Source organism: Salvia hispanica, chromosome 1 (assembly GCF_023119035.1).
Source record: "Salvia hispanica cultivar TCC Black 2014 chromosome 1, UniMelb_Shisp_WGS_1.0, whole genome shotgun sequence".
Classification (NCBI taxonomy): Eukaryota; Viridiplantae; Streptophyta; class Magnoliopsida; order Lamiales; family Lamiaceae; genus Salvia; species Salvia hispanica.
In genome coordinates, this window is record NC_062965.1 from 37,057,661 (window position 1) to 37,198,861 (window position 141,201).

At 36.5% G+C, this 141,201-nt stretch overlaps 6 protein-coding genes, 5 long non-coding RNA genes, 1 other non-coding gene and 1 pseudogene across 17 annotated transcripts; 8 read left to right on the forward strand and 5 right to left on the reverse strand.

The window, feature by feature from the left end:
• Nucleotides 1–15,724: 15,724 nt before the first annotated feature.
• On the forward strand, nucleotides 15,725–16,570 carry LOC125200644. Its single transcript, XR_007172743.1, has 2 exons — nucleotides 15,725–15,957; nucleotides 16,211–16,570. It is a non-coding gene; the product is annotated as an uncharacterized LOC125200644 (long non-coding RNA).
• An 8,311-nt stretch (nucleotides 16,571–24,881) lies between these two features.
• On the reverse strand, nucleotides 24,882–27,075 carry LOC125200922. The gene is made up of 3 exons (XR_007172807.1): nucleotides 26,988–27,075; nucleotides 25,641–25,701; nucleotides 24,882–25,108 (listed from the first exon to the last, which is right to left on the reverse strand). It is a non-coding gene; the product is annotated as an uncharacterized LOC125200922 (long non-coding RNA).
• LOC125200933 lies at nucleotides 26,987–27,660 on the forward strand. The gene is made up of 2 exons (XR_007172810.1): nucleotides 26,987–27,109; nucleotides 27,213–27,660. It is a non-coding gene; the product is annotated as an uncharacterized LOC125200933 (long non-coding RNA).
• Nucleotides 27,661–29,793: 2,133 nt separating this feature from the next.
• On the forward strand, nucleotides 29,794–33,626 carry LOC125200904 (mitochondrial inner membrane protease ATP23-like). 3 transcript variants are annotated; one of them, XM_048098737.1, is made up of 7 exons: nucleotides 29,794–30,026; nucleotides 30,162–30,283; nucleotides 30,524–30,661; nucleotides 30,825–30,908; nucleotides 31,004–31,032; nucleotides 31,193–31,273; nucleotides 33,152–33,235. In XM_048098737.1, the coding sequence occupies exons 1-6, from the start codon at nucleotides 29,903–29,905 to the stop codon at nucleotides 31,230–31,232; spliced, it is 537 nt and encodes a 178-aa protein (XP_047954694.1). In that variant the 5' UTR covers nucleotides 29,794–29,902; the 3' UTR covers nucleotides 31,233–31,273; nucleotides 33,152–33,235. The 3 variants fall into 3 exon arrangements, with proteins under 3 accessions (XP_047954694.1, XP_047954703.1, XP_047954685.1); XM_048098746.1 differs by lacking the exon at nucleotides 33,152–33,235 and having other exon boundaries at nucleotides 29,795–30,026; nucleotides 31,004–31,069; nucleotides 31,193–31,253; XM_048098728.1 differs by lacking the exons at nucleotides 31,004–31,032; nucleotides 31,193–31,273 and having other exon boundaries at nucleotides 29,801–30,026; nucleotides 33,152–33,626.
• A 12,290-nt stretch (nucleotides 33,627–45,916) lies between these two features.
• On the forward strand, nucleotides 45,917–49,926 carry LOC125200894 (cytochrome P450 84A1-like). The gene is made up of 2 exons (XM_048098721.1): nucleotides 45,917–46,992; nucleotides 49,137–49,926. The coding sequence occupies exons 1-2, from the start codon at nucleotides 46,057–46,059 to the stop codon at nucleotides 49,755–49,757; spliced, it is 1,557 nt and encodes a 518-aa protein (XP_047954678.1). The 5' UTR covers nucleotides 45,917–46,056; the 3' UTR covers nucleotides 49,758–49,926.
• A 10,942-nt stretch (nucleotides 49,927–60,868) lies between these two features.
• Nucleotides 60,869–63,013, reverse strand: LOC125200926. Its single transcript, XR_007172809.1, has 3 exons — nucleotides 62,639–63,013; nucleotides 61,551–61,611; nucleotides 60,869–61,038 (listed from the first exon to the last, which is right to left on the reverse strand). It is a non-coding gene; the product is annotated as an uncharacterized LOC125200926 (long non-coding RNA).
• Nucleotides 63,014–76,314: 13,301 nt separating this feature from the next.
• Nucleotides 76,315–76,387, reverse strand: TRNAE-CUC. The gene has a single exon. It is a non-coding gene; the product is annotated as a tRNA-Glu (tRNA).
• A 59-nt stretch (nucleotides 76,388–76,446) lies between these two features.
• Nucleotides 76,447–79,162, forward strand: LOC125207230 (protein CHAPERONE-LIKE PROTEIN OF POR1, chloroplastic-like). Of its 2 annotated transcripts, none has more exons than XM_048106485.1 (5): nucleotides 76,447–76,538; nucleotides 77,229–77,418; nucleotides 77,505–77,605; nucleotides 78,119–78,563; nucleotides 78,703–79,162. In XM_048106485.1, the coding sequence occupies exons 2-5, from the start codon at nucleotides 77,285–77,287 to the stop codon at nucleotides 78,851–78,853; spliced, it is 831 nt and encodes a 276-aa protein (XP_047962442.1). In that variant the 5' UTR covers nucleotides 76,447–76,538; nucleotides 77,229–77,284; the 3' UTR covers nucleotides 78,854–79,162. The 2 variants fall into 2 exon arrangements, with proteins under 2 accessions (XP_047962442.1, XP_047962450.1); XM_048106493.1 differs by having other exon boundaries at nucleotides 77,259–77,418.
• A 9,129-nt stretch (nucleotides 79,163–88,291) lies between these two features.
• Nucleotides 88,292–90,827, forward strand: LOC125200844 (probable mediator of RNA polymerase II transcription subunit 26c). Of its 3 annotated transcripts, none has more exons than XM_048098646.1 (9): nucleotides 88,292–89,052; nucleotides 89,145–89,213; nucleotides 89,293–89,375; nucleotides 89,482–89,549; nucleotides 89,672–89,730; nucleotides 89,852–89,894; nucleotides 89,981–90,078; nucleotides 90,352–90,439; nucleotides 90,533–90,827. In XM_048098646.1, exons 1-9 carry the CDS (start codon nucleotides 88,579–88,581, stop codon nucleotides 90,640–90,642), a joined length of 1,092 nt encoding a protein of 363 aa, XP_047954603.1. In that variant the 5' UTR covers nucleotides 88,292–88,578; the 3' UTR covers nucleotides 90,643–90,827. The 3 variants fall into 3 exon arrangements, with proteins under 3 accessions (XP_047954603.1, XP_047954620.1, XP_047954611.1); XM_048098654.1 differs by having other exon boundaries at nucleotides 88,294–89,052; nucleotides 89,861–89,894; XM_048098663.1 differs by lacking the exons at nucleotides 89,852–89,894; nucleotides 89,981–90,078.
• Nucleotides 90,828–101,364: 10,537 nt separating this feature from the next.
• On the forward strand, nucleotides 101,365–103,647 carry LOC125201756 (probable mannitol dehydrogenase 1). The gene is made up of 5 exons (XM_048099994.1): nucleotides 101,365–101,542; nucleotides 101,979–102,092; nucleotides 102,352–102,865; nucleotides 103,025–103,178; nucleotides 103,296–103,647. The coding sequence occupies exons 1-5, from the start codon at nucleotides 101,460–101,462 to the stop codon at nucleotides 103,496–103,498; spliced, it is 1,068 nt and encodes a 355-aa protein (XP_047955951.1). The 5' UTR covers nucleotides 101,365–101,459; the 3' UTR covers nucleotides 103,499–103,647.
• A 2,075-nt stretch (nucleotides 103,648–105,722) lies between these two features.
• LOC125202085 (fasciclin-like arabinogalactan protein 19) lies at nucleotides 105,723–106,657 on the forward strand. Its single transcript, XM_048100441.1, has one exon. The coding sequence runs from the start codon at nucleotides 105,769–105,771 to the stop codon at nucleotides 106,531–106,533; it is 765 nt and encodes a 254-aa protein (XP_047956398.1). The 5' UTR covers nucleotides 105,723–105,768; the 3' UTR covers nucleotides 106,534–106,657.
• Nucleotides 106,658–108,362: 1,705 nt separating this feature from the next.
• Nucleotides 108,363–112,513, reverse strand: LOC125202604 (annotated as a pseudogene).
• Nucleotides 112,514–114,286: 1,773 nt separating this feature from the next.
• Nucleotides 114,287–114,914, reverse strand: LOC125204260. The gene is made up of 2 exons (XR_007173529.1): nucleotides 114,801–114,914; nucleotides 114,287–114,717 (listed from the first exon to the last, which is right to left on the reverse strand). It is a non-coding gene; the product is annotated as an uncharacterized LOC125204260 (long non-coding RNA).
• Between the last annotated feature and the right edge of the window lie 26,287 nt (nucleotides 114,915–141,201).

A 141,201-nucleotide genomic window follows, 5' to 3' on the forward strand; every position in this document is an offset into this window, starting at 1 on the left:
TTTAAGTTTCATAACTCTAGTTCTTACTTTGATCTACTGGATTCGAACCTATTTCTCTTTATTATGGAAGGTTATGTTGGTTTCGGTTGCATATCGCTGAGTTGATGTTTATTCCTTGATTTTAGCTTTCGTTATTATTGATTGTTGGATGTTTGGAGCTGAGATCTGTTGGTTTGTTGTTGGAGGTTGGGATTTGCGTATGGAGATGTCTGGATTTGTTGAAACGTGGTGTATTTGAGTTGGAGTTTCGCGTATTTGGTGTTTGCTGTTTACGTTGTGCATGATTATGGCTGTTTACTTTCTGTTTCTGCATCCTTTAGGTCCAGTAGCGTAGATCTGTTAGTTTAGGCTTTAATTTCTCGTTTTAAGTTTAGATCTAAAGTTTGCTCTGTTTTCATGGTGTTTAATACTCTGTTTTATCTGCTATTCTCGTTTGATTCCCGAAGAAGATGAAGTTGTTGGTAGTTAGAACCAGATCTGCTTTATGTCAGTACTTTTCAGCATGTACTTTACTTTTTCTGCATTGTCCTCTAGACCCTGTCAGTACGATCTGCTTTGTCTTTTTACTTTTCTGCATGCTTTTCCAGACCCTGGTAGTTTAAGGAAATTTGTCTTTACTTTTCGCTTTATGCTTGTCTGTCCAAATTAGGAAAGTCCGTCTAGTTAAGTTTACTCCAGTTGTTTTAGAACTTTAAAATATCTCATTTCTCTAAGTCATGCATGTTCCGTACGTTCTCGTTTCTTAGACCCAGTAGGTAGAGTAAAGTTTTTCTATCTCTCAGACCCAGTAGTTTTAAGTTCTCGACCCACAAAATTGCGTGGCAGCAGCCAACCCCTTTTTCCCAAAACATCCTCAAATGCAGTTTCGTAACACCTTCGTCCTCGTGGGATCGATCCTTTACTTCCCTGTGCTAAGTTGTAGTATAGTGGGTTGAGGTTTTTGAAGGAATAGAGTGCACCCAACGACCCCTTTCTGATAGTTTCATGATCTTCTAGCCTCTGAAGTCTAGTCGAATCCTCTGGACCTGTTAGATCGAGTGATATCACATACAACGCAAAACTGCACGTCTACTCTAAGTCCCTTCAAAATGGCGCCGTTGCCGGGGATGCATGGTGTTATTTGTGTGTTTGCGAATGTTTTGGTGTAAATAGTTTATTTACTATGTTTTCTTTTGTTTCTTTTTTCAGTTTATGAACAGGAGCTACCGGTTCGGACACTGGAACAACTCACCTGGTTGGAGAAGCGCCCAGACTAGTTGGCGGGTCAAGGAAGCGATATTCCCAGTTACCACCAGATCGGGGCTTACAACAGGGATCCAGTTCACCTGAGTTCGGAGAGCGACGAGGAGTCAACTTCGTCAGTTAAGAAGGAACCAAAGTCAACCTCAGAAATAGAGGAGGAAAGCGTTAAAGATATGGCCAACGCAGGCGACGATGACTCGGAGATCGGCTGGCTCATTGCCCATTTAGATGGCGAGCCCGCCCAGGCTATCGTCTCTAACCAGCGCCAGAGGGCGATCGACATCAAAACTAATGTGCTGGGTATTCTACCCAATTTCTCGGGTCGGAGGAATGAATGTCCATATGAATTCCTCAATGAGTTCAGTAAGCTTTGCAGTATTCAGAAGAGGCCCAACGATGCAACAGAGGAGGATTACCGACTACGCGCGATCCCGTTTGCGCTGAAGGGAGAGGCTAACACTTGGTTGTTAAGGTTGCCACCCGACTCGATCCATACATGGAAGGATTTCAAGTTGGAATTCCTGGATTACTTTTTCCCTTCTAACAAAACGAATGCTCTTAAGAAGGAGATCCAGGAATGCAAGCAAGAATATGATGAATCGTTGAGTCAATACTGGTCCAGATTTAAGGGGCTGCTCGATGCTTGCCCAAACCACAGGATGATGGAAGCCGAAACCTACTATCTATTCTATGAAGGGGCAAAACCTGAGTCCAAAGACCTGATGAATACCGCTAGTGGAGGAAATTTCACCAAGAGGAAGGTGAGCGAGGCCCGAGAGATACTGGGAAGATTAATTGATGCAAAAAAGGCATACGATTCACCTCGTACCATCCTAAGGAGAGGAAGTGCGGATGCAGTAACAGTGCAAAATGAAGAAAGAATGGATGCCCGAGTGGATGCAAGGATGGATGTTAGAATGGAGCAGCTGGAGAAGACTATTCTAACCGCCCTGGGGAAGAACGACTCACCGGGTCCAACAGAAAAAGATAAACAAGCACTGGGTCCAGAGGATGGTTACAATTATTGCGGATCTCAAGGAGGGATGGATTGTCCAGCCCATATAAATGTTGTAGGAAATTGGAACCAAAATAATCAGGGCAGTAATTGGAACCAGTGGAAAATTAAAGACGCTCCATGGAGGGACAATCCATGCTTCAGGTGGTCCGATGGGAATCAAAACCCTCAACTCCAGATTACTAACTCAGAAGGAAACCAAGGGAACCAATCCAACTGGTCCGGAAGGAATCAAGAGGGACAGGGCAACTGGAATCAAGGAGCACAAGGTAATTGGAGTCAAGGAGGTCAAGGAAATCAACCCAGCTGGAACAATAGGAATCAAAATAACCAGGGAAGCTCATATGTACCCCCACACCAGAGGAACAACAACTATCAGGGACCAGGGAATCAGTACAACAATAACCAAGGAGGTCAAGGAAACTTTCGCCCGCATCAAGGGGGTGGACCAAATCATGGTCAAGGGCCAAGTGGCAGTCAACCGAACTCCAGGACCCAGAGGAATCTGGATGATATGGTCCATGACCTAGTGAGTTCTCAACAACACATGCAGAACAACTTACTGGCAAATAATGACGTGGTCCACAAGCTCCAGGATGCTCAGCAGGAACACAAAGCCGCGATGGATCTGATGTCAAAGCAATTATCTCAGATCGCGACATCCCTGAGCGACATGCGAGGGAATGAAGGGAGGATTCCAGCCTCAGTAAAGCCACCAGAAAGGGCAAATATCAGCCAGGTTACCCTGAGATCCGGGAAAGCATATGAAGGACCCAAGCTGAAGGTAAATGATGAAATGCCAGTGCCGATGAGCGAGGATGTTATCCACCCGGTCCAGCAAAAAGAAGAAGTTAGAGCAGAGGATGATATCCAAGCCGGTGATTTGGGAGGACCGTTACCTCGGATGGCTGACCCATTTTTCTTAGACCCGGAGCCTGAGGTAGAAACTGAAAAAGAGAAAGGAGAGGCGGAAGAGCCCTCTAAGGAAGATCCGACCAACGCAACAAAGAGGATTAAACCTTTTCCCTACCGAGGGGATGCCAAGAAGAAAAAGGACAACCCCGTGGATTTCATGGAGATCTTTGGAAAGCTGGAGATCAATCTCCCGTTCCTGGAGGCTTTGAAGCTGCCCCCGTTCAGCAAATTCATTAAGGAGTTCATTGCGGGCAAGGCAAAATCCGATGGAAAGATCGTGATCGGGGAGAATGTATCTGCAGTAATTCAGAAGAGGATAATGCCGTCGAAGCAGACTGACCCAGGTATGTTTACCTTACCTATCACTATAGGAGGTGTCAGAGTCGAGCATGCTATGTGTGATCTAGGTGCGTCTATTAATGTGTTACCGCTTTCCATATATAAAAAACTGGTAGGAGCAAGAATGACTGATACGAAAGTGGTGATCCAGTTAGCTGATAGATCATGCATTAGCCCTGAAGGAGTGTTAGAAAATGTGATAGTAAAAGTTCATGATTTTCTATACCCTGCTGATTTCCATGTGATAAAGATGAGTGACAACGAAACTGCTGAGTCTAGTGGCGTTCTTTTAGGAAGACCATTTTTGAGGACCGCTAAGACTATAATTGATGTTTTTGATGGCACCATCTGTTTAGATTACAATGGGGAGAAATTCACTTTTAGCATTGATGAAGCTATGAGGAAACCACTTGACGTGGAAAACCTCCATTTTGTTGATGTCATTAACCCCCTGGTCCAGGAGTTTCTTGAGACCGAACTATTGCAGGAACAGGCTGATGCCTCGGAGATGACTGAATCTATGAGGAAAGAAGTTGCAGGATGGTGTGAAGCAGTTATTAAGCAAGGGCTATCTGATGAAGAAATCACAAAGGCAATAATGGACTTCTGTGGCGAGGCAGGATCCCCTGGGTCCAAGGGATCAGTCCAACTGGCCAGTGTGGAAAAGTTGCCAGAGTTGGACGAGCTGGTCAAGAAAGGTATGGAGAAGAATCCGTTGCCCCCTGAAGTACCCCCTCCAAAGAAAGAGTTGAAGAACCTTCCTCCGGGTCTGAAGTATGCCTACCTAGGCGAAGGCGAATCTCTGCCTGTCATAATCAACAGCCTTCTGACCCAGGAGCAGGAAGTCAAGCTATTGGAAGTGCTGGGGAGGAACCAGAAAGCAATAGGGTGGACTCTATCTGACCTAGTGGGGATCAGCCCCGATCTATGTATGCACCACATCCGTTTGGAAGAAGGAGCCAAGGCACACCGGGATCTCCAGAGGAAACTCAATCCCAACATGAGAGAGGAAGTCTTAAAGGAAGTATTGAAGCTGCTGGCCCTGGGAATCATATACTCCATTCCCGATAGTGAGTGGGTGAGTCCTGTCCACATGGTGCCGAAGAAATCAGGAATACAAGTAGTCAAGAATGACCGCAACGAGCTTGTGCCCACAAGGTTAGTCACGGGATGGAGAATGTGCATAGACTACAGGAAACTTAATGCGGCCACACGCAAGGATCATTTTCCGCTACCCTTCATCGACCAAATGCTGGAAAGGTTGGCGGGAAAGCAATACTTCTGCTTTCTAGATGGCTACAGTGGATACTTCCAAATCTATGTCAATCCGGAGGACCAGGAGAAAACCAAATTTACCTGCCCCTTTGGAACATACGCCTACCGGAGAATGCCTTTTGGTTTGTGCAACGCACCTAGGACGTTTCAGCAATGCATGATGAGCATTTTCTCGGATCTACTGGAGGACTGCATAGAAATTTTTATGGATGATTTCACCGTATATGCATGTTGTTTTGGAGAGATGCAGGAAGAGGTGCTGAACTATGAGAAATGCCACTTTATGGTCAAGGAAGGGATAGTATTGGGACATGTTGTATCTGAGAGGGGAATCGAGGTAGATCAAGCAAAAGTGGAGGTGATCTCTAAGCTTCCACACCCAACGAATCAGAAGGAAATTCGAGGATTCTTGGGGCATGCAGGGTTCTACCGAAGGTTCATTAAGGACTTCGCAAAAATCGCCCAACCCCTGACAAGACTTCTCCAGAATGATGTGGAGTTTGAGTTTGATGATAAGTGTAAAAAAGCCTTCCAGCTACTCAAGGATCGTCTGGTCACAGCTCCGATAATCCGCTCGCCCAACTGGAATTACCCCTTCGAGGTAATGTGCGACGCAAGTGACTTTGCAATAGGAGCAGTTTTGGGTCAGAGGATCGAAGGAAAAAGTTATGCCATATTTTATGCCTCAAAGACTCTCAACCAGGCCCAGAAGAATTACGACACCACCGAGAAGGAGATGTTGGCTGTGGTGTACTCATTTGAAAAATTCCAACCATATCTACTGGGGTCGAGGGCAATAGTGTTCACTGACCATGCAGCCATTAAATATCTCCTAGCCAAGAAGGAATCCAAGCCAAGGCTAATCAGATGGGTGTTTCTCTTGCAAGAATTCGACTAGGAAGTCAGAGATAAGAGAGGGACCGAGAATAGAGTGGTTGACCACTTAAGCAGAATTACCCAAGGAGAAGATGAGGAAGCCGTGCCCGATGCTTTTCCAGAGGAGCATTTGTATTACTTAGGGGGATCTACTAGACCAATCAGATGGGTAGCAGTGCTAGCGTTAACTGGGCCCTAGGAGTCGGAGATACGGAAAGGCAAAACGAATGACGAACCCTGCGAATTATTTAGTTACTAGAGAACTACATGCCGCACAAGAAATCACTAGGGCCCGGAGGATGAAAATTAAAAGTGAATCCAAGTACTACTTTTGGGATGACCCATACCTCTGGAAGATGGGTTCAGATCAAGTGATAAGAAGGTGTATTCTAGAGTGGGAGCAAAGAGACGTACTAAAACCATTGCCATGCACTAGCGTGTGGTGGCCATTTCGGCCCAAGGAAAACTGCAAGGAAAGTTCTGGATAGCGGTTTCTACTGGCCTTCGCTGAATAGGGATGCTTATGAGTTCTGCCAGAATTGCAATAGGTGCCAACTGACCGGAGGGATTTCTATGAGAGATGAGATGCCACAGACTCCGATAATAGTCTTTGATGTTTGGGGCATGGACTTCATGGGCTCATTTCCATCTTCATATGGAAATACGTATATATTGGTTGCTGTGGATTATGTGTCTAAATGGATAAAGGCCATGGCTACAAGTTCGAGCGACGCGAAGGAAGTTTCAAAGTTCCTAAAGGCCAATATATTCAATCGATATGGCGTACCCCGAGCGATCATCTCAGACCAAGGGACTCACTTCTGTAATAGGACGATTGAAGCACTGATGAGAAAATATGGAGTCCACCATCGGTTATCTACTCCGTATCATCCCCAGTCAAATGGGCAGGCTGAAATCTCAAATCGAGAGATCAAGGGCATCCTAGAGAAGACGGTGAATACCTCAAGGAAGGACTGAAGCAAGCGTCTGGGTGATGCCCTCTGGGCCTATAGAACCGCTTACAAGACACCAATAGGAATGTCACCCTACAGATTGGTATTCGGAAAAATGTGCCACCTGCCCGTGGAGATAGAGCACAAAACGTATTGGGCAGTCAAGGAAATGAATATGAAGGCTCATGCCTGTGAGGAAGAGAGGAAGATGCAACTGCAGGAGCTAGAGGAATTGAGGCTGGAGTCATATGATTCGGCCATGTGATATAAGGAGAGGACAAAACTCTGGCACGACAAAAACCTTCGGGTCAAGGAGCTGCAGGTCGGGCAGAAAGTACTCCATTTTCAGTCAAAGCTCAAGCTCATGCTTGGAAAGCTAAAGTCCAAGTGGATAGGGCCTTACACAATCCTTGGCATTCGAGCGCATGGAGCAGTGGAAATTCAGGGAGTCAATGCTAACTCTGTTCCTTTCCTTGTTAATGGTCATAGAGTGAAGGTGTTTAGGGATAGCTCGGAGTTGTGTGAAGTGGAAGAAATTCCACTCCACACCTTCCGCTATTGCCTAGTAAGCCACGTTTAAATATTCTTCGGGAATTACTGGGTCAGGTAGATAGGGTAGAATTTTCGATCAGCTGACTGAAACAGTTAGTTCCCAAGAATATTTAAACATTTAGGTGTAAATAATTTGAATAAGTTTTTTTTTTTATGAAAATACAAAAAATATATATATAATTCTAAAACTCAAAAAGATTTTTGAAATTCTGAGCGTCTATGGAAATGCACAAATTTGAAAAGCTTATCTCTTTGACCCACACGTTCAGCAAATTTCGCTTTTTTACTAAGTGTTTAAGCTTACCCGGTCAGAGGAAAGTGAGAAAAATCAGGGGGAAGTTTGAAATTTGAAATTCGAAAAGTTGGTGAGGCGTACGGTTGCTTGCGTCAGAGACGCGACTGTTCGCCTGCAGCCAATCATGATATTCCTTTTTTATTTTTCCTTTCTTTTTCCTTTTATTTTTTTTATTTTCCATTTATTTTCTCTTTCCTAAAAATAACTTCCCTAAAAAAAATAATTAACTTCCCTCACCTAAAATTATTCTCTCACAACTCCGAATTCACAAACTTGTTTTTCTCTCTCTGCAGTTTCGAAAACCACCACCACCGTCGTAACCACCACCGTCGTAAACCACCGCCGTTAACCACCGCCGTAAACAAAGATGCAGAGAAACTCGATGGCGCGCTCAGCCCGCGGGAAGAACCCACCAAAAGAAAGGACCAAAAAGAAGGCAACGGAGGCGACGAGTTCGACCCCCGCGGCCGAGAAAACACCGTCACCGCCACCAGAAGAAAATCCCACTCCACCAGTGGTTCCACCGTAGCCCATGCCGACCGAAGTTCAACCACAACCGGACATCGGCCAAGACAACCCCGCCGCCGAAATTATCCCCACCGAGGCGGAATCCGACGACGAAGATCTAGACGAAGAGGAGGTCATCAAGGAATTCATGAAGAAATATGGAAAGAAGCCGAAGGCGAGCAAGTTCTTCGCCAAGATGTCGGAGGCATGCCGGAAACAAGAAGAGGTAATTCCTGCCCTAACCCCACTTACAATTCCACCAAGGCCCAAAACCTTAATCGAAACACCCACTGCACAAGCCTTACCCACACACTCAGAAAACCCCCAAATTTTACCCGAAACCCTAACCCAAGAAAAGAACTCCCCACACACTATTCCTCAAACAGAAACTGAACCCCATGCCGAACCCTCTGAAAATAAAGAAGAAACTGGAGAAGAGGAGGGTGAACGGGTTGAGCGAGTGGAAATATTGGATGAAGGGGCCACTAGGTTAGGGGATCAGGAAGACAAGGAAGAGGGTAAAGATGGTGGGGAGGGTGATAAAGCAGGGGAAGTGGAGCAAGAAAAACTGGGGATGTGGAAGAGACGGAGGACCAGGGTGTAGAGAAAACTATAGATGGCGAGAAAGGTAGTAAGGGTAGAGAGAGTGAAGAAGGTGAGGCAATTGATGATGAGAAGGCTGAAAAGGATGGTGGGGATGTTGATGAGGAAGTTGCTGAGAAGGAGACAGAGGAAGGAGAGGAAATTTGTGAGGAGGATGTTGAAAAGGAAGAGGAAAGAAACGGCAGTGGACAAGATGCCGAGAAAGAGTGTGAGGAGATAGAAACTGACATCGCCGTGGTGGACGATACAACTACTGATGACCAAGTAACACCGACAGATGAGAGGTTGACGAGGAGGCAATCTCGTCGTAATAGGAAGCATGAGGATGAGGCAGAGGCAGGCAGGCCCAAGCGCCTAAGGCTGGAGGACATAGAGGAAACATGGGATGATATCCCCCTGGTCCAGGAAACTCTGCCAGCCGAGAAGGAGATCTCTCCGGAGGCCCTGGAGACGAGATATGAGGCGGAAAGGAAAAGGAAGGAGAAGCATACTGCTAAGCCCCAAAAGAAGAAATCTCGCCCCGCGAACACCACTGTGGTGATTAGCGAGCCGGAGGCGATCCGTGTGCCATCTTCCCATCCGACTGAAAAAGAGGAGGCTGAGATACCAGTCGTGGAGGAGAGCCCGTTCGAAACAATGGAGGTCCTTGTGACCAAAAGATTGTTGGAAGCGATGGTCCAGTTTGAGGACCCAAAGTTGCAGAAGGCATGTGATGGCCACGCCACGAATGGGAAGTCAGCGAAATCCGGAAAGAATCTGTGCCTCTCGGACATGAGGGATCTGGGAGTAGAGAAGAAGTCCATCTCCTACTTCAAAAGCATCGGGTTTGAGTGGCTTCTTAACCACAGCGAAGAGGAGGTACCGGTGGCTCTGGCGAAGGAGTTCTTCACATCCTTCAAATTCAAACAATCTACAGATCTCGATGCAGACACAATCTCCTTCAGACTGTTCAATGAGGAGATGGAGATGAGTATCAGGGAGTGGTCGTTGAGAATAGGACTACTCACACTCGAGGAGGAGGAAGAAGGGACCTGGAACGAGAGGGAGATCGGGGCACAAAAAAATACAGCGGGCTTCGATGCTGAGGAGGCCTGGAGGATGATTGCCCACAAGAAGGTGGCCAAATTCAAGACAAGCACATCGAAGGGGTACACATTACTGATCCAGTGCTCCGCCTGGCACAAATATACATTGGGTACAATCTCCTAGGTCAAGTAGGTGCAACCCTCACTACTCCAGAGCTATACTTCATGTGGTGTATGCTGAACAACGTGAAGGTCCACCTCGGGTACTGGACTGCCTATGCATGTCAGAGAGTTAGAACTCACTCCGACCGCCATCTCTACACGTGCAATTTGCTGGGAGCATACCTCCAGAGGGATGTGTCAATGAAGATAGTGGACTCAGTCGCTAACTTGCCAATGTGTAGCGCCCCAGGATACTTCGATCTCCCGTTCTTCTTCAACAAAGGGTTGACGATAATGAAGGATGACGTGCTGAGATTTTACGAAGTGGGGAAAGCTGATGGAGTGAAGATAAAGACCCAGAAGGCAGAAAAAGAAGAGGGTGATAGAATGGCGAATGCAGGGTGGCAGACAAGAATGGAGGAGACGAAGTTGAAGTTGGGCGCAAATACGGTGCAGCAACATGAGATTTTGCTGAAGCTGCACCATGAGGCGGTAACTCAGAGGGAGATGATGGCTGCGCAAGCTGACAAGATAGCCTAGGCCGTGGAGACAATGATGAAAATGGTCACCGTGGTTGACCAAAAGATCCTCTGGGTCCAGCAGCAGCGCATGCCCCCGAAGTTGCCCACAGAACTTAGGCAACTGACCCCGGGAGTGACCCCAGAGAAGCCAGCCTCCAGCGTCCAGGGAATGCCATCAGAAAGGAAGAAGAAGGACAGTGAGACCACCACCAGTGTACCGGTGAAGAAGGATACCCCTAGGCCAGGGGAACAGAAGGCCAAGAAAGATGATGAACCCAAACCAAGCCAGAAGAAAGTGAAGATTGTGCCCCCCCCATAACCAAGTAATTTTAAATTTCAGTTTCCATTTTTTTTTTTTGTGTCTTTTTATGTTTTAGTTCTTTTTACAAAGCATGCCTGTTTATATGTGTCTGTGAATACTTGTGTTATCTTAATGTATATATGTGTTAGCTATCTTCTCCCACTTAGCCCGATGCTCGGTCTAAGTGTTAGAAGTTTGGTGTCTGTTAAATTGTGTATCTTCTCCCACCTAGCCCGATACTCGGTCTAAGTGTGAGAAGTTTGTTTTTATATAATATGTGTTTTGTGAGTCTGTTAAGTGTCGCACTAACTTAGCCCTGTTTTCCACTTCACCGAAAATGCTTGGGGACAAGCATGGTGAAGTGAGAAGGGGGAGGGAGTTAGTGCAAGTTAGTGCCAAGCATGTGAGTCTGTTTACTAGGTCTAGGAGTTAGTAGTAGTCGGTTAGTAGGAAATTCTGTGTTTATGCATAACTGGTGAATAGAAAGCAAAAGCCCCTTAGTGAGAGTAATTGAAGAGAGAATGCATGTCAACTTTGATGCCCTTTTCCTTAATAAATCAAAATCGGTTTGGATGAAGTAAGGACGATAGAATATGCCTCGACTGATCTAGTTGTGAAGCCCTCCATAAAAGTGAGTTATAAGCCTTAAACACTTCATACTAACACAAAATGAGAGGGCTGCCATTTGATGCTTAGGGAGAGAACTTAGAAGGAGAAAGTTTTTGGTGATAGAAGTAACCTCTCGGGCCTAGGGAAAGGGTACTGGAGGTATAAGCTGGACGAAGTCCAGGGTCTAAAAAGGAGGAATAAACTGGACAAGGTCCAGATAAAAAAAAAAGAAAAAAAAGAAAAAAAAAATGGAGTTATAAGCTGGACAAAGTCCAGTGAGGAATAAGCTGGACGAAGTCCAGAGAGGAAAAGAAAAAAATTATAATAAGAGCAAAGACAGGGGATGTAACGCCCCACTTTTTCAAACCCTAATTTTCGGGTTATAAAATTTTTTGCATTAAATGCCTTAAATGCTATGATATGTGGATTGATTGATGAGTGATTAATTACATGATGTCTTTGTGACCTAATTGCGTATGGGAGTTGAGATTGAGTTGAATAGTCAACTTGTTGATGATATGACGTGGCGTTGAAAAGTCAAAGATGTGGAAAATATGACATGGCCGCGGAATGGTCAAAGTCGTGGAAAATGTGAAGTGGAAGTGAAATTCGAATATGTGAATATTTGATGCGGAGTAATATAATTGTGGTGAATTATTTTCCTAAGGGATGAGTGAGAATTAAATAGGAGCATTATTTAATCATGTGGAATTTTCGATCCCTCCTATTAATGGAGAAGGAATCCTATTTTTCTTGGATTTAATTATTTGCTTGGGATAATTATCCGAATTAAATCCAAAGTCCAATTATACTTTAATTCCACCTTGGAATTTTCGAAAACTCCACCTTTGATTTCCATGAGATTTTCGAAAATCTCATATAATAGGGAAGAAGGAATTGTTTATTATATTATTTGATCCCTTATTTATTCTCTTCCATGAATAAATATAAATATGCTAGAATATCTTACCATATCTTGTCATATCTAAGAAGATCTTACCATATCCTAATTAAATTAGGATTTGAATTTAAATTCCTTGTGGGAGAGGCATAAAAACCGCCACTTCCTATATTATTTGGGGAGGATTTATTATTTTATTTTGCTCCGTGATATATTATTCTACTCCGTGAGATATTTGAATTAAATCATAGGCTAATTAAATAGCCTAGAATTTTCGAATTTCCCTTAATTCTCTCTAAAATCACGCCAACTACTATATTCAAATCTCTCCATATCTTCTCAAATCTTTAATTTATTTAATTAAAGATATTATTTTGGCACTCTATAAATACATGAGAGATCCTAAACCCTAGCAACACAAATCACGCCCCACTCCTCCCAAAATTTCGAAATCTCTTTCTCCCACTCTCTCCAAAAATTTCTTCTACTTTCTTCAAGATTTCTTCATCAATTGAGAAGAATCCAAGTTGAAATTCAAGAATATATTGAAGAATCAAGGCTATAACTTGTTTCTACCGTTCGTTCTTTTGGAAAAGGTATTTTCTATATTAATCTTTCTTCTTCTACCGATCAATCGGTATTCTTGAGTCCACATGCATTTAGATTGAGTGAAGGGGAATTAAATTGATGAATTTGGGATGCATGTGATAAGTGTGTGTGTGTGACCGAGCGTGTGTGTGTGCGTGCACGCCTCGGAAGGCGTGCACATGTGTTGTGTTCGTGTGCGTGTGTGGTGTATGTAGAACACTCATGCGTGACACAATTTAATGGCGAATCTGGAGTTGTTATTCGAATAAAAATGATATACTAATCGTACCTTGATTTTGGATGATGATATTAAAGATTTATCGATGGGAAAAAGGGAAACGTGGGAACATGCATGATTTGAAATCAATGTTCGAAACTGATTTGTGATACGCCTAATTTAAAGGTGATACTTTGCGCTCTCAGCGTGATAAACGAGGAGAAGAGAATACTTCCGAGCTAAGCCGATAAGGTGGGCTTTCTTTTAAAATAAGGACATTGTCCTAAACTGATATTGATGAGAATGAAATATGTGTTATCATGCCTTGATTTGTTTTGTTGTGCCTATCCCTCGTGGCTATGCCACTATTGATTTAATCGAATTCGGATCCTTGTAGAGCCGCAAACTCTACTTGGGTTAGTGTACACCAATGTTAGACCGAGTGCTGGCGTACGGGTCGGCCGGTCTAGTGACCTGGATTGCGGCCGCAAGGAATCCTTGTCATGTAGAATGAGGATATGGTAAACGTCGATGTGAAAAATGGTTGCGCGACCATGATATTTGATAAAGAATATATTGTGGTGCCTCGGGCCTTTCTAAAGATAAAACCCCGATGGACACTTGAAAATGGCATGATAACTATTTTTGTGATAAAACTGTTTTCGGCAATGAGTCCACTGAGTATGATTATAGTACTCAGCCCTGCATGTGTTTTCCCTATGTGCAGGTTGAGTGGTGACGAGCGGGCGGCGATGTTGAGTAGGAAATAATAACATGATCTATTGGAACTTTAAGTGTCGTTGTGTCTCCATACGTAGCTTCACTTCTCTCTTGGTCGCTTCCGCTAAAAATATGAAACTTGTGATCTTTTGGTTGGGTTAAATTCTTTTATTTCGTGGGAGTATTTTGGATATGAAACAGATGAGATTATTTTGGAACTTTGCTATTTCGGAGCATTTATTGTGATAGTTTTTTTTTGTTGGATCTCATTGCTAAGGCATTATTCTTCCCCTACTTAATTGTTCATTAAATGCTCTGGTAAATTTTCTTTAAATGAGACCCTAGCCTATGATCTTTGTTGCATTTAAGTCTTCCTAGATAGCGATCGCCATTATTATTATACCCTAAAATGGCGGGTCGTTACAAGGGAACTCTCTGACCCAAGGCATCAGTGGTATGAAAATATAAGAGCGAACGATCCTAACATCTCTGGTGAGGAATGAGTGATCGAGCGAATCCAACAGTTAGTGAAGTTAGAGGCTATCTTGACAAACTGACAAGCCGATTAGATAGAAGAAGGGAAGGGGAAGATTGGGAGACTCTAGGTTCTTGGATTGACCTCAATCTTGTGGGGATGGCTACTAGAAAATGAACCAGTTTTATGCATTTATGTGTCAATGTGTTTTATTATATGTCTTTGTATGTTTTCTTTGTCTAAGTCCTTTAGTTTCTAGGTCTAGTAGTTTGAGTGTTTTTCTATTTGAGTAGAGTCGGTTAAAGGGAAACCATGCATTGAAACTTGCCTTATTCCTTTTTCTTGTCTTTATACTTGAGGACAAGTATGGTTTAAGTGTGAGCAGTTTGATAAGGCTCGTTTCATGCATTGGTTTAGGGTTAAAATTCTGTGCATTTGGGGCGCTAATGTGCGTTTATGAGTTCAGGTGCGTAGTAAATCTGCTGGACCTAGTAAGTTGCTATTACCTGACCTGGCAGATGCAAAAGAGATTGAATTGAAGTAAAAATCAGAAGTCGTCGTTCGGACCTGGGAGAATCAAAGTTGGCGACAGGAGCAGAATGGAGCATGAGCATATTATTTTAAAGAGTCTTATTCAAGGGCAAAAGCGTCTAATTACCAGAGGGATACCCTAGGGATCAAAGCCTCACATATATAAAGAGCTCAACCTTGAAGAACAAGACAACCACTTCTACTCACACTCTTAGCTCAAGCTTTCGTTCCATGCTTTAGTTCCACACTTCAAATTTCTCATTTCGTTTGCTGCGCACTTGGAGATGGAGGATTCTGGCCACCGTGGTTCTCATCATCGTTATTTTGCTGCTGTGTAACACCGCCTTGTGAAGGCGAAGAAATAATATTTACTTGCTTTCATTTAGTACTTGTTGGTTTTTAAGTTTCATAACTCTAGTTCTTACTTTGATCTACTGGATTCGAACCTATTTCTCTTTATTATGGAAGTTTATGTTGGTTTCGGTTGCATATCGTTGAGTTGATGTTTATTCCTTGCTTTTAGCTTTTGTTATTATTGATTGTTGGATGTTTGGAGCTGAGATCTGTTGGTTTGTTGTTGGAGGTTGGGAATTTGCGTATGGAGATGTCTGGATTTGTTGAAACGTGGTGTATTTGAGTTGGAGTTTCGCGTATTTAGTGTTCGCTGTTTACGTTGTGCATGATTATTGTGATATCCCCAACCCAAAACATGCATGATTTTATATTATATTATATTTTTAGTTGTCATTGTATATTACAAATATTATTTGCATTAGGAAAATATTAACCAGTAGTATCAAAATGACATTTTAATTAATTATGTGAAATTATAATAGTTAAGCATGTATGTATAAGTATGCGTATATATGTACTAATTCAAATTATAAGTAGTGATTTTGTTGTATTATATAGGTGTTTTCATTTTTTTTTAACTAGATGGAGTATATTATATGTACATAGACGCCCAAATTAGAAAACTTTAAATTATCTAAACCTTAGCCATCATAATATTTTAATAAAAATATATGTATATAATAGTTAAGCATGTATAATGATACGTGGGAGTTGAGGAATGCATGTATTTTGATTAGGTGGCCTAATGTGAAGCCTCTGACTAAGCTAATTGAGGACACTTCATTATTTTGGGGATAGACTAAAAAAACGGAGGAAAAAGAAAAAAAGAAGAAGAAGAGAGGAGACGGGGAGAGGAAGGGACGGAGTGGAGAAAGGATAGAATTTGGGGAAAAAAAAATAAATATTTGAGCTTATGTTGTTAGCACCAAGGTTGAAAATTAGGAAACGGATACGAGGTTTTGTTAGATTCTTGTCATACAGGTATGTATAAATAAAATTTATTTATTTTACAAATATTGCATGATTGATTATTATATGTTATATTGAAGTGAATGTTTAGTTTATATGGTGCAATATGATGTGAATATATGATTGATGTAAGGATTTATTTATATATTGCATTGGAATTATTTGACTGTCTATATGTTAAGGATATCTAAATGATAGGATTGATATGTTTTACATATGATGTTGAAAATACATGAATCATTTGATTAAAGATGATCTCTGATAGTCTTGTCCTGGATCTGAAATCAAAGTGGACATATTGGAACCTTCGGGTCAAATCATAGTGGGACCTACGAGTCAATCATACTGGGACCTTCGGGTCAAATCATAGTGGGACCTATGGGTCAATCATATTGGGACCTTCGGGTCAATCATATTGGGACCATCGGGTCAAATCACAGTGGGACCTACGGGTCAATCATATTGGCATATTGGAAATCCCGGGCAGATACCAGGCTTGATTTGTCACAAAATAATAAATTGAGCATAGAGGCTTATACATATGGATCTGAAATTGTTTATGTGGATATTTGTAAATATAGTTTTTGGCTGGTGAAATAATTAATATGTGATTTCTTTACATTAATTTATATTTATTATTATAAATATATACGTCAGAGGGGTTGTGGTGTGTCAGTTAAAGTGGTATCAGAGTGGGGATAAAATCCCGCTGGGACTTAGCATTATTGCATATCATATGATACGTTTTGGTTATAGAGTGCATTTGAATTTGAATTATCATGAACATGTGTTACCGAGAAGAGAATGCCCTTTATTGTCCATTCATTGTAAATATATTTCATATACATGATGTATCATGTGGGGATAATCAACAAGTACATAGGTTGGTTGAACAGAAACTGCAAGAGCCAATGATGAGGCAAAGTGGTTGAAACTCTAAAGAGCTTCGAAAATTAAAATCGTTGACCTTATGAGAAAAAAAAACTGATCTTGCTGAGGATAGATATGACGTAAGAGGCCATAACATGTGTTTAATTAAATGGGGTGATACTCGGGAAGAACGTTTTGATGATGCAGTATATTTTTTTTAATTTTTTTTCCACGACGATGCGTACTATTGGTAGGAGACGGGCTATTATATAACCTTTACTACTTAGTTAGGAACAATTTTAAAGAGAGTTTATTGATAAAGTTTTCAGCCAGTTGGGGGCACTCGTCTTCATTTTAGTATTACTTTTTCACTATCTACATTTCAGAGAGAGCTATTGAAATGTTAGAAGAAATGCTTTGTATGTGTGTTATTAAATTTCAAGGTTCATTGTGCCAAGTATACACAGCTGATAGAGCTTGCGTACAATAATCAATTTCATCGCGATATTGGGATGATATCATACGAAGCATAATGTGTTAGGAAATGAAGTCCAGTTTACTCAGAGATGACATAATTAAAAATACGTTGAAAGTGACAAAATATAGACAAAAGAGTTACTACAACAAGTATTGAAAAGAGATAGAATATAAAGTGGAAAATAAAGTGTTTAGGAAATGAAGTCCAGTTTACTCAGAGATGACATAATTAAAAATACGTTGAAAGTGACAAAATATAGACAAAAGAGTTACTACAACAAGTATTGAAAAGAGATAGAATATAAAGTGGGAAATAAAGTGTTTATGCAAGTTTCATTAGAAATGAGTGATGGGATTTAGAGTGTAAAGGTAAGTCGAGTACAAGCTATATTGGACCATGTGATATTGTCGAGAGAGTTCATTGGTGTGCAGGTATACATTACCTCTAGAGTTAGCACAAATTCATAATGTTTTTCCATGTCAGTATACTTCGTCGTTATCGATCTGATCCATCACATGTTTTAAGAGATCCTAATATACAGAGTATTGAGAATATGATTAGTATAGAAGAACCAGACAATATTATAGATCGACGAGTTAAACAATTCTTGAAAAATCATTTAAATGGTTGAAGTTATCAAACGGAACCACAGAGTTAAAGAAGTGACTGAAGAAAAGATAAGAAAGAACTATCCACATTTGTTTGTGATTTAGCAATTTCATTTAGTACATCAATTAAAAGAAAATTAATTTTGCGGACAAAATTCTTAAAGAGGGGAAGAATTGTGACATCCTCAACCCAAAAATACATGATTTTATATTTTATTATATTTTTAGTTGTCATTGTATATTACAAATATTATTTGCATTAGCAAAAATATTAACTAGTAGTATCAAAATGACATTTTAATTAATTCTACAATTCTCACTTCACAAAAGAGCAGCAGAATAAGTCCTTACTAAACGACTTCGTGTATGAAGACACGAATCGTTGGGAGATCAACTTGATTGTTTAACAACATCGACTCCGATCATCACTCCATACTCTTGACGTTCAACCTGCACATTTATAAATACATGCAGGGCTGAGTACTTGGTGTACTCAGTGGACACGTGCCGAAAACAAAACATATATTATATAGTTGTCAAGCCATCACAGTAACACACGGGAGTTTTCTTAAAAGGCCCGAGCTTACTAAGTTCTTTTGTGAGCTAAAAGTTCGACTGTAGACTAGGTTCTTTCATAAATCATCGCTCATCATTCATCGTTCATCATTCATCATTCATCATTCATCACTCATCACTCATCGTTCGTCATTCATCATTCGTCGTTCATCATTCATCATTCATTCCAGTTAAGTGTCGCTCCAACGGTCACCTATCATTCCATGACAATCCAATGACAATCCATTCCATGACATTCATAAAAAAAAAACATCTATGGCATGACAACAATTTGAAAAGAATCATAGCTCCATTTTGAGAAAAGATGATTTTTCATAATTTCGCAAGTATTTGATTTATATCCACACTAGTGTGCTGGATAAAGAAAGCCCACCTGATATGCTTATTCTTCAATTCAATTATTCGCTTTGACCTCACTTTCCCTTGAGCAATTTTTCCTTTGAAAATAAATAGCGTAACACGCTAATTAGTACTTTAACTATTCCACCTTAGAAGAATGCATGCACCCTATGGCATAGCACCTATATCCTTAGTCTTGTCTCGTAGGATCTCTAGTCCTTTCTCGGGCTACACTAAGTCGTAGGATTTATTTGTCCACTTTAACTAAATTCGGAGAAGTTCAATATCTTTAAAAATAATTACTTGAGCATTTAATATGGATTCTTGGAAAATCCTTTCTTAAATCTTTTCTTTGAATTTTTCTTAAGGCCGCCCATGGCGTCGCGGGGCGACGCCGGTCGGCCCTTCGCATCTTACTTAACCATTCTTTTCCATCTTCGGAATTTTAATTAATTTATGATCAAGCATCTTAGCTGAATCTCTTAAATTAAATTCCATTCCAACAATTAAAATCTCATCAACTTTCTTTTATCAACTTGCATCGGCCCATTACTTTTATTTACTCAATTTGGCCCAAACCTTAAATAATAACATAACAACCCATTATACTTAACTCAAATGGAACATAGCCCAATAAAATAAAATTAGAACCCAATATACCCCTTCCTCCATCGATACTTCTTCCCCAATTCACTTTTTCCAATTGAAATCCCTAATCAAAACGAATGGAGAAGCAGCGGCGCCTCTTCTCCTCCGCCCAATCCCTCGGCGTCTCCGGCAAATCGCCGTCTCGCTCTCACACCCTTTGCCTTTTTTCGGTGAGCTCACGGCCGGATCGTCTTCCTCCGTCTCCGCCTACCTCTTTCTCTCTTTTCGTCGAGTCCTCTCGCCCGACGAAATCGTCGACAGAGAAGTGTCGCTCCTCCATGAGCAGTCGTCTCGTTCTACCGCCCGCGTTCGCCCCTGGTCGCTCGGCTCCCCGGTGCTCGCAGCACCGGTGCCGGAGTCCGGCGGAGGCCGTCGCTGCTCCGGAAGGCTCCTGCTACTGCTACTGCTACTGCTACTGCTACTGCTGTTCGGGCGAGACTCAAGGCGCGCCCCCCTGCCGTTCTTGCTATTTCTCCAGCGGCGTCGCCGCCTCGTTGCGATAAAGCTAAGTCTTCTTTCCCCCTAACCCCTTAATTAATCTGATTTGCTTTGTTGTTCTACTTGAAGGCAGTAGATGTTCTAAAGTTTCGATCTTGGGAAACAATTAGCTCACTGGAATGAGCTCTTGGTAGGGAGTTACTTGACATGTTTATACTCGATATTTGGGCAGTAGCTATGGTAACTGATTATTCGTTGATCCTATCGCTATGATTTGTCCTACGTGAGCATGCTGCCTATGATTCTAAGTTTTGGAAATTTCGTGGCATTCTAACGTGATGTCGAGAATGGCATCGAGGGGATTACCTCACTCGGTGAATCCTCTCGGTTTGCGGCTGTTCCCCCGCTTCACCGCTGCCTCTCCTCGCCTTCTTGCTCTTCTCGTTTCCTTGCTGCACTCCTTGATCTTGAGTGAAATTGTGGTGTCGAAAGAAGAGGGAAGGGGAAGGGAGATGAGGCTCCTTATATAGTTCTCTATTTTGGTTGTTTGTGCTGAAACTTGGGGACAAAGACTCCCATATTTGGCTGCCAGCTTCACCTCTTTCTTGGCATCATATTTCTTTACTTAATTGAGCAAGTCTTGGGGTCAAAGGCTCCTATTTTTGGGGCTGCCAGCTCATCCCTCCCTTGTGCTTATCCAATTGTATGCCATTTTGGTGTAAGTTGGGTCATACTTGCTATTTTGGAGAAGTCTCCAACCTTGAGTCTTTGTGAAGCCATTTCTAATAATCCCTTTGGTGTTAAATTCTTGCAGGATCCTTGGTGTTATTGGCTGTCAATTTTGGAGTCTTATGAGATGCCAAATTCGAGAAGGATGGGGAGGAGAAGAGAATAGAGTAGAAGATCTTGTACTGTAGAAATGTATCTTTGAAAGAAATCTCACTTATAGCTCCATGTATCCAATTCGTATAGCTTGTGTTGTACTTTGTACTAATTTATTCTCTTTTACTCATTCCAATAATTTTAATTTACAAACTTAGATTTCCTTGCACTTTAATTCCAATCGTACTTTTGTCCAAATTTTTTTTTATACTCCAAAACTAGAGCACGAAAACTCGGGGTGTTACATATATATTGCATTGGAATTATTTGACTGTCTATTTATTAAGGATATCTAAATGATAGGATTGATATGTTTTACATATGATGTTGAAAATACATGAATCATTTGTTTAAAGATGATCTGTGATAGTCTTGCCTTGGATCTGAAATCAAAGTGGACATATTGGGACTTTCGGGTCAAATCATAGTGGAACTACGGGTCAATCATACTGGGACCTTCGGGTCAAATCATAGTGGGACCTATGGGTCAATCATATTGGGACCTTCGGGTCAATCATATTGGGATCATCGGGTCAAATCACAGTGGGACCTACGGGTCAATCATATTGGCATATTGGAAATCCCGGGCAAATACCAGGCTTGATTTGTCACAGAATAATAAATTGAGCATAGAGGCTTATACATATGGATCTGAAATTGTTTATGTGGATATTTGTAAATATAGTTTTTGGCTGGTGAAATGATTAATATGTGATTTCTTTACATTAATTTATATTTGTTTATTATAAATATATGCGTCAGAGGGGTTGTGGTTTGACAATTATGGCTGTTTACTTTCTGTTTCTGCATCCTTTAGGTCTAGTAGCGTAGATCTGTTAGTTTAGGCTTTAATTTCTCGTTTTAAGTCTAGATCTAAAGTTTGCTCTGTTTTCATGGTGTTTAATACTCTGTTTTATCTGATATTCTCGTTTGATTCCCGAAGAAGATGAAGTTGTTGGTAGTTAAAACCAGATCTGCTTTATGTCAAGCACTTTTCGGCATGTACTTTACTTTTACTGCATTGTCCCCTAGACCACTGTCAGTACGATCTGCTTTCTGTCTTTTACTTTTCTACGCATGCTTTTCCAGACCCGATAGTTTAAGGAAATTTGTCTTTACTTTTCGCTTTATGCTTGTCTGTCCAAATTAGGAAAGTCCGTCTAGTTAAGTTTACTCCAGTTGTTTTAGAACTTTAAAATATCTCATTTCTCTAAGTCATGCATGTTCCGTACGCTCTCGTTTCTTAGACCCAGTAGGTAGAGTAAAGTTTTTCTATCTCTCAGACCCAGTAGTTTTAAGTTCTCGACCCAAAAAATTTCGTGGCAGCAGCCAATCCCTTTTCCCAAAACATCCTCAAATGCAGTTTCGTAACACCTTCATCCTCGTGGGATCGATCCTTTACTTCCCTGTGCTAAGTTGTAGTATAGTGGGTTGAGGTTTTTAAAGGAATAGAGTGCACCCAACGACCCCTTTCTGATAGTTTCATGATCTTCTAGCCTCTGAAGTCTAGTCGAATTTTCTGGACCTGTTAGATCGAGTGATATCACATACAGCGCAAAACTGCACGTCTACTCTAAGTCCCTTCAAAAAGGTAGAAAGAATAAAGTATAAAGTGAATAAAGTAGAGAGAATAAAGTAAGAGAGCGTAAAGTAAGAGAGAGGAAAAAGTTATCATATAAGGAAACCACTCAACTATGAAGAAACTTCCCGAAATGGTAAAATGACTCAACTATAAAGAAACGGAGGGAGTATTACGCAGGAAATGATAGTATCCTAAATCAATATAATATAATATAATATAAATAATAGTAGTAACATGTGTATTTTTGCATGAGATAATATAGTAATAGTATACATGTACGTATTTATATATATAAATTTAGATATGTGCATGTTTTTGCATAAACTAAGATTGATATACATTAAATAAATATATGTTGTACGTGGCATAACAAATGCTCATTTTAATATATTATTGTGTTGCCTAAATTTTTATAAAGGTTATACGTTTTATGTTTCATTTTTCATTTATACGTGTTTTGCTTTTAAAATACAAAATAAAATATAAGGTGAGTCACCAAATTATGCCGTCAATGTACGTGACTATATATAGATTATTTTTGTTCTTTATTTTGGAGGATGAGAATTAGGAAGGAAGAAGGGAATAAGTTTTGCTATACATATTTTTAGAAGAAAAGGAACGAAAGCTTTTAATACAAAATATGAACGGTAAAAGAACAGGAGAAGGAGAAGAATATTTAGGCTTTAGAAGGAAGAGATCGAGCTTTTGAGTAGTTTATCCATCGTAATCAGGTGTGTATAAATCACACTTTTAATTTACATATTTTATGTGATTGATTGCTATGTGTTAAATTGGAGTGAATATTTGAATTATATGATGTGAGCCCGAAATGTGTTGTTTTAAATTTTGAATTTATTTACGTTAGAAAGGGTTGAGATGTGACGTTTAAAGCTTTTACTTGAGAATGGGTTCGCTGCAGGAATTATTGGTGCAACCCGTAATTGTCTGATAGTTTGGAGAGAAGCTCAGGTTCAGAATGACATTGGTGCACGGGGTGGGAGACTTCAGTTAGAGGAAAAATGGGTGAAGCCGCGTAATCAGGGGCGGGGACACACTTGGGAGAAAGGTGGGGGCGTGGGGCTTAAGCCCTTACCCAAAATGTAATTTATTTTTTTTTCTACTTCGAAGTTCTTTTAAATTTTTGAAAAATCATCCATAGCCCTTACTAAATTAATGTTTTTGAAGACTAAATCATTATATGACAAAAAGGTTGAACTAAATCTAAAAAGAAAAATTGCAGAAAGAAATGGCTTGTTGTGTATAAATCCATCTCACATCGGATGAGTGAGGGAAGTTGGAAGGTATATATAATGTTTGTCCAACTCCAATTAGTTTGAGGTCTTTTGGGAGTGACTCAAAAACAAATTCGTGTGGGCTTGACCCATAGCGGATGTTATCAAACTAAAGTTGCAGTCGACGATCCTAACAAGTGGTATCAGAGCTCAGATGGCTATGGGTCGGGCCCGGATGAGCCCCGGTAAGGGTCAGGCCCTGAAAGACTCAGGTTAGAGTCGGCCCCTGGATGACCTAGGGACCAGGACCGGAACGACCCATGTTTGTGTTGACTATGTTCCCGATGTGGTCTCGATTTATTGCAGTCCATGATTCTAACATGGACAACAATGGTTGCCGGTGTTTGCGAAGAAGATGATTCAATTCAAAAATATAAAAAGGTGTCTCAAAAACTGGGTCAATTTAATTATAGATTTAAAATATAAGTTGAAAAACCATCTCCAAAACTGCGTTGGTTCATTTATTGTTTAAAAATAGTGGTGCTTCTTATTATTCTATTCATTTAGCCGATGGTATAACAAATGAGTACATGATGGTACTCACTCCTCCCATAGCAGATGTAACACTTTTCTTTTTAGTTTGTCTCATAAAGGATGTCGCATTTCATTTTTTTGGAAAAAGTTCCTTCTCACATCAATTATAAAATTATATTTTATCTCACTACTTAACACACAATAACATATCCTTAAATCTCGTGTCATTTCCTAAGTGAGACATCTACTATGGGACGGAGGGAGTATTAAATTGCATATTAATTTTTCTTCCAAATTCATAATCTATTTTTGATAAATTGTTACTATATTAACAAATTATATTGGGTTTAATGCATTTGTTACTATATTAACAAATTATAATGGGTTTAATGCGCATTTTATAAAGTAAAAGAGATATCAAAGAAAATGATTAAATATTGTTAGTGGAGGACGAATTAAAAAAAAAGGTAATTACTTTCTGGAACGAATAAAAATGAAAATAGTGTATGTTTTTTTATGGAACGAAAAAAATTATATACTTTGTAGTAGTTATGAGACATATATAGTCAGCCCCTACTAGGATATTTTTCTGCGTCCGCCCCTGCTCGGAATGGTGTGCTAAAATGCAATATAGATGTCACGACCGCACTTTGCTAGGGATAGCAAAGCCAGGAAACCGTGACTAGGGGTGGGAAATAAGAAGAGGGGAATAGAAAGGGGATAAACAATGACTAAATATTCACTTAGAATTAAAGGGCAAACAATTTCAAATCAATTCTTAATCACCAGAACTTGAATGAAAATCTTACATTTTAATAACTAATTATCAGAGTAACAGTCGATGTCATCTAGAACCTTAGTACGCAGCGGAATGAACACGGTCACATGTATGGAGACATGCACCGCCGAGAGCCTCTACTTAAAATAAAAGGAAAATCATAACTCTGCTCAGCATTCTCCACCGTCACTGCTCAACCTACACATTTAGAAATATATGCAGGGCTGAGTATAAAAATACTCAGTGAACACATTTCCGAAATATACATACATAAAATGAAAATATTGTCATGCCATCACAGTAACACTCGAGGGTTTTCTCTTAAAAGGCCCGAGCTTACTAAATTCTTTGTGAGCTAAAGTTCGACTGATCAGTCTAAGTTCTTTATGTACTTTTGCCATATCTAAACACCAAGTGCCATGGAGATGGTGCTCTCCCACGGTCACCTACATCTTTCTCCAGCCGGGGAGATGGCCACCTCCCAACGGCCTCCACTATATCATCTTTGTGCCGTGGAAGGTGGCCACCTTCCAACGGTCACCTGTGTACACTAATCCGAGTAGGGACACCACCCTCACTCGGACCCGAATTCGATTCTTACGTTCCAACCAAACAGATAGGCATAAAATAAATCATTTATGGCAAGACAACACCATTTACATAAGCAACAAACATAGATTCACATTTTCATATTTTCATCCACATTAGTATGTAGGATAGAAAAGTTCACCTCGTTCGTTTAATTTCTTTAACTTGAATTTCTCGCTCCGACCTTAACTTGCGGAGATAACCTTTTTGAAAACATCACAATATAAAATAAAATACTAATCAAACTTCAAGAAATTCTTAAACTTTTATAGGAATGCATGCCTCATAATTAATGCCTTATATTATTTCACTTGTCTTTAAGCAATTTCTAAAACTCATATTATTTGATGCTTCTTCTTCCACTATTCTCGGGTTTCGACTAAATTGGATCTATGTCTCTTTTACTTTGAAAATTTACTCTTAAGCAATACGCTGAAATAGTTCAAAAGATCAATTATTTAGCTTAGTTACACAATTAGAAGAAATCAAAATATTAATTGAACCTTAATATAAAACTTAGGGCTAAAATTCAATATTATATTTTCTACCAAATGATATCATTTTTACAATTGGCCAAGACTCCCTTTTATTTTCAGCCCAAAAAAACTACGTCTATTCACCCACCTTATATCCCCACTTTAAAAGTAGTGAACCCAACTATTATAACTCAAAAAGAGGCCCAACTTCTTCCTCAATAATTAAAAGAAAAGGAACCCATAATTAAAAGTAAAAGGCCCAAATTAAATTAATTGGGAAGAGGCCCAATTTGAAATACTCCCTTCCTCCACAATCGTCCCCTCCCTATCTCTCTCATTTTCATTTTCCCCAAATTAGAGACAAATCCCTAAATTTCGTCGTCTGCCTCCTCACTCCACCAGAATCGATGCCCCACTCCCCTCTCCTCTCTCGGACCTGTTCACGCCGCCGCCGCCGCCGCTGCTGCGCGTGCGGTGGCTCGCTGTCGCACCTCCGTCTCCTCATCGCCTGAGCTCTGCCTCAGCCGTTGCCCTCTCTCTCGAATCTGCCGCTGCCGCCGACCCTGTCCGCCGCCGCCGTCCGCCGCCGCCGTCCGCCGCCGCCTACGGCGGTGTCTCTCTCTCTCTCCTTCTGATTCTCCCTCTCTCTTCCCCACTCCCTCTTCCTCTCTCGGCGCTGCTCACGCCATCGTCGTACGCTTGCTGTCGGACAGCCCCGAATCAATATCCAGCAGCCCCGACTGAGCTCGAAACAACCTCGCCGGTATCCGGCAGCCCCCGAACCATTCAAAGCAACCCCGAACTCAACTCGATCACACCCGAACCAGCCCCGAAACGCAAGATAAGTTCTCGCACTCAAATTATGTTCTTTTCGTAGTTCATTTAGTTACATAGGGGTGTTCAATTCGTTGTGTTCGGTTCATTGTTGATTGTTATTGATTGAATTACTTGGGTGAGAGTTGGTGGATGATATGCTATGTATAAACATGATCAAAAGGGGAAGGGTTTTATACCTCAAAACACGATATTGAAAGGAGTAGTTTCCTTGGACTTGGCAGGCTCGTCTCTATGATTTGGAATGCTTATTAGAAGAGAATTAGGCAGCACCCTTGAACTCTCGATTTCTCCGTGAATGGTTGGTATTGGAAACGAGAGCTCTTCTACTTCTCTTCCTTCCTCTCGGCTCTCTCTCTCTTTCTGTTTGGGATTTGCAGAAAGTGATTGTGAATTATGTGCAGGAGCTGGAGTGTAATCAAGCAGCTAAGTGCCTTGAGGGGAAGGAGAGTAATCAAGCAGCAGCTACGTGCCTTAAAGGGAAGGAAAGTAATCAAGCAGGAAGTGAAGGAGTGGATCAAGCAGGAGGTGGAACAGTTACGTGGCTTGAGGGGGGATGAGAGTCATCAGGAGGAAGAAGAAGGAAGGAGGAGGTGGAGGAGCAATAAACAAGAATTAATTTAGTTATTTGGGTATTCCATGAATGGGTTCCAAAATTTTTGAAGTGGGTTGGGATTTAACTTATAGGCCCACATATGTACACCATTTTATTTCTTGTATTCCATTTCATAGTTTTTAGAGATGTATCCCGGTAGTTAGACTTGCAAAATAAAATTTTTGGTTGACTATGTTTCTCACTTATGTATAACCTTAATTATTTACTAGAATTATAATAACTTATTTTATTCTTTAGTTTGAAATTTTCGGCTAAACATTTAATGTCATTTCGAGAATAATAAAAATAAACGAGGTGTTACATTCTACCCACCTTAACAAGACGATAAAGGTCGGGATGTTACAATAGATGCCGTTGTTCGCGAGCCAAAGTAAAGTTGGATGTGGGGCGGTTGTTTGAGATTTTGAAGGGACGGTGGTAGCGGTGATGAGTGGACTGGAAAGAAGGGTGGCTGACTCATCTATGGCCGAGCTCCTTAGCTTGAGAGAGGTGTTGAGTTGGGTCAAAAGAAAGGGATGGAATGAGATAGAGTTTGAGATGGATGCCCAAATGGTAGTAATTGCGGTAACGGGTTTATGGAAGGATGAATCTAGAGCTGCCCAAGGTTTACCGAACCGGCGGTTACGGTTCCGAACCGAAACCGCGAAAAATATGCCGAACCGAAACCGTGAATTTTAGAACCGTGGTTCGGTTCAGGTTCCAAATTTTTCGAACCGAAACCGCGACCGAACCGCCGGTTCCGGACGGTTCCGAACCGGCGGTTTCACGGTTCCGAACCGCCAACGCAATGATAATTTAAACATAGTTAATCCTTATATTAAAACTATACTCCATTAAATAAAACATTGCTGAATGATCCGGTTTATGAGTTTTATACTCTTATATAAATAACTTTCGTTTTTAGATTTGGTAATATCCGTAGAAACAATAATGTGGGACAAAATTTTGTAGCAAAAATAACGTTATAATACTATTTGGTAAAATTGGATGGTAAAAACATAAGATAAAAGATAATAAAACAAAAATAACTAAATTACAAGATGGAGTCTATGTTGTATGGTTTATTGTAATAACTTTATAATACTATTTCCGATTTTATTAATTAACACATTTTTTTACGTATGGAATCTATGAGTATGGATAATTATTAATAAATATTTATCCAACATTTTTAAATAAACTTAGAAGAATTGATTACTTTAAATAAAGTATAATAAATTAACATTGGTTAATGTTGTAGTCTTCAAAATTGATTAGTTGAGTCTTCAAAATTGATTGGTTGACGGTGGGCGATGGTTGCACTATTCAAAATTGATTGCATAAAACACCATTTCTTTTATTTTTATTTATTTATTTATTCTTAAGTGTTGATTTTAAATTCAAATTGAATCTCATTTCTCTCTATTTTTATCTATATTAAATACTCCTCTTTATCCTTACTTACACTCACCTCATTTTAGTGTTAACAAGAATTTCTCTCTTCAATCTCTCAATTTAAACTATCCATTTCCTTGTTCCAATTTATTTTATAATTTCAAACTATATGGCAAAAAAAAAATTAACGGAAAAAACCGTGAAACCGCGAAACCGAACCTAAACCGCTACGAACCGTCCGAAAACCGGCGGTTCCGAACCGAAACCGAAACCGCCGGTTTTTGAACCGAAATCGAAACCGTGAAACAGCCTCACGGTTCGGTTCCGATTCCATATTTCCCAAAACCGGAACCGCCGGTTCATGAACCGTGAGCAGGTCTAGATGAATCTATCTTTGAGGCAGTAAAGAAGATTGTCGTCAACTTTTGAAAGATGTCTCTGGATCCTCTATGAGGTTCGCATGGTCATCAGCAATTTCATTAATGTTGCCCACACGCTTGCTCGAGCATCAGATTCTGTAGTTGAGGTCAAGTTTTGATTGAATTGCATTGCAATTTTTATTCATGTAAAAAAAAATACACCCTCCGTCTCATAAAAATAAGGACACTTTTTCTCGTCTGTCCCATGAAATTATCATATTTCCATTTTGTGGAAAGTTCTCGCATACTCATTACCATTACCAATATACATCAATTTATTTACAACTCATAACATTATGACTCCACTATTAAGCAATAGCAATAACGTGGTTTCTACTATTCACTAATTCTATTTTTATTTTCTTTTTTTATCTTTCATACTTTATCAATTATATATTAATTTTTTTTTTCGTATTTTAAAGCTTGGTCGCATTTTCTTTAATTTAGTTCACATCGTAAAAGCACTGGAGAATAAAATTATAATCTATCTTGAAAATAATTTAATCCATCAATATATATTAATTTTTTTTTCCGTATTTTAAAGCTTGGTCGCATTTTCTTTAATTTAGTTCACATCGTAAAAGCACTGGAGAATAAAATTATAATCTATCTTGAAAATAATTTTATCCCTTATGAATCAATTGAAAAGGAAATACTGAGCTTCAATAATCTAATTAAAGATTTGATGGCGCGTGCTACTAGGAATAATGCTCAGCCAACTTCAGGCGGTGGTTGCGTCCCTTCCGCCGCTCCCGGCGGCGGCTTGCCGATGACCGAATGCGAGAAGATGATCCGACGAAGTCTCAGAGGTATAATTCCTTTCAATTTAATGTTTCTTCTTTTCAAAGATGAAACCTTTTTAACTCGAAGCTCACATTTCCAATTTAGGGTTTAGGGTTTAAGGCTCTAGAGCCACACTTATCGCCGTTGCTGTATATTTTTAGATCCCAAGGTGAAATTTCTGAGGGAGAAACTGGAGAAATCGGGGTGTGGTGTTGGAAGCAATTTCATTAAGGGATACAACTGTGAAGAAGCCATAGCCGGTGGATATAATAGGGCTGAAGGGGTAATTCAGCGATTGTCTGTTGCTTTTTGCTTAATTCAAGACCTCAAGTTCGAATTTTGGAAACCTGAATCACCAATGTAAATATGTTACTGTATCATTTTTTTGGATGGTTACTTGCACTTTATTACTGTATCAACTCTTATTGGAAGAAAAATTAAATTAAAAAAGAATTTGGTTTGATGATGTAGCCAGCAGTAATTGGAAATTATTTGAGTTATTCATTTTGTGCAATTGAACTAGGTAGTGGTATGTTGTAATCATTTGTTAATACAAGACCAAGTTACCCAAGTGGTTATTCATGAGCTGATTCATGCATATGACGATTGTCGAGCTGCAAACTTGGACTGGGCAAACTGTGCTCATCATGCCTGCGCCGAGGTTAGGCTCTGCGAGATATTGCCTGTTTTCTTATTGTAACTTCTTTATAATTATTGATGCAATCTTCAGAAAGTGAAGGGGTGTTATTTGATCTCTAAGGGTTCGGTCATTGTGGTATTCTTTTGATGATCATATATGGTTGCTATATTTTCTATTGGAGCAGATTCGAGCTGCTCATCTCAGTGGTGATTGCCATTACAAAAGAGAGTTAGTTCGTGGTTTTCTAAAGCTAAGAGGTCATGAGCAAGTGAGTTTTGACTTGCACTAAGTCCTGTATTTTATTTTCTGTTTCATTTTTCTTTAAGATTGAACAAAAGTGCTCTGGATTCTTTAATTTGGCAGGATAGTAGAAATGAACCAGAAATTAACAAGTAACGAAATAGCGTCACTGTAATTATGTGTTGTCAGGTTATTTAATAATGAGTTATGTCCTCAGTGAATTAAACAGCCTTAGTTCATCAATTCCGATATGTTCTTTATGGCATTTGGCTTTTGAACTTTCATCAGTTTGATGTAGGATATGGTTTGTAGGGCTCATAATTTGTTTATGGGGTGTATTAATGGTCATTAGCCAAAGTCCCTACCTTGAGACTGACTCTCTATCCCAATCAGGTAAGTAAACCCAAGGAGTTTAATTTAACATGCCAAGTTATAAGAAATATTGAATCGTGAGAGGAGTGGACCAAGTTCATACCTTTCTCCATTACTTCTTGCATCTTTGTTTGTGTGCTTTATGTTTGCCATTTTCTCTTAAATGTGCTGAATGGTATATGAAACTATCTTGGTAAGTATTAAGTAACATGCACTCGCACTTAGGAAGTTTTGTCATTATTTTTATGTAAGTGGAGTTTTCATCAAAGTGTTCAGTTTCTACTACTTTGGCTACAATTGTCAGAGACCTTTGTATAGCTTTTGACACTTTATATTAACACGGATGCACATCTTTTTTTAATGTTGGCAAGGAGTTAAAGATCGATCTGCATTTAGTTTATTAATTGTTTATTGTTAGCAAGAGTCTTGTTCTTGGTGGAGTCTTAGAGATAGAGTTATCTTTAAGAGTTTTAGTCAAGTTGGAGTCTTTTATAATTTTATAGATAGAGCTTTGTTCCTACTGTAGAAGTGTACACAAAATTAGTCTTCGTTTGCTATTTTTCCTAGTTCAGTTTTATCATGGTAGTTCGATTTGTTCTTTGTTCCTTGTGTTATTTCCTGCTTTCTCCCATTTAACATGCTGGTTGTGCTATATGCTTTTTATGCCGATATCTTGTCAAATGCATTCGTTGTTTAATGGATCGAAGACGTCGGTTGAGATCCATATTTAGAAATGTGGGCAGCCCACCCACTATCTGCGACCGCATGCTGCGGCACCTTGACGCATAGTCCAACCATCTGCCCCCACCACTGTTTGCGTCAGTTGTACCGTCCATGCCCTTACCTGTATTAATTTCAATAAACAGAGCAGCAAGTGTGCCGCCATCATTACCAATCGTAATTGGAGAAAGCACCACTTTATCATTCACATCCTGATGTTCCATCTACCGTGCTTGTGCCATCAGCTCAACCTGCTGTAGTGACGTCCACATCCGTTGCGCCAGCACACATGCTTCGAGTTCTAGTCAGCCACGAATATCCATCACCACAGCCCCTGCTCCCGCCCTTGCCACAGCATCAGCCACTACAGCCAATGACACTCGTTCCACAGTCCACACCATATTGTTTCTGTTCATTGTCCAGTAACCATTTTTGCGCCAAGGTTGTTCGCCAACACTGCTTGTTGTTGTAGCTATTCACCACAGTCACAGCTCCCGCCCTTAACCCTTCCACCACCTCCATCGTCTCTTCCGCTGCAGCATTCTTCTCCATTGATCTCCTTATGATAGCCCGCCGCCCCTCCTTTCGGTTTCTAGTGAAGCCTCGCTAATCTAGGGTACTGCCCCATTTAGCCTAACTGACTTTTCCGTGTTTCCACACCTTGACTCATGTCTATAAGCATGAACATAGCCCCCTTTGGTTGGTTTCAACTCCGACCTTCCGACCTTGTGGGGCAAGGCTGTTTCAACAATGGAAGTATTAATATCTATATGCATTTAGTTTATTACTAATTGTTTATTGTTAGCAAGAGCCTTGTTAGAGGTCGAGTAATTGAGATATAGTGATTTTTTTGTTTAATTCAAGTTGGAGTAATTTGTGGTCTTATGAATAGGGCTTTGTTCCCTACTGTTGATGTATCGTTTGTTTTTTTTTTGTTACTTTAGTTTTATCGATGTACTTTGGTTTAATCTCTGTTCCTTGTGCATTTTCCCGCGTTCTCCTATTTATCATCCCAATTGTGCGATAAGCTTCTTATGCTGATATCTAGCACTAGACGAGAGATCCAAGTCAGAATTGATATGGATTGTTGCTATGATTATGATATATTACTACTTAGCTTCGTGCGTTAGTTTTTTTTAACATGATTTCTAAAGTCTGTGTGTCTGATGCTGATGCTAGGAATGTGTTCGGCGGAGAGTAATGCAATCCCTCGCTTCAAACCCGAACTGCTCAGAAACAGCAGCAAAGGATGCGATGGAAGCTGTTTGGAATATTTGCTATAATGATACACAGCCCTTTGATACAGTTCCTTGAAAATGCAGGTGGAGCTCTCTCTTTATCAGATACTAATAATTACATTCTTGCATAGCTATTCGATTTAAGCTCGAAGGAGATGGAGATGGAGATGGAGAAGGTTTCCTCTACTATCCACATAACTTCACTTGTAGAATTTTTAGTTTTGGGTTTCCCTTGAAAAAATTTATCCAGCAGGTGTATTGGTTAAGAATATTGGAATTTTGAAATTATTCAGCTGGTGTATGATTAAGACTCTTGGAAATTTTGAAATAAACTTTCTGACTGATATTGAATTGCAGTCGTGAGAGTTGCTCATTGAATAAATAAGTTCTTGAATGGAGAGTGCCATTTTATTTCATGATATAATCTCTAACCTACTATTGCTCCTTCGGAATACATTACAACTGATGGCAGATATTAATTGTACAACAATGTACTTATGTACCTCACGAAAATATAATCTAGCTTTAACCAAATTTCATGTCATGTAGTATTATAGATAGTTAACACTATTCAGTTGTGGGTTATTGATACTATAACTATAGGAGTGCTGGAACAGTGTGTGAGTTCTTCTCTCCCCTTTTCACTTTCAAATTTCTTAAGGCCCAACCATAAAACACGCAAATTAAATACAAATTGAAATATCCATTTACATATAACACAGACAATTTATTTATTAGCTATTAACATACTTAATATAATTATTTTCTTCTTAGAAAGTAGTAGTAATACTTATGTAACGACACCAAAAAAATGTTTCAGTTAATTTCCTATAAATTTCTACTTTCATTTCGTATTTTCTATGACTACTAATTAACTTATAAAAGCATAAATATAAGCAAGTGGACTAGTATATTTTTGCTAAAGTGCATCCTTGCTCTAAATTGAACAACCTTTAGAATCACCGGAAAATCAAATCTACGAATTCGAAAACTATAACAAATAATTAATCAAGTCTGAGAAATGTAAAGGGAAGTGAGTCGAAAAAGTTAGTGAAATGTGAATCTATTTTTATATAAGTGGTATCGTAATAAAAAGTGAGTAAAATGAGTTAGTGGAATGTCATGAATTGTCAAAATTAATAAAAATGAAGTGAGACAATTACTTAAGGTCGGATCAAAATGAAAAAAAAAACTAGGATGCATAGTGGGGGACAAATGGCGTATGATTAAATTTCTTTTCAAATTCAATGATACGAGGTATTACGATTTTATTAAGCGTCGAAAATGCTAAAGCGTGCAAATGTGCTTCACAACACCACTCTCATGACACATGTTATATCGAATGATATCATAGGGACGAGGAAAAATACCGAATACCGCACTTACCGTATCGAAAAATACAAAAAAAATCTGATTTTTTGGTATACCACAATTTTCGGTATACCAAAAATCTTTCAAGATGATAACGGTCTATACCGCGGTATATCTAATCCTTGGTGTATACCAAAAAATTGGTATATGTTGAAATATTATATAAATATTAGTGGGATCATGTTAAAATTCATATACTATCCAATCCACAACTGAGTCCAATCATACACCATTAGATCTTAAAATAAGTAGATGAGATTAAAGCTCATAGATTTCAATAAATAGTAAATAAAATTTCAACAAGAGGGTAAAATAGTCAAAGTGTTATAACATAAAAATTTTCATGGATTTTATATCAACGTAGTGTATTGCAAATATCAACACAGTGACATAAGAATCTCAATACAAGTACCCGAAAATATCAATACATTTTTATTGATATTGTACATGCATTATGTTGAAATAGTGTATTTATTGATATAAATATATTGAGGAGTGATCAATTGTTAACTCATCATTTAATTGCTAACTCATCATTTAATTTCTAACTACAACTAATTTAAGACCATAGGATTTTAGAAATCTTGTGGTCTAAAATTTGCCATGTGTAATTTTCGTTTTTATTAATTAAATCGAAAAAGATAAAAAAAAACCTACCAAGTTAGGGTTTTTGATTAAAATGTCGATATAGTGTGTCGAAATATCAACACAATGCTTTGAGAATGTCAACACAATGCTTTGAGAATGTTAATGCATTGCTTATATTGTCATTCTTCATGTATTATATTGACATATTTTATATACTATGTTGACAATTGTTGCTGTACGAAAAAATTGAAAATTTTCAATTTTTTTTTAAAAATTTTGACATTGGAACATATGCATGTGAGATCTCATTAGAATCCTTATGAAATTATCTTTAATTTTATATATGTTGTGCGAAAAAATAATTTAAATCGGGAAAGTTATATGCGTTTTAAAGTTATGTGATATTTTTCAAAAGTTAGCTACAACTGATTTGTTGTAAATTGACCTTAATACCCTTATTGACGTTTTTTGTTGATCGTATTGACATTCCGGGGCTATTGATCTAGGCCCTTGATTTGAATATCTAATGACTATTATTTAATTGTAGTTAGCGTATTGAGTTAGCAATATAACCTCCCCTAAATAAGTTTATCAACATATATGAAAATTAAAATAAAAAATTATAAAATTTCATTATTTGATCATCGTCGGAATATATGTAATTGAGATCTCGTTAGAATCCTTATGAATTTACCTTTAATTTGATATATTTTTTACTAAAAAATAATTTAAATCGAGAGATCTTACTAATCTAAAGTGACAGTTTGGTGAAAAGACAATTTTATCCTTTTTGGAGGGAAAATGTGAATCTATTTTTGTTCACCCTTTTGGTCATTTTGTGAAATGGCAGCTATTGGATAAAAAAAATTGCAGCTCCTATTGGCTTCTCAAATGGTCCAACCAAATGCAAACTAAGAAGATTTAAAACACTTTTAAATAGATGGACTAGAATCTGCATTCTGTGGACTGATTTTGTGATTGTTGTATAGCAGGTTTGGTTCTGCTTGGAATCCGGTGACGGCTCCGACGACCGTTGGCGGATGAGGCGACGAGAGAGATGCCAGAGATGCAGAGGAAGCGGCGACGCTGCTGCTTTGCAGGATGGGTTACTGCGGAGGCAGCGATGCAGGAGGGCCGACGGCGGCGGAAGCGGAATAAATAGAATCTTGATGAATAAAGTTGATCTAAACCAAATCTTGAGAAGAAGAAATTCAATATACAATATAGATAGAACCAAAGCCGACGAGACATAGCGGTGGAACACTGAGGAAGGACGGTGGCTCGGCGTGTGAGGGCGGCTGGGCAGCGGCGAGGCGCGACGGGTGACGAAGCAGGGAACGGCGGCTGGGGAGCTATGCAGCGCGGTGGATGTGAAGGAAGCAAGTGGGTGGCGAAGCGCGGCGGTGGACCGCGAGGCAAGGCGTGCCGATTGAAGTGTGTCGTCTAGGCAAGCGGAAGGAGACAGGCGGTGGGGCTGGCAGCGCATGGCAGGGCGGGGAGTAGAATAGCGTTGAGGGAGAAAGGGAGAGAAATGATTTAGGGTTTCATGGAATATTAGTTATTGTATACTAATGGGGCTCTAATTTTGGGCCTTTAATGTAGCATATAATTTGGGTTTTAATAGTGTAGTGTAATACATAAATAATGTTCTTTTCAACAAAAATAGAATTTGTGTTAAATTCTATTATTATTATTATTATTATTATTACAATAAATATTTTTATCTCATTTTTGTTCTCTATTATATTTATTTATTTCACTCATATCAGATTTAAAATTGTATAAAATTGTTTGCCAATTCAGAGATGCTTCACGAGCTAAATAATAGTATTACTAAGTTTTTAGATTAAATTACAAAATAAGATTAAATTATAGAGTATATATTTAAAATTAAACTTAACTTATAAAGTTTGTATAATTTCTTAATATAAAAAAGTGTAAATTGTTACATTATTCCAAACAACAAAGATGCATAAAATATTATCTATATTTTAAGTGATATTTACTTTTTATACGTATATGTGGCAGGGAGTAAGAAATTTATTCTTTCTAATATCAAACACTCATTTAGTCTTTGACTATATATCAAGTTATGTTATAGTTTGAAATTAAATAGAAGAAATAAATAATCAACTGATTAGATAATACAAATTTTCTAACTTGACTTCTCAATGAAGTCTTAAATTTTTTAAAGTCATTTAGTCTTTGACCATGTATAAAATGTGATTATTGGATAATACTAATTTTCTAACTTGACTTCTCAAAGAAGTTTAAATTTTTATTATTTAAATTATTCATATATTTAATGTGGATATGTTTAATAATTTTTTTAATGAAGCTATTAAATTTATATATTGATTTACCTTTTATTTGGATTAATGACTACCATAGCACTGTCAACAAACATTTCTACTCACACATATTTTCAATATTTATACTGTATGTCTTATTCTAATTAACTCATATTCTTTTATCATAGTTATATATCTTCTTATTGTCATTAATTTTTATTGTTTTACTCCACTTAGTTTATAAATTAAAATTGTATAGATATTTCATTCATTTGGGAGTATAAATTCTCCAATTAGAATAAGACAAGATAAGTATATTTATGTTTTTTAAAATTTTCACATTGCTTTGAATTCATAATTTCTTTATATTTATTATGTTTTGTATCTATTATTTGAAATTTTTATGTCATGTGCATAGCACAGATGTTAATACTAGTTTATGTAAATTTAAAGTTTTAAGATGATTTTGAGGAGAGAAAAAGTGATTAATTTTAACTACCATATATAAGAATTGATATTAATACCATTTAAGTTTATTTAATTATTTTTTTATTTTAAAATATAATTCAGTTGGCATAATTTTAACCACTAGATCTCATAATCTAATAGCTAATATTTGGTCTTAATTGGAGATTGATAATTAGTTAGTAATTGATTACATCCATATATTAGTATATTTATACATAAAATAAAATAAAAGAAAAAAAATCTTTGAAAATCCTACCTTTAGATATATGGCGTATAAAATAGTTTTTTTTTTTTTTGTATAACGATATACCATATTGTACTTCGGTACATCATATTAGTGCAGTATACCACAATAACTGTGGGGTAACAGTATCAAAAACTAAGCATACTAAATTTCTGGCACACAAAAAATTGATATTTTATTGATATGATATTTTGTCGTACCACAATTTTCACTACAATATACGGTGTGGCGTTATCGATAAGATACAATATAGGTTGGACAGAGTAGTATAGTAATAGATTGATAACTACATTGTTACATATATCGAGTGGAGTTTTGAAAACAAGTAGAGATCAGTATCATCCGCTTAGATATCTTTTAATAATTCTATTCTCACCTCAACTTTTTCATGACTACCAATAATAATCACGTATGTGTATGTACATAGCGACATTCATATTGCAATCATGCTCTACTTTATAATGCAGAAAAACATAAAGATTTAAAAAAATGGTCCTGAGATTCTTTGAACGTGAGATCACAATGACTTCGTATTGAAGTAAGAAAGCAATTCCATTACTTCTCTTACCTTCTTGTTTTATACTCCATTCGTTCACAAATAAGAGTCTCATTTTTTCATTTTAATTCGTCCGCGAATAGAAATCTCAATTTTTAATTAGCATAAATGATAAAGAGGTCCACATTCCATTAACTAAATCCACTCACATATCATTTAAAACTAATATATTCAAGTTTGACTCATATCTCACTAACTTTCTTCCACCCATTTTTCTTACCATTTATTAAAACTTGTGTCGGAAATTAATGGGACTCATATTCACGGACGGAAAGAGCAGATAACTAACGTATCAATAGAACAAATATTTGTCTCCTCGCATATACATCTGATTCATTGATCACTAATTAGCTGCGACAAGTCACATTTTTTATAGTAAATCACTATGTTGAAGACTAGTAGTTCACTCCGGGGTTGTTCGGTTGGCAAGACTAAATCTCATGATTAAATATGTATCATGTTTGGTTCATAAGATTAACCCCCTCAACTTAATCCTAGATGGATAGTCTCATGATAATTAGTCATAGCCTCCCCCCTCCAACTAAAATAATCCCACTACTTAATTCTAGATGGATAGTCTCATGATTATTAGTCATGACAACCGAACGTCACCTTCGTAGATGTTTTGTTCCTATCATAATTTCATTAGTTAAAGCAAAGTTATGGATTATATCTCTTATCATGTTTCCTCGTATTGAATTGTACTAGAAGGTGGCGTTCGGTTGTCATGACTAATAATCATGAGACTATCCATTTAGGATTAAGTTGTGGGATTATTTTAGTTGGAGGGGGGAGGCTATGACTAATTATTATGAGACTATCCATCTTAGATTAAGTTGAGGGGGTCAATCTTATGAACCAAATATGATACATATTTAATCATGGGATTTAGTCTTGCCAACCGAACACTCCCGAATTATACTATTTCATCCGTTCCGCGGTAGTGGAAGTGTTTCTTTCTGGCATGAGATGTAAGAAAATTGTGTTAAGTAAGCTACGTAAAAGAACAATAAAGTAGAAAATGAAAAAGGTAGAGAGATAAAGAGAGAACAAAGTAAGTGGCAGTAAAATAAATGAAAAGAAATGTGTTGACTTTTATTAAAAAGGAAAATGACTACACTACTATGAAAAGATGGCTCTTGTTAAGATAAGTGAGTGTCTGACATATCTCATGGTATCTACCAAACAGTTAAAATAAACTCATATAACTCGTATATCTTGGCAATTTAAGCTACCAAACAAGCACTATAGTCTGATGAGATTACACGCAAACCTAAGGCCGCTCGTGTCTACTTAACAGCGAACAATTAATGATTCCATTATTGTATATACCCATAAATTCAAAGATGACATTATTGTAAATACCCATAATTTGCAACTATACGTGAAATGGACTTATATCTGAATGGTTACGGTGTCTAAACCAAGACACAGAAACATAGAGCTGAGGTATCAAAATCTGTCATTTTTTATAAACCACCAAAGATTTATTTATGATAAAGCCAAACACTCTGCACAAATATTCCACATGCCATAACATAAAACCAATAGATTTGTTTTATGCTTGTTTGCTTTCTTTCCAAGTGATCATTCACCATTTCTTGGTGTCAAATATGCATCAAATTATACTCTGTCTCCATCCAATAAAAATAAACAAAGTCGTGAATGACATTATATAATTGGTAACGTAAGAGAGAGAGAGAGGGAGAAAAGGTGGTGGAAGTATTATTATCGAATTGTAGTGTCCACATTTAGAATGATGTGCAAAGTTGGCATTTGTTTAAAACTTTCCATATTTAGAATTGGTCAAATTTTGGTAGACGGCCCAAATAATAAAAATGGTCTATTTTTTGTCGATGGAGATGGTATTTAATTAAAAATAAATAAACAGTAGAATTAGTCTATTTTTTTGGATATAGATAGTATTTAAATATGAAAAAGGTTTTATGGTCTTATGTGTGTATCTCTCTGGAAAGAGAAATTATGAAGGTATATGTCCATTCAATTGTTTTATTCTTGTTCATATGATGGCCTATCAGAACAAACTAGGCTTTATTCCTCAAATAATTGATAAACCCCCAATGTTTCAATTTCACTATATTCATCAAGAAGGAATAGCCCTCAAAGAATTGATATGCATCAAGATATTACAGTATTTACCATTTTCCCCATGTAACCATGAAAAAGTAAGATTATAGAATGTTAATTGTTAGAGGCTTTAATTTTCTTAGCAACAAGATATTTATACGATTAAACCTAGATGGAAACGAGTCATCTTAATGTCACAGTTAATTTGAATTATCTTTTTTATTGATTGTTCTTAATTACAAAAAATACCTTTAACTATTAAGCATAACTATGTTCGATTATTTCTTACTTGAAATATTTTACTGTAACAGTTACGAAGAGACTGTTGTACTTGGGTTGGGTAACCAAATTCTTGCTTCATTTTGGAATTTCGAGATCAAACAAATTAAAAAGAAAGGCTATTTTCTGTTAGATGCTTATTATTCTAGCGGATCGATTTGGCTCATCCACTCTTGAACCTACCTTCTCCCCGAGTTATGATTTGAAAAGAGAGAAGTGAATTCTCTCTATATTTATGATGATTGAGGCGAATCCATCCACGAGGGAAATTTTATAGCGTTATTGCTAAAGAATAGCAACTTTGTTGTCTCTATGATTTTTAACCTAAATTTATAGTAACTATATTATGTATTTTCATTTTTAAATTTGAGTTAATAAACTATATACAGAAGTATTATATATATGAGTTAAAATTTTGGCCAACTAATGCAAATAAAACTTCTTTATTTAGTCGTTTCTAACTTTAAAGTTACATATGTCAAATCAACCAGTAAAAATTTTAACTTGGCGCTAGGAATGTACTAATAAACAATGTAAATAAGTACTCCCTCTGTCCCATTAAAAATGAAACGTTTTTCTTTTTTGGCTGTCCCAATAAAAATGAAACGTTTCCTAAAATGGAAACAACTCTATCTCTACTTTTTCATCTCTCTTACTTTACTATCTCTTCTTTAACTCACAAAACAATACTACATAAAATCCCGTGCCGATTCACAAATGTTGCATTTTAAGCCAAGACTATATATTATATAGGGAGGTGATCAATTGCTAACTAATTAGCAATCCAAAATTGAGACCAATTTTTAACCATTAGATTAGAAGATCTTGTAGTTGATATAATGTCAAGTGTAATATATTTTAAATTTAAATAATTATTAATTAAATTAAAAGTGTATTAATGTCAAATCATATATGTAGTAATTATAACTAACTACTTTCTCTTTCCTCATAATCATCTAAAATCTTTAAATTTACGTAACTCTCTCAATTTAAATTATTTTTTCGCAAAAAATATATCAAATTAAAGATAATTTAATAAGGATTCCAACGAGATCTCAATTGCATATGTTCCGACGATGTTCGGGTGATGAAATTTGATAAATTATATTTCAATTTTCGTACATGTTGATAAGCAGCTTTTATCAACAAATGTAACAAAAAATCTCAATATATTGTAGGCAACATCTAAAGGTGGAGATTTAATCTTGATTTTGGATTAGGGTGCTATAAGCATTAGAATAAGACCTATATTATATATACCATAAAACCAACACACTTTTTAAGAGTGTATTGGTGGATCTATTTTTAGTTGAGATATGGTAATTAAATGATTTCACTATAGAAAAACGTGTAGATTTTTACAAATAAAAGGTATTTGTAATATTAGGAACAAAATAAAGGTTAGTATAAAATAGGAATGTGATTAAATGAAAATTTTAAATATTGTACAAACTCAAAACTATGATCTGGACCATTGAAAAATGTCAACAAATTACAGGAAAATATCAATAGAAAAATGTCAACAGAATTTCAACGGTAGTCAATGATTGATGTTGTATTGATATTGTATTGAAACTGTGTTAAAGCCGTGTTGAGGAGTTTTGAGTTTGTACAATATATAAGTTTGCATTTTATCACTACTTGTATAAAATAAGTATATTGTAAAATGAAAAATCATATATATATATATATATATGTATGATATGTTGACACGAAATAGTGCAATTTTTTGTAGCCGAAAGAAATGCATGCTATTTTTATAATTATTGTAAATTTAGATTAAAAAGTAGAGATCAAATTAAAACTGCTGCTCCTTTTTAATAATAAGCCTTTACATAATTACATCATTTACTAATTTAGCACGCGCATTTTCAATAAATAAAAATGTTATGGATTTAATCTAATCTCTACTTATGACTAATTGAGTCCATATAAATGATTGGACAATATAGAGCTTACGAGTTATGACTAATTAATTAAGACCATAAAATAATGTCGATAAGCGTAGGTCATATTAGATATTTGGTCAAAATAAATAATTCACATTAGTAAGTAAGTACGTTATTAATTTTAGAAATCAAGATTGGTAATATTTCGCCATCATATTTCCCACGTGTTTATGCCTTTATGGCAACGGTGTCCCACATCACTTAACACCAACCGACCAAATTGAGATATTTTAAAAAAAAATAAAAAATAAATAAAAAACTGAGAGTGAATTGTGGAGTAGTATATAAAACTTAGAGCACTCCCAATGGGTCGGCGTTAAATCCGGCGAAAAATCGCCGATTATCGCCGGATTATCGCCGGGCGTTGGGGAGAATTCGGCGATAATCCGGCGACGGCGATAAAAATAGTTTTTTTTTTTTTTTTAATTTCCCCCCCTATAAATTTAAAATTTAATAATTAATTTAAAATAATTTCCCCCCTATTTTTTTTTTTAATTTTCGTTGTTGTAATATTTTACTCGTGTTTAATACAACGAACTTTATTACTATTATTTGTCTTGTCTTATAAATTAGCTAGCTTTATTATATACAAAAATAAAACAATTAAATTAGTAATGATGTAAAAATGAAATGTTGAGTTAGGGAGAAATAAGGGAGAAATAAGGGAGAAACCATTGGAGCAGTTGGCTAAAAGTTGGCTAAAAACTGGGGATAAATTTTGGTGCTGATGTGGCGCTGATGTGGCAGGAGTTAGGGAGAAATAAGAGAGTTTTTAGCCGGACCATTGGGAGTGCTCTTACGGATTTATATATATGTAAAAAAGTCATTTATAAAATCTTAAAAATTTTCTACTTTTTTATATAAATTATAATCAAAAAAGTCTTAATGATCCTGATTCTTAAAAAGTAAAGTATCCAATAAACATTAAGTGATAAATATGGCCTATGCCAACTTACTTTACATTCTGAATATGGCCCATTCACGTGTATATATATATATATATTAAGATTTTCTTAATTTATTTATTATAAAAATAGTACTATAACTTAAGTCCCACGTAATGTTCTTAGATTTGAGTCGGGATCCACCGACACCTTATTATCTGCATTCCCATTCATCACAGCATATGAATCATGCTATATTGCTGGCTCGATATTTATTTTCTCTAAATTTTTCGATCTTAAAACCCAAAACTATATATTACACCCATGATTATAGAAAAACAATGTTTTAAAAATCGGACCGGCAAGCGAACCGGCGAAGCTACTGGTTCACGGTTCAACTAGTCCGATCAGTTCAACCACTGATTGGACCATTTTACTGTAGCATATATAATTAAATATATATTATATAAATATATCAAATTTATTATATAATAAAATGTACTTTTGATCCAATTCATATATATTTTTATATAATTTAGTGAAAAATAAAATATTATTAAACTTAATTATGGATAAGTATAATTAAATTTTGGAGAAATATAAATATAAATTATATAAATATATACCTAATATATAAAAATTATATTTAATTAAATATATATATGACATATTGAAATTTAGTGTAATAAATTATTAAAGTTTATTAAATAGTAGTAACAAATTTAATCAACATATATTATTAACAATAAATTATAATGAATGAAACATTTATTCATTGATTATAAGAATAATTAAAGTTATTGTTATGCCACAATAATTAAAGTGGTGGAGTGGTAATGGAGTTGAACTTACATACATGAGGTATATGGTTCCAAAACGGCTCAACTTCTCGGCGGTTTTAAGTGGTGAACCCGACCGGACTGAGCACCGGTTCGCGGCCAAACCGGTACGACCGGCCGGTCCGGTCCAGTTTTTAAAAACACTGTACGAAAAGGATATATCACAGACGGTTCCAGTGAAAATTTTTATAATAAGAACTTTAAATACTAAAAATCATATTAAATCTATGATATATTAATATCAGTTGATATCATAAATCAAGTTTTCATATTAAGTCTTGGAACTAAAATTAAGTGAACTAATATTCACAAATCAAGATTGATAATAAATCTGAATTTTTGTAATGTCAACTAATATTTATATATTTATAAATTGTATATATAGTTTTATGTTTTGATTTAAATTTTTTTTTTTAAATGAATCATATACTACATCATAGTGGGTCTATATATGTTAATAATATAACACAAAAAATGAGAACGTCCAACATAAATAAAGTCAAGTCCCTATATATTTCTGACAATAAAATTAATTTTTGAGCAATAAAGAGATGCTTTGTATTGAAGATTAACCTACATTGTAATGTAGGATCCATGTCACTTTTGATAATGGATTTTACATTTCAATAACTAATTTGCGTTATATTCTATTACTATAAACTTAATATTTTATTTGTCCCATTTTAACCGTTTCTATTTTTCATTTTAATTCATCCGACATTAGAAGTTTCAGTTATAATCTTTTATAAATGGTAATAGGTTCTACATTCCACTCACATTTTATTATGAAACTATTATATAGAAATGAGCTCACATTCCACTATCTTTTTACACAAACTTTCTTTTACATTTTTAAAACTCAGGCCCAACTTAACTGGGATTGCTAAAGTGGAATGAATAGAGTATATAAAAGTATGATTCATGCATCACTAACTTTTAGGAATATTTCTTAAAATCTATATGAAATCAAAATGGGACGTATAAGTTTTTTATTTTATTTTTTATTTTATTAAGTATAAGTTATAATGCAAGTATCTCATGATCATTTTATTTAATGAAGCAAACACTAGTAATAGCGAAATAGATATTAATGATCTATCTCATCATGTACACCAAATTTGTGGCTCAGCTCATGTGTGGATTTGCCTGGATAATGATTTGATGTGTGTGAAAAATGTTGTGGCTCACCAAAAAACCTTTAATGTAAGCTACGTTACAACTCACTTCCAATTCCCACCCTTTTATTATTTCAAACTTAGTAAATATTTCATTCTTTGTTATGCAAAATCATGATGGAAAACAAGGTGCTCTCCCTCCTCCAACCTCTAGAAGCTAAACCCCTCTCAATCCTATGTATAATCCCTCTACTATTCCTCTTCATTTTATCAAGATTAAGACGAAAACGGTATCCACCCGGGCCGAAGGGATGGCCCGTTATAGGCAACATGGGCATGATGGGCCAACTAACCCACCGCAGCCTGGCCGAGCTGGCCAAGCAATACGGCGACATCGTCCACCTCCAAATGGGCTTCCTCCACATGTTCGCCATCTCTGGCCCGGCCCCGGCCCGGGAGGTGCTTCAGCTCCACGACAACATCTTCTCCGACCGGCCCGCGAACCACGCCATCACTTACCTCACCTACGACCGGGCCGACATGGCCTTCGCCAATTACGGGCCCTTCTGGCGCCAGATGCGCAAGCTCTGTGTCATGAAGCTCTTCAGCCGAAAACGGGCCGAGTCGTGGGACTCGGCCCGGGACGAGGTCGGCCACATGGTCCGGGCCGTCGGAAGAAGCGCGGGGGAGCCTGTAAACGTTGGCGAGCTCGTGTTCGGGCTCACTAGGAACATCATATACCGGGCCGCCTTCGGGTCAAGCTCGCACGAGGGGCAGGATGAGTTCATATCCATCTTGCAAGAGTTCTCGAAGCTGTTTGCAGCTTTCAATATAGCTGATTTTGTGCCTTGGTTGAATTTCATGGATATTCAGGGCCTTAATGCTAGGCTTGCCAAGGCCCGGGATTCGCTTGATGGATTCATTGATACTATAATTGATGAACATATACAGAATAAGAAGAAATTGAATGGATCAGATGATGAATCTGGAGATACGGATATGGTGGATGAATTGTTAGCTTTTTATTGTGAAGAAGAAAAGATTTCTGAGCCAGAGGATTTGCAGAGCTCCATCAAACTCACTAGGAACAACATCAAAGCTATTATCATGGTAACACATACTCACTCATTTTCCTCCTTAGCTCAATTTTTTATCAATTTTCTTATTAATATTGGTTAATTAAAGTTTTAAAAAATATGTAGCCTAGGTTTTGAATAATCATCCAAACAATTGAATAATGAATGAATTCACAAATACACTGACATTAAAAAAAAAAGAATATAAAATATAAATAGTTAAATAAAATACTCCTATCAAAATTGAAGTCAAGGATATGAAGTCAAAAACAAAAAACAAAAAACGAAATGTCTAAGGCAAAGCTATCAAAGTCATATAGGTAGCTGTTGGGATCATGAACGTGGTTGGTTATTAAATAAATGTGTATATAAATATTACTATAGTAAAACACAAAAGATTGCTCCCGTGAGGATGAACCCCACATTTAAAAAAAAAAACATATTTTCATCATATGGCTAGGGTTGTAACATATAATGTATCAAAAGTTTGATATGAGTAAAAAATATATACTTGCATAACCAAAATTTTTGGTATATTGGATTTTCAATAAAGTAAGAGAGAGGATGAGAAAATTAGGTAAAATATGAGAGATAAGAGAAATCGTGGGTAAAGAATGAGAGAGATGAGAAAAAGTGGAAAAAATATGAAAGATAAACTATCTATTTTTAGAAATGAGACTATTTATTTAGACATCCCAAAATGGTAAAATGAGACTATTATGTGTGGACGGAGAGAGTACTATTTTTAGTATTTTACGTATGCCAGAATTTCGGTATGGAACACCATAGTATATGAAAATCCATATTTTGTTGACGTACGGAAAATATTTCGATAAGGTATAATACCTTACCGAAAATCAAGTTATACGGTTATACCAAAATTGAGTATTTTCAATATTTTATCAGTACGATAAGTCGGGTGTATCGGTATTTTGACATTTTTCACACTCCCTAAATACGAAGTTTAATACTACAAAATTACTAAATTATCATAGATCATAGAAATAAATAAATAGATAAAGAAAAATGGTTAGAATATTTTTATTAGATGATAATGCTCATATTATTAAAGAAAAAACTTATCAAAATTAAAAGAATGAAGAATATTTGTCTACATATAATTATATACTTAGTATGTAGGTTATGTTATGGTCAATAAAGGTGCATGATGAATTATTTAATTTTCAATATGATAGAAATTATATATCTTTGAGATATCCAAAAATTCACATCTATTTAAAAAATAAAAGATTAGTTTTGTACTAATTTAATTTTATTCATCACTTACTAAGGTTGGAAAAGATTTGTGGATAAGACTGCAGTTCTAAACTTTAGCACAGATATAATATCCGTGAAACCTTTTTTTGTAGTACTACATATTTTGACTCTGTGTGCACATAGAAAACATATACACATTCCTTTTGTCCTTTAACTCATGTCATCATGCAACAACATGTGTACAATAAGAAATCATTGATCTCCGTTTGGAAAAAAAATATTGTCCTCCGTCCCATAAAAGATGTCACACTTATGGGACGACAGAATTTTAGGAGATTTTATTTTGTGTATTAAATGGATAGAGAAAATATAATTTTTATATTTATGTGAGAGAGAAATTTTTCAAAACAGGGAAATATGATATCTTTTGTGGACAAACTAAAAAGAAAAGTGTGACATCTTTTGTGGGACGGAGGAATACATTATTTTGTTTGTAGTCCATTCCAAAAAAAGTATACTAAAGTATTTTCTATCTAGTAAGGTGGAGTGGTGGACTTTATTCTCTATTAAAAATACTTTAATTAATTTTCTTTCTACTTTTGTCTTATTTTATTAATTATATATTAAAATTCATGTTCAACCAAAAGTTCATATTTTTGTGGGATAGAGAGTATTAATTATCGTGTAAACAAATTGGTAATCTAATTATATCCGTCGATACATTTTTAGAAATGTGTATAATCATTTTATATTTTGGGCATTCCATCGTAGTGAGCCACTTACTTTATTCTCTCTATTTTTCATCTATTCTATTTTATTAATATCTTTTAATTTAATACAATATACACTTTTTTTCTAAATTTTCATGTCGGAAAGAAATGTGTATATTACTATGAAACGGAATGAGTTGAAGGAATGAATGACCCATTTTCATAGACTCATATTGTTCTGATTTATTAGGACGTAATGTTTGGTGGCACCGAAACCGTAGCATCCGCCATAGAATGGGCCATGGCAGAGCTAATGAAAAGCCCAGAAGACCTCCAAAAGGTCCAAGAAGAGCTCAAAAACACAGTGGGCCTGGCCCGAAAAGTCGAAGAGCCCGATTTCGAGAAGCTAACGTACCTCCGATGCTGCCTGAAGGAGGTCCTCCGCCTCCACCCGCCGATCCCGCTCCTCCTCCACCAGACCTCCGAAGACGCCACAATCTCCGGCTACCACGTCCCCGCCAGATCACGCGTCATGATCAACGCGTGGGCCATCGGTCGCAACCCGGCCGCGTGGGATCACCCCGACGAGTTCATGCCGTCGCGGTTCCTCGAGGCCGGCGCGCCGGATTTCAAAGGGAGCAACTTCGAGTTCATCCCGTTCGGGTCGGGCCGGAGGTCTTGCCCCGGGATGCAGCTCGGGCTCTATGCGCTCGAGATGGCGGTGGCGCACCTGCTCCATTGCTACACGTGGGAGCTTCCGGACGGGATGAAGCCGGATGACTTGGATATGAGCGACGTGTTCGGGCTAACTGCGCCGCGGGCGGCTAGGCTGGTCGCGGTTCCGACCCCGCGGCTGAGCTGCCCGCTTTGAGCCTTTCATTTTAAGTGTTTGTTGTGTATGTGTTATTTGAGTTATGTGTGTCAGTGTGTATATATGAATTGCAAATTTTCTTATTATTTATTGTGATTTTAGATAATAACAAAAAACAAGCCTGATATATGTGGAAATGAAATGAATATATAGAAATCGATTTACAATCTGTGTTGAGATTTCTTCTTTACATCGATCAGTCAAAACTATAGACTAACAATTTTTGCAACTTACACATAAATACGAAATGGACGCCGTAGCTAAAGTTCAGTTAATCTCAAATCATTAAACCCCCAACAATTTATTTAACTAAAGTTTTGTAATGACATCTGTGTTAATACGTAATTGGAAAGTAAAAGAGTGAATATAAAAAAAAATATGGAATTAGTATTAGTAGATTGTGAAGTCTGCATTATTAGTGAGTAGTATTTAATTGTTTAAAACTTTTCATATTTAGAAATTGTTATAATTAATTTGGCGGAAAGTCCAAAATGGTAAAACTAATCTATTTATTATGGATGGAGGGAGTATAATATATTTTGTACTTACTCCATTCCACCGTAAGTTTATTTTCTGAAATTAATGAGAAAAAAGTATTTTCATCACAGTATATATTTTTATCACATTGTATTTAGTAATGTTCATCACATTATCACTAAAGGATCTCTTACCTGGTTGCTTGCAAAGGAGAGGAGAGAGAGCCAGAAATGGTGCATTAAAGTATTCTTTGATAAAAAAAAAAATTGTATTAATGTTTATAAGGCACAACAAAAATGACATTTATGGAGGCAAAAGTGGAAATATTTTATGGTTGTAATAATCAAACAACTATAACTAAAATGGACACAAGTCAACACAACAAATAATTCACTGTTGTATTTTGTTTTTCTCTTAGACGAATTTGGTTAAAGTGCCTTGCGCTCTACCAACTGAGCTAAACGGGCCTGTTGTACAAATGTAAAATTTTATTTATCACGGTTGATTCTCTGTTTTGGTCATATCCGGGTGCCAAATTGATATCCAAGTAAATAAAAGTTATTGCGACGATTAAAGAAAAAATCAGGTTCAAAATCCAAACATTGAGCTTCATTTAGCTAATAAACTCTAGTAAACAAAGCTCAAGGTGACGTTTCAATAGCCCACTAGTAGTTAAGTATACGATGAATTTGATTATAAAGTCGAAATATAAAAATTACTAGTAGTTAAAGCTTTGAAATAAAAATATTTTTCTTGATTCTAATACTACTACATTTAAATAAAAAATTTATTTGATTATAATACTCCATTTAAATAATTTTTAATATGTTATAGTGGTATATAATTCAAATTTGGGTTTTATATTTACAAAATTAATCCGTACAGAATTGAAAATCAGAAATTCAGAAAAATCCAAATTAAATAAACATTTTTTTAAAATTGCACACACATAACCACTTGTACATGTTTAAACATAAAGAAAAAACTTTTGAATTAAAAACAAATAAACGAACCTCAAATTTCGATTACATATGGCCGAAGTGTTTGTTAAAATTTGACATTTTCTTGTCCTATATCTTGCCTTATGTTCATTCCTCACCATTACGTTAGTATAAGTCTCGTTAGTGCACATTAACAACCCTATAAAAAAGAAATATGCATTGCATGAGTAAAAACAAGTGTCATCCATCAAAATACTCCCTCCGTCCCGGCTAAGATGACATATTGTTTAGCCGGCACAGGGTTTTAGGAATTATTGGTTAAAGTGTTTAATTGGAGAGAGAAAAGGTGGATGTAAGTATTAAAATAGAGAGATAAAGAAAGATGGATATTTTAATAGGAATGAGAAAAAGTGGTTGGGTGTATTAATTGGAGAGAAAAAATTTCTAAAAAAGGAAATGTGTCATCTTAGTTGGGACAAACTAAAAAGGAAAACGTGTCATCTTAAGCGGGACGAAGGGAGTAGTATGTATGCAACTCAATGGTGTCATTGTAAAACCCAAATAATTAAATACATTTTTTAACATATTGATAGTAAAATTCAGCAAAATTGATCGTAAATTGCTATAGTGGCAACTCGATTGTTATTCATTATCTCTTCGAGTAGCAATTTAATATGTTATATGTATGGCTTTTTATCAAAATCCTGCAATATCCCCTGAGTTATCAAAAGAAACAAAATACTCCCTCCGTCCTCCTTTAGCAGTCCCATTGATTTTTCTGCACTCGTTTTGTAAAAATGATAATAAATAGTTAAAGTGGAGAAATAATAAAGTAAAAAAGAGAATAATGTAGATAAGACTATTCTCTATATTATTCTCTTTTTTACTTTATTATTTTTCCACTTTAACTATTTATTATCATTTTTACAAAATGAGTGCAGAAAAGTCAATGGGACTGCTAAAGCGGGACGAAGGGAGTAAATGCTTAAAATTACTAGAAATCAACATTAATAATTAGAAATTTTATAGATGTATCATGTAGACGTTGATAGTGATGAATTCTTTTAAATTTTGTAATGCAAATATGAAGATGAGTTCTTATCTTTATAGGAATCATCATTGCATAGTTTGATAAGTTCGAAACTACAACCGCACAAGCAATAATATGAATTCAATGCAACAAAAATTTAAAGTTTAACCAACATCCAAATACACAATTAAAAATAAAAACTTTCAAAGCTTACTAATCCCAATTATATATTAAGTTCTATTTAACCTTAGCTCACTATGACAGGTTGCTTTTATATATAAAAAAAAATTATCCCAAATTTTAAAGTAAGACTTTCAAACCAACCATCATTCTATTCCCTTCGTCCTATTACATGTAATATGTGACATTTTTTTGAATACAAATTTTTAAATAATATTATTTTATTATTTAATAAAGTAATACTCCCTCCGTCCCGGCTAAGATGACACATTGCTTAGCCGGCACGGGGTTTTAGGAGTTATTGGTTAAAGTGTTTAATTGGAGAGAGAGAAGGTGGGTGTAAGTATTAAAGTAGAGAGATAAAGAAAGATGGATATTTAATAGGAGTGAGAAAAAGTGGTTGAGTGTATTAATTGGAGAGAGAAAGTTACTAAAAAAGGAAATGTGTCATCTTAGTTGGGACAAACTAAAAAGGAAAATGTGTCATTTTAAGCGGGACGGAGGGAGTAGTAGAAAAAAAGTAGAGAAAAAAAATAGCAGAGGATAAATAGTAAAACTTAGAACTTTACAACATCATAATTGCACATTTTCTATATATAGTATACTCCCTTCCTCAGACCTCCAATTACTGTTAATATATTTCCTTTCTCCAATTACTGTTTCTCCAATTACTGTTAATATATTTCCTTTGACTACAAAGATTTAAGAAAGGAAAATTGATCCCTAATATCATGAATTTTATCCAAATTTTGGTTTTTTTCATAAATTTTTAAATTAGTACTATAAATCATGAACTTTTAGATTGATTTGGTATTTTCCACGGCGGATCAACTGTAATATTCGGCTAATTTATATAGCATTTTGAATCCTATTTAGCAGCATTCTTATAAGTGGCATGTCATGTTGGCATATCTATTTGGAATATTAAACACAATACTACTTTTATTTGACAAAACAAAACTCTAAAAATAAAGAAAACAAAATAAATTTAATAAAAACACAAAGAATTTAATTAGAAACACACATCTGTGACACTACGCTAAAAAAATAAACACAACCTGTTTCTCTCTTTCACAAACGCTAGGAACACATTTTAGGGAATTTCCTAAAAAAACTTGAATTATCGGGGAAATACCAAACCAATCTGAAAGTTCATGATTTATGGTACTAATTTGAAAGTTCATGGAAAAAACCAATATATGGGCAAAGTTCATGATATTAGGGACCAATTTCCCGATTAAGAAATAATTATTTACTGAGTTAAATGGAGTGGTAATAAAGTACTTCATTCGTTCATGAAATGTTGTCCACGCTTACTATTTCGGTTCGTCCGTGAAATGTTGTCCACTTTGCTTTTTTCTATTTTTGGTCAATGAGCTCACTTTTCACTAACTCATTACACTCACATTTCTATTATGAAACTAATATGTAAATGTGGAACTCACTTTCCACTAACTTTTTCCATTCACTATTTTTTTTTACATTTCTTAAAACTAATGTCAAGTCAAGTGTGGACAACATTTCGCGGGCGGAGGAAGTATTAGATAGAATAATGTAATAGAGAAATTAAGTGTGCTGGATTTTCCTAAAAAGTGACTTGAAATTCGCACTTGGACTTAGACAACGTTTTCTGTATTATGCTATCTTTTGATGAAGTGTATCTGGTCTTGACGTTCTCAATGATCAACAATTAATTTCTATTGTACATGTCTCTCTAAAGAAGAAAAAATTCCTGTTGGTTAAATCGATCCAAAACTTGAGATCATATTGATGAGTATGCTAGAGAAAATCGACGTACTCCTCTTTGCTAACTCCATGCTAGTTACTAGAAAAACCGAATAGAATTCCTCTCTACAGACTCAGTGCAAGTCTAACTAATATTATGCTTTTCGGATCTGGCCTACAATGGGACCCGCTGGAATTTCTGGACCGACTTCCAAAACTCACGATTCTCCAACTCTTAGGCCAGTTTGTGGGGTTGAGTGAGATGCATTGCCCCAAAAGAGCTTTCTCACAACTTAAATTTCTTTGGATTTGGAAGGTAGAGAAACTCGAGGTATTCAAAGTTGAGCAAGGATCAATGCTTTATTTGGAAGACCAAGAGTTAAGAAATTGTCATAAATTGGAATATTAAAAAGATTTAAGTCACCGAGCGAATTTCAAGTCATTTTCAACACATAATACGTTTTCAGCGTGTTTTTAAAAAATGACTTGAAATTTGTACGGTTACTTAAATAAATGTTCACAATGCCAGTTAAACACATAAATTAGTGAATTAGGCATAGCTCTAAAAAGCCATCTACTATCATTTATCTTGTATTTGTAGAAGGCACTCGTTCTCAATAACTTGTCATTTATCTTGTATTTGTAGAAGGCACTCATTCTCAATAACTTGTCAATCTTAAGGGGGTGTTTAGTGAGTGTTTAGGATATGGCATGATAAGTGGGTAACAAAATAAAAATTACTATTTCATCATGTGTTGGAAATTTGGTGAGAGTCCAAACCACTCCTTTATCTTGAAAATTGTGTATAGACTTGTTCACAAAAATAGAATTCAAATGGACTCATTTGTCCCTATCAACTTACTAAAAGCCATCGTGTATTCTAAATTAGAGGTGAATTGGTAAACTAGTTGCTCAACTGGGTGCAGATTCCAAAGCATATAAGTTGTCTTAAAATTTTTTATAGATACAAAACAGAGAAAAACACAGTGCAATTTTTACGGAATGGGGCCTTAACCAGGTCCATTTCAAATATTTCAATTTACTACCAAACAATTGGAAAAATCCAGATTAAAGGACATCCTGGAGTGCATGCTGTTGTGATTCCTCGAGAAGGGGCATGGTATGTAGAGAAAATCCTAGGTGCATTGAGTTTTTGACAGATTGGAGAAAGATTTTTGTGAACTGGCGTGAGTCGAGGTATTTTGAGAGATCAATTTTGATGGAGGAAGAGTAATCAATGGAAAGCACCCATTGATAGGGTTTAAGTTCCCTATCGAGCGATTTGTAGAGCACGCGAAGATTGAACCGAAAGAAATCGATAATTCCCTAGTTGAAGTTCTAGGGTTTTGGAACAAGAATGAGAAAAGAAGTATTTTATTTCTTAATTCTCAATGGAACAAAATACTATAGAATTCTATTATTTATAGAATTCTAAATCCTAAACCTATCTTGCTAATCAAGCAAGATAATTAAAATAAAAGATTACAGAAGATATGCAAAATAACTAAAGATAAATAACTAAAATAAAAGATATGCTAAAATAAAGAAAGGAATATTGAGGAAGATCTTTAGCGAGATTTGCTAGATCGAGGGCCCTATCAGTTCCCCACTGATTTGAATGAAGTTAGCATTATCACATCATTTTGATCAACCATCCACCTTATCATGCTATAGTTTTCTTGGAACAAATTGGCCTTGGTAATAGCTGCAACTTCTTTATCTTTCGTTAACAGTATGCTTCGATTGGTGATGTTCATAGAACATGCCTTCACCTTCCCATTGCGATTTCGTCTGACTTTAACAATGTTTAGATCAGTTTATTTATATGGAGTTTAGAAATTTCTTCTACTAATTGGTCTTTTTGCCCATGTGAATGAACTATGCAATCCAAAAGGTTGTCAATCGTCTTGACGGTACTTGGACGTTGGGAGGAACGAGAATGAAGTATTGCATGCAACGCCTCAAGATTTCCCAACCCACCGTCAAAGGTCACCCTTGTCGCACTTCAAACACTATGGGGCGTTTTTATAGACAAGATACACATGACATGCGAGGTTTAAAGGAATCCATAAGCATTCAGAAGCTAGGATTGTCGTGCATGCGAAAGAGATCAACGGTGTGCAAATGGTTGGCTAGTTGCGCGAGATCAACACATGGATCTTCAATTAATAAATCTTAAGTGTTGTTTAAGGATCAAATCACAGGATGAGAACAACGAAGCCGATAGTCTAAATTTGACTTCACTGTTGGGGAACCAAAAACACTTATTTATCGATTTGGCTGGAAAAATTGGATAATTCAATACCCGGCCAACTGCCTGTTAGTCTCACCTTGTTAGGGTCTGAGCTAAACGTGGACAAGTTGATATTTCTCGAAAGGATAGTCCAGGGTGAAGAACCAGAGGATGTATTGCTATAAAAGAGGATTTTATAAATTATAAATTATATGAATTTGAAACATGGAAAGCCACCTTGTTAGGGTCTGAGCTAAACGTGGACAAGTTGATATTTCTCGAAAGGATAGTCCATGGTGAAGAACGAGATGATGTATTGCTATAAAAGAGGATTTTATAAATTATAAACTATATGAATTTGGAACATGGAAAGCCTCACAAGTTTCGAAGTAGAGGAAGAGTCAATATAATGTCTCGAAAAACTGGAGATAAGATCATGCAAGAAGTTGGAAAAGCTTCCAGTTCGGTAGAGGGAACTGGACAACCTAGAGATCAAATTGACTACTATGCCACAATAATTTGCGGATAGAGAACAGTTCAACTATGCCTCATGCATCAGTTTTAAAGATGATCAGTGCGTATTAAGATATGCAATGGAAGGAAGGGGTAAAAACTCAAATTTTAAGTAGGTTTATTTCACTTGTATGCATTTGTTAATGTGTAATAATTCTCATTATTTTCAAACCATATTACAATAGGCCATCTTCCGAAAAGGCCACAACTAAGTAGTTCAACTAAACGTTTTCGGTGCGTTCTCCCGAATGACTTGAAATTCACACGGTGACTGAGATTTTTTGTTTAGTGTTAGTTGCTTTTTCAAATTTGCACGGTGATTTTAGATGACTTTTCTGACCAGAATCGTAGTAAATAAACATGCATGGTGTTAGTCGGAATGAATAAAGCCTTCGCAATTAGACCTGTCATGTGGGTCGGGATAACCGACCACAAGTCGGGTTGGATGCGACTATATTTGTCCGACCACAAGCCTGATTTGAGCCAGGCCATCAGAGAAGGATAACAGATTTAAGATGTTCCACGGATCAATTGTCGTGTTTCTTAGAATGAAACAAGTCATCTACAACTAAATTTGTTAAATGGTGGGAATGACCCGACTCAGTCCCTCCTTGTTTAGGAGAAATCTATAAATTTGAGTATTTATTACTGTGTAAATTATTTTTTTCTATTAATTTGAGTATTTTTTATGTGTAAATTATTTTTTTTAGAGTAGACTATTTAATATTTATGATGAGACAATTCAAAGTGATACATAAATTTTAAATTGATACATAAATTGTAAAGGGAATCTATACATATATAAAAGGCGAGTTTTGAGTCATTTTTAAAAATTTGTGAATTCTGGATATAGATTTAAATATTTATAAATATAGGATGTAAAAATGAAAATATTGATGTGAATTTAGTTTTCTAATAATAATGATAATTTATTATTGTGAGAATGTATGAGCGTTACACATTAATGTCATTCATGTTCATAGGCTGTTACGGTGGAAAATCCTTCTGATTTTGACCAAATAATATACTATTACCACTACTAAAATGAATTTAGACGTAATTGCATAAGCCGTTACATGTCCAGTGTCCATTTGAATTCATTAAAAAATTAAATTTCTTATCATAAATGGAGGAAATTGAAAGATTTTAGAATATCCCACAATTCATTTGTTTGGACTATAAATATATGATAGTTGATAGTTTACAATTCACCCATTCGGTGCTTTATTTTCTGCAAAAATTTTGCTTGATTTTAGGTATTCTTCTAAATTTTCAACAATGTTGTTTTTGAAGGAACTGGCAGCGGAAGCGCTCACATAAATCAATTACATAATAATTATGATCTATTTAGCAGATTATTTAGACAAATTCTATTCGTGTAATTATCACATGTATCATACTCATAACTCAAATAAAACATGCTTTAAATTAATTGAAACCTAAAACATGCTTTTCTATGGTTTAGCCATTATACCTTGATGATTCTCCAAAGAAAAGAAGATAGCTAGCGCCTTCTCCACGTGAAGATCTTTAGTACAAAACCACGGATCTTCTGTCTGGTTCCCGGACTGTAAACTGATATCAGGGTGGGCTGATCTCACCAGTGTACTATGACTTAAATAAAGAAGACGGAAATCCTTTCCCTCGGAGGAGAGAAAATCGTCCCACTTCTAAGTAGAGAGGGGGACGAAAATTTTATAGAAAAAAAAGTGTGTTTTCTGTCTCCTTTATTCTCCTATTTATAATAAGTCACATATTGGGCCCAAACAGGGATCTATGGAAGGCTTTGGATATGGGCTCTTCCAATTAGCTTTTTACTAATTAAATTAAACCCAATTTAATATAAGCTTATAATTGGAATATTACGAGCAGCCACTACAGAAGTAATATTGCACTCCCCATCCAAATCCGAAATTAGAAGTACTCCGGGTTTCCATTGCTTGATATTAATTTCCCGCGCTTAAGATAGAAACATCCATTAATCAATTATTGTCTGCTATGGACTTAATTATAATATCTTATTTATTCCAAGAGAGGCTTAAGATAGAAACATCCATTAATCAATTATTGTCTGCTATGGACTTAATTATAATATCTTATTTATTCCAAGAGAGGACTCAGCAAGAAAATCTTATTTATTATTCATAGAGTAATTAAACTCCAACTAGCTAGGTTCCGAATAATAAAACCATATTTCAAGCTGCTTGGGTTTGGAGCCCCTTGCACAACGGAAGACTTGTAAAAAACAAATAAATCAGATAAGGATCTATTTGACCGATTATGCGATTAATCAATTCACATGTTAAACAGATAATTGCATGCTAGAACGCAAATAATTCATGCTTAGAAAATATAAATCCTAAAACATGATTTCTACGGTTTAGGGTTACCGATTTGATTCTCCAAAGAATCGTCGATTACTCGCGCCTTCTCCACGTGATGATCTTCAATACTAGACCACGGATCTTCTCTCTGGTTCCCGAACTGTATCTCGATATCAGGGGTGGGCTGATCTTATCAAAATACTAGGACTCGAATAAAGAAGACAGAAGAAATCCTTTTGGGAATAGGTGAAGAATTCGAAATCCTCCACAGCTGGAGAGTTCAAAATTTTCGAAAAATTTGAGAATAAAAATTGTGTTAATTCTGTCTCCTTTATTCTCCTATTTATATTATGTTCCTTTTGGGCCCAGACAGGGATCTATGGATGGTTTTGGATATGGGATCATCCAATTTACTTTTTACTAATTAAATTGAACCCACAATTTAATACAAGCTTATATTGGAATATTACGAGCAGCCACTACAGAAGTAATATTGAACTCTCCCCATCCAAATCCGAAATTACAAGTAATCCGGGTTTCCACTTTGTTTATTATTTATTTCTCGCGCTTAAGATATAAATGTCCATTAATTAATTAATGTCTGCTATGGACTTAATCAATTAACATCTTATTAATTCAAAGAGTAGACTTAGCAAGAAACATTTATTTATTATTCATAGAGTAATAAAACTCCAACTGGCCAGTTTTCCGAATAATAAAACCTTGTTCGAGCTCCTCTTGAGGACATTATCAAATGAGACTCACCTCGCGCACGTTTAAACATAATAGCAATCCTAAAACCGCTAGATATTAATCACCACTACCCAATATATTAAGATTATTGGGTTGCGAAAAACCCGCACCATTTGATAAGTCAAAGTAGTGCATAATCAATACCGTATGCTCAATGCTAACATATGTAGATTAATAAATAGTATTTTATCAAGACCTAGTCTTTCAGTAGATAGCATAAAGACACGTCTTGCTGTTAGATCCGTTCAGTGCTATACCACACCAATGTCATCTTATTTTAGTAAGGCTTAGAAATATACGGACTGACATTGCAACCTTTCACGATAGGTAGCCAAAGCCTATCTAGGTTGTGAAATTCTTCTTTTTCTTTTGCAAAGCATTGCATAGATCGGACCGTGTTACCTTAAAGTGGACGACGCCCACAACCGGTCTACTAAGCAAAAGACTTAGACTTTGTTTACTTCTTATGCATTTAAATGTTTGTAAAACATCTTATAAATGCACAAGCAAACACAATGTAATAATAATAGTGATTCTATTGGTGCGAGACTGCTCGAATAATACTGAATCGGGTTAAAAGTGGATTGTAGAGTTTTACGTATACAAGCAAGATTCTATTCTCGCGAAACTTGCTCGAAACATGCTTTTCAGTATGACTTATACTCAAAACATGCTTTCGAGTATACCCACTGCCAAAAACTCTCCCACTTATACTCAAAGTAGGTCTTTGTACTAGATATATCGAACTACCATTCATTTCAGTAAGTGAAAGAAAAATGTCACGACCGCACTTTGATAGGGATAGCAAAGCCGGGAAGCCGTGACTAGGGGTGGGAGATAAGAAGAGGGGAACAGAAAGGGGGTAAACAATATCTGAATATCTACTCAGAAATAAAGAGGGAAACAACTTCAAATTAACTCTTGATCACCAGAACTTGAATGGAAATCTTACTCTTCAATAAATAATTATCAGAGTATAGAAGAACACTACGCAGCGGAATGAACACGGTCACATGTATGGAGACATGCACCTCTGAGAGCCTCTACTTAAAATATAAAGAAAATCATAAACTCTGCTCAGCATTCCCCACCGTCACTGCTCAACCTGCACATTTAGAAATATATGCAGGGCTGAGTATAAAAATACTCAGTGAACACATTGCCGAAATATACATACATAAAATGAAAATGTTATCATGCCATCACAGTAACACTCGAGAGTTTTCTCTTAAAAGGCCCGAGCTTACTAAAATCTTTGTTCGACTGCGCAGTCTAAGTTCTTTCATACTTTGCCATATCTGAACACCAAGTGTCGTGGAGATGGTGCTCTCCCACGATCACCTACATCTTTCTCCAGCCGGGGAGGTGGCCACCTCCCAACGGCCTCCACTATATCATCTTTGTGCCATGGAAGGTGGTCACCTTCCACGGTCACCTGTGTACACTAGTCCGAGTAGGGACACCACCCTCACTCGAACCCGAATTCGATTCTTACATTCCAACCAAACAGATAGGCATAAAACAAATCATTTATGGCAAGACAACATCATTTCCACAAATAACAAAACATAAGTTTATATTTTCATCCACATTAGTATGTAGGATAGAAAAGTTCACCTCGTTCGTTTAATTTCCTTAACTTGATTTTCTCGTTCCGACCTTAACTTGCGGAGATAACCTTTTCAAGAATAAAAACAATAAAACATAAAATACTAATCAGACTTCAAGAATTTCTTAGACTTTAATAGGAATGCATGCCTCCCAATTAAAGCCTTTTATCTCGCTTTTCATCTTTCGCATATTTTAGATTATTCGGCGGCCGCCTAAGGCGTTGCGTGCGACGCCGGTTTGCCGTTCACGCCCATATTTCTCTGTTGGCGCCTCATAATTTCCACCACGATATCGAAATAAATTCTCAAAAATTATTCAAGCTCACAGTTAAATTATCGCAGTTATTTCCCTGCGCATTTATATTTATTTTGTACTTGAAAAAAGATTATTCGTAGTTCGCAATTTAAGCCGGGACTTAATTTAATAATTCCCCATGATTTAAATTAATTTATTGGCCCAAAGAATTATTAAAGGTCCAAGACTTAATTATTTTACTTGGCCCACCTTATTTCTCCACAATTAAAAGAATTGAGCCCAAACACCCAAAGCCGAAGGAAGGAGGCCCAAATTTAATTGTATACTCCCATCCTCAACACCACACGGTCAACCCCTCTCTCTCTCTCATCCGCCGCCACGTCGGTCCTGCCTCATCCCCCGGCCATCGCCGCGGTCCCTGCTTCTCGCTGACGTGGGGCCTCTTCGGGCGCTCGCGGGGCAGCAGTAGCGCCGTCCGCCACTTCTCCTGCTGCTCGCTGTGTCGCTCCCGTTGGCACTTGAGACGGCCAAAGCCACCGCTGCTGCTGTGTCTCCGTCGTTGTTCGACCGTGGACAGGACAGTGGTTCTCCGGCGCGGTGAGCTGTTGTGCTGTTGGACCGTCGCCGGGCAGCCACATCCCATATCTAAAAGCTAAGTTCTTTCTTTATATTTTAGTGAACTTCTATCTAGATTTTGATTAACAAGAAGAAAGCTTTAAATTCATAGTTGAAGTTGCTCTTGTGGTTAGGAAACTTCTTATGCGATTGTTGCTTCTAAAAATTAAAATTGTCTATTAGATGATGATGCTTGAAATAAAAGAAATGGGATTGGTGATTACCAGAAGCTGGAATTGAATTTGCTTTTAAGAAAGGAACTTTCTTTACTCTCATATCTCTAATTCTTGATCTCTAGCCATTTGATGAAACAAAATTGATGAAGGAAAATTGTGGACGAAGCATATATTGTTAGGACTCTTTGTGATTAAGTTTTTGATTTAGTGTGCAGGAGGTGATTGTAATCTAAGCATGAGGTGGAGGATAGCTACGTACGTGGCTTGATGTGGGGAAAGTAATCAAGCATGAAGGAGGTGGTGGAGATCTATCTTTATAAATTGGTGTTGGACCTTTTTGGGCTCCAAAGAAAAATAATTTTAGTGATTTGGATTTTAGAGAGTGGACTCTTAAAATGATGAAATTATTTTCTTTTTTTTATACCCACAAGAAATAAATTCTTTTATTTCTATTATATTTTATTTCTTGAATTTAAATTTATTACATAAAATTTATAATTAGTACTTTAGTGGCATGCTAAGTACTAAGCATGATTTACGACATCTTTTAATCGATTGTAAACATCTAATACTCTTTTAATTTTTGAAAAAGGATTGAAGATTAAACAAGAAAAAAATAAAAATTCGGATACCCATTTAACGTCTTTTTAAGATCAACTAAAAAGATAGGAAAGATTCGGGATGTTACATTCCACCCACCTTAAAAAAAATTCGTCCCGAAATTTGAGGTTCTCGTATATGAGTAACTCGGATAGCACAAAAAGATAATGTTATTGTTCTCGCTTCTTCGATGATTTTAGGAGCTCTAATAAATCGTGGCATTGACGTACCCTTGAAGAAATACCTCATCTTCTATTTTATTTTTCAACTCAGATCGGCACGCATCAGCTTAAGATTTGGCCCTTCCTTGATCCTAACACGTATTCTCTGTACTACATCAACATTTCATTTATCGCGTTTCGTGTTAACATTTATCTTTTACAAACTTCGTGCCAGACCCTCATTGGTAGATTGTACGAGTAAGTTTTTCAAGAAGCGTGGAAACTATATACAGTTGGACTCGTCACGACCACTCAAGATACAAAGAGAAGAAAAGCTACAAAGGTCTTAACTATACTCTCAAAGTTGGAGAATTCTCTTATTAGGAGATTCCTAGATGGAAGAAGCTATATATATAAAAATGAGGATATAACCGATGTAGATTTTCATAGTTGGTGCCAACAATATAATCTCCAGGATCAGTTAAATTGAAGAGTTCTAAGTATCATTCGATGATATCTTTAACATAGCGACTGGACGATTAGTCGCAAGTGGGTATGAAAAGAAAGCAGTTGCTCAAAAGTGGTGATGGACTTTAGTCAACCATCTCGTGACATGACACCACATCAGTAATTCATCAAGGCTTATAGACAATTTAGAAACAAACTCATACAGTAAAAGAGTTTGTCGTCAATCCATGTTTAAAAATACAAATAGGTAAATTAAAGATCTTAAAAGAATATATCAAGCTTGAAAGAGAACAATCATCTTAGACATATGATCATTCCGAAGGCCATAATTTTGCAGGACTTGGGATAGAGTATGGTAGTAGGAATTCATAGAATCATAATATTGCTTTCATCCCAAATGAATCAAGGGGAAACTGTAACCAATCAGGGGTGTACGAAAAAAATATGAGGGTAAGTTAACTTTATTTAAATGGATCACTACTTGATATAAAATATAAAGAAAATTGTGCTGACGCCTTATAGACATGAGTAATTCAAGGTCTGAATCAAACGAGGAGGTATTATAAATGCACCAAGTCAAGATGATACCCGTAAAAAAAAAGTATTCGGGCTAAGGTGCGAATAGTAGATCACAAATTATTTAGGGAGGGACCAAATAACGCCTTCACCCCGAAGAAAAATTATGTGTGCCGGATAACAATGAGCTTAGAAACAAAATCATGAGTAAGGCACACTATAACCCTCACACCACCCACCTTGGAAATAAAAAGATATAACAATGACATGAAAAAGAAGTCTGGTGAGATGGTACGAAAAGGAACATCTCTACATTCTTAGAAAAGGTGTAACAAAGGACTTTTTGGCATGTTTGCCCAAACTGAATTTAAGAATTAGTATTATGTGGGTAATCATTGACCAACACATCAAATGGAGATCCAGGATCACATCGAGAATTTTAAAAGGCTTTCAAAAAGAACTGGACACTAAACTAAATTTGAGCACGATATTTTACCAAGTAACAGACGAGCAATAGGAAATAAACTTCAATAGCTTGGAGAATATGCTAAGAGTAGTCGTGCAATAGGAAATAAACTTCACCATAATGTCTTTGCTGCGCACTTGATCTTTAATTAATTTCATCCCCATATGTGATTGCTTAGCTTAATAAACTCGTGTGTCACTCGAGTTAGCCTTCACTAGAGTAATTTAAAATAATACTCATAGGCATACTCAAACTTACGATTAAAGCTATTAGGAATATATTCCTAAATTAAACACATATTCAGAGGATGACTTACTCGATCACTGATTAGTCATAAAACTAAGACAGTGTAACCCCAAGGACATTGCATGAATGACCGGTAATCTAGAATATAGTTACTAGTCTTTCTCAAGCACTAGGGTATATTCATTACCTCAATCAAAATCATTTGCCATGGTTAATATGATATATACTTGCAATGCATAAGCACAACTAATATCAAACTTAGTACACATTATAGCATATATGAGACATCTATCTCCAACACTAGTCTCATTTTTCTTGATCTCACTAAGTGTCAAGCGACACTCGACTAGAGACAAGACAATTCCATCTTGAAAGGTAAAACCTTTGCATGGAAATTCTAATGCTTAAATGTTCCAAGCAATGTGTAGATATAGGATTCCTAAGAGAATCTCAACATTCTTTCTAGCAATCTTAAAAAGGACTTAGATGCTAAGAATGTAATTAGTTTCTCTTAAATCATTTATCTTAAATTGGGTAGACAACCAGTTTCCTACGTCAGATGCCAATCTTAGTTGTTTGCAACTTTTGTAGATTTCATCATCGTAGAGTACCAATAATACCATATGTAATGCACTTTCAACTTCCTTGTGCTTACAGCACTGTTAAGGACACAAGTCAAATTCCAAATATTTGACAATTTTGATAAAACACATATACTCTGATTTAGATGCTTGCCTAAGACCACGAAGGTCTATATAAGCTTCCAATCATGCGTTTCTTGCCCATAATTAAATATCCCATTAGAATGTTCTAGTAGATGATTTCCTCAAGACTTCTATTTGTAGAAGGCTGTCTTGACAATCATAATGCATATATTCTAATTTATGTAAGTTCTAATAGACAATATGATCTAATAAATCCTGGCACAACGATAGCGAGAAGATAATTCTCTTTGGGCATAACCCATTGTCATTGTCTAGCCATTTGAGATCCACATTTACACTTGCAAAGATACTTACTCCCACTGACTGACACAGCCTGTAGATAGTATTGCAAGTCTTGTAAAACATGTTGTCTATCTTAGATTGTAATATGGAATCTATCACATGTTCAAAGATGATTATCCAAATTAACCAATACCACATTGTAGTTAAAGGGATTATGTTCAAGTTAATCTAAGACCGAGTCTTACGACACTCTTAGACCCAAGAACTTGTTGTGTTCCAGTGGAACGCTCCCACTATGATATGGTTCTTACAATCTTAGGTACTGAAGTTGATTTTATTAGTGTAAAAGTTTCTAATGGTATGACTTCTTGGTAATGTGGAAAATCCGATATCTCTCTCTTTATTTTGAGAGTTATCACGCTGTTAGGCTTGTAGTTCATCTCTTGATCTTCATACAAGAATTATATCTTTGAAGATTACAGAACTTATAACCTTACATCATTTTGGACAAACCTTAAAACATGCCTCAGTACTCAACTCCAATTTCTTGGACACTTTTCCAACACGTGTTGGAACAACATTACACCTTGAGATGTGCTAGACTAGAGACGCTCTAGTCCACAACTCGTGTTTTGTAGAAGGTACTGATGTTGGTAGTTTCTTTAATGTTTATCCCACCAATGATAAGATTTTAATGAGTACAACTCATCTCATAATCAAACTTGTCTTAGAAAGACTTTGATTCCTTCTTACATAACTATCACATTCATTAGATGAATTCTTGGATTCGTTAGTGGAGATTAGACTCCCACTACTGATCATAACCCTTTGCTCGTCTCCTTATGGTGTAAACCATTGAGACTTGCTAGTCTTTCTATGTTGCACTTCTATAAGTATTCTGAATCTCTTGAAAAATCAAATGATTCTAACTCATAGTGCATCAAATAGACTTTCCCAACTCACAAGCTATTTAACGAAATGTTAAAATCTTGATAGTCTAGATCAGTTCGAACAATTTCTAAGTATTTTCTTGGCCTTATGGCTAAGAGCCATAAATACTTTATCATTCAATGATTAAGAAGTTGATGTGTTGTTGAATACTCAACCTTGTCGCACTTATATTATTTTAATACTATGATGCCTTAAGCATCAACCATAAAACAACAGTTGAGCATTAATAGCTCCCACTGCAACAAAAACCTAACTGGATCAAGATCTCTTACTTAGAAGTTGCATTGTCATGTAAGTCATTGTCCTTATATGAAATAGGTCAATCCAACTCACAAAGCATCTTTTCTCGCTTTAAACAAACTTCGATGACAACCCAGGCTCTCCCATTTCCATATCTAGTCTTTTTGTTCAAATGAACTAGGACTTAAGAAAAAAATAGCCTTTATGAATTCGTCATCTATCATGTTACTTTCCTCTAATAGTAACACAACGACTATTATTCTGAAGATTTTCTACTTTTCAGTTAAACCTTCTTATAGTCATTTCTTGTTACTTTAGGCGATGACTTGTGTCAGAAACTATTTGAGTGATCAAAAGATCCTCAAAACATTCGGTCACTCTAGGATATTCCAATCGAATCATCTTGACAGATTCTATTGATATCCATCTTTCATCGTCATTAACCAAGACTTGTCGAGCTACTTAAAGAAAAATAGCTTGACCTTATTCCTCAAAGAACTTGTCAAGTACATGCATAATGCATTCTCGAACATTCTTCATGGATTTATGTTGAGGAAATGGAGGACATGAATCATTGAGTATAAACTCCAAGCTTTCAGCGATGAGAATTTTATCCATTTTCGTTTCCGGTCTACATAATTTAGGCATTCGAGTTTTTTTTCTTTAAGGATCGCAGACAAATATTAAATGACATAATGAAGATTTGGCAAAGAAACTTATTATCACATACTCATGTTCAATACATAATCACAAATAACCACAAAACAATTATGCATGTATCTTACAACTGCAAAATTAATAAATTGTATCCTCCTCTGGAGGTTAATACGCATTAAAATTTTGACAATTTTACTGGTCACAACACCGACGCATTAAATTGTATCCTCCTTTGGAGGTTAATACGCCTAATGTTGCCTAAGCACGACCATTAGATTTAGCATTACAGAATTTTATTTCTACAACACACTCCCATGACAATGTTCATGTGCTGATAACAAAACCAAGTTATCTCATAAATTCTGATTGAACCCTGAAACTCGCAGTTTCTTAGGATTATTGTCCCTACTTTGCAGGTGGCAATAATATTGGGAACCACTTTCTAGTTCATTCTATTTATTATGTGAGAAGTCCGCCCTTATGAACTTACTGTTTTCGTAGGATTATTGTCCCTACTTTGTAGGTGGCAATAATATTGGAAAATCAGCTTCACAAAATTTGGCAGTCCAACCGATGGAGACCGTATACAACGCACTTGTTGTAATCATCACTTAGATATTTTGTATGGTTTTTGCATAATTATCACATAAGCAGATAAAACAGATAATCCACTTAAAATAGATAAACACCAAATAAACAGATAAATCCATTTAATGCATGACATTTAAACACACATGATAATTAACGACAATTATTTAATCTAGTCAATGGAGAATCAATTAAATAATTAAGTTTTATATTGGATCATAATTATCCAATTACTGATAGGATTTATCAAGATAGAGTTAACTATCTAAATCCATTTAGGATTATTCAAGATTTTATTTCGATAAAATCAAATCCTACCATTCAAGATAACGTTGATCTAGGATTATCATTATTTAAAACGTATTAGGATATTACTAGATAGAAACATTTCCATCATAATCCTTAACATAAATAAAATCCAATCAATCAAGATTTATACAAATCTTAATTCTATTTAGAATAGACATCATGAATATATCAAACATTACTTAGGATTTCTTAGACAAACAAATTTATCTAAATCCAATTAAATAAGGATTTTCTTATATATCATTAACATCCTAATCTATCTAGGACATACATCCAAAAGATAAGGATAACTTGGATTAATACTTATTTTAATCCATCTAAGATTTGTCTTAATAGAATTAAATCTATTCAAATCCATAGGATAAAATAAATTAATATAAATATTAATCCTAATTCATCTAGGATTTATTCTTGGAGTAAATCCATACAAATCCATAGAATTGGATAATATTATATTATAATTATTCAAATCTATCCAAGATTTATCTAGGAACAAATCCATATAAATCTATAAGATAAGAATAAAATATTATATCATTCCTATCCAAATCCATCTAGAATTTATCTATGAATAAATTCATATAAATTCTTAGAATAAGAATAAAGTATAATATTATCATTATCTAAATCCAACTAGGATTTGTCTAGGATAAATTCATATTAATCCATAGAATATAGATAAAAATTAGATTGTCATTATCCAAATTTAACTAGGATTCATCTATGAATTAAATCCATACAAATCCATAAAATAAGGATAAGATCTATAATTAATCGATGATTTAATACAAAATCAAATCTTATATAATATATAAAATCCACAAAAGATATATTCAAATCTTATTTCCAAATGAATCTTGCATAATTTCCAAAAATTGAATCCAAGGATTTGGAAATCCTAATCAAATTTGGAAAGCGAAGTCGTGAGACGAGACAAAATGACATCACGCATAGGGAAACCCTAATCTTGCGTCGTCGTACTCCCACTGAACCGCAGCCGCTGCTGGGCTCCCACTCGTCTCGCGAGCTCGCCGAGCCTGACGTCTCCGACGCTGCTGCGTCGTCCTTGCCACGGCTGCTGGCTCTGCCTCGGTGTAGTCGCTGCATCAGCGACGTTCTCACCGCAACAAGCCCAGCTGAATTCTCGACCATGAACAGCCATCAAAGACAGCCGCCGCCATCGTGAATTCCGGCAGCCCGTGCCTCGCCGGCACTGCTGCACGAAGACACCTAGCCTCCACGTTGCTGTCCGTCTGCTCGTGAGGACGCACCTGCCGCTGCTGCAAGTGTGACAACGTCGCTGCTGCCGCTGCGTCGTTCTCGTCACGGCTGCTGCGTCATCGCCCCCGAGCCGGACCACCGCTGCTGCCCGTCCAACAGCGCCGCTGCTCTTGCCTGCAGCCGCTGCTGGTGCAGCTGAATGATCATCGCGGTAATACGAATCACGCACGTTTAAAGGTTTTGCAAGATGAATTCCATGCAATAATTACTTAAATGTAATGATTGCACATTCAAATTAATTAAAGTGCATGAATATAATGATTACTGTTGCACGTAATCATCTCACAAGACAAACATGTATTGCTATGAATTGTTCTGGAGAATTAAATCTCCTAATTCATTGAATTTGGGCATATCACAAGTTCGTGCAGTATTCGACTTCCTCGTACTTACGGTATGTTGATTTAATTGAAAATTAACAACAGCCACGCCACGAAGAAAAACATGCATTCAAATCTATCCTCTCCACCGACCACCGACCTACCATCCATTCTTAATAATACTACTGCTCCCTCCGTTTCATAGTAATGGAGACGTTTCTTTTCGATACAGAGATTAAGAAAAATTGTGTTAAGTGAGTTAAGTAAATGGAGAGTAAAGTGCAAAATGAAAAAGGTAGAGAGATGAAGAGAGAATAAAATAAGAGAGAGTAAAGTAGGTGTGGAATAATGTTTTGACTTTTACTAAAAAGGGAAATGACTCTATTACTATGTAACGTACCAAAATGGCAAAATAACTCTATTACTATGGAATGGAAGGAGTACAATTTTTTACTATTTCCTCTAAAGCAACCAAAACAACGAATATTCATAATTTATCATTGCTTTTACCTTTGCATAAATTTTCATCATACACGATGTAAGCAGATGATATTTTCAATATCAGTTTTATTACTTACTGGTGGTTGTCTACAGATTTTACATATACTCACATCACATAAATTTTGTTTTGTATAAAACGATGTAGTAGATTGACGTCTATATTACAATGATAGCCAATTCAATTATTTGTTATTGTTGAAAATTGACTACGGTAGTACTCCCTCCGTTCCAAGGAAGATGACCTTTTTTTTGGACGACATGAGAATTTATACAATTTTGTTTTGTGTATGAAGTGGAGGGAGTAAAATAAAAGAGAAAGATTAAAGTAGAGATAAATGTGTTTCCATTTTTAGTAATTAATCATATTGGGTGAGACAAACCAAAGAGGAAAGTGAATCATCTTTAATGAGACGGAGAGAGTACAGTATTGTTCATAATAAAACAGTTAAAGTTCACACATACTTCTGAGAAAAACATTTAGTTCATTTTAAATCACATACTTCAAAGAAAAACATTTAGTTCATTTTAAAATCATAAGACGATATCTTTCTTATCTATAATTAGACACTACTACCTTTATGCAGGCAGTATCTATATATATAAGACATCTTTTGAAATTTGAATTATGAATTATAAGAACCATAAAACAATTTGGAGAATGAGCAAATGCTATCTTACTGAGAAAAAAAAGAGAAAAATAAGAAAGAGAAAATGATCAGGAATATACACTTGTCCCAAAGAAAAGGAAAAAAAAATCAGAAGTCAAGAAATGAAGAAAGAAAAAACTGACCAAGAGTCTATGTCTGGTCCCGAAAAAAGAAAAGAAAAAGAGATAGAGATAGAGAACAAGAAAAAAAGAAAGAAAGAAAAAAAGAAAGAAAGAAAAAAAGGGAGATTGCAAATAAGCACAAAATATCCAGGGATCATAATAACCAGTTGGCTGAACGAAGAAGAGAAGACTTTAAGCCTGATCGAGAAGTTGTCCTGCTAATGGTCCTGATCATTATGTCTCCCCCGTTTTCCACAATAAGAATAATTTTGAACATAGAGCTCCTAGGACCTAACATGTACATCATAACCCCATAACCCCATTACAACCCGAATAAAGACCTTTAGGATTTACTTTGTGAGATCTAAGCTCGAAGCATATGTGGTTTAGCAATAATGAGAGAACAGTCCTAACATTTCTGGTGAGGAATGAGTGGCTGAGTGAACCCAACTTTTGGCTAATAAGAGTGGCGATCTTGACAAGCGAATAAACTAGCCGGGTGAGGTGGAGGGTGGAAGAAATTCGAAGTTGTTTACAGCTAGATTGATTCAACCCAAGGGGGAGGATTGGTTGAAAATATAGCCTGTGTAATGTGTTTATGAGTTTTTCTTTTGTCCGTTTTGTTATTTTTTGTTTTCTATGAATCAATTAAGTGTTTTTAGAGTCTTTTTTATTTTGATTGTTCTTAGATTGTTTTGTCCGTATTTTTAGATTGTTTACACTTAAAAAGCATAAAAAACATGTAAAGATTTGATTTTGATTTTGAAAGATGTTGACAATGTAAAATAAACGATTAACTATTGAAGGGTTTCTCAAACGGAAAAGCATGTCACTCCAAGTTGCTCATTAGACTTGAATCATTCTACACTTACATCAAAAGCACATATTTTGGTATGAATTAATCAACCTAATCGCGTGCATTGAACATGTTTGCGACATATAGTTCACAGTAAGCCGAACACTTGTTCCATGAACTAACTTTCAAAGATATTAAATTCCTGCAGAAGTGCGGGAATAAACATCTGGACAATTCAAATTCGACAACACATCAATTGATTAGTGTATCCAAGTCTACGTTAAAGAGACGATAAACAAGGATTAAACATCTATAACAATAGAGGCCTCTATAGTGATATAATCTAAAACTAAATACATCAATGATATCAAAACGTGAATTCAAAGGTGTAGATACATTCAAACAAGCCTAAATCACAGCTTGGTGCAACATAGAGGGTTTAGCCTAAACACACGGTAAATATCACAATGAAAACCATAAGAAGCATGCTCTCGTTGAGTGGAATTGAGATTTGGAGACGGATAGTCGGAATGTTAGCCGAAATTTCATCCTTCTCTTCTTCCTCCTCTCTTTCTTTCTTTTCCGCTCCTTTTCTCGTCCAATGATGTCTGAATATCCTCAAAAACTGCTCCAGAGAAAAACGCCCGACAGTTTCCGAGAAAAATGCCCGACCCGGGTGAAACGATGGCATCCCGGGCGTTTCTACTGGACCCGGTGAAGGAACTGGCAGCGGAAGCGCTCACATAAATCAATTACATAATAATTCTGATCTATTTAGCAAATTATTTAGACAAATTCTATTCGTGTAATTATCACATGTATCATGCTCATAACTCAAATAAAACATGCTTTAAATTAATTGAAACCTAAAACATGCTTTTCTACGGTTTAGCCATTATACCTTGATGATTCTCCAAAGAAAAGAAGATAGCTAGCGCCTTCTCCACGTGAAGATCTTTAGTACAAAACCACGGATCTTCTGTCTGGTTCCCGGATTGTAAACGATATCATGGTGGGCTGATCTCACCAGTGTACTATGACTTAAATAAAGAAGACGGAAATCCTTTCCCACGGAGGAGAGAAAATCTTCCTACTTCTAAGTAGAGAGGGGGACGAAAATTTTATAGAAAAAAAGTGTGTTTTCTGTCTCCTTTATTCTCCTATTTATAATAAGTCACATATTGTGCCCAAACAGGGATCTATGGAAGGCTTTGGATATGGGCTCCTCCAATTAGCTTTTTACTAATTAAATTAAACCTAATTTAATATAAGCTTATAATTGGAATATTACGAGCAGCCACTACAGAAGTAATATTGCACTCCCCATCCAAATCCGAAATTATAAGTACTTCGGGTTTCCATTACTTTATATTTATTTCCCGCGCTTAAGATAGAAACATCCATTAATTAATTATTGTCTGTTATGGACTTAATTAATTAATATCTTATTTATTCCAAGAGAGTCCTCAACAAGAAAATCTTATTTATTATTCATAGAGTAATTAAACTCCAACTAGCTAGGTTCCGAATAATAAAACCTTATTTCAAGCTTTTCTTGAGGATGTTATCAAACGAGACTCACCTCGCGCACGATTCAACATAATAGAAATCCTAGCACCGCTAGATATTAATCACCACTACCCAATATACCAGGCTTATTGGGTTGCGAAAAATCCGCACCATTTGGTAAGTCAAAGTAGTGCATAATCAATACCGTATGCTCAATGCTAACGTACATTGATTAAGAAATGATAATTTACAAGGCCTCGTCTTTCAGTAGATAGCATAAAGACTGTCTCGCTGTTAGATCCATTCAGTGCTATACCACACCAACGTCATCTTATTTCAGTAAGGCTTAGAAATAATCGGACTGACATTGCAACCTTTCACGATAGGTAGTCTAAGCCTATCTAGGTTGTGAAATTCTTCTTTTTCTTTGTTTAGAACTGACCGTGTTACCTTAAAGTGAACGACGCCCACAACCGGTCTACTAAAACAAAGACTTAGACTTTGTTAAGTTACTTATACATTTAAACATGTAATAAAACATCCATTAAATGTAAAACATAATAACATTATGACAAAAATAATATGTTTATTCCTTTGGAAAATAAATAAAAGTTTTAACAGTATTCAATCACTCGAAAGGTGTTTTCTAGTATACAAACTCTAACATTTTTTGCTTTTAATATATAGATTTATACATTGTTATTGGCATAAGTTCGTGTCCCCATCAAACAATTTTTCTGATTTAGCATTGAATTTAATGCATGTATTTATACTATTAGTATTATTTTTTGTTTAAAGTTCTTATATAGATGGAGGCAATCTGACTAGAAAAGATGACACCGACAAGGGGCGATGAAGTACTAGAGATTATGATTGGAAAAGGTGAGGCTATTGGAGATAGAGACAAGCGGATAAAAAAACGTTGGGATGGATACTGGAATAGAAGAGAAGATGGAGACATATTAATTCTTAATCAGGAATAAATTTTTTTATTAATTCTAATTCGTTGGTCATATTATTTACTAAGCAATATATTTTTATTTGGTTTTATATATAATGAATTTTTATTATATATTTTTATGCTTTTAGTTTCATATAATGATATTGTTTATCATTTCATAAAATTATTTTATTATATAAAATAAGTTGAGGAAAATAGAATGGATTGTGCAACGCACGGGAGGATACTAGTTAAAATAATTTGCATTACAATATTGTGGATCTTCCTATAATGAAAAATAAATTGACTTTTGGTCAACGTAAAGAGTATTTTGTTATTTGCCTCAATATATATTACTATGAGTTCATCATACCAAAGTGAGAAAATCCACATTCTCCAATGCATACATTCAAAATTGAACAAATAATTGTAGTGCATGTAGGCTTGAGCCATTTGATGATCATATAAAATAATTACCAAATAATATTCTTTATTAATTTCTCATAAAACATGTCTAGAGATGCAGGAACTATTATTGCATTGAATCATATTCTAATTATGATCAAGTTGATAATACGGTGTTTAAAACAATATTTTTATTGTATAGAAAAAATGGTTAGTTTAAATTCAATTTCAAAACAATAAATAAATATCTTGAACTAGAAAACATTTGGTAAAATAAGTTAATTAAATTAAACCAACAATAAGTTTAATTAATTAACGAATATTAAATGTATTAAACACGAACATATAATTGATCAAATGTACCCTGATTATTCGTAATTTTGAAAGTGATGTATGTTAAAAATATTAGGTTGAACTACAATTAAATTGTCCCTCAATATAATTTATTGTTAGCTCAACAGGTAAATCCGAGCTCAAGCCTCTTTATTCTCTTAACTTAATCTGATAATTATTATTCAAATGAAAAGGTAAATTATTTTATATGAAAATACCAAGTTTGAACCTAAAGAAAAAAGAAAATTGCTTCAAAAAAGCTAGAGGAAAAAGTGATGGTTTTCACACCGCTTAACCTCATTTAATTGTAATGTTTGAAACCTATTTTTTTCCATTAATTAGGTTATATTTCTGATTGATCTATGATCCTTTCCTATATGTCTTGTCATGTATTCATGAATTTTAGCAAGTAAGATTTAAATAGGAATTACATGTTCGAAAATTTTCTACAAGTGGGTGGATGGACTTCTCTTCAAAACTTACATTTAGTAATATTAAGATAGAGAATTATATATTGACATTTTTAATTATTTGATATCATAGTTAAGCTTAACTTAAAGTCTAATATAAGACAAGGATCATATCCAATCTTACCAAAATTATAACTTTAACCATGTTTATATAACCCACTAATTTGTCAAGTTAAGCCATGTTATACAAATTTAAATAATTTCTATTTTATCAAACAACAACAAATAAAAATCATATTTATGACAAAAAATTCCGTTGCCGGGATTTGAACCCGGGTCTCTCGGGTGAGAGCCGAGTATCCTAACCAACTAGACTACAACGGATTTGTTATTAATTTAAAAATTTATTTTATAAGTAATAACAAAACACCAACCGAAAACCCTTCTCACTCTCAGTCCATTCTTACTCTTCATGTATCTTCCTCTCTCTTCTCTTCCCAACTCTTCTATCCACAGCGGCCTATTGTTCTTCCAGGTACTTTATCTGATTGTTCTATGCTTGACTGTATGTGGTCGCATTTCCAGTTTGATTGCTCATTTTATTTGGCTGAAGTTAAGGTAGCACACAGTTCGATTACCAACGCTGTTTGAGAAATCGCAAAATTTAATTAATTGATAATTAAACCTAAGAAATTGAGCACTGGTTGTGAAAAAGTTTGGGGAGAAACAAGGTATTAGAGAGTGCAAGCTACGGTTTCACGAACAGCCAGTTTTTAATTGTAGAGTTTGGGAAGAAACAAGATATTTTAGCGTGTGACCTCCTTTACTGTATAGTGCGGGGGAAAGTTGCGATTTTTGTCGATTCGAAGGCGATTACTGCCTTTTTGTGAAACAAATAGGATAGCTGATGAATCAGTGGTTTGCAATTTTCGTATTGGGCCTTCTTTGTGTATGGAGACTTCTTCATATGCAAAGCAATTGTGTTTTTGATGTCTTAAAGGGATTAGATGTTACTTCAGGCGCATTGCTTTGCTGATCGATGGGACTCGTTTTAATTTGCTTTTGTCACAGTATTGGTTGTATGTTATTATGTGTTGATCAGTATAAGGGCATGGCGGCCTGCCCTCGTCATTGACAGCATGTTTATGTTTATCCTCCAAACTGAGCTGGTGCACCTGAGGCTCTTTAACCAATCGTTTACTTCGTTTCTGGGTGTGCTGTGCAGCCTCTCATTTCCCGCATAAATTTGCAACAGCTTACACTTGCTAGGAGCGAATAGCGATGTCATCCGGGTTAACTTGTGGCCCCTTGAAATATAGCATGGGCTTACCAGCAAGGGGGATAGGATCACATAAGAAGCAGTTCTCTGTTTTACCGAGTTTTGGGTTATCTACAAAGTTTCTTATGTGGGAAAGGTTAAATTGCCTCAATAAGTCAATTCACATATAGATTTCTATCCATAACTTGTCGTCACTTATATCTTGTATTTACAATCATATAGAAATGGTTTAGCTGCATCAACTTGTAGATATAAACAGAGAGTGCCTTCTGTAAACTGTGCAATGGATGCTACCTTTGGAGATTCTAGCAATGACTCAACAGGTAAAATTTGTGTATTTTTCTTGGCTCGTCATTCAAATAGCTTTTTTGATAACCTTCGTGTTCCTGCACTCCTTGAAAGAGGTTTGTTTGATGAAAATTGCACTGTCGTATTTGAGCCTCTCATTGAATCAAGCAGAGGAAAACCTCAGTAGGAATTTAACCATTAATAAGGTCTATGGATAAATTTGGGCTCATGTCTTTATTTTTAGCCCCATTTGATATATGTCGAAACATCCTAAAATTTCTTCATTATTGAATAGAAACGATCGCATGTACAGTATTCTTCTAGGCTTCTATTTTGGTTTAATTAAGAATTTGTAAATATTGGATATGGGGGTCCAGATTTAATATTTGGCATGCTCTTGAAATTCATGGCTTCATGAGATAGCTTTTGATCACATGTTAGCATTAATGCATCACCAATACCCCCTCAGTCTCCTGCAGTATCATCAATTTTGGATGTCGAGTTGTGTCTTTCTGAATCTTCATCCTGTATTTTCCCTCTTGGTGCAGTGATATTTCCTAGAATTAATGTCAAGGATCCTTACAAGCGACTAGGAATCAGCAAGGAAGCTTCAGAAGATGAAATTCTAGCTGCTCGGAACTTCTTAATACAAACATACGCAGGACACAAGGCCAGTGTGGATGCAATTGAAGCAGCACACGATAAAATCATCATGCAAAAATTTTACGAAAGGAAGAACCCTAAGATCAACGTCAAGAAAAAGGTCAGGGAAGTAACCCAGCATAAATATGTCCAGGCTGTCACAAGCAGGTTTCGAACCCCATCCACAAGGGTCATTGTAAAAACTTCTGTAGCTTTCTTGGTACTCGGAGTGCTAACTGTACTCTTTCCAACGGAGGAAGGCCCAACACTTCAAGTTGCTATCTCTTTGATACTCACAATGTACTTTATTCATGATCGCCTCAAGACCAAATTGCGTGCTTTTCTCTATGGGTAAGCCCTCACTTTTTACCAATTGAAAGAACGATAATCTCTGACATCAATTACACAGTAGAAGAATAAGTATCAAATCCATATTGAGAACTGTTTTTTTTTTGGTCTCATGGTGACAATTGTTGCTATATTTGTTCAGAGCAGGGAGTTTTGCTTTTTCGTGGCTTCTGGGAACGTTCTTGATGGTTTCTGTGATGCCACCTATACTCAAAGGGCCAAGGAGCTTAGAAGTGACGACGTCGTTGATAAGCTACATTATCCTTTGGGTTTCATCTACCTATCTTCGATAGTCGCTTCTTTTATGCATAACCAAAGTTTTCCAGATTAATGGTAGCTTCTTGTCGCAGTTGCTATTCTTGCGGTTACAAAATGTTGGTACAGATTGATCGATATGTAGTGAGGACAGGTTTCAATAAATGAGGCTAGAAGGTTTAGTGGAGATGGCTTTGATTGAAACCTTGAGAGAAGTGTTATGAGTTAATCTTACTTATCTGAGTTGCAAATTACCAAAGGGCTGATTCACTGTTTTGTCTGCGGTTCTCTATTTGTAATTGCATTAGTTTTAACAAAGTACATGACTCTTTTTGCAGGATTGTTCATTTGAGCATCTTTTGCCTTAAGAATATGGGGTCAGTGCCCAAAGAGGCAAGATATGTTTGAAAATTTTCCCAGTTTTGTAAGCATGTATTTCTAATTAAAAAATGTTGTTCCGATCATGACTCGTGGCGAATGAGGGTTGTTGTGTCCCCGTGCCTGTGCCGACATAGAGGTGGGAGGAGAGAAGAAGGCTGAAAGTCATGCATGGTGAATTAGGGATTTATGTTGTTTTGATTATTTAAGTTTAGTTCTATTTCGACCATTTTCAATCATTCACACAAAATTCAAACTAATTTTAACATAAATGTCATACCAGTAAATAAAGATTTTACTCCAATTATCCGCTCACTTTTTGTACTAACAAGATTTCAAAAAGTGATTTGGCTTATGTTATAGTGTAAATCTAAGTAATAGATATTTTCAAAATCCAAAATGGCATGGGTTTTGAGGTACCATTGAAATTTTTTTCTTACTCTATTTGAGATTTTGGAGTTCCATTGCATATAGTCCGAAAATTTTGATTTTAACAGTCCTGCTACTTAAACTAATGTGAAAACCCCAATTCTCTGCTTCTTAAAACTTTGATCCGAAAATTTTGATTTTGATTTCGGACAAACATCACAAAATTTACGGACAAACATCACAAAATTTACATATGTTTTTTATGCTTAACCTTGTCTGCATGGAGCAGGAAATAGACAATGGAATGAAGAAAAATAATAGTAATTCAAAAGTATGCCTACACTACACACATTAGAACTTGGAGTCTCACATCATGATTTAACTAATTATAAAGCCTTTGTTGATTCTAGATAGGTATTGTGGCATTCCTCAATTACTTTGCCTTCTCTTTTTAAGCTTTAGGTTTTTCTTCATCCAATGCTGGTTTCTGCTCCTCACCCAAACGCATCTCCGTTGCTCTCAAGAAATCAAAACAACAATCACATAGTTGAATTTGGAGAGAGATAAAATACACTTGTAATTTAACAAGATCGTGGCGCCATGCTTCATTCACTCTATTCGAGCATTCACTTGTTCGTTGCATACGAATTTGTTGCAATAAATCATCTCAAACAAGCAATAAATTTCATTGGTAGCAAGAGATACAAAATTAATTGGAAAACAATCAGACCACAAGGTCAATTAATTGACTTGTTTCAGTCGTGTGTGAAGGCAAAACAATGCAGTAGATAAAGTGTGAAAAATTCTATTCAACTTGAAAGTTGAAAAGCCGCATAAAAATCACTTTTTAGTCGGAGATGAATGGACTAATTGGACAGTTTACACGAATATTTGGAAACAAATTTTATTTTCTTGGATTCTCGTATTAATTGGACATGCTAGTATATGGAATTATTTATTAGGATCGCTATGTACATTTGTTAAATTATGTGTAGAATAATAGTAGTGATAAATTAACAAAATTTGTATAAACAAAATTGGACATTTAAGGTATTTTACATTTTAAAATGTAATGTATTACATATCTACCCTTTAATTGATTATTTAGGAAAGATTAAATTTCTCATAATCAATATTTATGTATTTAAGGAATGATTAGTAATTGATTATGTATACTAACCGTTACATAATTTTTTCTTTCATTAACAAAAATGAGGATATTTCTTCTCCATTTAATAAAAATTTAAACTCTCCCCTACAAATTAGCTAGATTCATATGGTTCATGATTTCATAATTTTCGGATGAATATTTTGATTAGGAATAAATTAAAATAAATTTAATTAAAAATTTATAATACTTTTAGTAAGATATTATAGATTCACTTCAAATTTGCAAAATACTACTACTATAAAAGGATTCCAAGTTGACTTGCATTCTAAAATGGAGAATATTATTTAATATTCAAACAATAATATAAAAGTTTATATTCTCTCCGCCCTAAAGAGTATGAACTTTAAGTTCGCCACGAGTGTTAATGCATTATTGGTAAAGTAAAAGAGAGATAGATAGAGAAAGTCTTTTTAAGTATTGTTAGTGGAGAATGGGTCCCACTTCATTAGAGAAGAGAATTTCCAAAATTGGAATGTTAATACTCTTTCGGGACGGACAAAAAAGAAAATAGTGCATATTCTTCAGAAACGGAGAGAGTATATCGTTTGAGTTTGCTTTAGAACTGTTTTAAATCACTCATCAAATAGTCATTAATACCAAATTATTTTATTATAAAATAATTTTAAAATTTTAAATTATAAAAGCGACTATATGTATATATATTCTTAATATTATCATTGAACGAAAAAATGATTATCATTAGCATCTAATTGTGTTGCTATTAAATAATCTTTAAAATTCTAAGTTTATAAAAACAAATACATGTATATATACTTCATTTTTTAGTATTATCATCCAACAAAATAATCATAGTCATACTCATCTAATTATTTATAATTTTTAAAAAATTTTAAGTTATAAAATGATTGCATCTATATATACTTAATTTCTTAGTGTTATTATCCAACGAAATAATCATAATCATTCGCATCAAATTATTTTATTATAAAATTATGTATAAAAATTTCGAGTTATAAAAACAACTACATGTATATATACTTCATTTCTTAGTGTTGTTATCCAACGAAATGATCATAGTCATTCTTATTCAATTATTTTGTTTAAATTATTTAAAATTATAAGTTATAAAACGACTACATGTATATATACTTAGTGTTATTATCCAACGAAATAATCATAGTCATCAAATAATTACTTTAATATTATGTAAAATTCTAAATTATAAAAAAAACATATATTTAATTTCTTAGTGTTATCATTCAACATAATAATCATAGTCAATTTACATCTTATTATTTTATTAATAAAAAATCATTATCTAAGTTATAAAAACGACATGTATATTTAGTACTAATTTCTTATTGTTATCATCCAACGAATAATATTAGTCATTCACGTCTAATTATTTTTTGTTAAATAATTCTTAAACCTTACATGTATATATACTAGTGTTATCATCTAACGAAATAATATTAGTCATTCGCTTCCTAGAATAGTGCTTATTAAATAATCAATAAAATTTTAAGTTATAAAAATGACTACGTGTATATTTAATTTGTTAGTGTCATCGTCCAAGGAAATAATCTTTAAAATTCTAAGTTAATAAAAACAACTACATGTACACATACTTTACTTTTAAGTGTTATCATCCAACGAAATAATAACAGTCATTCTCATCCAATTATTTTATTTTAAAATAATTCTTATAATTCTAAGTCATACAAGCGATTGTATGTATATATACTTAATTTCTTAGTGTTATCATCCAACAAAAGTATTCCACCTCTTCTATTAAAAATAAAATATTTTTTTGAACTGTCCCACAAAAATGACACATATGCTAAAATAGAAATAAAATCATCTCTATTTATTTTTCTCTTTTAATTTTTCTCTTTTTATTTAACACACAAAACAATAATAGTACCATCACATAAAATCCTGTGAGGGAAATAAATATTTTATAATTTAATTAAACAAAAAAATAATTATCATTCACATTTAATTATTTTATTATTAATTGATCACTAAAATTTTAAGCTATATAAGGGCATCCGCAATGGGGCGGACGATGAGTTAACCATCGTCCACGCCCGATACATCGTCCGCGGACGATGCGCGGAGGATACCCATCGTCCGTCACTATGGACGGCGCGGACGATGGGCAAGCGTTTCGTTTTTTTTAAAAAAAATTTCAATTTTTTTTATTTAAACACTGCTATTCTCTACCATTTCACACACTCCAATTTCACATCTCTTCAATTTCTCTTCAATTATTCTCTCTCATCGTCTCAAAAATGAATCCCGACGACTACGATTTGAGTACATTGGATAGCTGCAGACGGGCCTTGACTCGAGCCTTGTTCGATGCTGTTAATGAAGCCAAGGCGGAATGCTTGGCACAAATGCAGCGGGAGCAAGCGGCGGCGGAGGAGGCGGCGACGGCGGCGGAGGCGGAGGCGCGGGTCCCTCGCCCGATACGACGTCGGACGTATGTTCCCCGCGAGCATGACATAGCGCACGAACGTCTGTTCGCAGATTATTTTGCCGAGAATCCAAGGTGGGGCCCGAATGTTTTTCACCGACGTTTTAGAATGAGCCGTGATCTTTTTCTCCGCATTGTGCACACGTTGGAGGGACGTGAGGAGTACTTCCAGTACCGGGAAGACGGGATCGGCAGACATGGACTACGGTTGCGATCCGCCAGTTGGCCTACGGCACAACAGCGGATATGTTCGACGAGTACCTCCACGTCGGGGAGACAACTGGCCGCGAATGTCTCAAGACTTTTTGTAAGTTAGTTGTGGAGGCTTTTGGCGACACATATTTGCGACGCCCGACCGCTGATGATTTCCAGAGCCTGATGCGGATGCACGAGACGGTGGACGACTTCCCTGGGATGCTAGGGAGCATCGATCGTATGCACCGGGCAAGGAAGAACCGCCCAACGGCCTGGAGAGGCCAATTTACTAGCGGCTACAAGGGCAGCCACCCGACGATGATCCTAGAAGCCGTCGCTGACCACCGCCTCTGGATCTGGCATGCCTACTTTGGTGTAGCCGGGTCAAACAACGACATCAACGTCCTCAACTCGTCCACCCTATTCGCCGATCAGTGCATGGGTCGCTGTCCGGCCATTCAGTTCACTGCCAACGGCCGCACACATCATATGTGGTACTACTTGGCCGATGACATATACCCTAGGTGGCCTGTTTTCTTGAAAACGATCAGCTGCCCAATTGGTGAGAGGAGAGTCTTGTTTGCGGCAAAGCAGGAGTCCGCGCGGAAGGATGTGGAGCGGGCTTTTGGTGTGCTCCAATCGCGGTGGGCAATCGTGAAAGGTCCGGCGCGTTTCTGGTACAAGGAAGTCATCGCCGACATCATGTATGCGTGCATCATCATGCATAACATGATAGTCGAACAAGAACGTGGCCATGTCACCAATTGGGTGGATGATGAAGCCGGATCTAGCTCCAGCACGGCGACCTCGCCGGTCACTCGAGGATTACCGACTGGCTTCGGTGCGGTTCTAGAGCGACGGGCCTCAATGCGCAACCAACAAGACCATACTCAGCTCATGACCGACATGATTGAAGAAGTTTGGAACCGCAACCGCCGCCGTTGAGAAATTGTTGTTTTTTTCGTATTGTAATGCTTGAATTTATTGAAATGAAGTTAGTTTTCCCAATTTTAAAGTATTTAAATATTCAAATAATAGAAAAATGCTTAGGGCGGGCTATAGTCCGCCCCACTGCAGGTGGAATAGGAGAAGGATTAAATGCTGACGTGGCGGTGCATAGGGCATCGCTTAGGGCGTCCCATTGTGGATGCCCTAAACAACTAGATGTATATACATTTTCGAATATAATCATTCACTAAAATAATACTAATAATTATACATAGTATCTTTTTTTAGTCTTTACTATTCTATTAGTATATAATTGATACTATATTGGAGCTTGGTTCTTTTAAACTTTTGGTTTTTCCCCCTTAAATTTATACTCCCTCCGTCCCATTGAAGATGATCCACTTTCCTTTTTAGTTTGTCCCAACTAAGATGACTCATTACGTAAAATGTAAACACTTTATCTCTAGTTTATTCCCTCTCTCTTACTTTACTCTCTCCTCTCAACACACAAAATAAATTTGCATAAAATCCTGTGCCGCCCAAGAAAGGGGTCATCTTCCTTGGGACGGAGGGAGTACTATATAATATTAATTAAAAATTAATAAAATATTTTTTTTTTCATCACTTAACGGGTTAATACACAAGAAATAAGTATAAAAATTTTAAGATATGTAATCTTATAATTTTGAATTTAACGATAGATTAGTGCTAAATATTAGCAGTAGTATATTTATTTGTTTAAAACATACGTATAAGCATTAAGAAACAATCGATAAATTTTAATTATCTTAATTTATGAAATTTCCATAAATATTGTATTGATCTTCCACATATTCATAATTTCCATATATATATATATAAATGGTAAACGAGTAAGTAAATAATAAAACCGATTTAAATAAAAATCGGTTTAAAATATAAGGGCATTTTGTATATACAACGTTTGTTAATAAATCATTACCCCTAATAAAAAAATTACTAGGATCTAGATACTACCACCAAATTTTGTTAGATTTCTTGATTCAATAACTAAAATAAAAATATATATACTAGGATTTAGATACTACTACCAAATTTTGTTAGATTTCTTGATTCGTTAACTTAGAATAATACTTTCCACGTTCCATAAGAATATGCACTCTTTCCTTTTTAATTTGTCCTACAAAAATATGTATTCCCTCCTCCGTCTTTGAAAATTTGTCATCTATTTCTTTTTTCGTCCGTCCCTAAAAATTTGTCACATTTCACTTTTATTTTTGGTAGTGGACCTCACATTCCACTAACTCATTCTCACTCACATTTTATTATAAAACTAATATATAAAAGTAGGACCCACATGCCACTAACTTTTTCAACCCACTTTCTATTACATTTCTTAAAACTCGTGTCGCGTCAAATGATGCCAACTTTTAAGGGACGGGGGGTACTTTCTAATATTAGAAAACTCTTTTATCTCTAACAAGGTAGGACTCAATCAAACTAACAATACTCTAATTACTTTTTCTATCTACCTCTCTCTTACTTTACCAATTTTGCATTATAATCCGCACCGAACCCAAAATGCATATTTCTTTAGGAACGAAAGGAGTATCATGATAATCCAACACGAATATATATGAAATTAATGAGTGTGGGTCAAATCTTATTGAGTTTAGGTTATTGTTCAAATTTAAATCGTTATAAAATCTTAGTCATATTATAACAAATTTTTATTGTGTGATATCATATTATATTGAATAATAGTATAAGGTTTTGATTGTGTGTTATCATGTACAGGTCGTTATCGTGTTGTAACAAGCTAAATTTTATAATAGTATAAGTTTACTAACATTAATGGTAGGGCTGACAATTTTTGCATGACGAACACGCACGAAGTTATTGGTTGGGACAGATAAGAATTCGATAATTTCAAGTTGCGTTAGGATTTGGCTTTATTGGGTCGATTCAATATCGAATTGACCTAATAACTATCCAATCTGCACAATTTGATATCCCTAATAAATTTACAATACTCTTTTTTAGTGATATAATATTATAACTAGTTTATCTTTATTATGTACGGAGCAATTCTTAATAACTTTAATATTATTATTTTAGAAAAAAAAATTACTGATTTAGATTATGACGTAATTGTAGAAATATTAATTAATATACCACATAATTAAACTATTACATTAATTGGCATAAATATAACTTATTACAGTACTCTAAATAAATTTTTATATAATTATTTTATGGTATAATTTCTAGTTTTTCCTTTGTTTTTAGATTTTTTTTTCACGAAATTTTCTGAAATAAATTATCATGACTATAAGTTATTAGTTCAATAACAATAAAATTTTTGTATCATGTGTTATTCATTGACAGGGTCCAACGATGGAGAAGGTCAGCTAGTTGATAGAATTGATGATGGAGGATACGTCTTCGGTGTTGGAGATGTAACGTGAGATGCACAACGGCATGATCACCGCAAACTCTACTACACTAGCTTAATGTCGAATAACTAGTTTTCTATTTTTAGAAAGTTAAATTTTTATTTTTTTTTAATAATTTTAGTATGAAGTTATCTTAAATAGTGTTTAATGATTTTTTTTTTACTATATACTATATTATTATTTTGTATTTTAATTTTAGAATGATTTGAATTTGATGTTAAAAAAATAAACCATGTTAATTAATTAAAAATGTATAATTAGAGGAGTACATAAATGATACCTGATCTTTCACTTTCGCACATAAACGGTACCTGATCTTTGTTTAATTTGTTTTTGGTACCCAGTGACAAAAATAACCCTAGGTACCAAATATGTGATTTTTTTCATGGAGGATATTTTTGGAAATTTCAATTAACTAGTATCAAATATGTGATTATTTTTTCTTCATTTCTTATTTATCTTTTTCTTCTTTAGTTTATTCTTTTTTCTTTTTTCTTCATTTTCTTCTTTCTTTTTACTTTTCACTATTTTATCTTCTTTTTTTTTCTTTTTTCTCCTTAGTTTATGTTTCTTCTTCTTCCTTCTTTCTTTTTTCTTCTTTTTCTTCTTTCTTTCTAGTGTTTTATACATACATCTTATTGCATTTATAATATAAATAAAAAACAAAATACCTGATTAAATTAATTATTTAAAGTAATTAAATCAATTGAATATTTTTTGTTAAATTATTTAATACTCATTTTAAGGTTGAAACACCTAACTAAAAATATTCAACATTTTATATCATTATGAATACAATTCACAATGTTAAATTATTATTAAGGCTATATTGATTAGTTACTAATTTAATGTAAAATAATAATAATAATAATAATAACAATAATAATAATAATTAATAATAATAATAATAATTATTATTATTATTATTATTATTACATAATATTATGTGATTCGTGATTTTTAATTATACTACAATTATTTATTAATTACTATTAATTTTTAGTATTATAACAATAATATTATTATAATAGTTAAATATAATTATAACTATAATTATATTTAAGTATATTAAAAATGAATTAATTATTAATTTATAACATCAAAATAATAATATTAATATTGATTAACAATAATAGTATAAAGAATGAGAAGAATGAGAGAAGATAATCATTTTTAGTACTAATTTTAAGTAGGCCTAAAATATCCTTTATGATATAAATAAGAAAATATATTTGTTTAAAGGGTATTTTGAGAAGAAAATTGTATCAGATACTAAAAATGTGATTTATAGATATAAAAAATAATATAAAATAAAGATCAGTATTATTTACGTGCGAAAATGAAAGATAAGGTAGATGAGGTACCATCTACGTAGTTCACTTTCACTAGAGTAATGATAGGTAGAATGATATGGTGAACATGGAATAGCATAGGAGAGCCTACGGTAAGAAATAGTGGAGCCACAGATTAGTTGCATCACAGCTCAGCTACACAGATTTCCCACTTAATAAATATTCGCTCCAAATTTAAACGGGAAAATGAAAAGCACGAGATCAAGATTTTAACGCTTAATGCCCTTTCGAATACAATTAATCCCAACGAAGCAGAAAAATAAAAAAAAAAAATCATAATTTTGTAACCTTCCTCTTCCTGGATTCGGAATTCTCCTCCTCGCATTCACTGAATCCGCTCACCGAAATCTGATACTGCGTTGTTTGAACGCACAATAGATCCGCTGATGTGATTAACCTTTCGCTGTCTCCTATTCCCAATTCCTTTTCCACCTTTTCTGATTACTTTTTTCACCAAACGGAATTATACGGCATGAATCCGGAGGAATTTCGGGCGATTTTGTCGAGATCGGGGACCGAAATCTGGGCGTTGATTAAAGCGGCGATTCGCGTTGCTGGTTCGGATTACGGCGATGAGTTGCGCCGCCGCCGGGATGAACTCGTTGAGTTGCTTTACGCGCCGGAGGCGCACATGTGCCGGAACTGTAGCGGTGATATCCGCCGCCGTGTAGTTGATCACGAGCCCTATTTTCCGGAGAATGTTTGTATTAATAATTTTAATAGTAGTGATAACATAGATAATAGAAGTATTAAGTTTGATGTAGATGATGAAAATAAGAAATTCAGCAAAAACGTTAGGGATTCTAATGATGATTTTGCTAAGAGTCCATTGACTCCGGAGTCGAATCTTAGCGGCGGAGAAGAAGAGGATGCGTACGGTGGCTTGTTTGATGACGAACAGACCAAAATCTTCAGTATTAAAGAGCAGCTTGAAGATCTGAATCAGGTTTTTGATTTGTTTCGACATTGCGATGCTTGTGCTAGTTGAGTGTATTTGCTCTACTGTTTTTGCATAATTTGAATTTTTTTTTTGTTCAGAGTGAAGATACTGTGGTGGATTTGCTGCAAAACCTTGCATATATGGATATCACATTTCACGCTCTCAAGGTAAAACTTGTATATTAATGGAAAAAAAACTTATTTATTTTAATTTTTTCTGAATGAAATTGTGGAGGTTATTGTGTAGGATACTGATATAGGAAGGCATGTGAATCGATTGAGGAAGCATTCATCAAATGAAGTGCGCAGATTGGTGAAGCAGCTTGTCAGGTTTTCAGATTCTTCTCTTTGCTATTTGTGGATTTATTATTTTCCTCTTGATTTGTATGATTGTGTTGTTAGTGATTGATTTCTGTTATTGTTTTTGGGTATGTAGAAAATGGAAGGAAACTGTTGATGAATGGGTAAAGGTGAACCAACCACAAGCAACTTCAAACCTTATAGGTAGAAAGTTGTTTCTGAATTACTAAAAAAGTGCTGTATTTTGCAATAGCTTGATAGACATGATAAGAGTAGTTTCTGTGAAAAATGAATGTGTTAATACTGGGTGGTGATGGTGGTGGCAGCTGATGGGGATTCACCTCAGCAGAGCATACCCAGAAATCAACAAAATGGCCATCACCAGGTGATTCGAATGTTGTTTTAGTCAGCTACGTTTATGCTAAAAGATGAAAGAACCAAGGAAGAAATCTTAATAAATACTCGCTTTTCGTTTAAGAAGTATTGTTGCAAATCTGAAGTTTCAGTTTCCACAGGTTCCAGATTTTGGGTACTCCCCGAATCCACAAAGTGAGCTTTAAATTATGTCTTATATTTCCAGTTGTATTTCTTGATTTAGTTCTTTGCATTAGTAGATTGACATTGTAAATCTTTAGATGAACCAAAGCCTAAACCACCACAGTCCGGAGCTCGAAGAGAAGCTCTGTTAAGGCCGCCTCAATCAGTTCCTAAGTCTACTTCAGCTCCTCCTAATGTACTCGACTGCTATGCTAAAAGTTTTTAACATTCATACATGTCTTGCTCTATCTACTTGAATGAGTTTGATGCAGGCGTTCCAAAGTTGGTTATGTTTCTTAATAGGAGGAAATTGTGCCTTCATTGATAAATTATCCTATTTTACTTACCTATCACGGATATATGATTGATGAGTATTGTCAAACCTTCTGAATTTAACCATATTGTTACCTCCGATTTTGTTGTAATGTCAAGTAATATAATGTCATTTCTTTGTAACATGATCTTGTAGAGAGCACAAAGGGAACCAGTCATGGATGACGAGAAGCTAAACTCAGCAAGAAAGCGTCTTCAGGAGAACTACCAAGAAGCTAAGAATGGTCTGCTTTCAATCTTTGGGATATGTTTCTATAACCTTTTTCTTATCTGAAAACTGATTACGATATATGTTGGTGTATATTTCATCTATGAAGCCAAAAAGCAGAGAACGATTCAAGTAATGGATATTCATGATATTCCCAAACCAAAGAATGGCTTCATTGCCAGGAACAAAGGCAGCTTTGCGGGGAGGCATAATCGGTGATTCTGCCTTAAATTAATCTTTCATAGGTTTCATTGCACAACTTTGTTTCTGTATAAAGAAAGAAGTTGGTGTGACACCATTTATCACATTAGTATAACTTTTGTGGATTGTGCTTTAAAATTTTGTACTACCAATGATGCATCTAACTTGATTGTTTATTTGGAGGTGATTATTCTTGCTGCGTATGGTATAAATTTTAATACAAACCTTTGAAAAAATCTGTGAATGATCAAGATCTAGTTGTGTATCATTCCAGTAGGTTTATGTGTGTGTAGTGTAGATGATGGATAAACTTGAAAGGTGGAGTATTTAATTTGGTGTAACGTCTGTTTTAATATGGAGTTATGATGAATGGAGATGGCTTATGTTTCTGTTTGTTAATACTCCCACATTTAAAAATCTCGAGTAATATTTATAAGTTATGAGCCAACATTTAAAACCTTCAAATTCGAGCGTTACGATTTTTCATCATTTACTTAAGTAATGTTATTCGGAAACATCATTTTTATTTTCTTCCATCAAACCTTTATTTTGTTTTACGAATTTCATATAATACTATAATTGAGTATTAATTGCATTTTAAGTTTAACTTGGACAAAATAAACTCAAAGTGAAATTAAATCAATTCCACAGTAATGTAGTATCATGTTTCCAATCACAACGTGCACAACATTTCCAATTTTCAAGTTTCTTTGAAAATATAAAATCACGAACAAATATTCATCCCTTCTAAGAAAATGTACTCATCTGTAGGAGTTTGGACAAAATAGACACTCCACCTATCTATATCACTGCATAAATCATCAACTATAGGTGGACACTTTTTTTTGGACACTTCTTTTTTTGTCCATAGCCACTTTTTATTTGTCCATGGCCACAAAAAAAAGTTTCCGCAACAATAGTGGACACTTTTGTTAGCCACATTTCACTTTATTTTTATTCTTTGTATATTTTAATTCAATTAGACTTAAAATTATCGGACTAAAAATAATTAGAAAACGAGATAATAATAAAATTAAAAAGTGCGATGAGACCAAATATTAGTTGTATTAATGGATACCGGAAAATTATACAACGAACATTTTATAAAAAAAACATATAAAAACAAATAAAAACACCGCCACCATCTACTCGGTGGCGGAGTCGGAATCCTCTGCCTCTTCTTCGTCGCCCACTCCCCCCGGCGCCGCCGCCCTTGCCCCCGCCGCCCCCGGCGTCGCCCCTGCCCTCGGCGCACCCGGCGCCGCTGGACCAGTCAGCCCCAGATCCTCTCTGATCCTACACATGAGCTCATAGTATATCGCCTTGGTGATCGGGTCGGTGGCCGACTCGTAGAAATGGCAGTTCTCTTGCAGTTGTTTCATCAACTGCACATTCAGGTTCCTGTTCAAGACCACATGGGCCCCATGGTCCACGAACTGAGCTCCAGAAGGCGCCTGCGCGCTGCGCGATCCAGACGCGGGCGCTGAGTAGCGGGAGGAACCTGCAGACATTCGGGCGCTGCGGATACTAGCCTTTTGCCCCAGAGGATGTGAGCGCCTAGTGTGTGTATCAGAGGGCTCCTCCGTTTGGGCGTCGTTGAGGTCGATTGATTGTCCGCCGCTGCTGCTGCTGTAGTTCCCGGCTCTGTTGCGTCTATTGCGCTTCGCCCCGTGACCTTCAGTCTCCTCTGCACAGATGGACTTGAATTTCGGGCAGTTCTCGAGAACGAGAAACTCCTCCCAGTGGGTGAACTTAGGCTTCCATAGCGCGTTGTATTGGGACACGGACAGAGCCTTCACGTCGGCTTCGTTGCGGCCACTCTCAGCGTTGAGAAGGTTGTTGCCGTAGATGCCCGCGAACTTCCAGGTGGGTGTCAGAATCCTCCCAAACTTTTTCCGGATCTGTTCCGCGTCACGCGGTTTGGCGCCTCTCGGCTTGAACTCATTGTAGGTCAACAAAACGCGCTTCCAAAAGCCCATCTCGGTCTGATCGGTGCCAACACAGGGGTCTGATGTGACGGCATCCCATGCCCTCGCCACAGCAATCGACTCGTCTTTGGTGTAGTGCCCGCCCCGACCGCCGAATCGCTACCGCCGCTGCTGCTGCCATCCCCGCCGCCGTCGCCGCCGGCCTCCCTCCACCGCCGTCGCCGGAACATCTCGTCGGCGGGGTCTCCGGTAGGCCCGGACTCATCAGCCCCATCATCTGCTCCAATGTGAACCTATCGAAATCAGACAAAGGAGTCTGGGTGCGCTGGAAAGAGTGAGAAGGGGTATCCGGACGCGGATGGTTGGGCGAGTCCATAGTGGGTCGATAATCTCCGAATGCCGAACGACCCAAATTCCTCTGATGAGATGACTAACACCGATATTGGGTTTGTTGCCACGGCGGGGATGTCGGTGACCACGACTGGAGTGGAGGGGGACTGGGACTCGATCCCCGGGGGGTGGGACTCGATACCCACAACTGAGATGGCTGGGAAGAAGGATAGTATCCGTATCCCGATTCTTCCGTGCCGGGTGAATCTTCGTCTCTCCCGTGCATTTGGTATAAAATTCTGAAGAGTGAAATTGGAGGTGGAGTGAAAATGGGTGTGGAGTGAAAAACAAATTGGTGGGGTATTTAAATAAGCCAAAAAAATAATTACAAATTCGAAAAAAAAAAAAAAATTAAAATAAAAAGCGGCGACCGCCACGGCGGTTTCGCCGCACAATAGATAGGCGCGGCGGCCGCCGCGCTTCTCTCTCCTCCGGCTCGTCCACGCCGCCTTCGGGGCGAATGCCCGTCCGCCCCAACAAAATCGTCCGCCTCCGGGGCGGACACGTCCTCCGCAGTAGCCCGCCGCGGCTAAGCCGGCGCGCCGCCCCTATAGTGGATGCTCTAAGTAGCGGTGAATTCGAATATTGAGTTTGTGTGTGCGACAAACAGTTATAGCGAATTGGAGCGCCCTGTATAAGGACAAAGGAATACAACTGATCCAAAACCATATTTTTTCGTATTTGGTTAGTAAACAATCAATTAATTTGGGTTTGGTTAGCGGTAAACTATTAACTGATTAATCAAATAATAATCTTGCTATATCCAACCCATGAAATCAAACGAACTCTTGTAAGTACGTAAATCTAATTTAAATTGAGTAATGCACACAAAGTAATTTTTATTTTGTACAAGTAATCTCAATTATAAAATTTGTACGATATATATAGATGATCTATATAGACTAACATAATTTTCCTCTCCTAAGCCTGATATGTTTCAATAAATGTTATATGTACATATATTCCGTCTAAGGACTATGATCAAAATATGTATAGATTTTACTGCAAAATCAAAACCAAATTTAGACCACAAGATCATACAATTTAATGAGTACTATTCAATAAATTATGCATTGACTGCAGAATTATTATTGTTAGTAACACAAATGTCATTGTAAGTTAGGTTTAGGTATTTTTCAAAACCAGATATTATTTGTACAATGATAGTGATAATCATAATCACAATTATACTCTTTCTCTTCCTCATTAAGTAAATTTTTTTTACAGGCAAATGAATACTCTCTCCACCCCCAAAAAATTTGCACAGGTGAATGGTACGAGAATTAATTCACAAATCTTACTAATCTAAAGTGACAGTTCGGTGAAAAAGACAATTTTATCATTTTTGGAGAGAAAATGTGAAGCTATTTTGTTTATAATTTTGGTCATTTTGAGAATTGACAATCATTGGATTGAAAAAAGGTAGCTCCTATTGAGCAATAGTGGATTTTCAAATAAGATTAAAAAGTTATATATACCCACAGCATTAGTTGAATCTGTATTTTAGTGGACTAATTATCTGATTTTTTTTTATTGCAATCAGCGATAGCTCCAAGCCTCCACCAATGGATGACGAGGGCAGCAAGCTGAGGTTGTGGGGCGGTGACGGTCCGATCCGACGGGAGGGAGGTGACGACGGCTCTTATTGCTGGAGAATAATGACGACGACGCCGCAGGATGGTGGGTGTGGCGGCTCTTATTGTCCAAATTATTATTTTTAATTAAGTAATTAAATTTATATATTAATTTGGAATCAATTTCATTTATTCTATTACTAGATAAGATAATTTTGTTTATGACTTTAAGTTCAATTTCTTTTTTATAATTTTCAAAATATTATCATATACTATTGAATTTAATTTTGATAAAATGCATTTATTAATTGTGATTTTATTTTATTTGTTTAATCGTCTCTACTTAATTCTAAAAAAATATGTCTTTAGTTATAAACAATTGTGTTGCAATTTCAAAACATATGTTTGTTATTGTTTTTCTTATTTTTTGTTTGTATTTATGAAATACTTATGTTTTATTAATCGAAACTGGTGAACTATTTAATCGTTAAAATAGTTTTTTTTTTCTTTTGTAAATAGTAGTATTATATTTTTCTTTCTTTGTATGTTTTATTCTATTTCATCCACACATCTCCTCTTTTGTTATTTCTTTTATTTTATACTACTACACTCATATCAAATATTAACAGTATACAATCATCTACTAATAATTTCATGAGTGAACTACAAAAATAGTCCTTGGACTATGCGTTTATCTCGCCAATGAACCCTGGACTTTAAAAATATCCCAGACAACCTTGGACTAAGCGTTTATCTCGAAAATGGTCATTTTCACTGTTTTGTGACGAAAATACCCTTTTGGGGGATTTTGGGGGGGGCAATTTGGTCTTTTTACATTTTAAATCTGATATTATTTCAGTTATGTACTAAATCTTATATTATTTCAAAATTATCATTCTTCTTCCCTTTTGGCATCCTTCACTTTGTTCCTTTATTTCAATATTAGATTTAATTTTATACTTAGTCCAGGGTTGTCTGGGGATATTTTTAAAGTCCAGGGTTTATTGGCGAGATAAAATGCATAGTCCATGGGCTATTTTTGTAGTTCACTCTAATTTCATTGATAGTGGGTTGAGAGAAGTACAGATATCTTTATATTGTTGTTTATAATATTTTTAATTATTTATAATATTTCAAATACTTATTTTAATTAGATTTTATCTGTAAATATATTTTTATACTTATATACTCTATATTCTTTATTTTAAATTAATATATCTTTATTATTTAAATTTTTTTTGTCCTGTGCATAGCACAGGTGTAACATCCCACTTTTTCGAACCCTAATTTTCAAGATAAAATTTTTTTTGCATTAAATACTTTTAATGCTATGATATATGTGGATTAAATTATGAGTGATTATTGCATGACTCTTGTGACCTAATTGCGAATTGGAGTTGAATAGTCAAACTTGTTGAATATATGACGTGGCTATTAAATAGTCAAGACTGTGGAAAATATGACGTGGCCGTGGAATGGTCAAAGTCGTTGGAAAATGTGAAGTGGAGGTGAAATTTGAATGGTGGATTTTGTGATGCGAATATGTGAATATTTTGATGCGGGGTGAAATAATATTGTGGTGAATTATTTTTCCTAAGGGATGAGTGAGAATTAAATAAGAGCATTATTTATTCACATGGAATTTCGACCCTCCTACTTATTGGAAAAAAATTCTATTTTTCTTGGATTTAATTATTGCTTGTGATAATTATCCAAATTAAATCCAAAATCCGATCATTCCTTATTTTCTCCATGAAAATTTCGATCCCTATGTTTATCTAAGGAGATTTTCGAAAATCTCTTATTATGGGAGAATGGATTATTTTATTATATTATTTGATCCCTTGTTTATTCTCTTCCATAATTAAATTCAAATATCTTAGCATATCTTGTCATGTCTAAGGAGATCTTGTCATATCTTATTTTAAATAATATTTGAAATTGATCTTTGTGGAGGAATCAATAAATCGCCACTTTTATATATATTTGGGAGAATTTATTATTTTTATTCTACTCCGTGATATTTTATTCTACTCCGTAAAATATGCAAATGAAATCATAGGCTAATTAAATAGCCTAGAATTTCGAATTCTCCTTATTTCTCCCCATAAAAACTGCCACCTTCCCCATCAAATCTTCTCAAAATCTTTAATTTATTTAATTAAAGATATTATATCTTACACTCTATAAATAAGAGGCAAAACCTAAACCTAGAACACCAAAATCACGCCCCCACTCCCAAAATCACGTCTCTCTCCTCTCTCCCACTCTCTCTCAATTTTCTTATACTATTCTCCAATATTTCTTCATCTTTGGAGAAGAATTGAAGTTGAAACTCAAGAATCTTTGAAGAATCAAAGCTACTACTTTTTTTCTACCGTTCGTTCTATCGAAAAAGGTATTTTTATTTTGATCTTTTCTTCATCTACCGATTAATCGGTGTTCTTGAGTCCACATGCATTTAGATTGAGTGGAGGGGAAATTAATTGATGAATGGGATGCACATGTGAGTGTGTGTGTGAAACCGTGTGTGTGCGCGTGTGGGTGTGTTTTAGAACACTCATGCGTGACATGTTTTGATTTGGAGTTGTGATGCGAATAAAAGTGATATGATAATCATACCTTGTTTTTGAATGGTGATATTAAAATGAATTGATGAGAAAAGGAAAACGTTGGGAACATGCATGATTTTGATCAATGATTGAGACTTACTTGTGATACACATAAATTAAAGGTGTTAACTCGCGCTCACGGAGTGATAGCAAGAAGAAGAACATACTTGTGATCTAAGAATCGAGGTGGGCTTTATTCCTAAACTCTTTTATGTTGCAAATTTATGAAAGTGGGGAAATAAGGGTGAATTAAACTGTTATGTCATGCCTGTGATTGTTTTGTATATTGTGTGTGCCTGATGCCTAGTTTGCGAGTGCGCTCCATTAGGCTATAGGGCTATATAAACGAATTCGGGTCTGAGTAGGGTCGCAAACCCTATCAGGCTAGTGTACACGGGAGATCGGGAGCCGTCCTTGCTAGTCGGCCGGTCTCGTGGGCGAAGTGTGGCCACACTTTCGTCGCACCATGAAATTGTTGATTGATGAGAAAATGGGAGGTATTGTTTGACTGGCCAGTCCATGAAATTATTTTGTGATACTCGATGATATTCTTTTAAATAAATGCAAACTCGAGTTCACTATGGTAAGGGTGACATAACTATTAAAATGTTTTGGCACGAGTCCACTGAGTATGTTTAAAATACTCAGCCCTGCATGTGTTTTCCCTCTGTGCAGGTTGAGCAGTGACGAGCGGGTGGCGGTGTTGAGCTAATAAATTGAATAATGATATGATCGTTTGAAACATCAAGTGGAGTTGTGTCTTCATACATGTTCTTCACTTTTCTCTTGGTTGCTTCCGCTAAATATGAAACTTAGTATCGTTGTTTTTGAACTATTTCATTATTGTTTAGAATATCGAGACATAATGCGTTTTGTTGGATTTACATTAAACCCTTGACCTTTGAGCATAGTTTATGATATTTATTCATCTATTGATTTTCTTGCTTAAGCCGTTGTCTTATCTCTTAAATAGTTCATTGATTACTCTAATCAAATCTCTTTAAATGAAACCATAGCCTATGTTCTTATTGTTTTTAAGTCCGCCTTGGTAGCAGTCGCCGTATTTATTATACCCTAGAAATCCGGACTGTTACAACAGAAGTTAACACTAGTCATAACTAATAAAGTAAGAGAGATGAATAGAAAGATAGTTAAATTAGTAGAAGTACTATTATTAGTAGATAGTGAGACCTACATTATTATTAGTGTTTGATGAGTTGTAATATGGAACCACACTGATATATTTTACTCCCTCCGTCCCGCTTAAGATGACACATTTTCCTTTATAGTTTGTGTTAGAGTTTGTATACTAGAAATCACGTTTCGAGTGATTGAATACTGTAAAACTCTTATTTTATTTTCCAATGAATAAAACAGATTATTTTTGTCATAATGTTGTTATGTTTTACATTTAATGGATGTTAATGTAAACCTATATATATGTACTCTTTTTTACTCAAAAATAAAAAAATGAGATTAGTTTTGAAGTACCATTGGAGCCAATTGACTATCCCATTTCATTTTTATTTTTAACAAAAAAAGGTTGTAATTCCCTCTATCCCACGAATGTCAATTTTTGTTGGACACAAGTTTTAATGCACGATTAGTAATGCAAAAGATATATAAATTTTTTTTACAAAAATTAGAATTTATACGCTACAAAATTAGAATGGGTCCCACCTCAATACGTAAGAAAAGTATATTCACGCAGTTTACTTTTTTTAGGCCATCCGCAACGCTATCTCTTATCCGTCTCTTAACCGTCTCATCTCTTCACTAGTCATGGGCCCCACTTTGTACTTTTCACACTCATCTCTTAACTAAGAGACAACACCTGCAACCCTCCATCTCTTAACCATCTCTTAACCATCTCTTAACCATCTCTTAACTATTCATTCAATTTCATTTTTTATTTTTAATTCCAACAAATTCAATTAATAAAACACACTTCATTATAAATAAAATAAAATTACAATTTAAAATACATAAAAAAATAAAAAAGACATAATTAAAAAACTAGAAATTACAATTGCACACTTAAACTCAAAAAAAAAAAATGGAGGCAAAGAAGCAGAAGAAGGAGTTCTCTAGTGACGATCATCTAATGGTTGCCAAATTTTGCCCAAATGTGCTCCATTAGATCCTCCTGGAGTTGGGCGTGGGCGGTAGAATCACGTGTCCTTGCCCGAATAGACAACCGCTCTTGCAAAGACGGATGCACTCCCGTTCGAGGCGGACTACTTGCGGTTGAGCTTCCCGGGGTTTCAGGGTCGAACCAATTTCCCGCCTCAGGTCCTTCGTCGGCGACAATCATGTTGTGCAAGATTATGCACGTATACATGATGTCGACCATATTCTCCATAAACCACTGTCGAGCCGGGGCTTTGATAATGTTCCATCGAGCTTGGAGAACCCCGAACGCTCTCTCCACATCCTTGCGAGCAGACTCTTGCTTCTGCGCAAAAAGAGACTGCTTTTCGTCCGTAGGCCTGTTGAACGTCTTCACGAAGGTTGGCCACTTCGGATAGATGCCGTCGGCAAGATAGTACCCCATTTTATACTGGCGATTGTTAGCGACGAAGTTGATGGCCGACGCTTTACCATTCAGAACTTCAGCGAAGAGGTCGGAGTTGTTGAGCACGTTGATGTTGTTGTTCGAGCCGGGGACCCCGAAATACGCATGCCAAATCCATAGCCGGTAGTCGGCGACGGCCTCGAGTATAACGGTGGGGTGGGTGCCTTTGTGGCCGCTCGTGTATGACCCCTTCAACGCCACAGGGCAATTCTTCCATTGCCAATGCATGCAATCGATACTCCCGAGCATCCCGGGGAATCCGTGCACTTGTTCGTGAAGACGGAGCAGAAACTGGCAATCTGCGGTGGTTGGCTTCTTCAGAAATTCGGCGGTGAAGGCCGCCCGGACGCCTTTGCAGAAGTTCAACAAACAAAGTCGCCCGGTGGATTCTCCGACGTGCGGGTATTCGTCGAACGCATCCGCCCCACGTTTGTCTAGTAGCAAGCCGACGGATCGCCACGCAAGACATTTCGGAGCGTCGTGTGGCTAGGACGGCCAACAAATGCCGTCGAACCTCTTCTCTTCCGAAGAACTCTTCCCGTGCCGCCAATGTATTCGCGATATGCAAAAATAGCGGGCGTGACATACGGAAACGGCGACGGAAGTAGATATCTCCCCACACCGGGTTCGGACTGAAGTAATCACGTTCCAACCTTGCGGCGGCTTCCTCCCGGTTACGGTGGATGTATGTCCGGCGTCGCCTAGGAGGCGCGGCGGCTTCCTCCTCCCTACGTCGATCTCTGCTTCTAGCGATTCTTCCATTATTCGACGCATTTGCTCAAATGGATCCATAATTGATTAAATTTGGGAGAAGAAAAAAATAAAGGAATGATTTTATAGAAGTGATTGGAGAGGAAAGAAAGAAAGATGAGAGAATAAATGTGTGTTTGTGTGTAAAATGGAGAATGGAGAAGAGTATATAATAGTAATATAAAAAAAAAAAAAAATTAAAAATATTACCGTTTTATATTTTAATATTTATTTTTTTTTTTGAAAAATCTGATTTTTTTTAAAAAAAATTGAATTATGACGTCATAAATCCGACGCCCACTCGCGGGTCGGCGAGTGGGCGTCACGCCAACTGCCCGCGCGCGCACGTGGCGCCGGGCGCGTGTCTCGCGAGCTCGAGGCTTGCCTCGCCGGGACGCGTCGGGCGTCGAGACATCTCGTCTCGTCGAGACGAGACGGGAGCCGCAACGCTGTCTCGATGCCGTCTCGTCTCGTCGAGACGAGATCGAGTCCGCAACGAGGCAGCATTGCGGATGCTCTTAATCTCTCCACTTTATTTTATTTTATTTTATTTTATACTCCTTATTCTGTTTTGATGGCACTTAAGAGTTATTAGTTAATACTTCCTCCGTCCCACTTTAAATGACACGTTTTCCTTTTTAATTTGTCCTAATTAAGATGATACATTTACGTTTTTTGGAAACTTTCTCTCTCCAATTAATATACTCAACACTAGCCCTATTAAAATATTCATCTTTCTTTCTTTCTCTAATTTAATACTTTTACCCATCTTTTCTCTCTCCAATTAAACACATTAACCAATTATTCATAAAATCCTGTGCCGGCTAAGAATGTGTCTTGTTATCCGGGACGAAGGGAGTATTATTATTATTGTACAAAATAGAGTTCAGTTGTCTTTCTCGGTAGCCCTCTTTGTCTTCACTATAAGACTGATTCGAGAGAAAAGATTCTGAGCACAGCTTTACTAAGAGAGACGGAGATATAGATAGAGTAGAGAAGGCGACCAATGGCGGAATTCCAACACAAAGCTTTTGGTTTGGCCGCGACCGATTCCTCCGGCGTCCTCTCACCCTTCCATTTCTCTCGCAGGTACGCACAATTATGTATCCCTCTGTGTGTGTATTCACATTTGCAAACCAATCGCCGCTGCTGTTGCGTGACTCTCCAGATTTAGATTCACCATTTTTATCTCCTTATATCTAGCCACTTTTTGCATGATGCTTCAATTTTGCTTTGAGTTCTGTTTTCCACTCTCGATTTGTGGTGTTTTTTTATCCGTTTATTGTCGATTTTTTTTTTTAATAATTATTGATTCAAAATTCGGAATAAATCGCTAATTGAAAAATCTACTCAGTAAGTAACTCGTGGACAATTGTTGGTGTTCTTGTGCTATTTGTTAATGGAAGGTTCACTTTGTGCATATCTCTGGTGTGGTGCTATGTGATATGCGCCACTCATGATCTTTTAAAAAAGTACTACCACTATGTGAATGCGAAGTGAGATATTTTCATGTTATGGCTGACAGGGAAAATGGAGATGACGATGTAACAATCAAAATACTCTACTGCGGAGTTTGCCATTCTGATTTGCACACTGTCAAGAATGAATGGGGAATCACACAGTATCCTGTTGTGCCCGGGTATTCTTATATTTTCCCAACTTTGTCAATACAATATTTTGGGGAAACCTTGTTTGTCATCTACTAGTTTATTAGCATCTGAATACAGATAAATCTCATTAACAGTTCTAGCTTCACATGTGTTGGATCCAAACCTATCAAAGCTTACACCAACTTTAGCAATAGCTTTGATGGATTTAAACCACTTAGGAAGTTAATCTGCTCCAGTAACTTTTGACTTTAATTGTTTAAAGATTAAATGGTGAAAAATGTTTTGCAGGCATGAAATTGCGGGTGTCGTGACCAAAATTGGTAATAATGTTGAGAAATTCAAGGTCGGTGACAGAGTCGGGGTTGGGGTGATAGTAAACTCATGTAGGACATGTGATGTCTGCCAACAAGACCTAGAGAGCTACTGTGCCAAAATGATATTCACCTACAATTCCACCGACAAAGATGGCACGAGGACATATGGTGGTTACTCAGACACAGTTGTTGTCGACCAGCATTTTGTGCTTCGTTTCCCCGAGAATGTGCCATCTGATGCTGGTGCTCCGCTGCTGTGTGCTGGAATCACTGTCTACAGCCCGATGAAATACTACGGAATGACTGAGGCTGGAAAGCATTTGGGTGTTGCCGGTCTTGGAGGGCTTGGCCATGTTGCAGTCAAGTTTGGGAAGGCGTTTGGGCTGAAAGTTACTGTTATCAGTACCTCCCCGAAAAAGAAAGCTGAAGCCTTAAACAAGCTCGGTGCTGATGCTTTCGTTGTTAGTACTGATGCTGCTGAGTTGGAGGTAAATAGCACTAGGATTAAATACATTGAAATTGGTATTTGTATAATTCTCTCATAAACTTGAGTAACGGTTTATGAGAGAATTAGTGGTGTACTTATTAGTAAGTGAGGTCCATATTGGTATTGCCGTAATTTTTGACGAGGAGCTCTGTCATTGCAGGCTGCAACGGGCACAATGGATTTCATCATTGACACCATCGCTGCAGTGCATCAGTTGGCTCCATTGCTAAGCCTGTTGAAGATGAACGGGAAGCTTGTAACAGTGGGATTGCCGGATAAACCCCTTGACCTTCCTATTTTCCCTCTAGTTGCCGGTAACATATGATGTTGTAGTCTTTTCTTGTGCTCAGATTATAGGCTACAACACATTAATATGTGTATTTAACTAACTATGAGAAGCTGAGGTTTCAACGTTGGGTTGGTATTTTCAGGTCGAAAGATGATTGGTGGAAGTGATTTCGGTGGTATAAAAGAGACGCAGGAAATGTTGGACTTCTGTGGAAAGCATGGCATAGCAGCGGACATTGAGCTGATTCGTGCTGACGAGATAAACGCTGCTATGGAGCGTCTTGCCAAATCTGATGTTAGGTACCGTTTTGTGATTGACGTTGGAAACTCCCTCGCCAAACTCTGAGCCCTGGTGTGTGTCGACTCAAAACAGTTCTACCGTTTCTGAACTATCAAAACAGTTTCGACAATAATCATGTTCATGAACTTAAACAATGCTTTGAGTCTGAGATTTGTTCCTGTACCAATGCTATGATATCCATCATATTTCGTTCCTATATTGCGTTATTGTGTCACGTCGTATGATATTGGTGTTGATGAAATGCAGAGTGATCAATTAAGGCTGAAACTACAAGATCCACTTCATCTTATATTCCTAATGTGATGCTCATCATTTATAAGCTAGGATGAAAAGTAACCATCCGTCTTATCATAAATTAATTGTATTCTTTGTATTTTTTTAGGACTTACCCCGAATTATATCGCCTTTTAGAAAAAAAATATACATTTACTCTTTTACTTTTTTTCTTTTTAATAAAGATGTTCATCATTCTCCATTAATAATATTTTAATAATTTTTTCTTTTTATTTGTGTTTTAATTTACTAATTATGCATTAAAATTTATTCTGTTTCAGAAGTACATATTTTTATGGGATTGGATGAAGTTTATTCACTAGTATTGTGTAAATCAAGTTAAAAAATAAGGTTTTGATCATGTAATATCAACTTTTAATCATGCAAGTTTTTATCGTAATATCAAATTTTAATAATGTAAATCAGATTCGGGTTGTTATCATGTTGTTTCAACCCATATTATTTCGTGCCGTGAACGGGCATGAAGGTAGCAGGTCGGATTCATGTTTCGATTGAAAGTTTCCATATCATTTTTTATTCGAAATATATCATTTTTAACCGCTCAAAATATCATTTCTCACCGCTCAAAATATCATCCTGTTTTAAACAACAACCAAACATTACTGCAACTCCATATCCTTTTTCATAATTAAATGATGTGTTTGGTTGTTGTTTTGAATGTGAAATGATATTTTCAGGGATTAGAAACGGTATAATTTCTGTATAAAAGTAATATATTCCATTTATAAAATGATATGATGTTGCGTAAAAACAATAACATTGTTCATATTATGTAATATTTTTTTTTTCAGCCTTGGTTATAATACTATGAAATTAGAATTTTGTGAGAATTCTCGTAAAATTATACTCCATCCGTCCATGAAAAATAGACCAAATTTGAAAAAGGATCCCATATTTGCTACCTAACATAATTAAACACTACTAATAATATGGATCCCACATTCCAGTAACACTACTTATCTCTTACTTTACTAATTCCACATTTAAATTCATGTCTTTCATAATATAGTCTATTTTTCTGGACGGAGGGAGTACTATTTAATTTTTGATAGTAATTTTTTTGTAAAAAATAATTTTAATTGAGATAAATAAATGGATATTAAAAATTTTAAGAGAGAGAAAGTTAGGCAGAAAGAATTGGATTCATGATTGTTCGGTTACCTCCTCATTTAATTATGCAGTGTCTAAACCCTTCTAAATTGCAAAATGATACTAGTATTTCTAGTTTCTAGATTGAATATGGACTATATAATCCAAAAATGTGTGATCCAATTTATTTACATGGGCAGTGATAAAATACAAACTTATATATGATACGTATTCAAAACTTCTCAACACAGCTTCAACATAGTTTCAATACAATATCAACAAAGCGTAAAATTTCAAGATTTTAATGCCAACACAGTATCAACACAACATCAATCATTGACTACTGTTGAAATTCTGTTGCCATTTTCTTGTTGATGCTTTTCAGTGATCTGTTGACATTTTTCAATAATCCAAATCATAGTTTTGAGTTTATACAACATTTAAAGTTTTCATTTTATCACATTCATATCACTAATGCATCCTATATTTTTTTCATTTGATAGTCACAATATTTATTTAAACAGTCTCAATATATTTGAATCTTTTCTCAACATTCTTATTTGAGTAATTAAATTAAGTGTCATCAGTTAATGAAAAAATTAATTAGACCAGTAAAAATTGACTTATTAAACTTTTTCAGAAACGTAGAAAATTCATTAAAATGGAAATATTGTAAAAAGAATTAATGAGAAACACAAACAAGACTTTTAGAAAAGTGAAAAACGAAAAACAAGAATTCATTTAGTTTCATAATTATCCACGTCATAGCTAAATTTCTCAACAAGTGTGAATGCAGAAAACTCTTCAGTAAGTTGAAACAATACACTATTAAGCTAAAAATAAATTAATCGTAAATTCAAAATAGATAAACGCACAGAAGCGCCAATTTCCAATCCAAAACAGAATCTTAACCGCTTCTTCTCTCAACTCCCATGGCCCCACCACCGCGCTACTCCTCCACCTCCGCCATCATCTTTCTCTTCCTCCTCCACGCCGCCTCCGCCGCCGATCCTCCCAGTCCCACCCAATCCCAAGAATTCGACGACATGCTGCAGTCTCTCCGCAACTACGGCTACTCCCTCTTCACCAACGCCATCGCCACCTCCGATCTCAATTACGAGCTCCTCTCCGCCCCCAATTTCACTCTCTTCGCCCCGAGAGACGAGCTCCTCTACGCCCTCGACTTGGCCACCTCCGCCTCCGCCTACGTCAGCACCCTCCATTACCACGTCGTCTCCACGCGCCACACCTTCGCCGACCTCAAAAACCTCTCCGCCCCCTTCCTCGACACCCTCCTCTTCGACTACGCCGTCCTCATCGGTAAATTCCGCGACGTCCACGTCTCCACCGATCGGGCCTCCATCGGCCTCATCGTCGACGGCGTCCGCGTCGCCTACCCCGATCTATTCGTCGGATCTAGGATGGCGGTTCACGGAATTGACGGAATTCTTCTCACCGGCCTCAATCTCAGCCGCGATCTCGGCGCGGATTACATTCCGCCGCCGCCTCCCGGAGCTCCGGCGGCTGCTTTGGATGGGAATATTCCGGCGCCGGCGTATCCTTTCGTTGGGAGGAATGATGTTCCTGGTGCTACAGTGGAGTCTTATTTTGACTGGGATGCGACTCCGCCTCCGGAAAGAGGTGTGAGGAAGGGGCGGCGCCGCTACCGGAGGCGTATGGCGCTCGGTCGTCTCTAATCTGCGTTTGGGTCTGTATTGGAATATTCCAGATTGTTTGGGGTAAATGTGTCATTTTCCGAATATAGATGGAATATATGTGAATTTTGATTTTGAGGATATTGATATAGCAAGTGCAGATTGATCACTCTATTAATCTTAAATGTTCCAAATTCTTTTTAGAGTCTTTACACAACTTTATTTCTCATATTAAAATGTATGCACTGACTATTGAAATGATGAGAAACTAGAATAGCGCCAACAATTTCAAGTAGAGGACATATGAAAACGAATTATGAAAGAAATTAAGCTGTGAATAGAGGGTGAAGGAATAAGTAGATAGGTCTCCCCGTTCAGAGAAAATAGATGTAGACTGCAGTTGAGACATAGACTCCCAACAACTTAATCCCTACTAACCTTCCATTCAGAGAGAGCCATTCAGGCATGTGAATGTAGATATAGTTTAAGCTTGGTCAATGCATTTTGATCAGGTAGTACAAGTGCATGAAAAATTTCATTTTGTGAAATTGAATAATATAGAATCGATCTACGTTTCAAAAAAAGGATAAACCGCTTCCCATGAGTGAAATAATGGATTAGGTTGAATTTTGTATATACTCACAACTTTATATTCCTTGATTGATAGTTGAATGAGGAATGGTACGCCTTGAATAAGTTGATCATGTCGCCAAAATAGTTTTTGCCTTATCTCTGATGTCTCTTTTAACTATTAAATAAAAACAAACATATATCATAAATTCTAGGTCTAAAGCTTATTAGAGGATAGTTCAGTTGGATCTTTGTGTTAACATATAATGCTCCCTCCATTTTTGTAAAGTATGAACATTTGATTTGACATGAGTTTTAATGTACAATTGGTAAAGTAAGAGAGATAGAAATAAAAAGTTTTTAAAGTATTGAGAATAAGTCACACCTCATTATAGAGAAAGGAGTTTCTAAAATTAGAAAATTCATATTTTTCAGGGACGGATTAAACAGGAAAGAGTTCATACTTTTGAAGAAGGACGGAGGGAGTAGAAATTAATCCACAACCTACAATTCAATCTGTAGGGGTTATTTGTTAATAGGTAGAACCTAGAAAATTAGCCACTCATAGCTTGATAAAAAATATTCTAAATAAAAATCTTTGGGCGAATCTTCTACCGAATTAAAAAACGACCATCTTCAATCCTCTCTTATGTAAATCCCTAAGGTTTTCTATCTGACGGATTCCAAGATGGAAGTAAAGATAGAGATGAAATAAAAGATTATTAGCCAAATTGATGTTCGGATTTGAATTATGTATGAGGCATATATATGAAGTGGGAAGGGATTGGGTTTTAAAAAGGCAAATAGTACGTCAAGGGGTCAGGTCACTGGATCAAGTGAACGGGTCATTAAGTGCATCTTGCCAACTGGTCTATGTTGCTGAGTTCACAAAAGCTCGCTGGTTTCGAGCAGTGTGGTGCACACATTTCATAAAGCAGCAATGATTTTCTCCACCCAACGCCGATTGAGGCGCGCAAGACACCACTATCGAATATAAAAACATTAGTGGTCTTATAAGAGAGTTTGAAAATTATCATTGTAGGTCAATTACTACTTACATTCCGAACTTTCTTCATTTATCCATTTTCCCTTGCATTACTACCTATAGAGAAAATATAATGAGCCTATAAAACACTTAAAAGAGTGTATAAAACCAAGGGGGAAAAATCACACAAAATTCACGTCACATTGTTTTGCAAAAGATACTTCTTTCCACAATCCTTCACTAGCTAAGAACAACCAAATCAAGTTTCTTCACATAATTCACGAACAAATTTTTCAATTAAATTACGAGTCAGGACCTTGAAAGGGCATAATAGATGTAGAAAAATGTGAATTATTTGAGCACATAACAGTTACAACTATAATGAGAGTGTTAACTGTAAATCTTAGTCGACTAGACGAATGAGCAACTCCCAGGATTTGCCATATCAAAACCAAATGATGGAGAAAGCAGGGCAACGCAGGTCCATCCACGGTTATGATCACGGACGTTATATAAAGGGAACGCCGTCCCTGCCACGAAAAGAATTCCACTAGAAACTGCTTCTGGAATGCCAAAAAGCAGCAGCCAATGACAATGAACCTCTCCACTTCAGAAGCAAAATTTCAAGCTCTAAGTGCAGCTTTGTGAACCATATTCTCCTTGTGAATTTGATGACAGCTCTTCTCTACGAGCTCGAGCAGCTTCTCCAAGTTTGTAGCCCATGAATTCATGATCTCATTGCTGTCCTTAGCTGTCTGGAAACATACCACGCCCATAGGTCTGTCAATCTTTGCTACTAGCGCTTTGGTGACAACCATGTCAGAGAGATGTTTCTCGCTTCCTGTATTATGAAAGATGATAATGTAACCACATACAAAATGCAACCATTATGCCAGAACAAGATCATACTGTTGGTAAGAAGTAGAAACGAGAATTAGATAAAAATTAAGGTAGCAGACGTATAGTATATCTGTCCAAGATACTTCCACGGAATGGAGGTAAATGTGGACGATTATTGATCATCTTTAATTAAAAAAATAAAAGGATACCTCAAGAATTGAAGATTAAAAATTCAAAAGCGACATTCATTTCTTTCATGGAAAAATTAAACTCCAAAATATAACCAGAGGCAAAATAAGCATATGCAGGCGTATAACTAATCTAGATCCTATAGATGAAGATTTTCACAAAGAGAGAATCTGATAACAATAAATAAATTATTTAGATAATGTGCTCAAAAGTATACTCTGACTCAGTATATCAGTTTTATTATCAAAGGAAATTATTGATAAACATATTCAATATTTATGAGAAACCAAAGTAAAACTAAAGTTACATAACAAAATTTGCAGGTTAGGAAGTAAAATTTTGTTATAGAGAATGAGACAGACCTGGAGAGTGAGGCACAACAAATCTGCAAGTCTTTTCAAAGTTACCCGGGAGTAATATCTTGAAACAACGTGGATATTCTGCAAGAAAACAACAAAAATTATCATACGGAAGCTGTACAGGCAACCTAATAATACTATTGTAAGAGTCGGTAGCAGAAAAACTGAAAAAGAACTCCACAAACACCAAGTATTGGTTCTCAAGAGTATTACATGTTCAATCACTCTAAGTCGAAGATCTTCAGCAGCCTTTTCACCCAGTGAACCGCCAAGCATATTTTTCTCATTCTCAAACTCATCTTTGAACATAGTCCATAGAGCTGTCCACATAATGACCTCCATGGTAACTAATTGTTTCAATAGTAACCTAGCAACAGGGTAAGTAAACAATAGACTGGTTCATACTCCATGTGGTAAAATTAAAATGAAACTGAAAGGAATAGCAATATACTGTTATAATACCTAACCTGAAATGTGGAATTTCAGAAAGGTTCTTATCCTCCAGGGTTGAGTTGAGGAGGCTAGACTGCATGGGGTCATGAGGTGAGAGCACCAGATACCAGCATATTTTTCTCAGCACCTTCATGAAAAGCAACAGACCCAAATCATTTAACACCACACTGAAGCAAATATTAACCGTACATATATTATGATAAGTGATAACATGGGATAACATGCGAGTGCTTGGCATTGAACAACCAAAAAGTAGATGTTTTACCGGTATCCACTGGGCTGGGTCCTCTTTCACGGATGGAATCTCATATATTGATTTATAACACCGGCATATTTCAAGGTAATCATTGTTGTGAGAGTAATACCTACACAATTGTACTTGAAAGTAAGATTTAAGAGCACATATCAAGACTTTCGATATCTGTAGCCAAGAGTATTTGACATCACAGGTCAACACAAACAAGGATAGGAAGCAGGATCAGCATCAATGGCAGAGGGCCAGATGCATAATCTAATTCAATAATTATAAACCATACACTGAAAGTGGTTACAAAGGCAACACCAGAGATGCAACAGTTTAGAATTGCATACATCCAAAATAGTGTATGCTCACATTAATAGGTACATATGCTAGTGTATTCATCAACATATGTATGAGGAGATCAATGATTGTTACACGCTGTATAATCATTCAAAATAATACACTCTGTATTGGAGGACCCTTACACAAAAGTACAGAAATATAGGGAAAAAGATCAGGGAAAAAACAATACCGGATCATTAATTGGTAATATATGCGCTTTAACTCCAGCAATGATGGAATATCAGCAGGAGCTTCTTCAAAAATACTATCGCCTTCTTTGAGCTTCTTTTCTTTTGAAGGATCAGCTTCAAAAACTCTAGGACTTATCTTCCTCGCAAGTATTTGTGCACGTACATGATCCTGGCGATCTAAGCACAAACGGACCTGCATCATTGGAAAAATCAGACATATAATCAAGACATGCATCAATTCCAGCAAAGTTTCAACTAGAGACAGAAATAAGAGAAACCACATACTTGCTCGAGTATGAAAGCTATTTTTTCAGTTTTTGCCATTGCGCCAAATGTCTCCACCTGTAGTTCAAATTGACAAAAACAATATGAAATGACAAAAATCAAGTATGTCGGGTGAAATCAGCTAAGATGTTGTTTGAGATATAATGTAAATTATCCACCTACCACAATTTCTTGCATCAAATCTGCAGCTTCAGCTATCTTCCCTTGTTCTTCCTTGATCTTTGCAAGCTTCTTGATCAACCTAGCCCTCTCGATCTCAACATATATCTGTATAGTGAGATAAGAACTTTCAACTTAGAACTAAAGTTTAGAACTTGAGAGACAAGGAAGATTTAGAACAATTCAAAAATCACCTTCCCAGCAGATATGTCATTAAGTGTCTTTATAAGCTCTATTTTAGAATCAAGATCCGGTGTCTTATCTATATATTGCATAGCTTGTTGGACCATTGCTTGTACAGCCTGCATCAAAATAGAGAACAAATAATTATTCTCCAAAACTCAAGAGTCAAAACACAACTGTAAATACAAGAATCTAATATCTTTTTGATAACTTTGATATGACTCAGCATTTTGGATGTGTTCGAGATTGTGGTGGTTGGAAGAACTTTGTGCAATAAAATCTACGAGTGTGTTTCTTTATTCAATCTATGTGTATATCCATATTTTAAAAATGAAAAATGGCACTGCGCTGTAATTGGCAACAGATGAAAGCAACAAGAGGCTGAGATTTGTTTAATATTCCAGTTAGCAAAGAGGCAGTACGATACATAAACCTTCTTTATCTTTCAAACTGGCATTTCTTACTAGATGAGTGTCTCCAGAAACTTCAAAAAGCAGAAAACTGAGTTAAATTAGTTTTAAAAAGTTAAGACTGTTTTCAAGTTTTAAGGGTCTACTTGTAAAGAAATGTATATATAAGTGTTTTTCCAGCTGTTAGTTTTCTATAACTGAATTCAACTTACGCTCTATTATTGTAATGCCCAACCATTTAGCACTTAGCAGCAGATTTCGTACTGGTTTCTAAACTGTTTAATGCACACATTAGAACAGAGGCTAAATTGTCATTCACATGCAAAAGTGATACTTTGCAAAAATTCTATTCGAATTTTTTAGCTTTTTTGCTTGGTTTAAAATGGCTAGTTATGCATTTAAGCAATAATTACAAACTCTACACATGTGATCACTAAACCAAAAACAGATCATTCAGCAAACACCCAAACACTCGTTTGTTATCTTGAACCTAACAACATCAAACACTCAATTTATTGTTTATACTGTTAAAAGTTAAAATCAGCATTTAAAAATCAGCTATTTCAAATCATTCAATTTAACTAGCACTAGTACCTCATAAAAATCAATATGAACGCAATAACAATAAACAAAAACACGAGAAATTTAAAAATTGACCTGCTTCAACTGTCCCCGGCGCTTAGCTTAGAGATGAGCACAATCTGCTCGTTTAGCGTCGCCCACGCGCCGGCGTCGAGGCATAGTTGTATAATATCGGTGACAGCCTTTCTTGTCCCCGCCACGTCACCAAGTTGTCTCATCTGTTTCTCCACATTCAGCAACGTCTCTATTTTCGCCTCCAAACTGGAACCTCCATTTTCCTACCAAAATTGAATCACAGTAATTCGAAAGTCACGCCGCGAGATCTAAATCGAGAGATAAATGTTGCATTGAAACTCGTTGATCACAAAATTCAACTACATTAAAATGAGATGGATAACGTCTTCTAGAAACTTTGTAATCATATATGATATAACTATCATTTTTCAAGTGTAACCATATGTGATGTAATAACAAATAAAATATAGCCGGATTTCGTTGCTGGTAGAAAAAATTCAACAACTATTTAAATTTGTGAAATCATATCTCAAGTTTAAAATTTGAGGGAAAAACAGGCACCAATATCATATGTTTCAATGTTTAAGGACATTTACTTGATCCGTCCTATCTTTAAGGCGTTAACTCGATTTTTTCTTATTAGAAAATATTGAATCATAAGTCTCATGCAACAACATTGCCAAGTCTATTGAAATTATTGACATCTAAAATTTTTGATAGCCTTCATTAGTTTTATGTGATTGAGCTTTCTTATTTGATGTTTCTAAAAAAAATGAATGTTGCAAAAATCTAACAGATAAAAAACATAGAAAAAATACGTTTTCAATCTTCAATATGTTTCTTCCATAGCGCAAAACTATAGCAAAAAATACATGTTACTCCTAAAAAAAATACGCGAGTCAAATACGAATAAAAAATATAATAATTTCATTAAAACAACTAAAAATAACAAAATTGAAAAAAAAAATCACAAATGAAATTTAAAAATTATTAGAAAATTTGAATACAAAAGTGTAGAAAGTGAGTGAAACAGAATGGAAATTTTTCGCACATACAATGTGCTAAGGCACGGGCATCGTGCGTGCTTAGGGAGTTGCAGTGGTGTACTTAATGACTAAGTACGCTCGTACATGCTTTTCCATGTCCCTAAACACGTAGATGGGAATGCCCTTAAAAGGTATCAGTTTCGTGGCTCACAGAGCTTCTCATGCACATCTTGACATTTAAACATCTTAAAGCTAATGCATACTGCAAAATACAACTTTAAAATGAATTCATTTGAAGCCATGAACGTTGCTTACACTTGCCTATTACATTAATGATAGGAAAAATTCAAGTAAATGCCTCAGAACGATGAGACAAAATTGAGTAAATGCCCTAAACGATGGAGCGAAGTCGAGCAAATGCCCTAAACGATGTGACAAAAATCAAGTAAACTAACGGTATCACATATTATACATCAGATGCTCATTGCCACATAGAAAAGTTATGTCTAATTTTTGCAGTTCGACTGCCACACCAATATTCAGATGCTCGAAAACATTATTGGGGGATATCGTATTTCCAAAAATGATATATTAGGCACCTATCCATAATCACTCAAACAATGAGACATTTCCAAGTACACGTCGTAAATGATACTAGGAAAAATGATCTATGCCCTGATAACCCTGCACATTTTCACTTCTTTTTTAGTCCATACACGTATAGATTTTGAGTCACATTTCAAAACTATTAGTGCTTGATCAGGAGAGTTTCAAACTTTAGTGTATGAATATGACAAATTAACTATAGTAGTGTTGAACGGTACTTATATACTGCTTTCAACTTTCCTACTCATCCGATGTGGGATGGATTTGTAACCCAACAGTGTAACACACACACACACACACACACAATCCTTGAACTTTTATTAGCTCCTTCAAGAAAGTTGTACAATATGTTATTCATAATCTTAAACTTAAAAGTTAAAATATGGGTAAGATACGATAAGAAAACATCAAAATACAAGGGCTATATTTAACAATCTTTACATATTTATAACCAAATCCTTTCGAAATTCGAATCCTTATTTCACCTCCAAACCCTAGATGGCAATCAAGCTTACCTATATACAAACTCTTTTCTTTTTTAAAACTCAGCTCTGTCTATATTATTATAAAAGTACGTACACAAAGCCTCATGAACAAAGCGCACAGTCTTAATTAGTGATATATATGTATTTATATGCATGTGTGTATAGTTGTATCATATTCAACCAAGTAGCTTTAGTTGTGATTGTGAATGGGAGTCTTCTTCCTTACTGGAGTATAATCTATGTTAACCAACTCTTCATTGTCTTGCAACACTTCTTCTCTTGCAACGCCGTCGTTTCCCTTCAGACTTTCAAGATCCGGGGATTGAGCAATGCCTAGCTTTTTCGCTACACAAGGGGAAGAAGAATCCATGATAATATTAACTATAAAACCTAGATTTCAAAGAAATTTGATAAAAGATCATAGATACCTCGAGTACTCGTTGAGATGAAGCAAAGCGAGAATAGAGCCACAAGAAGCAGATGCTTGGTTGTAAAACTAGCCATTATCTAAATCTAAGATCAAGTGATTGTATGTATTTGATTTGTGTTGAGACAAAATGGAGATGGATCTAACGTATTTATAGACGAACAGACTTTGAAGAAGAGGTTGGATATCTTATTGAGATGTCAATTTCATTGCAACAAAAATTTCTGTCGTAAACTAAGTTGAGAACAAGGGCCCTTAAACTAGGTCCAGGGAGTCACCATCAATGTATAGAGACAACTCTCTAATTTCCAATCACATTTAGGTTTATTATATTTATGCACATTCATTAATATTGCATATGCATTTGCTTCATTACATTTAGAATAATTCAGGAATTAAGTTTATATATGTATATAAAAGACACTCATATTATTGGTCTTGTGGTGCTTAATCAATTTTACATGATTTTGATTGATATATTTTATCCATTATTGTCAAAAGATTGAAAATCTCAGGTTACGTGCGTACATATTTGTTAGCTTATGTAATTTAGTTAGTTTGATATTTTTGTAGAAACAAAGTAGCATATCATATGGAGTAGTAGTAGTATTTACTATTAGTAAGTACTAATTAGTAATTACCACTACTACTTTAGCCTTTAAGAACAATTTTCTTTGTCTTTTTCGAAGTGGTGGATGGAAATTTCACCTTTTATTCTGGTAACAGAAACTAGTTCTATCTTGTAAGTTTCTCTCATTATAATGAGATAAAACTTATTTTTCACTATCTATAATTTGGCCTTTTTTTTGGTCTATCTTCTTACTTGATCAATTTTGATTTGGAACTCGTGTAATCCACTGTTAAGACTATTTTTTTTATTATGGATGTAGCATCTTGGATGAATGAGAATATGGTAAATCCAGAAATTGTTGATGAAATAACTGTTTTGATCAATTTTGTATAAGAACTCCGGTATCAAGAATGATAGTTTCCGGCAAAAAAGAAAAAAAAAAGAAAAAAAACCACTCTCTCTCTGTCCTATAAAAATAATCTTCTTTTTTCATTTTGGTCCGTTCTAATAGTTCATTTCTATTTTTGGCAAGTATTTTCTCTCTTATAAGGTGAGCTTCATTTTCCACTAACAATACTTTTAATCACTTTTTTTTTCTACATCTCACGTACTTTACTAATTTCACATTAAATCTTTGTCGTTCCCAAAGTCCCTATTTTTATGGAAAGGAAGCTGTATTATCAATCATAAAAATAGGAAGAGGCACGTAGTAGTTTTCATCCATTTTCATCTCATGTGTTATTTGTGCACTCGTAATTCTTACATGCATGATGATGCATGTCCATAAATTTATATCAAAATAATAAACGGAGGTCAAAATTAATGTATGCCACTGTTTATTGCTTAGATGCATGCACAAAACAAAGGAGTTCACGACAACAATTGAAATCAAATCAAGCAATAAGTACAATACAGACATAATGTGAAGGGATGCAAGATGGTGAGACGAAGAGGAATTGTTGTCCAAAGAGAGGAGAACAACTCAGAGCACCAATACATGGTTTATCACGTGCATTGCATACGTTTATACAATATTCCTAGTGAAGTTCGCATGTCATGTCATCAAATGTCTTAGGATAGGTTTCATATTTTTCATGTTTAAAATTATAACGGCAATCCACGGTGGGGTGGACTATACGACGCCCTAAGCCCCGCCCTATATACCGTCACATCAACATTTTATCCTCTACCCCTTCCACCTGCAATGGGGCGGACTATAGCCCGCCCTAAGCCCCTCTAAACATTTTATTTATTATTTGAATATTTAAACACTACAAATTAATCCTATTTTTAATGTTTGCAAATATATCAATTAGCAAGAATAATAATATAAAAACACCACAAATTAAAGGCATCCTATTGTCAATATTTATTTTTTATATTTTATGCTTGCAAATATGAAAATCGTCGGAATTCATTATTGAATTTGGAGAGAAATTGAGATGGGGAAGAGAGTGAAGTGAAAGGTGTGAAATGAAGTAAAAAAATTGGTGATATATATAGAAGAAAATACAAAAAAAATAAAAAAATAAAATAAAAATGTGTGCATAGTCCGGATTATCGTCCTTACCCCCTGCAATGGGGCGGACGATAGGCCGGACTACGCAAAAATGTGTGCATAGTCCACGGACGATGCATAGGGCGCGAACTAAGGACTGGGCTTAGGGCTGGGTGCTGCAGTGACAGACTATGCGACAGACGATGCATCGTCCTCCGCATAGTCCACCCCATTGTGGATGGCCTAAAATACAATTTCTTAAAAATCCAAATATTACTCCCTTCATTCCATAACAATATACTTTTATTCATTTTAGTTCATTTCCTAAAACTAGAAACTTTCTATTTTACTTCTTTCTCTTTATAAGGTAGTATTTTTCACTACCACACTTTTTCTTTCTATCAATTTTTTATTTTACCAATTTTGGATGTCAGATCATTTAAAAGTTTTTGTTTTTAGGAAACAGATAGAGTATATAAAATAAGAAAAAGGAAAACAATGCTAAAAGTCAACAAACTAATGTTCACAAAATTTGATTAGCATTTTCACACTTAGGGATGTTAATCAGGTTAATTTAACAAATTTTTTATTAATCCTATTTGAATTGTGGATTAATCAGATACGAGATAATCGAGTTGAAATTTTATTAGATTATGGAGTCATTAATTGCATAAGAAATTTAATTTATGTATCTGGTTACATGATTTAAAGAATGTGTAACAATCCTAAATTCATGTACACTCTTACTTTATGATAATTATCCCTATATATAAGATTCTTCTTAAATGCGTTATTAATAAAGAATAGTGACCAAACTTTGACTACATAACAAATATCTTAGCTTGTACGTGAAAATATACTTTTTTAGTTGAGAGAAAGTAATTTAGCATTTATAAAATAGAGTACTTCAAATTGTTTATTTATATAATCCAAACAAATGAGGCTAATTTTGACATTGAAAATGTCATTAATTTCCAATTGTTCACTTCTAAGAGTGACGAGGAGAATTTTTTTTTCAAAGGCGTATGTATTGAAATGAATTCTGATGGGACATATATTTCCTCATAAAAGGAAGATTAAATGATAGGGGACACACATATACATATACATGGTCATCACATGCATGTGTCGCCAATCTCCAATCCTTTGCCGGTGAAAAAAACCTCTCGTCGACCATCATATCAAATAATATTGCAACTCATAATCTCTACAACCCATGTCCAATAGTGGCATAGGGAAACTGCGGAAATACACGGCCTAGTATTTTTTAGGTAAATTGTCAAAAAAATCTTAACTTGTTCTGTACCTTATAATTACGCATTTAAAATAACACAAAAATTAATATACAACTGGTAAAGTAGGATGGATGATGAAAATAATAGTTAAAGATGTTAGTAGATGGTGAGACCCACATTATTATTAGTGTTTAATGAGTTGTAATGATGGGCTATGATGATTGATGTATATGAATAATGAGTCGTGACAATATTCCATAACTAGAAATGCTCATATTTTTATGGGACGAACGAAAATGGAATGTGTACATATTTTTATGGGACGGAGGGAGTACGAAGTTTTATCAAATTTTGAGTTGTTCTGCAATTTTGTAAATTACCTTGAAAAACAACGAAGTTTGACTTTATTCTCAATTATCTCATTGTGAAAATATTCCATAACTAGAAATGCTCATATTTTTATGGGACGAACGAAAATGGAATGTGTACATATTTTTTATGGGATGGAGGAAGTACGAAGTTTTATCAAATTTTGAGTTGTTCTGCAATTTTATAAATTACCTTGAAAAACAATGAAGTTTGAATTTATTCTCAATTATCTCATTGTGAAAAATTCTAGTTGCTTGCAAAAAAATATAGTTTATATTTTACAACCAAGCAATATCATTTTCGTTATGGCTACAAGATATTGTTAAATTCATCGGCAAGAATGTGTATGTATGCTTTCTTATTTGTTCAGATACAATTTCATGAAAAATTTATTATGGGATGGTTATGAACAATTTCAAAGTTCATGGGTTTTCTAGTTGATTTTGAAAGTTGTGGGATGGACCATTGTTAATGAAATGTTAGTGTGGTCCTTGGAGTTGGGATTACATGCACAAGTGTGTCTACCAATCCATTGTCCGATTTTCCATAGGTTGTCGTACTTCCTTTCGGATATTTGTATTCCACATTCCACTTTGTTGGTATGCTTTCCACCACTCTCTATTATTTTTTGTAGATGATTTTAAATACCACAAACTAACAACAATCTTCAACTGTAGCTTGCTATCAAATTTAGTTCTTAACCTAATCTGTGCAAGATTTTCTAATCCCAAAACTGATTGCTAGATTCACAATCACCGTAGTTACTTTCATAGTAATTATCACCTGCCTGTTAGAGTTTATATAGTAGAAATCACGTTTCGAGTGATTGAATACTGTAAAACTCTTATTTTATTTTTCAAGGAATAAAACAGATTATTTTTGTTATAATGTTGTTATGTTTTTACATTTAATGGATGTTGATTTCATGTTTAAATGTATAAGTAAACTTAACAAAGTCTAAGTCTTTGTTTTAGTAGACCAGGTTGTGGGCGTCGTCCACTTAAAGGTAAAACGGTCAATTCTAAACAAAGAAAAAGAAGAATTTCACGACCTAGATGGAATTAGACTATCCATCGTGAAAGGTTGCAATGCCAGATCCACATATTTCTAAGCCTTAACTGAAATAAGATGACACTGGTGTGGTAAAGCACTCGACAGATCTAACAGCAAGACGAGTCTTTATGCTATCTACTAAAAGGCGTGGTCTTGATAAATATTTGTTTCTTAATCAATGTTGGTTAGCATTGAGCATACGGTATTGATTATGCATTACTTTGACTTATCAAATGGTGCGAGTTTTTCGCAATCCAATAATCCTGATATATTGGGTAGTGGTGATTAATATCTAGCTAGGATTGCTATTATGTTGAATCGTGCGCGAGGCGAGTTTCGTTTGATAATGTCCTCAAGAGGAGCGCGAAACAAGGTTTTATTATTCGGAACCTAGCTAGTTGGAGTTTGATTACTCTATGAATAATAAATAAGCGTTTCATGCTAAGTCCACTCTTGGAATTTATAAGAAGTTGATTAATTAAGTCCATAGCAGATATTAATTAATTAATTAATGGACATTTTTATCTTAAGTACGAGAAATGAAAGTTAAAATGAAAACCCGGATTACTTATAATTTCGGATTTGGATGGGGAGAGTTCAATATTACTTCTGTAGTGGCTGCTCGTAATATTCCAATTAAAGCTTGTATTAAATTGTGGGTTCAATTTAATGAGTAAAAAGTAAATTGGGTGAACCCATACTTAATATAAATAGGAGAATAAAGGAGACAAAAATAAGACACAATTTTATTTCTTAAAATTTTCGTCCCCTCCCCCCCCCCTTATAGTGGTGGTCGAAATTTTCTTCTCCTCCGCGGAGTAGGATTCTTTTTCTGTCTCTTTTATTTAATTCCTAGTATTCAGGTGAGATCAACCCACATTGATATTGGAGTACTGTTCGGGAACCAGAGAGAAGATCTGTGGTCTAGTATTCAAAGCGTCATGTGGAGAAGTCGCTAGCCATCGACGATTCTTTGGAGAATCAACAAGGTATTATTTCTGCTCCATAGAAAAGCATGTTTTAGGTTTCAGTTATACTTAAAGCATGATTAGTTCAAGTTATGAGCATGATACATGTAATAATTACACGAATAGAATTTGTCTAAATAATCTGCTAAATAGATCTGATTATTATGTGATTTATTTGTTTGATTTATCGAACGCTTCCGTTGCCAGTTCCTTCAATTGGTACCAAAGCCAAGTTTTGACTTTGATTATTTGGATTTAAATTTCGCGAAATTCATGTATGCATGTGTTATTTGATTTCGAAGCATGTTCTTGTATTTAGTTGTAATATTCTTATGCATGATGAACTCAAGAACAATCGAATCAAAAGAACTTGAATTTTCGACCGTACGAGATGTGCGATCCGTCGGTGCTTGCGCTGAGACGGATCGCGCTACATGCGATCGTGATTAGGGTTGTCGAGCGAGTGGGAGCAAGAAAGTTAATCGACCGGCGATGCGCAGACGAGGGTGGTCTCGTGCGCACAACCAACGAAGACCGCCGGTTCCGGAGCAACCTTGGAAATCGCGCCTGTCAGTGGGAGGTTGGAGCGATCTTATGGCGACGTGAAAATGAGCAAGGGCTCGTCCATGCCGCCGGCTAGACTGCGGCATCGATCTTCTTCACCATATACGGCAGTCAACACCGGTGGAAAGAAATGGAGGCCGCAGCTCGTCTAAGAGCAGCGGCGGTTTGTCCATCAAGAAACCCTAACTCACTTCGCTTTGCAGGAACTACTGGGACATACCCACGAAGCACAGTCAAAGTCTCACCATAAAATGAGTCTTGGATGATACTTCACTAAATTCATATGGAGTTGTTGATTTCTTTTACATAGATCGCATGTCTTGTTCATTGGATTCAAAACCGTCACTAAGTTCATTCTGTCTTGATATTCCACCATCCCAAAAATTAACCTATTCATCATTAACTCCATATGGTGATACAAATGATCCAATACTATATGTTATTGTATCTTGGATTTTCCGTTGTGCCCTTTGAACAACAACCGTCTATTGAGTGCGTTGTTGTGCCAACTGAGGTTGATAGTCAATAAATAACTCAATTTGACCTAATTGAATAGTTGTTGCAAACATATCACTCATATATGTTTCGCAAAGTCATTGCCCACAAAGTTATATCCAATACCCATTTGAGTAGCATGCTTCCATGTCAAAGTAATCCTATATTCATTCATTAACATTGATTGTGATACAATCACAAATTCTGTTAACCAACTCATCGTACGAAACAAAGTTATCCAATACAAGGTATGCATTTGCCCCGGGTTGCTCATAAGACAATATCACAATATAAAAGTACAGACACAGATTCTATATCCACAATCCTGCAATATATACACATATTTATTCCAATATTTGAATAATTTAAATAAACTATACACCAAAGCCTAAACACTAAATAACACAATTCAAAATACACAATATATACCAAAACCTAGAATTAAGTTACTTCAAATGCACTATACCAAACACTAGAAATTAAGTAGCACCATTTAAAATACACTACATACATGATCCTAGTAGCTACTAATACGCATTAAACATACCTTGGTGTTTTGTTGGAAGATTCATCAAGATTTCCTTTGTTTTCGTCCAAAATAGGTGAAATTTCTTTGTGTTTTCACGAAATGGAAGATGATTCTATAGAAAGATTGGGAGGAAGTTATCGTTTATTTACTTGATAATTATCATACAGTATGTTACATTGTTTTATAGGCATAGAATATGCATCCATATGGTAAACCTAGATCACAAGGATCATATTCTATCTTTGGTAACAAATCAATTTACAATCAATCTCATTATTCTCGGTATCTTCCAACACTTCCCCTCAAGTTAAGTGATGGGATTTCCAATACTTAATTTTTCCAATACTTCTCTGAACGACTTCGAGTTCACAGCTTTGGTTAATATGTCAACCAACTGATCTTCTGACTTGACAAATGGCAACTTGACAATTTTGGCTTCAATGTTCTCCTTTATAAAATGTTGATCCACCTCCACGTGCTTGGTTCTATCATGTTGAACTGGGTTCTCCGAAATAGTAATTGCGGCCTTGTTATCACAAAATAACCTGCAAGGTTGTGATGAGTGAAGATCAAGTTCTGTCATGAGTCTCTTCATCCACAGTATCTCGGTGAGACCCACTCCTTATACCTCGAAATTCTGCTTCCGCACTCGATAGTGTGACCACTTTCTGTTTCTTGCTTCTCCAAGTGATAAGGTTTCCTCATACAAAAGTGAAGTACCCTGCAGTTGATTTTCTATCATTTGGGTTCCCAGCCCAGTCTGCATCAGTGAACCCATGTACCTCTAAGTGACCGTGTTTTTCAAATATTACTCCATGGTCTGCCGTCCCTTTCAAGTACCGAACAATTCTTATAACTGCTTTTCAATGATCTTCCTGCGGTGAGTGCATAAATTGGCTGATAACACCTATCGCGTATGCTATATCTGGACGGGTGTGTGAAAGATAGATGAGCTTTCCTACCAATCTCTGATATCTCCCCCTGTCAGTAAGCTTTTCTCCTTCACGTGTCTGCAATCCATGATTCTGTACCATTGGAGCGTCGACAGGCTTGCAGTCTATCATCCCAACTTCCACAAGCAAATCGAGCACATACTTCTTCTGATTGATGAAGATTCCTCGGTTTGACCTTAGAACTTCAATGACCAAGAAATACTTGAGATGGCCTAGGTCCTTCACCTCGAACTCTTTGAACAAGTTCTTTCTTAGTTCACCTATTTCCTCTTCATCTACTCCAGTGATAATCATGTCGTCAACATAAATGATGAGACACGTAATTTTTCATCCTTCTTTTTGAGAAACAATGTATGATCAGAATTACTCTGTTTGTATCCATATTTCTTCATCACTTCAGTAAATCGTCCGAACCATGCTCTCGGGGATTGCTTCAACCCATACAATGTTCTTTTCAGTTCGCATACTTCACCAGGCTGAAACTCCTCAGTGAACCCGGGAGGAGGAACCATAAACACGGGTTTTGGCAGTTCACCGTGTAGGAATGCATTTGTGACGTCAGACTGGTGGAGAGGCCAGTCTTTGTTTGCCTCAATTGAGAATAGTACCCGTACCGTACTCATCTTTGCCACTGGGGAGAAAGTCTCGGCATAATCGACTCCATATGTTTGGGTATATCCATTTTCCACTAGTCGGGGCCTTCTATTGATCAATTGAACCATCTGGCCTTCATTTGATAGTAAATATCCATCTACATCCCGCAGCCTTGATTCCTTCTGGTAGCTTTCCCTTCACCCAGGTGTTATTTCTCATCAATGCTTTCATTTATGTAAACATGGCTTCTCTCCAATGCTTATATTTCATTGCTTCTTCGGCAGTCTGTAAAATCTCCTCCTCTTCATATAACGCGGCCTTAAAGGCTCGTGCCATTTTTGTCAGATTTTCTTGGACAAAATTTGCCAATCCATATCTGCTTTTTGCCCCAATCTTCTCAGGGGGGGTATCTTTTTGGAGGAATACCTTGAGTACTCCGGTGAGGAAGGACATATCTCCCCGTGTCACCATCTATAGCATTTTCCTCAATCTCTGCATTGTTAGTATCAACTGTAGTATTTTCTTCAGAGACTGGTTCCGGACATACCTTGGATATTGGTTCAGGAGGGTCAGGAGGGCGTGGTTGAGATGACTCTGGGGAGGCTTTCTCGGCGACAGTGACAACTGTCTCTGGTGGTTCCTCAATCGAAGGGCTTGGTGGTGGCACAAACCAACTTAGGCAGTCCCCATAATTATTTATAGGGTCACTCTCCGGTATTTTCTCCCCCTGAATGCTAAGGTGGTGAGTGTAAAAGAACTCGGTCTCTAGGAAATTGCAGTTTATAGTGGTAATGACTTTCCTAGTACTCGCTCGGATCAAAGCACCTATAACCTTTCTGGTTTACCCCATACCCCACAAAAATACATTTGGTTGTACAGGGGAAAAATTTGGTTCTCTCATGTTTTGGGATATGAACGTAGACAGTGCATCCAAAGACTTTCGGTGACATGTTAAGGGTCTCTGGTATTTGGGCTTGTTGGGAAAGGATGTCAAGGGGGGTGTTTGATTTCAGGATTTTTGTAGGCAGTCTATTTATCAGGTACACAACGGTTGCAACCGCTTCAGGCCAGAGGAAATTTGGTACGTTGGACTCAATCATGAGGGCACGGGTAACTTCCATAATGGTTCGGTTTTTTTCTCTCAGCAACCCCATTTTATTCGGGTGTATAAGCACAAGATATTTGGTGAAGAATTTCCCTAAAGAATTCTGACATGGTGTTATTAACAAATTTCCTCCCATTATCTGAGCGAAGAATTTTTATGGTGGTGTGGAACTGAGTTTGTATCATTTGAAAAAACAGGATGAATTTGTCAACGACTTTTGATTTATGTTTCAAAAAATAGATCCAGGTCATTCTTATGCAGTCATCAATGAACGTCACAAAATATCTAAACCCATTACCCCCAATAACAAGTGCAGGACCCCACCCCCAATAACAAGTGCAGGACCCCACACATCGGCATGCAAAAAATCAAACATGAATTTCATACGAGTATCTGAAGGTTTAAAAGATTGTCTGTGGCTCTTTGCCAAAACACATGTCTCACAGGAAAAATCTCTGGGCAAAGAAAAATTTGGAAACAAAAGTTTAAAATAACCAAGAGAAGGATGTCCTAGTCTTCCGTGGACCCGTGAGCCAGCATCGCACTGCCATGTTGAGCTACCCCATCCAAGTAGTAGAGTCCTCGGTTCTCAGTGCCACGCCCAACGATCCTCCTCGTCCGAATATCCTGTAAGATACAAAAATTTGGATACATTAGGAGTGTACAATTCAATTCTCTTGTCACATGACTCACTGACATTAGTCTCTGAGACAAGGTATGAACAAACAAACAATTTGATAGTCGAAGAGTAGGGGAAATTTTTATGGTTCCAGCCCCAGCTACCGTAATTAATTCCCCGTTTGCGTTTCTAATGTAGGTTTCAGTCACTTCCCCAAAATCACTAAAATCAGATTTTCTAAAGTCATAGTATCTGTGGCACCACAATAAAAAATCCAACCCTTTCTATCAACATTATCAGTATTTTGCACAGAAAAAGCAGCGGAAATATTCATCAGAGGTGCAAAACGGTTATGTGTTGAAATAAGGTCAACAGTTGGGGTTCTTTTGTATTTTCGGATATTCATGGGGGGTTTTTCATAATTATGCATATATGGGGGATCACATTTAGGAGGTTGGGGTATTAAATTTGAATTATGGGATAAGTTTGGACCAGAATGCAAATAACTTAAATGTTTAGGGTTTGATTCTAGATCAAACCCGTTACCTCCTGTGTAGGCGCTGCTACTCCATTTTTGCGATTCGGTCACTCCAGTTCGCTCTACAAAATTTCTGACCCTAACCCCGCCGCTGCCGTTGCCACCACCACTCCCACCGGTGTTTTCTGAATGGGAGATCTAGTTCAACCCTCCTATTGCTCCGTCTCTGTGTTGAATTGGGGCATTACTCTGTCTCTGCCCCGTCTCACTAATTCCGACGGCGGCAAGCTTCATCTGAGCCCGTGCTTTCTGCCTTTCATCCCACTACTCCGGGAATCGAACACGGAGGAAGCATGTATCTTTCGGGTGCTTGTTCTTCCCGCAGTGTGAGCACGAAAGCTTGCTTTTTTCAATTTTTTCTCCGGCTTGGTGACTGGTTTCGGTAGGTGGCGGTCACGGCGGTCCTCTGTTGGTCGGTCGGTCTCTCCGTGCCCCGAATCCATAGCCAATTTCTCCCGATGATGCATCGGCGCTACCAATGCCGGAGTCTTCGGTGGTTTTAGGGGATGCCGGTGGCATGATTTTAATCGAGCCGCCTCCCTCTGGACCCTTCTGTAACCCTCTTCGACTGAGGGATAGGGCTCGTTGATGTGAGCCTCGCTGCCTCGCGGCGGTCTCGCGACACCTCTCTGAACGAATTAGCCTCTCGCCTTCGCCACGGCTCGCTATACTTATAATATATTGAAAATAATGAATCTGCCATGACATTCCTCCAGTTTAAGATGGATATTTGGGAAATAATTACAATATGGTGGATGTGGATTCGACGGGAAATATGGTGGTGAATATGGAATGAATGACGCCACAATCGAATATGAACGTTCGATTGATAAGTCGATAAACTATTCGAAAACGAACACTTTGCTACAAGAATTCGAATAGAAAAATTCAAGAGTGAAAACTCAACAAACACACACAATTTTATTCATCAATAATCTTCTCAAATACTAACTACACGTAAATACTAATCTATAAGATACCAACCTAAATAATAAAATAAAACATCCTAATCTATCTTAATCAAAAATAAAGGAATAAAATATTAATAAATCTCCGTATATACTAGACATAAATCCTAGGACATATACTTCGACTAACATAACCTATATAATTGGGAATTAAATCTTAATAAATCTAACTAGACTTATCCACTCCTAAATAATACTAATCCCCAACTTCTTCCTCTCGTTTCATCCAACACAAGACTTCGGGCCAAGCTAAGTTTCTTCTTCTCGTGCGTAGCTTCGGGATCGAAACGAGGATCACATCATACTCTCCCTCTTCAAAAGGATTCGACCTCGAATCCTCGAAATCCTCATATTTCCTTGCAATTACGAGATCCATAGTAACTCCTGTGAATAATGAATGTATCCTCTTCTTTCCTTGCCCAATGTATTTCATAATAAGCCAATCCATCAATTTATCTTGTTTTGGCCTTCTCGCACACAGACCATGTATGCAAAATTTGAGCCGCCAAAACTGTATCAATCGTCTATGCTCTTTGGATTTTCTACGATACTTGAACTGCGATATTTGCCACCTGATCAACTTGTGAGGGCGTGAATTGCTTGGAGGACCTTGCGTAATTTCCTCGCTTCTCTTGTTGAATTTTCGTTCAGATAGAGGCTGGGAATCCCAGAAAGTGGCCTGGTTGGCATTGCCTCAATTCGTTGCATCTGAACAGGAACATTCTCTTCCACATTTGAGCGTTTTAATGCAGCATCAGTTGGTTCTTGTTCATCTTTACATTGCTGTCCCCTTGCTGATAGGGCTAAAACAGAAGTGATGGTGGTCTCCGGTTCTGGCGTAGCTTCTTCTTCGAAGGCTTTCTTCGAATCACTACTGTCTGGTACGATGAAGGGCTGCAACTCTTTATCTACCTTTTCCAGAGCGGCAACTTTCTCTTGCTTCAATTCACGATGTTGTCTCAATAGCTCTGCATAGGCCTTTTCAACAAGTAACTCGATCTTTGGCTCTAGTCGACGCATTACTTTGTCAAGCAAATCATCATCAGTTTCGCAAGATGGAAAATTTTCCAACCTATTTATTGAGGAGTCCGTAGACGCCTCCGACAAAGGGGTTGGTGCACAGGCTAATTGATGGTATCGCGTGGCTCTGATACCACCTGATGTGAGCCTCGCTGCCTTGCGGCGCTCTCGCGACACCTCTCTGAACGAATTAGCCTCTCGCCTTCGCCACGGCTCGCTATACTTATAATATATCGAAAATAATGAATCTGCCATGACATTCCTCCAGTTTAAGATGGATATTTGGGAAATAATTACAATATGGTGGCTGTGGATTCGACGGGAAATATGGTGGTGAATATGGAATGAATGATGCCACAGTCGAATATGAACGTTCGATTGATAAGTCGATAAACTATTCGAAAACGAACACTTTGCTACAAGAATTCGAATAGGAAAATTCAAGAGTGAAAACTCAACAAACACACATAATTTTATTCATCAATAATCTTCTCAAATACTAACTACACGTAAATACTAATCTATAAGATACCAACCTAAATAATAAAATAAAACATCCTAATCTATCTCAATCAAAAATAAAGGAATAAAATATTAATAAATCTCCGTATATACTAGACATAAATCCTAGGACATATACTTCGACTAACATAACCTATATAATTGGATAGAATTAAATCTTAAATAATCTAACTAGACTTATCCACTCCTAAATAATACTAATCCCCAACTTCTTCCTCTCGTTTCATCCAACTCAAGACTTCGGGCCAAGCTAAGTTTCTTCTTCTCGTGCGTAGCTTCGGGATCGAAACGAGGATCACATCACTCGTCCTTGAGGATGTCCCTTCAGATTGTATCGTATTCTGGATTCAGCCCTGTGAGGAATTCGAACAGCCTTGTCGTGTTTGAGAACTCCCTGAATTGCTTAACTCCCTTGCCACAGCAGTCGACTGGCTGTTTTCGACACCGATCCACATTAATCCACAGCCCGTTGATTTGCTGGTAGTAGGTTTCAAGATCCAAGTTCCCTTGCCTAAGTGCAATAGCTTTATCTTCCAGATCGTATATGAGATATGGATCCCTCTTGCCCTCAAAGGTTACGTCGAGATTATCCAATATAGCTTTCGAGGTTTGGTGATGGGCAAAGTCTGCGATTATGTTGTTTTCGATTTTCGATGTTTTTTACGATCCACAAAAACACCACGAGATTAGTTTCCTCCCAATCGGCATATCCGTGACTATCTGGTTCCGGTGGCCGGTCTTTGATGTGCGAGTACCCTCCTCGGCTTCCTATCGCGACCTTCATCAGTCGCGCCCATAAAGGATAGTTTTTTCCATTTAATTTGAATGCAATAGTAGCATTCTTGCTTGTCTTCAACTTTGAAGGTTTAATTTTGGGTTTGGTATCTCCTTCTGAATCTGAATCCGACATGTTTTGTGTGCAAGGATTGTTTTTCTAGTAGGGATTGTTTTTCTGGTAGGGATTGGTTTTTCTGATTTGATTTTGGCCTCTTAGCCGGGATTGGTATGAACTCGGCTATGATGAAGTTTTTCTGAGCCGGATCTTTCTCTGCTCTGACACCATGAAGAAAGATTGGGAGGAAGTTATCGTTTATTTACTTGATAATTATCATACATTATGTTACATTGTTTTATAGGTATAGAATATGCATCTATATGGTAAACCTAGATCACAAGGATCCTATTTTATTTTTGGTAACAAATCAAAATACAATCAATCCCATTATTCTCGGTATCTTCCAACAGATTCTGCCCAAAACACGCTACTTCTGTTTTAATCTATTTAAGGGTGTCATGCATTTCAGATAAAAAAAAAAAAAATATTGACCCATTTCTAGAATTTTGCCAAACAAATTACTTGTTTTATTACTGTTCTTTGGAATGTACTACTATTAAATTATAAATGTACTTAGTTCCATGTTAATTAAGACGTTAGTGACATTACTGATGTACTGTTTGTAATTCATTGGTGTTTCAAAATCTTTAATACTAACAATCTCAATTTGAAGATGTACAACATACTCTTATTCTTACGTTGTTTTTATTAAGTTCATATTATGATGCAACTTTCAGTCTTATAATTTCAACTAATCTCAGTCTCCTTTTATTGGTATAAATATGGATTAGAAACATCGTTCACTTTAAGATAGATGATGTTAGGGATGTGGATGACCGAATTGTGGGCGTCGTTCACTTTAAGGTAACACGGTCAATTCTTAACAAAGAAAAAGAAGAATTTCACAACCTAGATAGGCTTAGACTACCTATCGTGAAAAGTTGCAATGTCAGTCCGATTATTTCTAAGCCTTACTGAAATAAGATGACGTTGGTGTGGTATAGCAATGAATTAGATCTAACAACGAGACATGTCTTTATGCTATCTATTGAAAGACGAGGTCTTGTAAATTATTGTTACTTAATCAATGTACGTTAACATTGAGCATACGGTATTGATTATGCACTACTTTGACTTACCAAATGGTGCGGGTTTTTCGCAACCCAATAAGCCTGGTATATTGGGTAGTGGTGATTAATATCTAGCGGTGCTAGGATTGCTATTATGTTGAATCGTGCGTGAGGTGAGTCTCGTCTGATAACATCCTCAAGAGGAGCTTGAAATAAGGTTTTATTATTCGGAACCTAGCTAGTTGGAGTTTGATTACTCTATGAATAATAAATAAGAATTTCTTGCTGTGTCCATTCTTGGAATTAATAAGATATTAATTAATTAAGTCCATAGCAGACATTAATTAATTAATGGATGTTTCTATCTTAAGCGCGGGAAATAAATATCAAGCAATGGAAACCCCGATTACTTATAATTTCGGATTTGAATGGGGAGTGCAATATTACTTCTGTAGTGGCTGCTCGTAATATTCCAATTAAAAGCTTATATTAAATTGGGGGTTCATTTTAATTAGTAAAAAGCTAATTGGAGGAGCCCATATGCTTAACCTTCCATAGATCCATGTCTGGGCCCAATATGTGACTTAATATAAATAGGAGAATAAAGAAGACAGAAAATACACTTGTTTTCTAATCAAAATTTACGCCCCCCTCTCCTATACTGTGAGGGACGATTTTTCTCCTCCGTGAGAAAGGTTTTCCGTCTTCTTTTTTTAAGTCCTAGTATATTGATGAGATCAGCCCACCCTGATATCAGTTTACAGTCCGGGAACCAAACAAAAGATATCATGGTTTAGTACTGAAGATCTTCACGTGGAGAAGGCGCTAGCTATCTTCGATTCTTTGGAGAATCATCAAGGTAAAATAGCTAATCCGTAGAAAAACGGGTTTTAGGTTTTAATTAAATTAACGCATGATTTGTTTGAGTTATGAGCATGATACATGTGAAAACGAGCGAGGGCTCGCCCACGCCGCCGGCCAGACCGCAGCGGCGATCTTCCTCAACCATGCGGCCTTCGACATCGGTGGAGACGATCAGAATCCGCTGCTCGTCCGAGAGGAGCGGTGATTCCTCCACCGAGAAAACCTAAACCTAACCGGAACCCTAACCCTAATCAACCCCTGCCCTAGCGACGCTTGACTGGAGCTGCACTGCTTTGCACGGTTGCTGCTGGTTCTCGCCAGATTGAACGCGGAGGGAGGCTCGCCGGAGCTGCGTGGCGGTGGCTGCGCGGCTGAGCGAATTCGACAGAGGGAAAGATCGGCGTCTTCACGCCGGAGAAAGAGAGAAGGAAGCAGCCGCGACGTTGTTTGCGGTATTCCGGCGAGGGCTGGACAGCAAACTATCGTTCCGACGAGACCTTTGTCGGAGATTTCGTCGTCGTTGATCGTGTGAACCTCGATCACGATAACGATGAAATATTAGTTTAATGATTATTTGATTCCTAAATTAAACGATATCATTAAAATATTATTATTTAATAGAAATAAAATATTTTGGGAAGATTTCCCTAGATTTTAGGAATATTTAGATTATTGACTATATCTATGGAAATAAATATATTTGTTTTATTCTTAGATGATATGGACGAGAATAATTTAATAGTTTCCTAATGATTATATATCTAGAATCCTAATAAGGATGGATATGTAGGATTTCATTAAATAATATAATATTATTCTCTTCCCAATCTTAATAAGGAATTAATTTCAGTTTATTTATTCATGTCAGTCCAAGATATAAGTAATTTAATTATTTTAGATACATCTTATAGAAGACATGAATATAGATTAAACTTTAGAAATTAAAATATTATCCTTTAATAAGATGTTTAAAAGATTATAAAAGTTTTAATTATCCAGTCAATTAAATACCAACAGAATTTAATTAAGCCTTTAATCTACACTAAGGATAAGGATAATTAATGAAAAACCATAGTTCAAATATCTAAGCGATAAATATGAACTAAGTTTGTGCATGGTCTCCATCGATTGGTCCACAACTTATGAAGCTACTTTCTGAATCTTATCGCCACCCATGCTGTGGGGACAATTATCCTAAGAAATAGCGAGTTCGTATAGGTGGACTTCTCATATGTAAATAGTATGGACTAGAAAGTAGTTTCCAATATTATCACCACCCATGCTGTGGGAACAATAATCCTAAGAAATTACGAGTTTCAGAAGTCCGAACAGAATTTACGAGATAGCTTGGTCTTGTTATCAACTCATGAGCATTGTTATGGGAGTGTGTTGTAGAAACAAGATTCTGTAATGCTAAATCTGATGGTCGTGCTTAGGCAACATTTGGCGGCCATCCCGTGCTGTGGTCTCTGGACTATTCGTCGGTGTTGTGACCAGTAAAAATATTAAAATTTTAATGCGTATTGACCTTTGCTTGAGGGTACAAAATTTTAATTTTACAGTTGCAAGATACATAATTGTTTTGTGGTTATTTGCGATTATGTATTGAGCATAAGTATGTGATAATTTGAAAAGTTTTATGGTTAATCTCTTCAATTTCATTACATAAGTTTATTACAAATAGTAAATATTCTGTTTTGTAGTGCAAACTAAATCGTCAAAATGTCACTCAATCCTCTTTCTGCAATTCTTAATGAAAACAAACTCGAGGGCCAAAATTACATAGAATGGAAACAAAATTTGGACATCGTTCTCACGGCTGATGAGTACAAGTTTGTGCTCACTACTCCACGGCCTCCAGTGCCAGCGGCTAATGCGAGATGCGCATAAACGGTGGCATAAGGCGAATGAGATGGCTAAGTGTTATATGTTGGCCTCCATGTCAACAGTGCTTAGACATCAACATGCTGCCATGGTGACTGCCGCCGAGATTATGCAAAATCTCACGAATCTCTTTGGTACTGAGAATTGAACGGCTAAGTATCAAGCCTTTCGGAGTATCATGGCTAAGACTATGAAGGAAGGTTCATCTGTGCGGGACCATGTCCTCGAGATGATGAGCCACCTCAATCAAATTGAGGTTTTGGGAGGCGTCATTGATGCCGAGTCCCAAGTTACTATTATCCTTCAGAGTCTGCCTGCTAGCTTTCAGCCGTTCAAGCTCAACTTTGAGATGAACAAAAGAAACTACACCTTGGTTGTGATGGTTAGTTCGACACATCGTTCCTCTGACCCTAGGCCTGGCGCAGGAAAGAGGAAAGTGACGAACCAGGTCGTAGCTAAGGAAGCTAAGGGAAAGAAGAAAAGGAGGCCAGGCAAGAAGCAAACAGGAAAGTGTTTCAAGTGTGGTGAGAAGGGGCATTGGAAACTAGACTCCCCTAAAAAGGGTAAGGCTACAGGTATGCACCAAGCTCTAGTTGTCGAGTCATGTTTGGCTTCGACTTCATCTCATACTTGGGTTATAGACACTGGAGCAACTGATCATATTTGTTTTGATCCTGACTTAATGTAGGTGACAAGACGGCTATATGATGGTGAGATCGAGGTCCAGCTGGGCGACCCTACTAAAGTGGCGGCCGTAGCAATGGGAGACATTTATTTGCGCTTTAGTAGTGTTAGATTTTTGGTTTTGAAGAATGTTTTGTTGATACCTTCTTTTAGAAGAAATTTAATTTCAGTTTATAAATTGATTTTTGATGGATATTCGATTTCTTTTAATGACAGTTTGTTATTAAAAAAGACGGTTCTTATATCTGTCGTGGTATCATGAAAAACAATCTGTACACAATCATATCTACACAATTTAATAATCGCAAATTAGAACTCAATAATGCATTGAAAATTTCAAAGAAAAGAAAGGAACCTTCAAGTTCAATGAACGAAATGTACTTATGGCACCTTAGACTTAGTCATGCCAACCAAAAGAGGATTCAAATTCTCGTGGACCAAGACCTTCTTAAAGGTCTAGATACTGAGTCATTCTCCACGTGTGAATCCTGCTTGGAAGGCAAGACGACTAAGAGACCTTTTAGGGTGAAAGGCAATAGGGCCAAGGAAGTACTGGAACTCGTTCATACTGATGTGTGTGGACTAATGTCAACCGAGGCAAGAGGCGACTTTCTCTATTTCATCACTTTTATTGATGATTACTCGAAAGTTGGATATGTTTATTTGATGCACTTTAAGTCTGAATCTTTTGGGGACATGCCTTGCTTTCTGCGAGCCATATATTAGACAATTTACCGTCAAAATCTGTTCCTGCTACTCCATATGAGTTGTGGAATGGGCGCAAGCCCAATCTAGAGCATCTCAAGAGTGTCCAGCTCATGTTTTGGAAAAGGATCCAACTAAGCTGGACTCAAGGACTGAGGTATGTTTGTTTATAGGTTACCCCAAGGGTTCAAAAGCTTATGAATTCTATAGTCTCCGACACAAGAAAGTCATTGTGAGCACTCACGCAACATTCTTAGAGAAAGACTTTGTTATGAATCATAAAGAGAGCAAACATACAGAGAGCTCACAGAGCCAGCAAACACATAGAGATGAATTATCATGTCATTAGAGATGTAGTGCGGAGAGGAGATATACAAGTGGTCAAGATTGCGTCAGAGAACAACCTGGCAAATCCCTTTACAAAGGCATTGGCGGTGAAACCGTTCGAGCGCCATGTTGAAGGAATGGGAGTTCGACTCGCTCGAGACCTCAACTCGCTTTCAGTATAAGTGGGAGAGTTAAACCTAGTGCACATTTTTTGTATACTCGTAAGCTGTTTTGAGTATAAGTGGGAGATTGTTAGAGTTTGTATACCAGAAATCACCTTTCGAGTGATTGAATACAGTTTAAACTCTTATTTTATTTTCCAAGGAATAAAATAGATTATTTTTGTCATAATGTTGTTATGTTTTACATTTAATGGATGTTTAGTACATGTTTAAATGTATAAGTAACTTACAAAGTCTAAGTCTTTGTTTTTGTAGACCGGTTGTGGGCGTCGTTCACTTTAAGGCAACACGGTCAGTTTTGAACAAAGAAAAAGAAGAATTTCATAACCTAGATAGGCTTAGACTACGTATCGTGAAATGTTGCAAGGGCAGTCCGTTATTTCTAAGCTTTACTGAAGTAAGATGACGTTGGTGTGGTATAACACTGAATTGGATCTAACAGCGAGACATGTCTTTATGTTATCTACTGAAAGACGAGGTCTTGTAAATTATTGTTTCTTAATCAATGTACGTTAGCATTGAGCATACGGTATTGATTATGCACTACTTTGACTTACCAAATGGTGCGGGTTTTTCGCAACCCAATAAGCCTGGTATATTGAGTAGTGGTGATTAATATCTAGCGGTGCTAGGATTTTTATTATGTTGAATCCTGCGCGAGGTGTAATGCCCCAGTTTCAGCAGAATAAAGATGTCACCAAAGCACACAAATCCTAGTTCCATACATCAGTGCATCATCCTTTGTAACAATAAATTCTCTTGGTGATCCATTCCCTATTTTTTCCTTTATTTTTTATGATTTCACCACGCAAGTGAGGCTTCATTACTAGTGTAGCTATACGTGCACTTGTGCTGTCGGGCGGAGTTACAAATTCAATGTTAAGTTTAGCAAAGTCCCTGATGAGATGTTCTTGCTGAGTTATCAAAGCACTCAGTTCTACCCTATTCTTTCTATTTAGTGCATCAGCAACGACATTTGCTTTCCCTGGATGGTATTGAATGCTACAGTCGTAATCTTTGATTAGCTCTAACCACCTTCTTTGCCTCATGTTGAGCTCTTTTTGATCAAACAAATATTTTAAACTCTTGTGATCCGAGTAAATCACACATTTCCCGCCGTACAAATAATGTCTCCAGATTTTTAATGCATGCACCATAGCAGCTAATTCCAAATCATGTGTTGGGTAGTTGTTCTCGTGTTGTTTCAGCTGACGTAAGGCATATGCAATCACCTTCCCATTATGCATCAGAACACAACATAATCCCTGTTTTGACGAATCAGTGAAAACCACCAACCCTTCAGATTTGTCTGGTATAGCTAATACTGGTGTAGTGACTAATTTCTTCTTCAATATCTGGAAACTTTCTTCACATTCATTTTTCCACTTAAACTTATTCTCCTTCTTCAGTAGTTGGGTCATAGGTCTTGCTATTTTGGAAAACCCTTCAATGAATCTTCTATAATACCCAGCTAGACCCAAGAAACTACATACCTCATGTACACTCGTCGGGGTTTTCCATTCACTAACTGCATTTACCTTGGCGGGATCCACTTTAATTCCCTGTTCTGAGATAATGTGCCCCAAAAATACAACTTCTTTTAACCAAAACTCACACTTCCTGAATTTGGCAAAAAGTCTTTCTTTCCGTAGTGTGTTCAACACTGCTTCCAAATGCATGATATGTTGTTCTTCATTCTTTGAATATATAAAGTGCACGGTTCTTTGTCCTCGATGGTTTCGCATGTGAAATTGGAGTGTATCCAACTGATCAGGAAGAGATTCCCAACCCAGCTGAGTCGTTGATACGACGACCGAGACCTGACTTCATACAAATTTCCTCAACCCACTTCTACTGATTAGTATAGCGGAGGTAAGGGTCGAATCCCACGAGGATGGACACGTTTAGATAACCGTGGTGACTTTCCTGGGTGTTTGGTTAGCTACCACGTTTGGGTTGAGATTTTACCTAGACAGAAATAAGGTAGTACTCTACCGACTAGTAGGCGGGAAAATAACAGACATGTGGGAGTGTTCGTGAGAATAGGGAACAAAAGTAAAAAGTAACTTAAAAGTAAAAGTGGTTCAAACTAAAGTTGATTTTGACGTTTTCTTCTTCACCAAGTATTAACAGAATTCAGATAAACACAAACACCATGACTGAACTTCAGATTCACAAATTCAAACTCAAGATCCATCGATTAAAATGTTTAACTTAAATTAAACGGTAAACTGCAACTTTTACTTCTACTGACTGACATGCAAGGTGGTAATCACGGCGCAGAAAAGAAACTCATGCACGAAAACTTGACTAACTTAGCTACAACTTCAAATCAACAACTCCCGATAAGAAAACACTTAGAAATTGAAAGCAATAACTAAATCTAACTTCCCTAGGCAGAATGAAGCAAACTCAAACCAAAGTGACATGCGAAATAGAAACTTCATAATGTAAAAGCTGAAAATTAACAAGGTACTTCAAAAGAGCAACAACGATGAGTGTTTGCAGAATAACTAACGATGAAAACAAGTAAAACTTTAACTAAGAAAGCGATTAAGATTGTTTTTGCCACTCCGGGCGATGATACTACTATACTACTACGATAACTGGCTGGAAAGGCGAACTGATGACTTCTCCGGCAGACTCTTGGACGTCAAGTGACCATGGCTGTGGCGAGGAACGAGAGGTAGGATAATGCTGAAGGATTGATTTTCTAGAGGAAATTCTACTAAGTATGACTGTCGAGCTTGGCTTACTCCGCGAACTCCTTCTCTCTCTCCAAATGACTTTTTTTATAGGGAGGCTTGCCCTTGCTTTTAGGGTAGACTTCTCCTCGCATTTTGACCTTTTTACCCTTGTAAAATAATCATCCCAGCTATCCTCCTTCTCCATCTCGAGCCTTTTCTCTGGCATGCATTCTGGTCAGTATCGCACCCTTCTAGTGCCCTTTTCACTTGCGTCACACGAATTGTCACCTACCGACTTGGATCCTTCAATCCTCGCACACTTAAGCAACCATGTTTTGCATAATACATGTATTTCACGACATACCGACCAGTAACCAAGGCTTAGAATACGACTTATCAAACCGCTCACACTTACCACATGCTTGTCCTCAAGCGTGAAGACAAACAAAAAGAAATAAGTCGAATTCGAGCCTGGTTACTCCCCCTGACCGACTCTACCTAACTAGACTCAAGACTCTGACGCAAAAGAAAAGAAAACACTAACGACACAAACACCTACACATATAGTTAACTTAAACACATAGAACAGTGCTATATTTTCAACCACCCTTCCCCTCGAGATCAGGTGCAATCCGGCCTTAGGAACTTCCGCCGCCCTTTTCTTTCCCCGTCGCAAGATATCTCGCTTGTCAAGATCACCCAATCTTGGCCAAACACGGGGTTCACTCACTCACTCATTCCTCACAGGGATGTTAGGACTCGCTTTCTCTCAATGCTAAACCACAGATGTTTCGGACTCAGATCTCAAGCTCCCGAAGGTGTAATGGGGCTAGTGGCTTGTAGCGTTTGGGGTAGTTGTCCCTAAGGCTCTAAGTTCAAAAACTAACTATTTATTTTGATGAGGGAGAACTGTGTGCATTCGGGCTTCCGGCTAGGGCTTCTTCTTCGGCCGGACAATTTCTGACATTGGCCTCCAACTGGTCAAGAGCTTCCTTGTGGCTTCGCCACCCTTATTCCTTCTTCCTCCTTCGTCTTTTTGTGGTCAAGTATCTGCGACCATTTTCTTCAATTTTCTTCTTTGTGGCTTTGCCACCCTTATTCCTTCTTTATTTTTTTTTTTTGACCTGGAAATTCCAGATCGATTTTCTCCTTCTTTCTTTGCTTTTCTTTTCTTCAGCTGGTTCCTTTTGTATGTCCTCCTGGGCAGTTGCCTCCTTGCCTTATGCCTTGCACGCACACAGTTCCAGTGGCTGATGGGTTATTTCGGGGTATAAGTCAGGCTAGAAAATGGGGTTCTAAGGGTAGGTTTTTTTTTTTTTTTTTTTTTTTTTTTTTTTTTTTTTTAATGCGAGGGGGGTTTCCTACTGCCTTCAGGGTTTGCTACACGCGGTCACCTTGCCCTAGACATCATGTGGTAGCCTCTCTTCTTTTTTCAGTATTTAGTGGAAAGTGGTTCCACCTTAGGCCTTTAACTCACCTTTTAAGAGGGCTTTCGTGTCTGACCTAAGGGTTGGGTTTTTCCTTCATACTCGCATCATCTATACTGACTAGGGGTTACTGGAGGGGGTGGTTTCCGTTTTCCGGCATGCTCTTATCTCCCTCAATTCCCCTCACCGTCAGTTCGAGGCAGTTGAGTTTTAAGCCCATTCATAAAACATAACACATAACACATATATACATGTACTGACTCAAATAACATAAAACATAGCACATAATTCCTAGACCTAACAAACCCTAAAAAAAACTAACATGTACTGACTCAAATAACACATATATACATGTCATACTGGCCATTTGCTCCCCCCTCTCACTTCACAAGTGTCTGCCCCAGATACGGGCTGTGAAGTGAAAAGTGGGAATGGCTAGTATGACGGACACGCACTTATAACAAACACATATTATATCTAAAAACTTCTCACACTTAGACTATGCAATAGGCTAAGTGGGAGAGTTTCAGATATAAACATAGATGTACAAAACAGAACAAAATATTTACAAACATGATATATAAACATATAAACTCCTCACACTTAGACTACGCAGTAGGCTAAGTGTGAGGTAACATGCTCACGACTAAACACAAAGAAAAACATAATAACATATGCACCAAAGAAAAACATAATAACATAATAAAAGAAACACTAAAAAAAAAAAAAAAAAAAAAAAATTAAAAAGAAAAACTAACTGGTCAGTTGGGGTGGTTCGATCAGATGTTCATCGTCCTCCTCTCCACTGATTTGTGGACCACCCCTTCCGACTTTTCCGCTTCTTTTGTTACTTCCTCTTTCCCTACTGCCTGGGATGCGAGGTCCAGTACCTCAGCCACCCCTTCAGGGTTCACCACGATTCGATCCCCTTTGCCTAAAACCGCTTGAAATTCTTCCTCTGTCATTATCCCTTGCTTCCTGGCCGTCTCGTTCAGATCTATCTCCTCCTCCGCTACATCGATTTTTTTCTCAGTGGCCCTAATCTCCTCTGCTTCACCTTTCTCGCTCTCGCTTGCTCCCCCTCCACTCTCCTTGTCTTCTTCTCCCCAGTTGGGATCTTGATAGGCGGAAAGAGGGCTGACGTCTAGCGGCTCTGTTTGGTGTATGGGAGAAGGGTGGGAGGGTTCTGCTTGTGCAGCAATTGTTGGGGAAATATTTTCGGACGTTGGAATTGAGGTTTTTGGGGTGGTGGTGGGTGGATTTTCTGTGGTTGTGGTTGGGGTAGGGTTTGATGTCGCCGGCACTCCTCCGGTTAAGCCAAATCCGGCTAGGGTTGCTGTCCAGTCTCTATTGGGGTCCTGTTGGCTTAGAAACGCCGCCAGTGCGTCTAAAGGAACCATCGCCGGAATTTGTGTCGTCGGCGGTGGTTGTGATCGTTGTGGGCTTGGCGGCCTCGATTCGGCTGCTGGCTGGGGTTCAGACGAGGCCCCGCCGGCGGTAGATGCTCGGTTGATGGTTGCCTTTTTCTTTGCCATGGCTGTACCGGTGGTGGTTTGCGGAGGTTTCTTTAGTGTGTGGTAGTTTTTCGGAGTGGGGGTTGCGGTTGTGGGAGAGAGAGTGCAGGTGAGGGTTTGTAAAGTGAAGGGAGTAGGCGGTGGGGTGTTTTATAGGGTGGTGGGCAGTTGAGGGTTTTGACCGGTTGCAGGCGGTCGCTCGGTTGAGACGCTTCGTGTGGGAGGTGGTTGTGCTTGCTGGCAGCCGATTGGACGTTGCTTGTCACGTCCTTGCCTCACGCGCCTCCCAGTCTCTGCACTCGCCTGTAAAGCTGCAACACACCCAAAATTCAAACTTACTCAACTCCCTCTTCTCAATTAGCTAGAAATAGAAAAAGTAAATAAATGGTTCTTTAATATAATTCAGAGTTTCACCTAAGTGGCATCCTCGTGGTCAGTACGAACTCCGAATTAATATTTAAGATCCGAAAAAAATCTTTTTGTTGTTTTTCTTTCTTTCTTTGACTTAAATTAAATTACCAAATATTTACAATATTTACATCATTACTAAGGGTATTTGAAGTTTTACCTGGTCAGTAAGTACATTACATATGACGTTAACTAGGTGGAACTTCAAATCCCT

What these genes read in the sequence shown, in the direction of transcription:
- LOC125200904 (XM_048098728.1), top strand. Translation starts at nt 29,903, where the DNA reads ATGGCGCGTGCTACTAGGAATAATGCTCAGCCAACTTCAGGCGGTGGT. An exon ending in GATATAATAGGGCTGAAGGG is followed by an intron (nt 30,284 to 30,523) that starts GTAATTCAGCGA and finishes CAATTGAACTAG; the next exon opens with GTAGTGGTATGTTGTAATCA. An exon ending in AGCTAAGAGGTCATGAGCAA is followed by an intron (nt 30,909 to 33,151) that starts GTGAGTTTTGAC and finishes TGCTGATGCTAG; the next exon opens with GAATGTGTTCGGCGGAGAGT.
- LOC125200894 (XM_048098721.1), top strand. Translation starts at nt 46,057, where the DNA reads ATGATGGAAAACAAGGTGCTCTCCCTCCTCCAACCTCTAGAAGCTAAA. An exon ending in ACATCAAAGCTATTATCATG is followed by an intron (nt 46,993 to 49,136) that starts GTAACACATACT and finishes CTGATTTATTAG; the next exon opens with GACGTAATGTTTGGTGGCAC.
- LOC125207230 (XM_048106485.1), top strand. Translation starts at nt 77,285, where the DNA reads ATGTCATCCGGGTTAACTTGTGGCCCCTTGAAATATAGCATGGGCTTA. An exon ending in AAGTTTCTTATGTGGGAAAG is followed by an intron (nt 77,419 to 77,504) that starts GTTAAATTGCCT and finishes ACAATCATATAG; the next exon opens with AAATGGTTTAGCTGCATCAA. An exon ending in TTGCGTGCTTTTCTCTATGG is followed by an intron (nt 78,564 to 78,702) that starts GTAAGCCCTCAC and finishes ATATTTGTTCAG; the next exon opens with AGCAGGGAGTTTTGCTTTTT.
- LOC125200844 (XM_048098646.1), top strand. Translation starts at nt 88,579, where the DNA reads ATGAATCCGGAGGAATTTCGGGCGATTTTGTCGAGATCGGGGACCGAA. An exon ending in AGCAACTTCAAACCTTATAG is followed by an intron (nt 89,550 to 89,671) that starts GTAGAAAGTTGT and finishes TGGTGGTGGCAG; the next exon opens with CTGATGGGGATTCACCTCAG. An exon ending in CTACTTCAGCTCCTCCTAAT is followed by an intron (nt 90,079 to 90,351) that starts GTACTCGACTGC and finishes ATGATCTTGTAG; the next exon opens with AGAGCACAAAGGGAACCAGT.
- LOC125201756 (XM_048099994.1), top strand. Translation starts at nt 101,460, where the DNA reads ATGGCGGAATTCCAACACAAAGCTTTTGGTTTGGCCGCGACCGATTCC. An exon ending in CCCTTCCATTTCTCTCGCAG is followed by an intron (nt 101,543 to 101,978) that starts GTACGCACAATT and finishes TATGGCTGACAG; the next exon opens with GGAAAATGGAGATGACGATG. An exon ending in TATTTTCCCTCTAGTTGCCG is followed by an intron (nt 103,179 to 103,295) that starts GTAACATATGAT and finishes TGGTATTTTCAG; the next exon opens with GTCGAAAGATGATTGGTGGA.
- LOC125202085 (XM_048100441.1), top strand. Translation starts at nt 105,769, where the DNA reads ATGGCCCCACCACCGCGCTACTCCTCCACCTCCGCCATCATCTTTCTC.